General features: G+C 43.1%; 5 protein-coding genes across 19 annotated transcripts; 2 read left to right on the top strand and 3 right to left on the bottom strand.

Moving 5' to 3' along the window:
- Positions 1-23,793: 23,793 nt before the first annotated feature.
- CATSPERQ (catsper channel auxiliary subunit theta) lies at positions 23,794-31,954 on the bottom strand. The gene is made up of 6 exons (XM_020995389.2): positions 31,934-31,954; positions 31,412-31,559; positions 31,118-31,212; positions 26,977-27,172; positions 26,169-26,254; positions 23,794-24,150 (listed from the first exon to the last, which is right to left on the bottom strand). The coding sequence occupies exons 1-6, from the start codon at positions 31,952-31,954 to the stop codon at positions 23,956-23,958; spliced, it is 741 nt and encodes a 246-aa protein (XP_020851048.1). The 3' UTR covers positions 23,794-23,955.
- A 4,918-nt stretch (positions 31,955-36,872) lies between these two features.
- On the bottom strand, positions 36,873-50,537 carry FBXL6 (F-box and leucine rich repeat protein 6). 2 transcript variants are annotated; one of them, XM_020995232.2, is made up of 10 exons: positions 50,459-50,537; positions 43,387-43,931; positions 42,995-43,153; positions 42,579-42,642; positions 40,903-41,034; positions 40,693-40,800; positions 40,405-40,518; positions 39,704-39,935; positions 38,733-38,979; positions 36,873-38,053 (listed from the first exon to the last, which is right to left on the bottom strand). In XM_020995232.2, the coding sequence occupies exons 2-10, from the start codon at positions 43,884-43,886 to the stop codon at positions 37,915-37,917; spliced, it is 1,695 nt and encodes a 564-aa protein (XP_020850891.1). In that variant the 5' UTR covers positions 43,887-43,931; positions 50,459-50,537; the 3' UTR covers positions 36,873-37,914. The 2 variants fall into 2 exon arrangements, with proteins under 2 accessions (XP_020850891.1, XP_020850890.1); XM_020995231.2 differs by having other exon boundaries at positions 50,433-50,517.
- On the top strand, positions 46,047-55,747 carry SLC52A2 (solute carrier family 52 member 2). Of its 3 annotated transcripts, XM_078153840.1 has the most exons (6): positions 50,552-50,622; positions 51,837-51,973; positions 52,129-52,218; positions 52,687-53,056; positions 53,212-53,335; positions 53,457-55,747. In XM_078153840.1, exons 2-6 carry the CDS (start codon positions 51,847-51,849, stop codon positions 53,667-53,669), a joined length of 924 nt encoding a protein of 307 aa, XP_078009966.1. In that variant the 5' UTR covers positions 50,552-50,622; positions 51,837-51,846; the 3' UTR covers positions 53,670-55,747. The 3 variants fall into 3 exon arrangements, with proteins under 3 accessions (XP_020850888.1, XP_078009965.1, XP_078009966.1); XM_020995229.2 differs by lacking the exon at positions 50,552-50,622 and adding an exon at positions 46,047-46,140 and having other exon boundaries at positions 52,129-53,056; XM_078153839.1 differs by having other exon boundaries at positions 50,529-50,622; positions 52,129-53,056.
- A 4,184-nt stretch (positions 55,748-59,931) lies between these two features.
- On the top strand, positions 59,932-122,980 carry ADCK5 (aarF domain containing kinase 5). Of its 6 annotated transcripts, XM_078153836.1 has the most exons (16): positions 78,831-78,858; positions 79,337-79,425; positions 101,346-101,464; positions 102,773-102,922; positions 116,306-116,381; positions 117,130-117,330; positions 117,797-117,937; positions 118,915-119,028; positions 119,252-119,383; positions 119,549-119,632; positions 119,927-120,008; positions 120,102-120,180; positions 120,361-120,452; positions 121,513-121,765; positions 122,076-122,192; positions 122,307-122,753. In XM_078153836.1, exons 4-16 carry the CDS (start codon positions 102,816-102,818, stop codon positions 122,410-122,412), a joined length of 1,584 nt encoding a protein of 527 aa, XP_078009962.1. In that variant the 5' UTR covers positions 78,831-78,858; positions 79,337-79,425; positions 101,346-101,464; positions 102,773-102,815; the 3' UTR covers positions 122,413-122,753. The 6 variants fall into 6 exon arrangements, with proteins under 6 accessions (XP_078009963.1, XP_078009962.1, XP_020850887.1 ...); XM_078153837.1 differs by lacking the exons at positions 78,831-78,858; positions 79,337-79,425 and adding an exon at positions 59,932-60,040; XM_020995228.2 differs by lacking the exons at positions 78,831-78,858; positions 79,337-79,425 and adding an exon at positions 86,255-86,348.
- On the bottom strand, positions 120,713-141,386 carry CPSF1 (cleavage and polyadenylation specific factor 1). 7 transcript variants are annotated; one of them, XM_078153833.1, is made up of 39 exons: positions 141,205-141,386; positions 139,318-139,491; positions 138,827-138,854; positions 138,555-138,697; positions 136,801-136,881; positions 136,268-136,419; positions 135,832-135,978; positions 133,852-133,991; positions 133,591-133,701; positions 133,334-133,427; positions 132,984-133,071; positions 132,657-132,794; positions 132,383-132,434; positions 132,151-132,245; positions 131,508-131,582; positions 131,221-131,301; positions 130,700-130,789; positions 130,018-130,128; positions 129,542-129,683; positions 129,215-129,393; positions 128,855-128,991; positions 128,595-128,769; positions 128,098-128,304; positions 127,889-127,978; positions 127,384-127,527; positions 126,939-127,091; positions 125,257-125,373; positions 124,982-125,072; positions 124,748-124,832; positions 124,514-124,655; positions 124,278-124,430; positions 124,011-124,187; positions 123,855-123,921; positions 123,697-123,744; positions 123,428-123,583; positions 123,205-123,334; positions 122,979-123,117; positions 122,788-122,878; positions 120,713-122,210 (listed from the first exon to the last, which is right to left on the bottom strand). In XM_078153833.1, exons 2-38 carry the CDS (start codon positions 139,459-139,461, stop codon positions 122,831-122,833), a joined length of 4,350 nt encoding a protein of 1,449 aa, XP_078009959.1. In that variant the 5' UTR covers positions 139,462-139,491; positions 141,205-141,386; the 3' UTR covers positions 120,713-122,210; positions 122,788-122,830. The 7 variants fall into 7 exon arrangements, with proteins under 7 accessions (XP_078009959.1, XP_020850873.1, XP_020850877.1 ...); XM_020995214.2 differs by having other exon boundaries at positions 120,713-122,878; XM_020995218.2 differs by having other exon boundaries at positions 120,713-122,878; positions 141,211-141,386.
- Between the last annotated feature and the right edge of the window lie 642 nt (positions 141,387-142,028).

Raw genomic sequence — 142,028 nt, 5'->3', positions numbered from 1 at the left:
GCCTGCAGGCTGCAGCAAACCTGGAGCAGGCCTCAGAGGACTGAATCTTGAACAGCTGTGGAGATTTCCAGACTCCTCAATCCACAAATGCCAAAGACAAATTAGAAGGTCAGTGGGAAAAGTCTCTTTCTGTCGGTGCCTGAGAAAGGAAGGCGGGGTTTCGGCTCCATTCCCCAAGAGCGTGGCCCTGTGGGGGGGCAGCTGCCTCCCGAGCTTTGGGCCCACAGACTGAGGGGGAATCCAGTGGCTGATCAGAGAGGGATTGCAGGGATCTCTTTGCCAGTGCTGAGCCAGGAATCTCTTGCTTTGCCCGTGTTTGGATCTGGGCCACAGTTCTGCACAGCGGTGCTGGGGTGAGGAGGAGCACTGGCTTGGTGGAGCTTGTAGTGGCTGTGGAGAGAAACCCCTCCTCACAGTTACAGGACAGAAAGGAGTACTTGTGGTCACAGGCCAGGAAAGGAGTAAACACCTCACCCCTTATCATACCACCTTGGAAGAACTGAAAATTTACAGGTCCCTACAAGTATCTCTGAAAACAGCTGTACAAACCCCCGAAGCTTGGGACAGTACATTCTCCACATTGGAAGCAGATTCATACCTTAACAAAGAGTTTAAAACTCAAGTCATTGGCCAAGATCATGAGCAAGCAGCGCAAAAAGAGTCAGACTATATTATCTTACTTTGGTGAAAAAGAAGATCAAAACATACAACCAGAAGAAGACAACAAAGTCAAAGCTCCTACATCCAAAGCCTCCAAGAAAAAGATGAATCAGTCCCAGGCCTTGGGAGAGCTCAAAAGGGATTTTGAGAAGCAAGTAAGGGAAGTAGAGGAAAAACTGGGAAAAGAGATGAGAGTGATGCAAGAAAATCATGAAAAACAAGTCAACAGTTTGCTAAAGGAGACCCAAAAAAAGACTGAAGAAAACAACACCTTAAAAAATAGCCTAACCTAAATGGCAAAAGAGGTCCAAAAAGCCAATGAGGAGAAAAATGCCCTAAAAAGAAAAATTGGCCAAATGGAAAAGGAAGTCCAAAAGATTACTGAAGAAAATACTTCCTTAAAAATTAGAATAGAGCAATTGGAAGATAGTGACTTTATGAGAAATCAAGACACAGTAAAACAAATCCAAAAGAATGAAAAATTAGAAAACAATGTGAAATATCTCATTGGAAAAACAACTGACCTGGAAAATAGATCCAGGAGAGAGAATTTAAAAATTATTGGACTATCTGAAAGCCATGATCAAAAAAAGAGCCTAGACATCATCTTTCAAGAAATTATCAAGGAAAACTGCCCTGATATTAGAACCAGAGGGCAAAATAGAAATTGAAATAATCCACAGATCTCCTCCTGAAAGAGATCCCCAAAGGAAAACTCCTAGGAATATTGTAGCCAAATTCCAGAGTTCCCAGGTCAAGGAGAAAATATTACAAGCTGCCAGAAGGAAACAATTCAAGTACTGTGGAAACACAATCAGGATAACACAAGATTTAGCAGCTTCTACATTAAAGGACCGCAGGGCATGGAATATAATATTGGAGGGCAAAGGAGATAGGATACAACCAAGAATCACCTACCCAGCAAAACTGAGTATAATCCTTCAGGGGAAAAAATGGTCATTCAGTGAAATAGAGGACTTTCAAGCATTCTGATGAAAAGACCAGAGCTGAATAGAAAATTTGACTTTCAAATACAGGACTCAAGTGGAACATGAAGAGGTAAACAGGAAAAGAGAAATCATAAGAGACTTATTAAGATTGAACTGTTTACATTCCTGCATGGAAAGATGATATTTATAACTCATGAGACCTTTGTCAGTATTAGGGTAGTTGGAGGAAAAAAATTATATGTATATATGTATAGATAAATAGATAGATAGATAGAGGGCACAGGGTGAGTTGAAGATTAAGGGTCATATCTGGAGAATAAAATTAAGGGATGAGAGAGGATTATACTCAGAGAAGAAGAAAGGGAGAGGTAGAATGGGGTAAATTATCTCACAAAAAAACCAAAAAGAAAGTCTCTTACAGTGGAGGGGAAACAGGGGAAGGTGAGAGGGAATGAGTGAATCTTATTCTCATAGGATTTGGCTTAAGAGGGAATAACATACACATCAATTGGGTATGGAAATCTGTCTTACCCTACAGGAAAATAGGGGGAGAAGGGGACAAGAGAGCAGGGGGATGATAGAGAGGAGGGCAGGTTGGGAAAGGGGTAATCAGAAGTAAATACTTCTGAGGAGGGACAGGGTCAAAAGAAAGAATAGAATAAATGGGAGGGCAGGATAGGATTAAGGGAAATAGAGTTAGTTTTTCACAACATGTCTACTATGGAAGTGTTTTGCATAACTGCACATGTACAACCTATATTGAGTTGCTTGCCTTTTCAATGAGGGTGGGTGGGGAGGGAGGAAGAGAGAAAATTTGAAACTAAAGTTTTAAAAACATATGTTTAAAAAAAATGTTTTCACATGCTACTGGGAAATAAGAAATACAGGAAATGGGGTACAGAAGTCTATCCTGCCTACAGGAAAATAGAAGGGGAAGGGGATAAGAGAAGGGGAGGAGATAGAAGAGAGGACAGACTAGGGGAAGGGATATTCAGAATGCATGCCATCTTGGGGTGGGGGAGGGGGAGATGGGGTGAAAATTTGGAACTCAAAAACTTATGGAAGGGAATGTTGAAAACTAAAAATAAATAAATTTATATTAAAAATTACACTTTCAGATTTAGTTCCCATTTTGTCCATTGAATCTCTTTCTTTAGCACAATTATCTTAAGCATCTGAAATGCATTACAAAACTTTGCTTTTAGGTGATCAGAATGGAAATGTTCAGATTTACCACCAGTGTCTCATTTACCACATGAAACATTTCCAATTTAGTTTCTTAAGAACTTGAAAAAGCCCAATCTATGCTCATTCTTTTTAGGTGACTTTGCTTCTAATTTATAAGGCAATTAAATTCTTCAAAATGATTCAGAAGCTCACTATAGTCCTTAGCCTTTTTCCAAATGACTTAACCTATTTTCCTGAAACAATTTCTTTTCATAAGGCTATTGAAATGTAAAACTCCTCTCCAAGTTGGAGAGAAAATTAAGAGAATGATACTTGCAGAGTGAAACTATAAATGCTGGCCACCACACACTGCAAAACGACAAAATATATTTTAGAAGATTTTTTTTCCCTTTTAAGTCACTGGAGAGAAAAACTTTTAAAATGGCTTCAGTTTTAAGGTTGGAACACTGGTGCTGTTTGAAACTGCAGCAGGAAGAGAGATAAGGGGCTTGCTGGGGCCCACTCATTAGTAATTGCTAGGCATAGGGTCCTTGGGCTGGGGAGAAACTGTCAGGGAAAGTGCTTCTGAGGCTAGAGAGAAATTGGGGTCCAAGTACAAGCACCCAAACATAAGCACCCAAGCACCCCAACAGAATAGACATCTCTAGCCTCTTCTCCCCTGCCTATCTTCTCCAAGGGAGACCATTTCCTTCCAGAAGAGGAAGTTGGAGGGTGGGGTCTGAAGTTTGGTCACTCTACTCTCCTCAGAAAGAGGTAGTACCATGATGAAATTATATCTATCTGCTCCCTTAAATATTGTTAATTTAGGGAACACGGTTTCAAGGTTCAAGCTAAACTTCTGATAACTATTCTTTAATGGGGAAAGGAGGACCCCTAGTTCTATCTGTCAAGCTTGACATCCTTCCCACCAAATTTCAGATCCACAATGAGGAATTCAGTTCCACATGCAGGAAGTAGCTGATAGCAAAGAAAATTTAGTAAATAAATTTAAAATAAATGGGATTTATCCAAGTCCATAGCAAAACAGAAATCAGATTAACTATACAGAGTAAAAGTGTTCTCCATTTGGGAGTGAGGTAACTCAGCTCAATCTAGAGAGAAAGAAAGCTCCAGATCTCATTCAAGGAGAAATTTCCCACAGTCTCTAGTGTACCATCCTGGGAATAGGGATGTGTTGGAGACAACTAGCTTTTCTAATGTTGGCTTCCTTCTAGAGCCTTATTGTCCCTTCAGCAACCTGAAGTGGGGTAGGCCTCTTCCATCTTTTCTCTTGAAACTGGAAATCAGAACCACCCAAAGTGACTACACACCCTGAAGAAACTCTAGAGCCCTGAGGAGAGTGGAAAAGCTTGAAGAGACTGGAGCTCTCCCAGAATATTTTCAGAAAAACCTGGAAAAACTTACATGAACTGATGCAAAGTGAAGTGAACAGAATCAGGAGAACATTGTACAAAGTAATTGCAATATTGTATGATGATCAACTGTGAATGCTTTAGCAATTCTCAGCAATACAATTATCCAAGACAATTCTAAAGGACTTATGGTGAAAAATGCTATCCATCTCCAGAGAAAGAACTGATGGAGTCCGAATGCAGATTGAGACATACTTTGTATTACTTTATTTTTCTTGTTCATTTTTTGGTCTGTATTTTCTTTTGCAACGCGGCTAGTATGGGAATATGTTTTGCATGATTGTGCATGTACAATCTATATCAAATTGTTTGTCTTCTCAAGGCGGGGGAAGGGGAAAGAGAGAGGTAGAGAATTTGGAACTCAAAATTAAAAAAAATGAATGTTAAGAATTGTTTTTACATGTAATTGGATAAAAATAAAATTTAACAATGCTAAAAAAAAAAAGGCTACAGGAACTCTCCTTTCACTCTTGCCAACCCTCCCATATTCCACCTACCCATACCCCATGGGGCATTGTTCTCCACCAATGAGGAGATAGTTTCATACCAATGAGCTCTGGGACTCTTGTTACACAAGCAACAATTCATTCACAGAACTAAAAAATCCATTTTTTTTTATGTTGTTCAGTCATTTCAATAGCATCCAGCTCTTCATGACCCCATTTTGGGGTTATTTTAGCAAAGATACTAGAGTGGTTTGCCATTTCCTTCTCCAGCTTGTTTTTTTAAATAGATGAAGAACTGAGGCAAACAGGGTTAAGTGAGTTTCCCAGGGTCACACAGCTATTAAGTGTCTTAGGTAGGATTTAAACTCATGAAGATGAGTCTTCCTGATTCCAGACCAGTCCTCTATTCACTGTGCCACCTAGTTATATTAAAAATGTTCATAATTTAGATTGAATAACCCTCATTTGTAAAACATTTTTGTCCAAGAATTTGCACAGCGTGTTTCTCTAGCAGGTAGGACAGAAATCACAACTTTTCCTGGGACACAGGCAATTTTAAAAGTTCAATTCTTATTCTGAAGTTCCCCCAACTTTTACAAGTAGAAAACTCAATGCTGACCTCACCTGAACAGTGGTTTTCAAAGCTCACTAACATGATTTGAGTTCCAACTCCATTATAGAAAGCCTGGTCTTAGCAGAGCCAAGATGGCGGAGTGAAAGCAGTGACTTGCTTGAGCTCTCCCCTAAACCCCTCCAAATACTCATAAAAAATGACTCTAAACAAATTCTGAAGCAGCAGAACCCACAAAAAGACAGAGTGAAACAAATTTCCAGCCTGAGGCAGCCTGGGTGATTGATCAGAAAGGTGTATCGCGCTGGGCTGGGAGTGCAGCGTGGCGTGGGCCTGCAGGCTGCAGCAAACCTGGAGCAGGCCTCAGAGGACTGAATCTTGAACAGCTGTGGAGATTTCCAGACTCCTCAATCCACAAATGCCAAAAACAAATTAGAAGGTCAGTGGGAAAAGTCTCTTTCTGTCGGTGCCTGAGAAAGGAAGGCGGGGTTTCGGCTCCATTCCCCAAGAGCGTGGCCCTGTGGGGGGGCAGCTGCCTCCCGAGCTTTGGGCCCACAGACTGAGGGGGAATCCAGTGGCTGATCAGAGAGGGATTGCAGGGATCTCTTTGCCAGTGCTGAGCCAGGAATCTCTTGCTTTGCCCGTGTTTGGATCTGGGCCACAGTTCTGCACAGCGGTGCTGGAGGAGGAGCACTGGCTGGTGGAGCTTGTAGTGGCTGTGGAGAGAACCCCTCCTCACAGTTACAGGACAGAAAGGAGTACTTGTGGTCACAGGCCAGGAAAGGAGTAAACACCTCACCCCTTATCATACCACCTTGGAAGAACTGAAAATTTACAGGTCCCTACAAGTATCTCTGAAAACAGCTGTACAAACCCCGAAGCTTGGGACAGTACATTCTCCACATTGGAAGCAGATTCATACCTTAACAAAGAGTTTAAAACTCAAGTAATTGGCCAAGATCATGAGCAAGCAGCGCAAAAAGAGTCAGACTATATTATCTTACTTTGGTGAAAAAGAAGATCAAAACATACAACCAGAAGAAGACAACAAAGTCAAAGCTCCTACATCCAAAGCCTCCAAGAAAAAGATGAATCAGTCCCAGGCCTTGGGAGAGCTCAAAAGGGATTTTGAGAAGCAAGTAAGGAAGTAGAGGAAAAACTGGAAGAGATGAGAGTGATGCAAGAAAATCATGAAAAAAAGTCAACAGCTTTGCTAAAGGAGACCCAAAAAAAGACTGAAGAAAACAACACCTTAAAAAATAGCCTAACCTAAATGGCAAAAGAGGTCCAAAAAGCCAATGAGGAGAAAAATGCCCTAAAAAGAAAATTGGCCAAATGGAAAAGGAAGTCCAAAAGCTTACTGAAGAAAATACTTCCTTAAAAATTAGAATGGAGCAATTGGAAGATAGTGACTTTGAGAAATCAAGACACAGTAGAAACAAATCCAAAAGAATGAAAAATTAGAAAACAATGTGAAATATCTCATTGGAAAAACAACTGACCTGGAAAATAGATCCAGGAGAGGGAATTTAAAAATTATTGGACTATCTGAAAGCCATGATCAAAGAAAGAGACTAGACATCATCTTTCAAGAAATTATCAAGGAAAACTGCCCTGATATTTTAGAACCAGAGGGCAAAATAGAAATTGAAAGAATCCACCGACCTCCTCCTGAAAGAGATCCCCAAAGGAAAACTCCTAGGAATATTGTAGCCAAATTCCAGAGTTCCCAGGTCAAGGAGAAAATAGTGCAAGCTGCCAGAAGGAAACAATTCAAGTACTGTGGAAACACAATCAGGATAACACAAGATTTAGCAGCTTCTACATTAAAGGACCGTGGAGCATGGAATATAATATTTTGGAGAGCAAAGGAGATAGGATTACAACCAAGAATCACCTACCCAGCAAAACTGAGTATAATTCTTCAGGGGAAAAAAAATGGTCATTCAGTGAAATAGAGGACTTTCAAGCATTCTTGATGAAAAGACCAGAGCTAAACAGAAAATTTGACTTTCAGCAAGTTACAGGGTTAGGTACAATTTCCCTTATAGTTAGAGCACTCTGGGTCCTTTACTTTCTGGGACTGCAAGCAATCTAGCCTGGCTACTATTGTCTTTGTCTCAGACTAGACAGGTGGCTCGTAGCTGTTAAAGGAAGGGCTTATATTGGCATGATTGAAAGCTTACCATACACACACCCAGAGGGGCTCCAAATACAGACACGAACTGAAACATATACAAATATTTCTTACTGTGTGTCTGACCGACTTGGCTTTTCTCATAAATAGTCAAATTCCATAAGCCAAATTGGGAGTTAACAAGACCAGGCACTTCTCTTCTCAAAAATTTCCTAAAGGGTTCAAAAGGTCATTTCTATTTGGTTAACTAGGAAAGTATTTTGGTTTGGGTTTTGTTTTTTTGTGGGGTTGGGCAATGGGGGGTTAAGTGACTTGCCCAGGATCACACAACTAGTAAGTGTTATGTATCTGAGGCAAAGGATATGGGACTTACAGCCACTTACACTTTATCCAGCAAAACTGAATACAATGCTGGAGTGGGGGGGTGAGTAATGGATCTTTAATGAAATAGGGGACTTGCAAGCATTCCTAATGAAAAAAACTAGAGCAGCAGACAAACTTTGAAGTTTGAATACAAGAATGAAGAGAAGCATACAAAGGTAAACATTAATGGGGGCAGCTAGGTGGCTCAGTGGCTAGAGCTCTGGCCTTGGAGTCAAGAGGACCTGAATTCAAATCCGACCTCAGACACTTGACACTTACTAGCTGTGTGACCCTGGGCAAGTCACTTAACCCTGATCGCCTCACCCAAAAGAAAAAAAAAAGGTACAATGATAAAGGACTAAACAAAGATAAACTACTGACATTCAAATATGGGGAGATGATACATCTTTCATAGGCAGAGTTCACAGGGAGAATCGAATTAGGCAAGGCCAGTGAGTAGTTTTGTTATGTCTTGATGATCTTGAGGGAAAAAAAAATGGAAGGAGAGAAGAGGAATAGACTAAGTTGAGGTGGAACGAAAGGAAGGTTAGGGAAAATCATACCATATAATCAGGGTGCATAAATAGATATCTATGGAAGCAAGGGAAAGAGGATTGGAGGAAACAGCTGACACTTGAACCTCACTCCCATGTGAACAAGTCAAAAGAAGGAAGAACCCATGCACACGCAGTTGTGCATGGAAATACATTTACCTCAACAGAGGAACAGGAGGAAAAGAGAAGAAGGGGGAGGGGAATTAGAGGGAAGGCAGGGATTAATTAAGGGAGGGATTAATCCTAAAACAAAACAAATTTTAAGGATGTACACAAATATTTATAGTTCTTTTTGAGGTGGCAAAGAATGGGAATCTAAGGGGGTGCCCACAAATTGGGATTGGATGAACAAATAATGGTATATAAATGTACTAGAAGACTATTGTGCTGAACTCTTATCAGCATAATGACTAACTAGCATTCCAGAGGATTCATGATGAAATATGCTTTCCACCTCCTGATAGAGAGGTGAAGGACTCATTGTGGAATGAGACAAATATTTTTTAGGACGTAGCCAAAGTGGAAATTTGTTATGACTGACTACATGGGTGCATAACAGATTTTTTTTTTCTTGTGTTCTCAAAGAGAGGGGTAAGTCTGGGATGGGAGGGCAAGAAGGAGGATCTTGACTGGTTAAAAAATGTATATACACATATATGTATACATGTACATATGTGTATGTACACATATGTTTCTTTTAATGTACATACATATACATATATATATATATATATATATATATATATGTATAATGAAAAAAGAAGTCTTGGGAACTCTTATCAACACAATGACCAACTATATTTCCTGAGGACTAATGCTGAAACATGCTGCCTACTTCCTGACAGATAGGTGATAGACTCAGTACAGAGACTTTTTTTTAAGACACAGCCATTAAGAAATTTTGTTTCCCTTTGAAATAATCGCATTGATTCTGTATCATTTTTATCCATCTATTTAGTTAATTTATTTTGCCTTGTAACTGCCTAAGTCATGGTTCTTTGTCTCGATTCAGCTGGTCTGCAATGAGTTAAGCATACAAATCCAGCTCTCCTGCTAATCACTGTTCCATTCTTGCCTCAAGGAAATCTGTTATCCTTGAGGCATGCTAGTGGACACCAGAGAGTATGGTCTAGTATCTTTATATCACCAAGCTATCCTTCAAAGATGTCTGATTTGTTGTACAAAGAAGTCTGGTCCACTATCTCTGGCCTTGTCATTGAACATTCGACATTGAACATTTCTTAGTCATAGGATGGAAGGAGGGGGTTGTTGCTAGCCCTCATTCTCAATTTCCAACCAATCATATTGTACACATACTTACATATATATGTGTATATATACATATATATATACATATTATATATACATATATGTGTGTGTGTATATATATATATAGAGAGAGAGAGAGAGACAGAGAGAGAGAGGTGTCATATGGCATAATGGATAAATGGACTAGGACCCAGAGAGAAACCTCCCTGCTAGAATGTAAGTGCCTAGCACAACGTCTGTCACATAGTAAGTGCTTAATCAATGCTTGTTGGTTGATTAATAATAGAGTAATAATAAAGGATGTCGGTTATCTAGATGTGTACTGGATCTTGCTCTACCAAATGCAGTGCAACCAATAATTTTAAGAATTGCCTGATCATTACTTCATCCACGCGGCAGGTTGAGGTCAAGGCAGGAGAGCTCCTGATCAATTTGATGAATTACTCGATGTGACAGAGTAACAGAGCACAAGCTATTAAAGCTTTAAACTTCTCTAAGACTTTTGGGACACCCTGTATACTGTCTCACTTGTTGGTCTCATTGGTTTGAATAGGTTCAGCGTTCACCTCTCTGTATGTTATTCCCAGATCTAGCCTTGGTCTCTCTCCTGAATCATAGTCTCACATCGTCAATTGCCTTTTGAACTTCTTGAACTGGTTATTTTTAGATATGCCAAACTCAACGTATCTAAAACTTGGCTCATCATCTTTCCTCCCAAACCATCCCTTCTTCTGAAGTTTTCTATTTTTTTTATGATTCATTAATTCATTTACTTTTAGTTTTCAACATTCACTTCCACAAGATTTTGAGTTCCAAATTTTTTCCCCATCTTGCCCCTCCCCCACCCCAAGACAGCATGCATTCTGAATAACCTTTCCCCTACTCTGTCCTCTCTTCTATCTCCCCCCCCCTTCTCTTATCCCCTTCCTCTTCTATTTTCCTGTAGGGAGGGATAAATTTCTATACTCCATCGCCTGTATATCTTATTTCCAAGTTGCACGTGAAAACAATTTTTTAATATTTGTTTTCAAAACTTTGGGTTCTAATTTTTCTCCCTTCCTCCCTTTCCACCCACCCTCATTGAAAAGGCAAGCAACTCAATACAGGTTATACATGTGTAGTCATGCAAAACACTTCCATAGTAGTCACGTTGTGAAAAATTATATTTCCTTTCACCCTATTTCCCCCCCCGTTTATTCTTTTGACCCTGTCCCTCCTCAGAAGTGTTTGCTTCTGATTACCCCCTCCTCCAATCTGCCCTCCGCTCTATCATCCCCCTGCTCTCTTGTTCCCTTCCTCCCTATTTTCCTGTAGGGTAAGATAGCTTTCCATACCCAATTGATTGTGTATATTATTCACAGCTTAAGCCAAATCCAATGAGAATAAGATTCCCTCATTCCCTCTCACCTTCCCCCACTTCCCCTCCACTGTAAAAACCTTTTCTTGTCTGTTATATGTGAGATAATTTACCCCATTCTACCTCTCCCTTTCTCCTTCTCCCAGTATAATCCTCTCTCACCCCTTTATTTTATTCTCCAGATATCACCCATTCATCTTCAACTCACCCTGTGCCCTCTATCTATCAATCTATCTCTACATATAATTTTTTCCCCTCCAACTACCCTAATACTGACGAAGGTCTCATTAGTTACAAATATCATCTTTCCATGCAGGAATGTAAACAGTTCAACCTTAATATGTCCCTTATGATTTCTCTTTCCTGTTTACCTCTTCATGCTTCTCTTGAGTCTTGTATTTGAAAGTTGAATTTTCTATTCAGCTCTGGTCTTTTCATCAGGAATGCTTGAAAGTCCTCTATTTCACTGAATGTCTATTTTTCCCCCTGAAGGATTATACTCAGTTTTGTTGGGTAGGTGATTCTCGGCTGTAATCCTATCTCCTTTGCCCTCCAAAATATTATATTCCATGGTCCCTTAATGTAGAAGGACTTGGCAGCTGCAACATTAAAGGATCAGAGGTCATGGAGCGTGACATTCCAGAGGGCAAAGGAGCTAGGGCTACAACCAAGAATGGCTTACCTGGCAAAATTAAGCATAATACATCATGGGGAAAAATTGTCATTCAATGAAATAGAAGAATTTCAAGCTTTCATAAGGAGAAAACCAGAACTAAACCAAAAATTTGAACTCCAATATCAAGACCCAAGAAAAGCATAAACAGGTAAAAAGAGAAAAGAAAACATAAAGGATTCACTAGAGCTAAACTATTTGTATCTTTACACAGGAAGATACTTGTAATTGTTAAAAACTGTATCACTGGTTGTACAGCTAGAAGTAATATACGGAATTTGAGGGAATGACATAAAAATATTTAAAGGATGAGAAAGGAGTATAATGGGTACAGAAGGAAGGGAGAAGTAGAATGGGGTAAATTATTTCACGTGAAGAGGCACAGAAGACCTATTGAAGGGTAGATGACAAGCATAGCTTGAACCTTATTCTCATCAGTATTGGCTCAAAGGGAAGTAAGAAGGAAGGAAATTAAGAAAAGGGGTGGAGGACTGACAGAAAGGAGGACAGATCAGGAGAGATAGTAGACAGACACAAAAAAACAGAATTGGCCTACCGGTAAAAGAGGCACAAAAATTTGCTGAAGAGAAGAGCTCCTTGGAAAGCAACATACAACAAATGAAAGAGGAGGTACAAACATTCATTGGTGAAAAGATTTTAAAAAGCAGAATTGGCCAAACGGAAAAAGAGGTAAAAATCTCATTGAGGAAAATAATTCCTTTAAAAATTAGAATTGAGCAAGGAGCAGCCAATGACTCCACGAGACACCAAGAAACAATAAAACAAAGTCAAAAGAATTAAAAAAAAAAAGAAAATGTGAAATATCTCATTGAAAAAAATAACTGACCTAGAAAATAGATTGAGGAGGGATCATTTAAGAATTATTGGACTAGAGTCAGGAGGACCTGAGTTCAAATCCAGCTTCAGACACTTGACACTTACTAGCTGTGTGACCCTGGGTAAGTTACTTAACCTTGATTGCCTCACCAAAAAAAAAGGTTAAAAAAATTATTTAACTACCTGAAAGCTATGATCAAAAAAGAACTCAGACACCATATTTCACAAAGTCAAAAATTAAAAAAAAAGAAGAAAATGTGAACTATCTCATTGAAAAAAATAACTGACCTGGAAAATAGATTGAGGAGAGATCATTTAAAAATTATTGGACTACCTGAAGGCCATAATCAAAGAACAGCCTAGACATTATATTTCAAGAAATTATCAAGGAAAACTGCCCTGATGTCTTAGATCCAAAGAGTAAAATAGAAATGGAAAGAACACTGATCACCCCCTGAAAGAGATACCAAAATGAAAACTCCCGAGAATATTATAGACAAATTTCAGAGCTCCTAGGTCAAGGAGAAAATACCACAAGCAGCCAGAAAGAAACAATTCAAATATCATGGAGCCACAGTCAGGGTAACACAATATTGTCATTCCTGTCTACAATGTTATCCTAGTTCTGCTCATTTTATCTTGCATCAGTTCCTATAAGTCTTCCCAGGTTTTTTTTCTGAAACCATTCCCTTCATCATTTCTTATAACACAATAATATTCCATCACAATCATATATCACAACTTGTTTAGCTATTCCCCAACTGATAGGTATTCCCTTAGTTTCTAATTCTTTGCCAACATAAAAAGCTGCTATAAATATTTTTGCACTTATGAGATCTCTTCCTTTTTCTTCGATCTCTTTGTGATACAGACCTACTAGTGATATTTCTGGGTCAAAGGATATGCAGTTTTATAAACCAAAATTTTCTCCGGAATGGTTGGATCAGTTCAGCTCCAGCAACAATGCATTCATGTCCCTATTTTTCTGTATCTCCCCTAGCATTTGTCATTTTCTTTTTCTGTCATCTTAGCTAACCTGATGGGTGTGAAGTGGTATCTCAGAGTTTTTTACGTGTCTCTAATTATCAGTGATTTAGAGGGTTTTCCATATAACTATTGATAGCTTTAATTTCTTCTTCTGGAAACTACTCATTCCTATCCTTTGATCACTTATCAATTGAGGAATGGCTCTGATTTTTGTAAATTTGGCTCTGTTTCTTATATCATTGAGAAATGAGACCTTTTAAAATTTTTTTTATTAATTTATTTTGATTTATCAACAATCACTTCCGTAAGCTTTTGAGTTTAAAAATTTTCTCCCTCTCCCTCTCCCCCTCCCTCCCCAAGACGTCATGCAATCTGGTATAGGTTTTACATATACATTCCTATTAAACATATTTTCACATTAGTCATGTTGTAAGGAAGAATTAGAATCAATAGGAGGAACCACAAGAAAGTAGAAACAAAACAAAACAGAAAAAAATGACAAATAGTATGCTTCAATATGCATTCAAATTCCATAGTTCTTTCTTTGGATTTGGATAGCATTTTCTTTCCATCATGAGACTTTTGGAGATGTCTTAGATCCCTGCATTGCTGAGAAGGGCTAAGTCTATCAAAGTCATCACAGAACATGGCTGTTACTGTGTACAACGTTCTCCTGGTTCTGCTCACTTCACTCAGCATCAGTCCATACAAGTCTTTCCAAGTTTTTCTGATGTCTGCCTGTTCATCATTTCTTTCCTTTTTTTTAAACAAGTTTTTCTTTCTTTTTTTTTTAATATTTTTTATTTTTAGGCAATTGGGGTTAAGTGACTTTCCCAGGGTCACACAGCTGGTAAGTGTCAAGTATTTGGTCTGATGACAGATTTGAACTCAGGTCCTCCTGACCTCAGGGCTGGTGCTCTATTCACTGCACCACTTAGCTTCCCCCTCATCATTTCTTATAGCATTCCATTACATTCATATGCCACAACTTGTTCAGCCATTTCCCAATTGATGGGCATCCCCTCAATTTCCAATTCTTTGCCACTACAAAAAGAGCTGCTATGAATATTCGTACATGTGGTTCCTTTTCCAACTTTTATCATCTCTTTGGGATACAGACCTAGAAGTGATATTTCTAGCTGAAAGGGTATGCATATTTTTATAGCCCTTCAGGCATAATTCCAAATTGCTCTACAAAATGGTTAGATCATTTCACAACTCCACCGACAATGCATTAGTGTTCCAATTTTCCCACATCGTCTCCAACATTTATCATTTACTTGTTTTGTCATGTTGGCTGAGAAATGAGAACTTTATCAGAGAAACTTTCTATAAAGAAATTTTTCCCAATTTCCTACTTTCCTTCTAATTTTGGCTGCATTGGTTTTGTTTGTGCAAAATGTTTTTAACTTATTGTCATTAAAATTATCCATTTTACCTTCTATGATGCTCTCTGTAACTTGTTTGTTCATGAACTCTCTCTTATCCATAGATTTGGCAGGGAATTTTTTCCATGGTCCCCTGATTTGCTTATGATATAACTTTTTACATCATTGACCTATTTTGAGCTTATCTTGGTGAACAGTGGGAAATGTTTGTCTATGTCTCATTTCTGCCAGATTGACTTCCAATTTTCCCAGCAGTTTTTGTTGGGTAATGAGTTCTTCCTCCAATAGCTTGAATCATTGGGTTTAGCAAACTAGGTCACTACGGTCATTGCATATTGTGCAATCCATTCCACTTATCAGCCATCCATTTCTTATCTAGTACCAGATTGCTTTGATGATGACCACTTTGTAGTATAGTTTGATATCTGATACTACTAGCCTGTCTTTGTTTACATTTTATTATTGATTCCCTTTAGTCTTCATATTTTGTTCCTCCAAAAGAATTTTGTTATTATTTTTCTAGCTCTATAAAATTATTCCTTGATAATTTGATTGGTATGGCACTGAACAAATAAATTAATTTAATTAGTATTGTCATTTATATTATATTGATTAGGCCTAACCATGAGCAATGAACATTTCTCCAATTGTTCAGATCTCTCATTATTTATGTGAAAAGTGTTTTGTAATTGTATTCCTATAGTTCCTGTGTGTTGCTTAGCAGGTAGATTCCCAAGAATTTTATACAGTCTACAGTTATTTTATTTTTTAAAAAATTATTTAGTATTTTATTTTTCCCCAATTACATGTAAAAATATTTTTTAACATTCATTTTTAAAACTTTGAGTTCCAAATTTTCTCCCTTCCTTCCTCTCCCCACATTGAGAAAGCAAGCAATTCAATATAGACTATACATGTGTCACCATGCAAAACATTTCCATACCAATCATGTTGTAAAAGAAAACATAGACCAAAAAGAAATCTCAAGAAAAAGAAAGTAAAAAAAATATGCTTCAATCTGTATTCTGAAATCATCAGTTCTTTCTCTGGGGATTGATAGCATTTTTCATCATAAGTCCTTCTGAGTTGTCTTGGATCACTGTATTGCTGAGAATAGTTAAGTCACTCATAGCTGTGAATATCTTAGAATACTGCTGTTACTTTGTACATAATACATTTCACTTTGTATCAGTCCATGTAAGTCATTGCAGGATTTTCTGAGAGCATACTGCTCACCATTTCTTATAGCACAATAGTATTCCATCATAATCACATATCACAATTTGTTCAGCCATTCCCCAGATGATGGGCATGCCTTCAATTTCCAGTTCTTTGCCACCAGAAAAGAACTGCCATAAATATTTTGTACATATAGGTCCTTTTCATGTTGGGGGGGTTTTTATGTCTTTTTGGATACAGACCTAGTAGCGGTATTGCTAGGCCAAAGGGATGCATGGTTTTGTAGCCCTTTGGGCATCGTTCCAAATTTCTTTAAAAAATGGTTGAATCAGTTCACAACTCCACCAACAATGCATTAATGTCTCATTTTTCCCACATCCCTTCCCACAGCGTCATTTCCCCTTTCTATCCTATTAAACAATCAAATAGGCATGAGGTAGTACCTCAGAATTGTTTTAATTTGCATTTCTCCAATCAACAGTGATTTAGAGCACTTTTTTCATATGGCTATAGATAGCTTTGATTACTTCATTTGAAAACTGCTCATATCTTTTGATCATTTATCCATTGGGGCATGGCTCTTATTTTTATAAATTTGACTCAGTTCTCATTTGAGAAAGGAGGTCTTTATCAGAGAAACTTATGTCAAAAAAAATTTTTTACAGTCATGATTGCTAAATTTATTTCCCTCCATCCTATTTCTCCCCACCCCATCTATTCTATTCTTCCTCTCCTTTCACATTGTCTCTTCTCAAAAGTGTTTTGCTTCTGATTTCCACCTCCTCAAATCTGCCCTCCCTTCTATCATACCCTCCCCTCCTACTTTCCTGTAGGGTAAGATAGATTTCTATACCCAATTGAGTGTGTATGTTATTCCCTCTTTGAGCCAATTTTGATGAGAGTAAGATTCACTCACTCCCCACTTCATCTCCCCCTTCCACTGTAAAAGCTTCTTCTTGCCTCTTTTATGTGAGATAATTTACCCCATTCTACCTCTCCCTTTCCCTTTCTCCCAGTGCATTCCTCTTTCTCCTTAATTTTACTTTTTTAGATATCACCCCTTCATATTAAACTCACACCTGTGCCCTCTGTCTCTATTTACTCCTTCTAACTGACTTAATAATGAGAAAGTTCTCATGAGTTACAAATATCATCTTCCCATGTAAGAATGTTATTATTAACCCTTATGATTTCCCTTTCCTGTTTATCTTTTTATGCTTCTCTTGAGTCTTGTATTTGAAAGCCAAATTTCTATTCAGCTCTGGTCTTTTCATCAGGAATGCTTGAAAGCTCTGTATTTCATTGAATATCCATTTTTTTCCCTGAAAGATTATACTCAGTTTTGCTAGGTAGGTGATTCTCGGTTGTGACCTTAGCTCCTTTGCCCTCCAGAACATAATATTCCAAGCCCTCTGAACCTTTAATGAAGAAGCTGCTAAATCTTGTGTTATCCTGACTGTGGCTCCATGATACTTAAATTGTTTCCTTTCTGGCTACTTGCAAAATTTTCTTCTTGACATAGTAGCTATAGGATTTGGCTATAATATTCCTGGGAGTTTTCATTTTGGGATCTCTTTCAGGAGGGGAGCCGCATATTCTTTCAATTTCTATTTTACCCTCTGGTTCTAGGATATCAGGGCACCTTTCTTTGATAATTTCTTGAAAGATGATGTCTAGGCTGTTTTTCTGATCATGGTTTTCAGGTAATTCAGTAATTTTTAAAATTGTCTCTCATGGATCTATTTTCCAGGTCAGTGGTTTTTTCAATGAGAAATTTCACACTGTCATCTATTTTTTCATTCCTTTGGTTTGTTTTATTGTTTCTTGATTTCTCATAGTCATTATCTTCCATTTGCTCCATTCTGATTTTTAAGGAATTATTTACTTGAGTGAGCTTTTGGACATCCATTTCCATTTCACCAATTCTACTTTTTAAGGAGTTTTTTTTTCTTCTTCAGTGAATTTTTGTGCCTCTTTTTCCATTTGGCCAATTCTGCTTTTCAGGGCATTCTTCTCCTCATTGGCTTTTTGTACTTCTTTTACCATTTGGCCTAGTCTTCTTTTTAAGGTGTTATTTTCTTCAGTATTTTTTTGGGTCTCCTTTAGCAAGCTGTTGACTTGTTTTTCATGATTTTCTTGCATCACTCTCATTTCTCTTCCCAGTTTTTCCTCTACTTCTCTTACTTGCTTCTCAAAATCCTTTTTGAGCTCTTCCAAGGCCTGGGACTCATTCATATTTTTCTTGGAGCTTTGGATGTAGGAGCTTTGACTTTGTTATATTTTTCTGAGTGTGTACTTTGATCTTCCTCGTCACCACAGTAACTTTCTATGGTCAGAATTTTTTTTTTCTGTTTGCTCGTTTTTCCAGTGTTGACTTTTAATTCTTTGTTGAAGTGGGGCTCTGCCTCTAGGGTGGAGGTGCATTGTCCCAAGCTTCAAGGATTTTGTTCAGCTGTTTTCAGAGACACTCCTAGGGACCTGTAACTTTTCAGTTCTTCCACAGTCTATGATCTGAGGAGAGGTGTGTTTACTACTCTCCTGGCCTGTGCCCTGGTCTCTGAGTGACCACAAGCACTTTCTTCTGCCTTAGAACTGTGAAGATGGTTCCTGCTGCACTGCAGCTGCAAAGCTGAAATGTGCTAGTGCTCCTCTTTGCCCTGGGACTGCCATCCAGTACTGCTACCCAGATCTGAGTATGGGTAAAGCAGAGTCCTTTCCCCAGTGCCAGTAAAGAGACCCTTGTAATCTTCTGATCAGTTATTTGACCCCTTTACCATCTTTGGGTTGAGAGCTCTGGAGGCAGCAGCTGCTGCTGCTGATTCAGTGTCTCCCAAGGCCTGCTCCTGGTTTGTTGAGGCCTGGTCTGTGCTGGCACAGCTCCACTCTCACCCCAGTGAGACAGATTTTTCCTGTCAACTTTATAAGCTGTCTTGGACTGGAAAATTATTTCACCCTGTCCTATTGTGGGTTTTGCCACTCCAGGAATTGTTTTATGACATTATTTGAAGGTGTTCAGAGTGGTTTTGGGGAGAGCTCAGGTGAGTTGCTGCCTTTTCTCCACCATCTTGGCTCTGCCCTCTCTACAGTTATTTAAATGGAATTTCTCTATCTTGCCAGAAATGCAAATGATTTGTGTGGGTTTATTGTATATCATGCAAGTATAGATAGCTATAGATAGCATTCTTTAGAATTAGATTTAGTTTCCTTTACTAAATATAATTTTATTGCATTGTGATCCAAAATGAGTATATTTAATATTTCTGCTTTTCTGCATTTGTTTATGAGGTTTTTATACCCTAAATACATGGTCATGATGTTATTTCATTGTCTATGGTACCTTTTAGCAAAATATGGTTTCCCTGAATGTTTCTTTTAATTAAGTCTATTTTTGCTTTTGCTTTTGTTTTGTTTGAGATCATAATTGCTACCCCATCTTTTTCACTTTAGCTGAAGCACAATAGATTTTGCTCCACTCTCTTATTTTAACTCTGAGTGTTTCTTTTGGTTTCAAGCGTGTCTCTTATAATCAATATATTGTTGGATTCTGTTTTCTAATCTATTCTACTATAATCTTCCATTTGATGAGTTTATCCCATTTGCATTCACAGTTATGACTGATAATTATGTATTTTCCTCTATTCTGTTCTCTTCTATTTATCCTTATCTTTTTTCGCCCTTCTCAAAAATCTGTTTAACTTTTGATTATTGCCTTACTTAATCTACACTCCCTCTTACCGCCATTCTCCCTTTCCCTTATTCCTTTCCCCTCTTACTTCCCTTTTGGGCAAGATGAATTTCTATACCCAACTCTGTGTGTGTGTGTGTGTGTGTGTGTGTGTGTGTGTGTGTGTGTGTGTGTGTATGTACATGTATATATAGTTCCCTCTTTGAACCATTTCAGATGACATTGAGGTTCAAGCATCGCCCTCTCTCCATCACTTTCCCCTCTATTGTAAAAACTCTTGTTTGCCCATCTCTTTTATGTGAGGTAAGTTTCCTCATTCTTTGTCTCCTTTCCCCCTTCTCCCAATGCATTCAGCTTTCTCACTCTTCCCTTTTTTTTCTGAGTCTATCCCAGCAGAATAGACTCACACTCATGCCCTCTGGCTATGCACACTCAATTTAATAGTCTTAATAATGATACAATTCTAAGGAGTTACATCTACCATCTTCCCATATAGGAATGTAAACATACCCTTTGAGCCAGAAATACCACTTCTAGGTCTGTCTCCTAAAGAGATCATAGAAATTGGAAAAGGACCTACATCTACAAAGATATTTATAACAGCTCTTTTTGTAGTGACCAAGAATTGGAAATTTAGGGGATGCCTATCAACTGGGGAATGGCTGAACAAGCTGTGGTATATGAATGTAATGCAATACTATTGTTCCATAAGAAATGATGAGTGGGCAGACTTCGGAAAAACCTGGAGAAACTTACATGAACTGATGCTGAGTGAAATGAGCAGAACCAGGACAACGTTGTGTAGGATAACAGCAGCACTGTGCAATGACCAACTTTGATAGACTTAGCTCTTCTCAGCAATGCAAGGATTTAAGACAATTCCAAGGCTCATGATGGAAAATACTATCCACATCCAGAGAAAGACTATGGAGTCTGAATGCAGATCAAAGCATACTATTTTCTTTTTTTCTTTTTTTTTGTTTCTTCTTTCTCGTGGTTTTTCCCTTTGGTTCTAATTCTTCTTTACAACATGACTAATGTGGAAATGTTTAACATGAATGTATATGTATAACATATCAGATTTCATGCTGTCTTGGAGAGGGGGAGAGAATGGAAGGACAGAAATTTTAGAATTCAAAATCTTATAGAAGTGAATGCTGAAAATTAAAAATAAATAATAAACTTTTTTTTAAAAAGAAAAGGACTGCAAACAGTTTCTTTATTGAGTCCCTTATGTTTTCTCTTTCATGTTTGCCTTTTTATGCTTCTCTTGAGTCTTGTGTTTGAATGTCAAATTTTCTATTTATCCCCAGTTTTTTCATCAGGAATGCTTGAAAGTCCTTTTTTATTAAACGTCCACTTTTTCCCCTGTAGAAATATATTCAGTTATTCTAAGTTATTCTAGGTTGTGATCCTAGCTCCTTTGCTTCCTGTTCTGAGTCCTTTATTTCTTTATAGTGAGTGATAGCTGCTAAATCTTGTGTGATCCTGACTTTAGCTTCATGGTATTTTAATTTTTCCTTTCTGGCTACTTTCAGGATTTTCCCCTTGACCTGGGAAATCTGGAATTTAGATATAATATTCCTGGGAATTTTCATTTTGGGGTGTTTTTCTGTAGGGATCTCTTTTATCTCTTTGAGGAAGTGATTGATGGACTCTTTCAATTTCCTCTTCTTCTATGATGTCTGGGTATTTTCCTTCATAACTTCTTCAGATATGATGTCTAGGTTCTTTTTTCTTTTTCTTTTTTGATCATAGTTTTCAGGTAATCCAATAATTCTTAAATCATTTCTCCTCAATCTATTTTCCAGGTCAGTCATTCTTATATTTCATATTTTCTTCCATTTTTCAGTCTTTTGACTTTGTGTTATTGTTTCTTGTTGTCTCAGAGTCATTAGTTTCCACTTGACCAATTCTAACTTTTTTTTTTTGGCTAGGCAATGGGGTTAAGTGACTTGCCCAGGGTTGCACAGTTAGTAAGTGTTATGTGTCTGAGGCTGGATTTGAACTCAGGTCCTCCTAACTCCAGGGCCAGTGCTCTATCCACTGTGCCACCTAGCTGCCCCCAATTCTAACTTTTAAGGAGTTATTTTCTTCAGTGATTTCATACCTCTTTTACCAAGCTGTTAATTCTCTTTTCATAATTTTCGTGCATGACTCTCATTTCTTTCCCTTATTTTTTCTACTACTCTTGATTTTAAAAATCACCTTTTTGCTCTTTTTTTCATCTCTTTCTTTAGCTCTTCTAAGAATTCTTGTTGGACTTAGATTTATTCTGCATTTTTATTTGAGGCCTTGCTTGTAGATGTTAAGTTATTGTCTTCTTCTGAGTTTGTATCTTGAACTTCCCTGTCACCATAGAAGTTTTTTATGATCAGATTTGTTTGCTCCTTTTTCCAGCCTATTTCTTGACTTTGGATTTTATGTTAGAGTTGGGCTTTACTCACCTCTGGGGCTGGGAGGGGGATGGTAAACTTCTGTGGCTAAATCTGGGGACCTGCAGGTTTTCAGTGCTTCCAAGATGGTGTGATATGGGGAGAGCTCTGGTCACCATCCTCCTAGTTTGTACTCAGGTTCTTAAGCAGGTAGGTCCCCTACTCCCTCACAACCACAGACCTTAACCACTCCTCTTCACCCTGGAACTATGACCTGGAGCTGGGTGATGGGTGAAGGAGCTGCCAATTGTCCCTAGTTTTGTACCCAGTGCTAACATAGGTGTTCCCTGTAATATCCTTTTTGATCCGGTGAGCACTTCTGCTGCCACCATGCTGTTGCTCCCCCTGCCTCCTGACCCCGTATCCAGCTGCATTCTCAACCAACTCCCACCGTAATGTCCACAGACCTCTCTTTTTGTTCTCCTAAGCCGTCCTGGGCTAGAAAAGTGCATTATTGTGTTGTTGTTGTTATCCCACTCAGAATTTGATTTGGCATACTTTTTTAAAAGTTGTTCAGAGGATTGGGTTGGGAGAGCTCAGCAGAAGTGTTTCAGTATGCCTTTTTGGCTCAACCCTCCTCAATCTCCTCTTAAAAGAGAGGCTTATTAGTCATTGAACCTTACTAGAGAGGAACTGAGGTGGTCAGTAGATATACTGAAGAGATAAAACCAAGAAGCTAATAACAAAGAGAAGCTTGGCAGCCATGAAGACCAGTGGAGACACGGGACCAAGAGGTCAGTGAGTACTCCGGATAACTAAGGAACAACACCTACTTACCCCCCAGCAGAAAACGGTGGGAGCAATGTAATGACATTGCAAAAGTCATTGGTAGCACAGCAATGTAGTGACAAAGATATAATCTGTTCCACCATACAGACTAGCCACTCTTGTTCCCCATGTGTGGGCCTTTCTGCACATTACATAGGTTTTTCCAGTCTTCCTATGAATGGTATAGGTAGAAAGCTTAAGGGGGAAATGCTTTATTCTTATTACTCTATTTCATTAAATATCTTTATATCTTCTGGCTGGTTAGCAAAAGTAAACAAATTGGCAAAGACTATGGTTGAGCTATGAATTTTGAGCACCTTGTACCTGACGTTGATTTTCTTAGAGAAACACACCTTCCCATCCTGTACTCATATAGTTGCTTTTTTGAACCCAAGGGCAGAACTTAACAGCTGTAGCTCCTCAATGAATGTTTGCTCAATCTGTTTGTTCAACTGATAGGCCCTCCTCCGCCTGGAGGAGGGTCAAGTCTGGGCCTGGTTCTAGCTTGCTAAGAGAGCTGTCCCCTACTTAGCCAGAGCCTGAGGAGGCAGAGGGAGCACTGGCCTTCAATTCAGGAGACATAAGTTTGAATCCTGACATTTATGGTGTATACTACCTTATTTGACTTCTCTAGGCTTCAGTTTCCTTATCTGTAAAATTGAACATTATAATTCTTCTACTACCTGCTTATTGTTGAAAAATCTCTTAGAGAAAAAATAGGATATCAGGGGTAGCTAGGTGGCGCAGTGGATAGAGCACCCACCGGCTCTGAAGTCAGGAGGACCTGAGTTCAAATCCAGTCTCAGACCAAACACTTGACACTTACTAGCTGTGTGACCCTGGACAAGTCATTTAACCTCAATTGCCTAAAAAAAAATAGGATATCACATGAATATGAGTTATTAAATGACAAAGAACACTTAGACCTGAGGGGGCTAGGAGGAAGTAGCTTTATTGAGAGGGAGGATGAGCAGGGCTGGGTAGTGAGGAATACAGGTGGGGTAAAAGACAGGGAAGAGAAAGACCTGAGACATCTGGGTGGAATGTTGGGGAAATGGGATTAGAATAAGATTCTCATAATATATGTTGGCTGATCTCAGACCATCACATCGTCTTCCTGATAAAGGCTGTACCGGGGTACATAGGAAAAGTTGCGGCGGGGAACAATTCCAGGGCTGTATACAGATCCCAATGGCCAGTGGCGGACAACATGACGGTAGGACACAGCCATGCAGTCAAAGTAGTTGATGTTCAGCTTACGAGCAATATGGCGACCCAGGAATTCCAACTGCTGTAGAGGCAAAGAAAGGAACGTGATGGAAGGGAGACAGGCCTTATCTGAGGGGAGCAGGGGCCCAGAAAGATCTAGAATTTGGTTTCTCAGAACCCAAACTTGAGGGAGGTGAGGCTTTGGTCCTGATTCACTGTGTAACCTTGGAAGATCCCTTTCCTTTCCTCTTCTGGGTCTATTTTCTCATGTATAAAATAAGTATAATGAGGGTGTGTGGGATTGTTTTCAAGAAGTTTTAGGCCTCCTTGGGCTGTGAGAGGCACAGTGTGAGCTAAGGAGTCAGGAGATGGAGGCATTCTTATCCAAAGAATCTTCTAGGCTCTCCCCTCTCCTGGAGTGGCTGATGTGGGGTCATAGTCTGGGCAGTAGTGGAGCTACCTGCAAGAAGGACTTCCCACTGGCCCTGGTGGCTCACTTTCCCAGAAAAGGTCCACAGTTCCCAATTCTCATAGAACCTAGAGTCCTCACCAAGACCCTGGCCAGGTTTCTTTATCCGGGAACTTGGCATATATGAAGCTGAATAAATGGCTGATATGTGTTAGACAAGTCACTGTTTGTCTTGAGTACACTATGTCTCTGTGTGTGACCCTACATCTCTGACTATCCCCCCCCCGCTTACTGTCTTTTTGCCTATTGCCCTCTGACTCTTCCTGTCTGCCTCACTCCCTAGTTAGACTTCTCTATCAGCTTGTTTCACCTTCTTACTCTCCTTCTTTGTCTGTGATCCTGACTCTCCTTCTCATTCCATCTGTCTCACCTTTCACTGTCTCCTTTTCTGTTTCTTTTCTATCTCTATCTTTGTGTCTATGTGCCTCTCTCTCTCTCTCATCTTTCTCTCATTTCTCTTTTCTGTCTTTTCCTCTTTTTACCTTCTTGTTCTTTCTCTATCTCTGTGTTCTCTACTTCTCCTTCCCCTTTCTCTGTCTCTTCCTTTCTGTCACTTTTTCCTGTCTCTGACCTAAATTATTATGTCTTTTAACTGATCCCCCTGCCTCAAGTGTATCCTATAAAATGATACCAAGTCACTTTCCTTATGTACAGATCTCACCATGACTCCTTTACTCAATCTACTCTAGTGGTTTCCTATTACCTCTAGAATAAAATATAAATGCTTCTGTTTAACTCTACAACCCAACCCCAACCAATGTTTCCAGCTTCATTGGACGTTGTTCCCCCTCCTGCATTCTGTGAACTAGCTAAATCTCTTTCTCTCTGTTCTTCATACACATTTATAATAACAACAATAAAAAACATGTTGTTTAATATTATAATAATGTTAATAATGAGTTATAATAATAGAGTCATAATAATAATATCTATAGCACTTTAAGATTTGCAAAGAGCTTTACAAATATTTTATTCTCATGATAATCCTGGGAAGTAGGTACTATTAATATCCCCATTTTTCAGATGAGGAAACTGAGAAACTTCTCTATCTCCCATCTCTAGGCCTTTGCACTGGTCATCCTGCATTCCTGGAATAATTTCTCTCGTTATCTCCACTTCATAAAGTCCCTTTCTTCCTTTCCAGTGGCATTTTCTGAATGAAGTTATTCCTGATTCCAAACTGCTAGAACCCACTTCCCAGCAAGCTACCTTGTATTTAACTACTTTGTAATTGTTTGTATTCATTGACTTTATATTTATGCTGTATATATTTTTATATATTCTCATTGTCTTTCCCGTTTCAAGTAGGGATTATTTCATTTTTTGTACTTGTATCCCAAGAAACTAGTACAGTTCCTGCCATATAATAGGCACATGCTGATTGACTGATTTGATCATAAATGATTCCTATTTTTAAAATCTAGTCTATGCAATGTGGGTTATCTGATGCAATGAAAATAATTAGTGATATGAGAGGTCAGAGAATCAGGAGGGGAACCATGGTGTAAAAAGATTAGGAGGGGTGAGTGGACACCACTGGAGGCCAGAGAGGGGAGAAATAAGAGGAAAGTCAATGGGTCAGGGGAGGTCCATGAAGCTTGAGAGATGAGCCTGGGGGATGTAATCCTTACCTGATAGTGCTCTGACAGCTTGACCAGTACCAGAGGCTCCAGCTTGTAACCACAGAGGACCAACTGGAAGAAGCACTTGCCATAGGCTACGAGAAGAGGAGGGCACTTCTGAGCTGCCCTCACACCCAGGGACTGTCTTCCTCCCTATGTCCCCCACTGTCTTCTGTCTATCCCAACCCGTTCCCTAGCCCTCATTGACAATCCTTGACTCCCTGTCCCTGTCTCTTATTTCACAGCCATGTCCCCATCTTCATCTCCTTGGCCTGTGCCCTAGGACCTTCTGGTCTCTGGCCCCTATCCCAGTTCTTTGGACATATTCTCCAATCCCTGTCCTCATCACAATGCCCTCACCCTATTACCAGCACCCCTTTTCTAATGATCCCCTCCCCAGAATCCTATCCCTGTTTTTAACTCCGTCTCCATTCCTAACTTCAATGCATTGTTCCCCACTTTCTGTTCCTAACCTGAGCTCCTTTTCTATTTTTCCAGCTCCCTGACTCTGTTCTTTCTTTCTCCAACCCAGCTTCCCAAACCCATTCTTTAGCTCTTGGAATCTATCCTCAGCACTGTCTTTCTTTGTCCCTACTCCCATAATCCTACCTTGAACTTGTCTTCTCCATCCCTAGGTCCCTCCAGGAGCCTGTCTGTTTGCAGTTTCCCATCCTTGTCCTTGTCCCTAACTCATTAGCCTCACCCCACCCCAATCCTCAACTTACTGTTCCTTTATTCTTAGACTCTTGTCCCTGTCCCCAAGTGGGTCCCCACCTCCCTTGTCAGATTCCCTGCTCCCCCCAGTCATGTCAAATACCATCAGATCGAAGGGCAAGGCGGATGTAGATGCGGTACAGGGGCCCTTGATAGACAGTGTGGCCGTGGATGGAGAAGTGATACATCCCACGAGTATGGTTCAAGACTAGGCGGCGCCTTGGCAACGATGAGACAGCGAGCCACAAACCAATGCCAACTCCATAAGCAGGGAAACCCCATGTCTCCTGATTGTGCACCTGGAGTACCAAGATTAGGTAGAGAGGGACTGTCAAAACCCCAAAAGCGGGGAGGGTGGGGACCTAAGGGGGCAGAAGGTGGGTGGATATGAAAAGATAGAAGAATAGAAAAGGGGGTATAGGGAGGATACAAGAGACAAAACTTCAATGTTTCAATGTAGCTTCAGCTTCATCCATGGGGACAACTCTTTTTTAGCAGTTCAGATTGCCAACCATCCACATTTTCTCATCCTGTGCCATACTTGTCTGTGTCTTCCCATTGATTCTCCCACAAAGAATCTACCAATGTGCTAGAGGCTTCCCTTTAGGGCTTTTAACATTCACTAGGAACCAATATAGTATGTGGTCTGTGCATCTATTATCTCCTCTTCTGGCTAGATGACTAGCCCACCTCCTTTTCCAACCCTACATTTCCTAAACTCATATCTTGTATGCTACTTCTTGTAAACAAATCATATGCTGTGGCCTAATTATGCCCACTGGGTATCTCTCCATTGCCTTTTGGGCCATCCACAATTTTGGGTCTTCTAAAATTATGGTGTTCTATGGTTTAACCTCCACAATGACATGAAAAAAGATGGGGCTTTGTGTCAGGGAAGAACCTGGGAGCAGGGGAAGTGCTGTGGGACTTAACCAAATTCAATCCCACCCACTCTTACTCCTATTCAACTCTGAGTTCAGCTCCTTGTCTATCAGAAATTCTTTTTTTTTTTTAGGCAATTGGGGTTAAGTGACTTGCCCAGAGTCACACAGTTAGTAAGTGTCAAGTGTTTGGTCTGAGGCCAGATTTGAACTCAGGTCCTCCTGACTTCAGGGCTGGTGCTCTATCCACTGTGCCACCCAGCTGCCCCCTGAAATTCTTGTTTAATATGTATATACTAATGGTCTAACTCAATGTACTAGCCACTCAACTGCATGATAGGCATTTCTCATCCATTTGTTTTTTTGTGTGGATTGTTATGCCAGTCTCCTTTGAGTGGTTATGCATCTCCTTAAGGAGGCTCTGCAATGTTCAACATAGGGATGGGGGAAGGGTCTAATGTTTTCAACACAATGTCATTCATAAACAGGAGCATCTAGAAGACCTTACCATTTATGAAGGATGTCCTCTATGACAGCTACAAACCATTTTGGCTTTCTTGTCTCCCTGTTTTATGAATCACCTGATATCAATAAACAACATCATTAAACAAAGCCATGGTTCCACAGGAGGAAGAATAGTGGCTTTAGAGTCCAGGACCTCAGATACTGTCTTTGTGACCTTTGCCAGACTATCCTGGACCTGAGTTTCTTCAGCTATAAAATGAGATTGACTGCATGGCTTCTGAAGTCCATTTCAGCTCTAAATAGACAATCCTATTATCTATAACGGAATCTGATTTGGAAATTACACTGGTAGCACACCAGTAATCAGTCATTTATACAGCCTAGAAACAGTTAATTGTGTGTGTGTGTGTGTGTGTGAGTGTGTGTGTATGATTCTGGCACCTTATGATTCTCTTCTTGAAGGAAGTAGTCTTGGTTATATAACTTCTCCACGTCTTTTTGAGTTCATTGATAATAAGAATGTCAACATTGATGTGATTCAACACCTCCAGCAGTCTATTGACTTGATGGTCACTGGACCAAGATCATTTAGACCACCAATAGTTAAAATGAATCCTTATAGATGGTCTAAACACTGTCATTCTTAACCCACTCTGTTCCCCTTCACAGCACTCTGCCACCATTGTTGTGGAAAGGAAAGGGGTCCGTCCAGGACCAGGAAATACTTGGTATTTTTCTTTGGTACATGGATCACCACGAACAGAGAATTAATCACTAATTGGTCAAACTGCTGGTAATGCATCACTGTACTTGGCTTTGCTGGATCTCTGAAAAATGTACATTTATCTGCTAGGATCCCATTTGGTATCCATCAATGCATCTGTCAATACATAGCTTGTTAGAAATGCCTTCTGCAGCCACGACCTTTAAGAACCTAAGTTCATCTCCACACCAGGATGACACCTCAGAGTAGGGGAAAAAATTACCAACAATATTATTGCCAATAAAAACAAAATGGTGATTGAGAAGAGATAAGCAACTACTGGCCCACATGGCTACTTTCTCAGTTTTATAAAACCTCTGTGAAATGGGCTATGCACATATCAAGAGTGACTTTGATAGAAATATAAGACAGGGATAGTCAGGTTTTTAAAGAACACTTTTCCCAACAGACCACATCTTGGGTCAAAAACTAATTTTGTTGTGTGTATTGTTTATGGCTTTCAAAAGAGCATTTAATTCAGTAGAACAATGCACAGTTTTAAAGGTTCTCCTCAAATCTGTTATTTCCCCCACCCATAACATCGTACAAGATCCTCTGATGGACACAGCCACTAAGATAACTTTGTTCAGTGATTTTCTGATGACCATTATCAACTGAGGCATAAAATAGAGACATAGGTGGCGCAGTGGATAGATCACTGGGCTTGGAATCAGGAAGATCCGAGTCCAAATACAGCTTCAAACACTTACTGGCTGTGTGACTGGGCAAGTCACTTAACCCCTGTGTGTCTCAGTTTCCTCATCTGTAAAATGGAGACACAGTGGAGAAGGAAATGGCAAGAAAATCCCATTGACGACATCTTTTGGGTCACTGAGACTCGGACACAACTGAACAACACGTGTTGGCTACTAGAAGGTGTTTGAATTGTCACGGAGACTATCCTATGCGAGAATTCCTCAGTCTTCCCGATGAGGCAGATGGTGGCTCAGCAGATAGAGCACTGCGCTCAGAGTCAGGAAAACCTGAGTTCAAATCCAGCCTCAGAGGCTTCCTGGCTATGTGACTCTGGGCAAGTCACTTCACTTCTGGTTTCCTGACAAAGCGATCCACCGAGAAGGGTATGGCAAAGCACTCCAGCATCTTTGCCAAGACAACCCCAAACAGGGTCACAAAGGGTCAGACCTGACTGAGATGACGGAATGACAACGGTCTGCTCGATGTTCCTATTTGTGGATGTCATTGGGTCAAGAGGCTCCCCCATTATAAACACAGCCACTCCACCGGCCTGACAACATACAAAAGAGAAACTTAAGTGGATGAAGACTGTTTATTGCCTAGCATGACATATAGATGGACGGGCAACCCGTAGAGTTCATCTATCAGTACGTAAATCTTGAACAGGCATGGGAGATGAATAAGGATATGGACCCAGAATTAAATAGCAAGAAGACAGTAAGTTGGGCTGCATTTGGGTAGTTGTACAACAGTCCCAACTTGATCCTTGACACAAAAACTCATCTAAGTGGCTCAATGAACAAAGCACTGGGCCTGGAATCAAGAAGACTCCTTTTCCTGAGTTCAAATCGAACCTCAGACACTTACCCGCTGTGTGACCCTGGGCAAGTCACTGTCTGCCTCAGTTTCCTCCTCCATAAAATGGAGACAATAATAGCACCTACCTCCCAGGGTTATTGTGAGGATCAAATAAGGCAACATTTGTAAAGTGCTTTGCAAAACTTAAGGCATTATATAAAATGCTAGCTATAATTATTATCTTCTTAACACATTATCTTCTGGTGGTCCTATATGGGAACAAATCAGAGAACTTCACAGTCTGGGATAAATCACAATTTGTGAGTGACACAAAGGAGCACAGAGAGAATTACAATATATGGCACGTCTCAGGAGGCAATGGCATATTGCCAAAGATGACTTGACTTGATGGCAAGAAGTGGCATAGAGTATACTGATCCGGAACGTGTAGGGTTGCAAAAGGAGGCGGGCTGGTCATGAAACCAAAATGAGGGGCAACAGATGCACAGCCTGAGGGCTTCATGGGGAACAGACGGGGAGGAGATGGGTGAGATTGTGGGAGGAATATGAGGGAGGCGTCAAAAGAAGATATAAAGACTGTATAGGAAGGAGATAGATGGGGAAGAGATGGGGATTCATACCTTCTTGAACAACCCAAGACTCATGAGTATGACGCAGATCAAAAAAAGCAGAATCCCCTTCCACAAGGTGTCCTGGTAGTATTCCAGCACATACACTGTAAGAAGAGCAGGGGGAGTGTTGGATCACAGTTGTCCTCTGCCCTTTCCCTGCTCCAGTATTATTAATTCCTCTTGTCCTCTCTTGACATCTGGGCCCTTCCCAGTGTCCCCTCTGCTTCCCAGGTCCTCATGTTCCAATATCCAATAGGACCCCCTTACTCCCCTCTCCCCAGTGCTCCCAGTGCCCTGCTTCACCATTAGCCTGCTGTTGAAAGAAGGGATAAAAAGGATTTTTCTTGAGCTTTTTGGCAAGACTGCGCTCAGTGCTGAAGCAGCCAATGTCCCACAACTCAAAGCCATTGCCCACAGTGCTGCTGCCAGGGATATGGATGGTCTTGGGGGACTAAAAGACAAAGACAGGTCATGGGGAGGAGACAGGGTCACCAGAAGAGGTGGGTAATATTGGGAAAGGACTAGATCTGAGCAGTAGAGGAGAGAATGTGGTAAAGGGCAGAATAAAGACATGGAGAGAGGATAGAGGGCACAAAATGAGGGTAGGCTTACACGGTGAAGATAGGGATATGGAATAGAGGACAGAGTCACATGGGAAGGATAGGGTCATAGCAGGGACACTTAAAGAGATGATGGGGTTTCAAGGAAAGGATATGAGAATGGGATAGGTGGGATGAAAAAGAGAGCAGGGCCACGAGAAAGGACTGGGATAGAGTGGACAGAAGAAACTAGCTTCTCTCAGGTCCAGAATGTTTCTGGACATACCTGAAAGAAGAGGCTATTCATGATCACAGGAGCGGGAAGGATGAAACAGCAGGAAAAGCAACCGTTCAGACCAAGGGGCTGGGCAGAATAAGATGGGGGGCAGGTTCTAGAATGACAAGTTGAATTCTAAATTGTCTGGGACTTCTAGAATCACCAGACCTTGTTCCCTGGTGTAGATTAGGACAGTATTTCTCCATCTTATTCACAGAATGACACGGAGCATCAAACTTGGAAGAGATGTCAATAGCTACCTAATCCAACTGACACCTGAACAAAAATTGTCTCTTAAACATACCTGATAAGTGGTCATTCAGGCTTTACATAAAGGCCTTGGGGAAGGTGGACTCCACTATGTACCAGAAGCAGTCTATTATTCCACTTCAAGATAGCTCTAGTTATTAGGAATTTTTCCTTATATTGATCCTAAAATCTGCCCAACTGCAATGTCTACCTATTATTTCTACTTCTGTCCTGTGGGGTCAAGTGAAAAAAAAAAGCCTAATCTCTCTTCTTCATGACAGTCTTTCAAATACTGGTAGGTGTTTTTCCTGCCTCCCCCAAGATACCTCAGGGGTCAACCAAGTCATTTCCTGTCAGTAAACAGACATCTCCAATTTTTTAAGAGTTAATTTCATTCATTGAGATGTTCCTCCAACACAACCTATCCATCACCACCTTAACATAGCTTTTCTAAAAATGAAATTTTAATTTTTCAATTAATAAGCATTTATTATTTTTCTTCCCTCCTTCCTTGCCCCCCCCAAAACACCCCAACCTGAAAAAAATCATTGTAACAAATGTGTACATTAGTCATATCTAAAAAGGTATGTTTCAAGGATGTCCAGATGGCACAGTGGATAGAGCACCAGCCTTGGAGTCAGGAGGACTTGAGTTCAAATCCAGCCTCAGACACTTACTAGCTGTGTGACCCTGGGCAGGTATGTTTCATTCTGCTTCTTAAATCCATCACCTGTCAGGAAGTAGGTAACATTTTTCATCATTATCTCACCTTTACATAGCTTTCTGAAGCTCTCTGGTGACAAGAAGCTATATTTATTAAGAAGTTTTTCTTTATATCAAACTGAAATTCATGTCTCTGCTCCAAGTTCAGTCATCTGGAGCCAAACAAATCCCTCTTTCTCCTGACACCTAATCCGATACTTAAAGGCCACTATCATGTCCCCCTTAGTTTTCTCTTTCTTAAGGTAACCATCACCAATTTCATTAACTATCTCCTGGCATGGCCTGCAAATCTCCTCACAGCCTTGGTCCTCCACTTCCTAAAATGTAGCATTTAGAACTGGGTACAATTTTATAGATTTGCTCTGGCCAAGGTAAAGGATAATTTAACTAGAATAGGGAATAGGGGGAAGAGGAAATTTGTTCTAGACATTGTCCCTCAATTCATGGAGCCTAAGATCCTGTTAGCTTTTTCGGCTGCTCCTTTGTGTGACTGACTCATAGTAAGTTTTCAGTGCATTAAAAGCAGCACCGCAGAATTACAGAATCTTAGCTTTGTTTGGGAAGGACCTCAGAGGTCAACTAAGCCAACCTATACTTGAAGACAAATTGGCTCAAAGACATTCCTGACAAGTAGGCATGCAGCCTCTGCTTGAAAACCTCTCGTGGAGAGGACCCTGCTTCCTTCAGACAACATTGTGACAGTTCTAGGAGGTTCCTCCTCCTGATCCAAACTCCATCTCTCCAAGTTCCACCCTTAGCTTCTGATTCTGTCCTCTGGAGCCAAGGGGAATAAGACCAAGAAGAACTCTTCCAAATGACAGCCCAGACTCTGGAGGAGAAAGTGAGGCTGAGGACTTTGGGCTACTCTGCCCCACTCATATCAAATCCATGTGCAAGTCAAGACATCACCCTTGTGATGTCATTGATCCTCTTCAAAAATGAAGAATGAACAACATGACAGCCCTTTAAAGACACAAGGATAGATCTCATGGACTCTCCTCCCCCTCAGCCCTCTCTTATCCAAGTTAAACGTTACTAACTTCAAAAGGTTATGGCATATCATGGAAGAGGGCTTCAAGATCATCTAGCCCAATGTGTCCTGTTTTAGAGAGGGCAGACTGGAGCCCATAGATGTGAAGTGCCTAAGGTCATACAACTAGTGGGAGTGGGATCATATGGTCGTAGAAGTCCCCTCCGACCTTAAGATTCAATAGTTCTTATCTTTAGGCTGCATTAACATAAGTACAGTGTCCAAAGTGAGAAAGATGAAAGTTTCACTGTACTATGCCTTTTTCAGACCAAGACTATTGTCTTCAGTTCTGGGGCCGCATTTATTACGTGGTGCAACAAATTGGGCATGGTGGTGTATGTCCATAACACCTGCTGCTGAGTTTAGAATTTCTGAGCTGCAGTAGAGTTAAAGTCAATGAGGTATTTGCACTTAATCTGGCACCAGTATTGTGAATCCCTGGGAGTGGGTGATGATGGTGATGAACCAGCCTTGGTCAGAAAGAGAACTGGCCAAGGCTTCCATGCCAATTAGTGGTGGGATAAGCCCCATGAGAGGCCACTTAACTTCTAGCCTGGGCAAGATAGGAAGACCTAGTCTCAAAAAAATTGGATAGGGGCATATAAAAAAGCTGGAAAAGTGCAAAAAGAGCATGCTGGTCAGGGGATTTGAAGCCAAGTAGTACAAAGATTTATTAATATGTCAGAATGTCTCCTCCCCTATGCCATATGATTAATGAATGGTTAACTGGACATATTTAACCTGGAGAAGAAAAGACTTAGGGAGGAAGGACATGAGAGCTGTCTTCAAATATGTAGTTCCAGAGTATAGAGCTAGCCACAATAGATGAGTTATGCAAGAGACAAATTTTGGTCAAATGTAAGGAAAAACTTCCAAACTGTACAAGAATGAAATGAGCTGACTTGGGAGGTCATTCGTTTCCCATCACTTGAGGTTTTCCCACAGAAGGCGAATGTAAAGATATTGGAGACAGAATTCATGTTTCAGGTAAGAATTGGGCTAGATGGGGGCAGCTAGGTGGCACAGTGGATAGAACACTGGCCCTGGAGTCAGGAGGACCTGAGTTCAAATCGGCCTCAGACACATACAATTTACTACCTGTGTGACTCTGGGCAAGTCACTTAACCCCAACTGCCTCACCAAAAAAAAAAAAAAAAAGAATTGGGCAAGAGGGCTTCTGCATTCACTTCTAGTTGTGTGAGCATGTGAGCATATTTCAAAATATAATTTGAAAAAAACAAACAAGCTTTAATGGAAATGTAAGGTATGTGTTTCCCATATTGGTTAAAGTAGTTAAAATGTCTATACCCTTCAATCTTGCTATGGGGCCAAGAAAGGGCCCATAAACAGAAAAATATTTAGCAGCACTCTTTGTGGTAGCAAAGAATTAGAAACAAAGTAGACGCCTATAAACTAGAGAGCAGCTAAAAAATTGTGATTTACCTGAAGGTAATGAAATATCATTATACCTTAAGAAACAATGAGCATGATGAATATAAAGAAGCATGAAAAGACAAATCAGCTGATGGAGAATAGAGCTAGGAAAATATTATATACAATAATAAATATTGAGAAATTACGAAGAATAAGCATGGCTCCAAAGAAGAGATATGACAAGACACCCCTACCCCACTCTGTTCATGGCTATAGGACACTGTATATTTTTCCTTTTTTTCTGATAATGTGCTCTAATGTTATTTTAAAAAAAAATTTTCTCGATTACATGTAAAATATTTTTTAATATTTATCTTTTAAAATTTTGAGTTTGTAGTTCTTTCCCTCTCTCCCTCCCCTCCACCCCCTTGACACGACAAGCAATTTGATATAGATTATACATGTGCAATCATATAACACATATTTCCATATTACCATGTTGTAAAAGAAAACACAGACCAAAAAACAAACAAGAAAAATAAAGTAACAAAACATATGCTTCAATCTATATTCAGACTCCATCAGTTCTTTCTCTGGAGGTGGATAGCATTTTTTATCATAAGTCCTTCGGAATTGTCTTGAATCACTGCATTGCTGAGAATAGCTAAGTCATTCACAGGTGATCAACAATATTGCTGTTACTGTGTACAATGTTCTCCTGGTTCTGTTCATTTCACTTTGCATCAGCTCATATAAGTCTTCCCAGGTTTTTCTGAAACTTCTACTCAGCCCTAGCAGTTCCTACTATAAATGGCTGAGATGGTGGTATGTGAAGACCTAGAGAAGCATGGACTTTAAACACTGCAGTAAAGCTCCAAAAATGCACTGGAAGTAACAATAGCAAGGAAAACCAGAGAGAAATAAATGTCTATAGGCTACTCTGTCCAGTTCAGGGCTGCATAAAAAGAGTGCTAGAGAGCCCTAATGCTCCGAGTTGAGATAAACCAGGGTAGGCAAAAGACACATCAAGGAAGCAGCCTGGACAACCACAGGCAGAAAGGGCTGGACAAGTGCCCACACAATTTATGCCTGAGCCACAAAGGAGAGAGCGCCATTTTTACCAGTTCCCAGGCAGCCCTTTGCCCATGCTACAGCAGGACAAAGTACCAGGGCAGAACCTGGAAGGCCTTGTAGGAGGCCTGTGACCAGTGAAATCAACATCCGGATGGGGACTGTCAGCACCACAACCGTGGGTTTGGGACTGTATAAGGAGACAGAGAAATGGCCTAGGCCCAAACCTAAATTAAGCCCCCCAGGAAATCAAGCCAAAACGAAGGAATTCCTGCACAGGGGGCTAATTTCAACTAATGCAAATCAAAGAGAGATAATATGAAAATTCATCGGACTACCTAAAATTCATATTTCAAGAAATGACAAACAGAAACTGCCCTGATATATTAGAACAAGAGGGCAAACAGAAAAATAGAAAAATCCACCTGTCTCTTCCTAAAAGCACAAAACGAAAACTCCTAGGAATGTCACAGACACAAGAAATGCACATGAAGAATTCAGTTACATCAGGAAATTTTTATGAACTGAGTGAAGAGGGACCAATGCAGTGAACACAATGTCTACAATATCAACGCAAACAATTCTAAAAGGCGGCTGATTAACTGTAGTGACCAATCTCATAATCTTTCTTGGTTTAGGAAAACAGATGTTGAAATACATTTCCTCCCATTCTGTAGAGAGGCAGGGGGCTCAAGTTATGGGGTGTTGCATAAACTGTCAGATGCAGTTGCTACATCGATTGGCTTTACTGAACTGGTTTAACGATGAGGGGGAGGTGCTGACGTGGGGAATGATTGTGAGGTAAAAACAGAAGGTATCAAACACAACTTTCAACAAAAATGAAGAATAAACATTTGGATAGACCAAAGGCTACATACACTGGTATCCACGTGTTAAAAGAACAAGTGGGAGATTTCCGGGGTGTTGGACTGTTAGGCCTTTGATGGAGGATTTACAGAATATGGTCAAGAACTTCTCATGGGCTAAAGAAAGGCTGTAGGACTTGGGCCCTTTATTCTCATACCCTTCATAGATGCAGAGAACGAGGTAAAGAGCAGTCAATCAATCAACAAGTATTTATTAGGCACCTACTGCATGCCTCTCACACTAAGCACTGGTGATAAAAGTATAAAGAATGAAAAAAATCCCACTCAAAAGCAGTTTACATTCTAACGAGAAAGACACATAGCTATAAAAATATACAAATATATACAAAGTAGTTAAATACAAGATCGCCTGTCAGAAGGACACTTGCAGTTGCATGGGAGGAGTCAGGAAAGGCTTCATTCAGAAGACAGTGGATGCCAGGGCTTTTTCAGAGATGATGAATTTAAGACATCTCTGGAAATCTGGCTTGAAATCCCCCTCAATGCCCTCAGACCTTTTCCTTCCTGTCCCAGGATGGATATGCTTCTGGCTATTTTTAGAAAAGGATTTTAATTCTATAAATCTTTAATAGTTTTTAAAATGGGAGAAGAGGAAGAGTGTCCAGGAAGGGATGAAGGGGGAGTGAATGAAACAGCTGAAGAGCTCAGCCTGGGTCCTAGGTGGCGGTAAGGAGCTGGTCCAAGCACCACTGGATCTCTGCCTGTCCTCGGTAGGCCTTCTTCAGGCCCCGAGGAAGGTATCTGCATGAGGACAGGTTGAGGTAGCTGAGAGCTGGGCAGCTGCTGATCACAGAGCTGTGGAAACACAGAAAGGGGGCAGTCAGTAAGCATCAGAACTGCTTCTCTGTCCCATAACCTATCAGCCCTCAGTCCGAGAGGCGTGGCAGAATACAGCTGTAAAATGCCTGAGGCCCACAGCTTACATAGTTACATATTAAATAGAAACTACTCCAAAGTTACTGAGCTAAGGTTAAGGGATCAAGGGACGGAGGTGCTCCCTGAGTCCTCCCTATAAAGCGAGGAAAGAAGATCTGAAGAGAAAGAAGGGTTTTGTGGAGGAAGGGAAAGAAGGGTTTTGTGGAGGGAGGGAACAAAGGCTTTTCAGGGAAAGGAAGATAGAGAGTTTGGGGGAGAAGAGTGAAAAGAAGACTGGGAGAGGGAGGAAAGCAGGTTCTGAGGAAGAGAGAAGGAGGTCTGAGGGAAGGGAAGAGAGATTTCAGAGGCAGGGAGGACAGAGGAAAGGCATGTTCGGGACGAAGAGACAAGAAGAGTTTTTGTGGAAGAGTAGAGTTCACAGAGGAAGGAAAAAGGAGAGCAGTAACACAAAGGAGGAAAGGAGGAGGGTACAGGGGAATCATAGATTGATAGATCTGAAGAGAGGGAAGGAAGGGAAAAAGCTCTGGGGTGAGGCGATGCCGGGCAAGGAGTAGACATGGTGACAATGCAGAGCTTTAAAGCTTAGTTAGGTCCTGACCTGATAGATGCCACAGTAACTTGGGTGCCCTTGAGGTTGAGAGAGCGAAGGATGGGGCTGTGCCCACTCTCTGTGCTTGAGAAAGCTATCAGGGCCTGCTTCAGATCCTCTTCATGGTAGCACTGGCCATTCAGGTCTAGCTCCTGGAGAGTGCGATGCCACTTCCACGTGAGCAAAGGGCTTCCCTCCTTGGGCAGGGCCACCCAAATTACTGAACCATACAGGCCCAGATGTAGCTGTTCCAGGTCTGAGTAGAGAGAGAAGGGGAAGGGTGATCAGGTCTGCAGGGTACAACCCAGACACCTTGACTTGAACCCTCAGGTTAGACTCCCTATCTATACCCTGAGGTCAAAAACCATACCAGCCGCCGAATCCTCCCACTTCGACCTTTCCCACCTCCTCCAAGATCACTGGCTTAGTCTTCCTCATCCCTTGTACTAGTAGGCTCCCACCTTTTCTAGGAAGCTTTCCCTCCTCCACAGTTGGAAATTATCTTCCCCCTCTGATCTCACACAATACTACACTTTTCTGATGCACTGACCAGCAATACTGCATATCAGAGTTTATGCTTGTGTTGTATTTTCCTTAAAATAAAATTAGTATTAACACTGCTATAAATAATAATTAACACTTATAAATCACTTTAAAGTTTGCAAATCGTTTTATATTTATTATCTGACTTAAGCCACACCACAAACCTGAGAGGGTGGTACCTAATAATAGGTATTATTCTCATCATTTCACAGTTAAAGAGATTGAAATCTGATGAGAGGAAGTGACTTGCCCATGATCACATGGCTAATACATGTCAGAGGCAAGATTTAAACTTGGACCTTCCTCGATCCACGCACAGCCCTCTCTCCTCTATACTACAACATTCTGCATGTCCTCACCCACGTGCATCTTTTCCCCCTTAGTATCCCATGTACCCCAGGCCAGGCAGGCCAAGGCAGGACAGGCCCAGTTCTCACCAGGGCAAGGCAAGCTGGCCAGGCCTGCAGGCGTGAGGCGGGCACAGCCTCGGAGGTCCAGTACCCGAAGGCGAGGAGATCTGTGCAGCAGGCGGTGCAGGACCTCGTCACTCACATAGGTAATGGTGGATGTGGCCAGGCAGAGCTCCTCCAGGTCTGGGAAACCAGGCCCCAGGGGTACCCCACGCCCTCCCATCTTGGGAGACCAAACCAAGTTCAGTAACCGTAGGACCTGTGAGTGGAGGAAGGGGACTCTGGCTCAGAGTTCAGCAGATGTTCCAAGTGGTAGGAGCTCAGAGTCAGATCTTTAGGCTAAGAGAGAGATCAGAGGGCAAGGGAGGGAACAGACATATACCAGGAAGCAGCTTTATTTTGTAATCAAGGCAGTGGAGGGGGGGTGTCTGCACCTAGGAACAAAGGTGGATGGAGTGGACCTAGAGATGGGGATAACAATAGCTGGGAAGTGAAGGGAGACCAAGGAGGGGGTGGGGGGTGTGTGACCATACCACAGCAGAGGCCTGCTGGTTGCTGAGAATAGAGAGTGATACTAGTCCCCTAGCGGTCTGGCACCAGCAGCCAGGGATAAAAGTAACTGAAAATGAGAGATACTTGGGGCTGGGGAGTAACAACAGCTATAGCTGAGACTGAAGGACACCTACAACTGGGGACAAGGGGATATCTATGATTGGGGATGGGAATACCTGGAGCTGGGGACAGCCAGCTTGCAGAGCTTCAATGTGCAGCTGAAAGTGTTGACTATTGGGTTTTATCCCTGTGTCCACCTCAAGGACCTGAAGCTGGGGGCAGCATCCATTCTGCCAGGGAGATCGGGGTGATGAGGATTAGAGGGTAGGGAAGTAGCATAGAGCTCAGCTCAGGGACAGGCACGGAAGTCCCCATTTCCCCAAACACAGCCTCCCCTCTATTTCCCCTGCCCCCTACCATTCCCTGCTCCATCCTTTCTCCCAGCTCCATCAGGTGAGGCTCACCGACAATGAGGAGATGATGGAGGTCATTTGGCTACTATAAGTTAGCCACAATTGCCTGAGTTGTTTGCCTGCTGCCTCCAGAAAGCCAACTACTGCTGCTGACTCCACCTGAAAACAAACGTGGAGCAGATCATTGCTAGGCAACTTTTTAGGGGTGAGAGAGGGTGAACAGTAATAGTCCATGATGGACAGGTGGGACAGAGCACTCACCTGGGAGTTCTGCAGATTGAGGCTATCCAGCTGGGGGCAGGCCCTCGGCAGAGTGACCAAGGCCTCTGCTGTCACTGACTGACAGTGGGAAAGCTTGAGAGATGCGAGGTGGGGACAAGACTCACTGACAGCCTGTTAGGACAGAAGGCACCTTGGCGTTATCCAAGCCACCACAGATGCCCTCCCATCATGGGCCAGCTCTAGTACCCCTCTTGGTTCCTCTGGCCCCACAAGGGAGGGAAGCCATGCCTGATCCAATTCCACCCCTTCTGCCCTCCCACCTCAGGCATCCAACTACCCTCCCACCCATATTTCATATTATTTCCCTTCATATATTTCACAATCCAGCCAAACGGGAATACTAATTGACACACGATCTTCTATCTTTGTGCATTTGCATAGGCCATTCCACACGTCTGGAATATGTTCCCTCCTCATCTTTGCCTTCTTCTTTCAATGCCTAGCATGCTGCCTCCACAACATACAAGGCACATATAACACAGTTTGCTGTTTTTGTTTGTTTCGTAGGAATAAGAGTATAAATATGTGGAAGGATTGGGAAAGGCTTCCTGGAAGGGGAAGTGGGAGGGAGGGTCCTGGAGCTGTGCTCTATGGAAAGGTAAGGAGTCTACAAAGTGCAGGGGAGGAGACAGAATACTTCAAGCAAGGCACTCCTAGGTAAAGGTATGCAGGTGGGAGACAAAATGTCCCAGATAGGTAACAGCAAACAGTCCAGTTTGGCTACAGCACAAAGTAGAGAGTGATGGGGAGTGATGTCTGATCAGCTGGGAAAGCTAACTCGAAGCCAGATCGTAAAGAGCTTTAACACCAACTAGAAAAGTGTGTGTGTGATCCTAGAAGCAATGGGGAGCTGCTGAAGAGTCTTCAGCAAGGGAACGACATGGCCAACCTACGATAGCAGCAGTGACGGTGTCCATACCCACAGGTGTTCAACCAAGGCTGGAGCCCACTTTTCTTTTCCTCAGGTTCCTATTTTCCCCATTCCTAACTCTAGGACAGAGTGGAAAATAAGTAACGGGTGGAGAAAGGAACGGGGGAAGGGGAAGGGGTAGATAAAATAGAAGAGGGAGGAAAGGAGGAGGAAGGGGGATGAGGGTTTATATAGGACTTACTAAGTGCCAGGTACTGTGCTATGTGCTTTTTACAAATATTATCTCATTTTATCCTCACAACAACCCTCAGAGGCAGGTGCTATTATTAGCCTCATTTAACAGTTGAGGAAACTGAGGCAGAGGTTAAGTGACTTGTCTGAAGTCACATAGCTAGTAAGTATCTGAAGATGGATTTGAACTCAGGCCTTCCTGACACCAGGCCCAGAGCTATCTGCTGCACCACCTAGTTACCTAGGGAGAGGGAAGAGTTCTATTCAGGGATCTGAATCTTCCTTCCCCTACCAGCAGAGAATAGAATTTAGAGGGTAATACTAGGAAGACCCGTTTGATTCTGCCCAGAAGGAGGGCAGGTAAACAGCAGGGAGAGTTCCTGCCCACTATGCACTCCTGGCCTAGGTGAGGAAGGTGCATGTTGATAGGAAATGTTAGCACTTACAATGCAATTTGATGCAAAAAGAATAGGTTGTCTTTCAGTTCAAGGAGAAACACATCAGGGTTAGAGGACAGCATATCCCTCCCAGCCCCCCATCCCAATCTCCTTACCTTCAGCATCAGAGGTACATAGTTTTTCCAGTGAGATAGAGAGAGCTCCCGGAGTAATGAAAACCTGCCATAAAGAAATAGGTATGTCTCTTTCTTTATCTTTTCTGTATCTCTTTCCAAGATCTCACATTCAGCTACTCCCTCCTCACAAAAATGCATGGGCCATCCTTCTGGGATCCCCTAGATAGCCACCCCTCCATCCCTTCTACCTCCCCTAGTCCAAGCAAAAAGATTCATTCGAGAGTGGTGCTAGGTGCCAGGAGAAATCCTTTCCCTTGCCACTCCCTTCAGCAGGAGGGATTTCAACCCTGTGAAGGGCTGTCTCAAACTAGGAGTAAGCTAATGCCAGAGGACGCAACCAAGCCAAAGGACATAGGCAGAAAACACACTGCATGAAGTGGGAACATTATCCTCACCTGTTGGGCACCAGCCATTCTAGAGAACTGAGAATCCTCTTCTCCAACTTTGATGGAGGACCTTTTGAGCGAGAAGGCCAAGGTGGGGCCAGAGACACCTTCTGCCACAGCACGGAGTGGGAAGCAGCATCATACCACAGGCGGCACACCCGGGCAGCCCTGAAAGGCACAAGGGGTTCTGCTATTCCTGTCTCCCTAGTAAGCTACTTAGGCCCTCATCCATAGCACCTCCCACTTGGGACACTAAAATAAAAAAAATGGCCTAAGCTGGCCTCCTTCCTTTCTTGCCTCTCCAGCCCCACACGGTCCACAGCACTATATTTGGAATGCCTTCTTGCAGTCCCACCCTTAAAAATCTTTCTAACCCAGCCTTTCGGAGAAGGATTGGATACCTGCAAAGGAAGGGCACTGCCCCTTCAGATGCCACTAACACTTGGAATATTTGAACCAAGATCTCCAGAGGAATATGGTCTCCCCAGCCCGGCCCTAAAGTAGTACTGTCCTGAGGAGAAGACTGCCTCCCCTGCACTAGGCTGAGATCTGCATTGTTTGGGTTCTCCACTCGACGTGGCTGGTGACACTTCGACTGCTGGACCTTTGGTCGAGCTAACTTCCTGAGATGGCAAGCCTTTTTCCTGTGGGCCCGTGGTGCTGGCTCTTCCAGATTGGGTACAATCAGCAGCATGTCCTCAGCTTCATGAATGTGGTAACCAACCCTTGCAGATGGCCGTCTCCGCGAACTTTTTCTCTTCTTTTTCTTCTGGGGGGGCCCAACCAGAACCGAGGACCTTGACCTCTTGCTAGGCTTGAAATGTGATTGCTGTGATGAACTAGAGTCCTCTTGAGGAGGTAGAGCCATCCTATTGCTGGAGTCCTCAGGGACTTCCTCCATGTTCTCAAGAGATGGGGCAAATCATAATGGTGCCCCTGGGGGATCCTGTAAGAGAAACCAGAAGGGTCAGTGTTAAGAAAAGAACATTTGTAATGAACCCCAAAGATGAGGACAAAGAACTCACATGAAATCCCCACTGTCGGGCAGCTAGGTGGTACAGAGGATAGAGCACCAGCCCTGAAGTCAGGGGGACCTGAGTTCAAATCTAGCCTCAGACCAAACACTTCACATTTACTAGCTGTGTGACCATGAGCAAGTCACTTAACCCCAACTGCCTAAAAAAAGAAAAAAGAAATCCCCTGTCACACCAACCTAAACCCATTTTTTGGAGAGTGGGGTCAGTGTCACCAGACTGGTGAAAGGTACATGCCAGATGACTCCTCATTTTCTTTAAACCCACAAATACAATCAGCGACTGAATCCTGTCGTTTCTGCATCCATGACATCTCTCACATCCAACACCTTTTCTCTATTTACCTCGCCACCACCCCACCTTAGGTCAGGCCCTAGCTACCTCTCACATGGACCATTACGACAGCCTACTAATAAGTAGTCTCAAGTCTCTTCTCACTCTGAACCATCTTCCCTTCAACCACCAAAGTGATTTTTCTAAAGCCCACTACATGATTTTCATGCTCAGTTGCTTCCTACTGCTTATAAGAGAAAGCATACACTCCTCTGCCTCTTAAAGCCCTTCACAAGCACACCCTCACCTACCTCTCCAGGCTCATTATATTTCACCCCCTTTGCGACACACTCCAATCCAGCCAAATGGGCCCCTTGCTGTTGCTCACACATGACACTACCCATCTCCAATGGCTGGAGTGCTCTTCCTCTTCGCCTTTGCCGTTAGAATTTCTCAGCTTGAGTTCTACCTTCTCCATGAAGACGTTCCTGATTCCACTAACTGCTAGCAGCTTCCCTCTAAAAATCACCCTGTGTTTATTTACCATGTGCTTGTGTATGTGTATGTTGTATCCTTGCACAGAACAGAAACTCTTAGAGAGACAGGATTGTTCCACTTGTGTCCACTGTGCCTAGCACCGTGCTCGGCACACAGCACATCGAATGAATTCTTATTGATTGACTGATGCCAGTGATACTGTATTACCAAAGATGACTTGCATACAAGTGTCATAAAAATAACAACTATACCATGTAACATGAAAGACTGACAGCTGACGAATAATCTAAATGTTGCATGCCACTGGTATTGACAGAATATTAAAAGACCTAGAAGAACTGGTGGATAGACCAGATGGGTCAAATTCGCGGCCTACCTGAACAAGATTAAAATGTAATTGGGAAATGCTTAGCAAAATAAAAACTATACAACAGAGATGATGTTAATTTGTGGTTTTCTAAGTCAAGATGAGTTTCTGTTTGATGTTTCTGGAACAGATAATCTGAGGAGGATTTTCTAAAGCTCAAGGACATGACTCACTCAGGATGCAGAAGGCATGGTAAGTCTGGTCTGCGCTAAAGGAAGGACTGGATTACAAACATATTGAGATGGGAAATCAGGGAATACTATAGACAGAATATACATAGATTTTAGAAAAAACATTTGACAAAAAAGTCTCTCTTACTCTCCTTGTGAACAAGATAGACAGATGTGGGACAAATGAGTGTACCACTGGGTGGGGACCCAAAGAATAGTCATCATCATATTGATGTCAAAATGAAGAGAGCTCTCTCCTGGAAGGATCCCATCTTTGGCTCTGCTGTTCAACATTTTTGTTAGTGACTTGGGTGAAGGTGTAAGTGGTATGTGAATATTCAAAAAATCCCTCTGGTTTTGGAACTCTCTGAGTTTCATAAAGCTCACTTGTAAAAGGATGCTTCTTTTTTTAATACATCCTCTACTCCTACTCAACGCCTTACTATCTTGTCTTTTCCTGGAGACTTCCATTACCTTCTGCTACAAACTTCAATGCCCCATGCTTGTACAGAGACAGGGGAAGGGGGGGTTATAATCAGTCAATCCCTAGCCTCACTCTGCTTATGACATCAGAGACGGGCAAACAATCAGAAATACCCAAGCAAGAACCACTTCCTTCTTATCAGGACTCATGTCTACACTGTCAAGCTGCCCTGGTGTGGAGGAGACCAGATGTCACCCACCTCTTCCACAATGAGGAGTAACAGAAGAGAGTTGGCAGAGGAGGGTGTCAAGTCCAGGGGCAGCCTCTCTGAAGGATCAACAGTGACCCTCCCCCAGCTCCTCTCATGATCGAAAGACCATATGCCTGAGGTATGGAGACCTCCTCGTTGTATCCTTTCCCTGTAGCCCTATGTTCCCTTGGTGTCTCGTCTCAGGCCTTAGGACTTCCCCTGTGTGAGTTAAATGTGCCATAATTAAGACTTATTCTTTTAAGTATTATTAGCCTGTTTGACTCTTTAATGGAAACTTTCTTAAGTCCCAAAAAGGTTGAGATGGAATGAGACAGCATGCTTATAAGATTTGATTCCACACAGTTTGAAGGGATAATTAAGGCATTCAACAATAAGATTCAAAAAAGGTCTAATGTGCTGAATCATACCAGATGAAATTTAACGGGGATAAATGCAGTCTGATACTGCACTGGATTGAAAAAAAAAACTGCATGAGTACATTTGAGATGGATAGATGAACGGATAACCAACCATTCACATAAACAAGATCTATGGGTTTTTGTGGACTCCCAAGTTCAATATGAGTCGGCTATGAAACACATCTCCCAGTGTATCCCATTTTTACCCCTCCCCGCAACCAAGAAGAGAGGAAGGTACCTTCTCATGTCTTCTCTTTGGGCTAAGTTTAGTCATTATAACTTCACAGCATTTAGTTTCAGTTGTTTTGCTATTTCCATTTATATTATTATAGTCTGTGTACATATTGTCTTCCTGTTCCTCTCACTTCACTTTGCATCATCAGTTCATGCATAATTCTTCAGACTCATCAAGTTTGCTGTTTTTTACAGCACAGTAATATATTCATGTACTACATCTTGCTTAACCATTCCTCTGTCAGTGGGCACCTATTTTGTTTTCCACTACAAAATGTGCTGCTACAAATATTTTAGAGTATACGAGACCTTTCCTAGTCAACAAGCATTTATTAAGTGCACACTATGCGCCAGGCATTGTGCTAAGTGTTGGAGATACGAAGAAAAGCGGTAATGTAAATGGTTGAAGTGAGAAACTATAGGCATGGAATACTGTAACGTTTGACTTTCTTGGTGTGTTGGTTTAGTTTTGGTAAATTTTCTTTCCTCTTTTTAACTGTTACAAATGATGGCTCTGAGAGGAGGAGAAAAAATGGGATACACCGGGAAATGGAGGTAATGTAAAAATGAAAAATATCAATGAAAATCTACTTTTAAAAAATAAAGCTCTTCACAACTGGATTTCTTCCTGCCTTTCCAGTCTGATTATATTGCTCTTCTCCATTCACTTCACAGTTCAGCTACCCTGACTTACTTGCGGCTTCCAACATGTGCCGTTCTATCTCTTCCTCTGATGCATTTGCCCAGGCTCTGTCTCATGGCTGGAATGCATCCCCTCCTCATCGTTGTGTCTTGGAATCTCTGCTTTCCTTCAAGAGCACCTTTTATATGAAGTCTTCTGGGATCAAACCTATACCTCGAAATATCCTGTATTTATGTTATATTTACATTCTGTATATTTCATAAAGGCAAATGTCTCCTCTGTTAAAATGTAAACTCAGTGAGGGCAAGGATTGTTACATTTGTCTTTGTATTTCCAGTTCTTAGCACAGTATTTGTCTCTGGGATTTGGCAGCTGGGATCAGGAAACACTTTATGTAGAAAGACGGGCTAGAGCTGGGTCTTGAAAGAAAGAATCAGGCAAGGCAGATAGCCACTGCAAAGCCATGGAAGTGAGAGACAAGAGTTTCATGCTATGAGGGACAGCAAATAGGTTACTGTGAGCTAATGTGCCCAGGTGCTTAACAAATGCTTGTCAATTGAGCTATTGGAAATTATGCCTCTCTAAATGAAGCCCAAAACTGAATTTGCTTTTTTTGTTGAGAAATCACACTAATGACTCATATTAAACTTGCAGTTACACTAAAGCCCACAAATCTTTTTCAGAAAAACTGATGCCTAAACATACCCCACTCTAGTCTATACTTATAAAGTCAATTTTGTTGAAATCAAGCATAAAACTTTGTATTTATTCTTACTGAATTTCATCTTATTAGATTCAATTCAATGTTTTAGACTGTTGAGTTCTATTTTTGGATCCTGACTGTCACCCAGTCATCCCTTCCAACTCAGTACCACCTGCAAATGTGGAGTATGAGACATTATACCTTGATAAGAAGAGATACCTGGGGCACTCCTTCACAGACCATCCCCCAAGTGAACAAATACTTAATACTTAACAGCTACTCTTTGAGTCTGCCCACCTGACTAGTTCCAAAAGGATCCTCATTCAGTCATAAAACATTTATTAATGCTCACAATATGAAAGGCACTGTGCTATGTACCAGGAATATTAAGGGCAAAAACTACAGTCTCTTTACATGCTACTGGGGATAAAGGGGTGAGGAAGGATATAGGCAAATAAATCAACATAAATTATATAAAAAGTAAACACAAAATAACTGAGCAAGAGGACTGGGGAAATCAGAAATAGCAGCCTGTAGGAAGTGGCACTCCAGCTGAAACTTGAAGGAAGCTAGGGATTCTAAGAGTCAAAGGTAAGGTAGCAGTGCATTCCAGACATGAACAAAGGAGTCATGATGGTGGAATGTCCCATATTGAGAAAAACAAGAAGGCCAAGTTGTCAGGAATGTAGAATGTGTGAAGGGGGATAAAATGAAATTATCTGGAAAGCTACGTTGAAGCCAACTGTGAAGGGCTCTAACTGCCAAAGTAAGAAGTTTGTATTTTATCCAAAGGCAATAGGGAGCCACTGAAGTTTCTTAAGCAGAGGTGTGACTTGGTCAGACCTGTTCTTTAGGTATACTGATTTGTTTGGAGGAAAGATTGGAAAGAGAGGATACTAGAGGCAAGGTGACCAATTAACTATTTTAACAGTCCAGGCAAGAGTTGATTGAGATCCTGAACAGGTTGAGTGGAGGGAAGGGAAAAAAGAAGTAAACTGTACTATAAGAAATGATGAACAGGCTGACTTCAGAAAAACCTGGAAAGACTTATATGGTCTGATGCTGAGTGAAGTGAGCAGAACCCAGAGGACTCTGTACACACAATAACAGCCACATTATGCAATGACTAATATTGTTAAACTGAACCCTTCTCAGCATTACAAGGATCTAAGACATCTCCAGAGGCCTCGGGATGGAAAATGCTGTCCACATCCAAAGAAAGAACTATGGAAGTCAAATTGCTATCACTTATTTTTACCTTCTGTTGAGTTTTGTTTCATCTTTCTGATGGTTCCTTCTATTGCTTTTAATTTTTACTTACAACTTCACTAATGTGAAAATATGTTTCATGGGTATGTAAATGTAAAGCCTATATCAGACTGTGCGCTGTCTTGGGGAAGGTCGAGGGGGGAGGAAGGGGGAGAAAAATTTTCAACTCAAAAGCATATGGAAGTGATTGTTGATAAATCAAAATAAATTCCTAAAAATTTTTTAAAAAGAAAAAAAAAAGAAAAAAGAAGTAAGCAATACTGTGGAGGTTCAATCAATAAGGTTTGGCAACCAAATGGATATGATGGTGAGGAAGAAGGAATAGCTGAAGATAAAGAAAATATACATTTCCTTTTGGAGACGATGCCTCCCAGACATCTGGCTAGAAATTTCCTGCAGGCAGCAAGTGATATGGGAATAGGACTGGATATGTAGATGTTGGTAGTCTTTTGCACAGAGATGATAAATGAACCCAAACGAATTGTTAAGATCACCTACAGAAAGAGTGTAGAGGACAAAGCTTTGGAATACAACCACACATAGGAGGTGGCACCAGAATGACAATCTCAAAAAGGATTCTCCCGGTGGATCGTGCCCTCCCAATTCCCTTGTGTATACACACTGTGTCCCAAAAGTTCTAGGGCAGTTTTAAAGGTTAAAACCGCACTCACTTAGTAGCTGTGTGACCCTGGGCAAGTCATTTCACTCCTAATGCCTTACCAAAAAAACAAAAACCGCACTCAGAATTTTGGGACACCCTGCATTTGCATGTGCTTATGGGCGTCCAGTGTTGTTTTACCCGGCTGAAGCTAAACTCCTTAGGGGCAAGGACCCGTTTGGATTTTTCTGGTTTTCTCAGCGTACAGCACAGTGCCGGCCACTGGCTGAAGGAAGGAATTAGATCGAGAGGTCAGACAGGTAGGAGGAGCTAAGTCTCAAAAACCCAGGAGCAGTGTGGGGGGGAAGGGGGAGAAGGGGCCACACGGAGGGGCTCTGTTGGGGGAGGAGGGGGCCCTGGAGATGGGGAGGGGCCCTACGAGGGAAGAAGAGCTAGGTGAAGGGGAGGAGTGTGGCCGGTGCACGGGGGCTCCTAAAGCGCACCACAGGGGTCCCTGGCAGTTCCAGGAGAAGGTGAATCGGCGGGAGAGTGTCGGGTCTCTCACCTGACTCCGGCTCGGGTCTCCCTTACCCTCTTTTTGGACTTTCGGTCTTCCGCGCGTTCAGCCGCCACTTCCGGTCACGTGGTCGCTGGGCGGGACTTCCGGCGCGGGAGTGGCCGGCCCGTCCCGGCGAGGGGGGCGGGGAGATATCAAGGGGCGGGGCCCCAGGGAGCCGGCTCCGGGGTCGCGGCACGTAAGTTGCCTCTACTCCCCCCATCTGCTCGCGCCCCCCTCTCCCCACCCCTCCCTGTACGCTCTCCTCGGCCCCGGCCAGTCCGCTTGGCTCTGCGCTGCGCGGGGCCGGCCGGCTCGCCGGGCTCCACTTCCTCCGCTTTGCTTGCATGGAGCGTGACACCTGCCGCACGCTCCCGGCCCGGGGGGTCCCGCGACCCTGGTGAGATGCGCGGTAAATGCCCCGGGCCCCGGCTCCCAACTCCTGGCGCTGGACGCCGCGGGTCAGCCTCGTAGGAGGAGTGGCTTCCACGTGCCCTGCCTCAATTTCCCCGACTGTGATGGGGGGGGGTGGGAGGCATCTCCAGGCGTCGCCGCTGCTCGGAAAATGCCTAATCCCAGAGCGGAGGCGGCGCTGGGAAATGACCCTCATCCAGGATTTGTGCTCCTTTCTACCGGTGCACTCCTGTTTAAAATTACCCTTCTTCCTTCTTGCCCCCCGTTCCCCGCCCCCGCCCCACACCCTTACCCCCAATCCTGTTTTACCCCCGCAGCCTTTATTCCTTTTATGTTTGACCTCCCTGAGCCCCCACGGGGAAGCTGGTGCCCCTTCAGAGGTGACCTGGCTCCCCACCCCTGCAGACCAGTGCCCCGGCCCTGCCCTCTTTGCCCTCACTCCGACCACTGGCTTCGAGCCTCCCTCCAATTCCCCCATAGCTTTCCTTGCTATCAGAGTCCTAGATCCTCATCCTTCCTCAGAGTACCAGGGAGGTCCTTGGCTGTGGGCCAACCGAACTGGAAGCTTTCCTTCTCCTCCCCTCAGTGGAATTGAACCTTGGGTCCTCCTTCAGGCCTTGCATTGGTCAGGTTGACCTCTCCCCTATCTAAAGTCCTAGAGACCCGGGAACCAGCCCTAGTCCAGGTGGCCCCTGAAGCCTCAGGACCTAAAGGTACCGGGTGGGGTGGGAGGGAGTGGTATAGAGGCCACGTCTCTGAGAATCCAGGAAGTTTGGTGGGTTTAACACAGGCTTCTCTCCACATATGTGCTCACACACACACACACACATGCTTGACTTCCCCTCACCCAGCTGGAGTGCACATCTGTTCACCTGTCTGTGACTTCCAAAGCTGGCGTTCTGGTGTCTTTGTGCTTCCTTATTTCCATATCAATCTATCTCACAAGGCTCCATACCTCTAAGCTTCCATATATCACTATGACATTTCTTTTCCCTTCAGGCCAGCTGGGATGGCAGCCCCCAATGGCCAGACGGTGTTCACACACATCCTGGTGGCCCTCTTTGCCATGGGTTCCTGGATTGCCATCAATGGGATCTGGGTAGAGTTGCCAGTGCTGGTAAAGGACCTGCCTGAAGGTGAGTGAGGAGGTGAAAAGGGCCTGGGGCCAAGGTTTAGAATTGGAGTCTAGGGGGTAGAAATCGAGGCTGGGCTTTGGGCCACACTTGGAGACTGTAGTGAAGGATTAGGGGTGGGAGAGTTGACCCTCAGCCCTGCCTCCTCTTGTTTGCAGGGTGGAACCTTCCCTCCTACCTGTCAGTGCTGGTAGCCTTTGGAAACCTGGGACCACTGGCTGTAACACTGTGGGGTCGCCTGTCAAAGGGTGAACTGGGCCCAATCCGGGCAGTTCAGGCCCTGGGTGTGGTGGGCATGGCGCTGCTGGCTCCTCTGTGGTCCCATGTGGTACCCATGGCAGGGCAGCCCCATGCTGTGGCCTTCCTAGCATTAGCCTTTGCACTGGCCCTGAGCTGTTGTGCTTCCAACGTCACTTTCCTTCCCTTCATGTCCCATCTGCCCCCATCCTTCCTCCGCTCATTTTTCTTGGGTCAGGGTCTTAGTGCCCTGCTGCCCTGTGGGCTGGCTCTGGCCCAAGGTGTGGGCCGCCTAGAGTGCCAACCAGCCTCCTCTCCCAACCCTAGGGTTTCCACCTTGCAATCCTCATCAGGCCCCAATGTTTCTGTCTCCCCTGGCATCTCCCCATCAGGCCCCATGGTGCCCATCTACTTTAAGGAGCACTTTTCAGCCAGCACCTTCTTCTGGGTGATAACCAGCCTGCTTGCTATCTCAGCAGCAGCCTTCCAGGGACTGCTGCTCTTGCTGCCATCCACAAACACCACAGTTACCCCTAGGAATGAAGGGGAGGGGCAGGGAGCCACCCCAGAGGAAGAGGCATCACCACTTCGGGAGCCAGGAGAGGAGATTGGGACACCTGAGCCAGAGTCAGAGGAAAGAGCCCAGGCTGCACTGAAGCTGTGTTCAGTCAGAGGAGCCTGCCTGCTGGGGCTGCTGGGGGCCACAAATGCCCTGACCAACGGGGTACTGCCTTCTATACAGAGCTATTCCTGCCTGCCCTATGGGCGCCAGGCCTACCACCTGGCTGTGGTGTTGGGAAGTGCCTCCAGTCCGCTCGCCTGCTTCCTGGCCATGGCTGTCCTCTACAGGTGATAGTAGATCCCAGAGAGGGAGCTCACTGGGGGAGAGCCCAGGGATAGGAGCCCAAGGAGTGTGAAATGGGCAAAGATCTAGATGGGGACACAGAAGAAGGTGGGGATCCCTGCTTCTCAGACCCCTGATTGGCAGCTCTTTCTTCCCTCAGATCACTGCCTGGTCTGGGTGCCCTTTCACTGCTGGGCACCTTTTTTGGGACCTATGTGATGGTATTGGCAGCCCTGAGCCCCTGTCCCCCCTTAGTGGGCACCTCTGCAGGTGTAGTCCTTGTGGTAAGTGAATGACTGCCCTGGGCTGGGGAAACTGGTGTATGTCTGGGAACAGGGAAGTGGTATGTCTTCCTGGCTGGGCCCCTATCCTCAAATCCCTCTGCTTCCTCCTAACCTCTTCCAGGTGCTGTCCTGGGTCCTATGCCTGGGCACTTTTTCCTATGTGAAGGTGGCAGTGAGCTCACTCCTGCATGGTGGTGGCCGAGTTGCGCTGCTGGCAGCGGGCATTGCAATCCAGATAGGTTCTCTACTGGGGGCTCTTGCCATGTTCCCCACAACGAGCATCTACCAGGTCTTCCACCGGAGCCAGGACTGTGTGGACATGTGTAGCCCCTGATGATCCCTAAGGGGTTTGTTGAGAGTGCCCTTCCCTTCTCTACTCCCTACCCTCCCAGGAGTAAAGTAACTCCATCGCTGCTGGAGCAACATGTGCCTTGTTCCCTTAGTGGGTGAGGTGTTGTCCCTAGCACAATTCCCATCTCTCAGGGACAGACCAATTGGCTTAGGTGCCACAGTGCACCCCTACCCCCCTGGAACCCTTTTCCCCAATCAAAAAGAAAAAACAAACAATCAGGCCCAAACCTTAGGAATAGAGACTGAGGACCAAAGACAGGGATTCTGTTGTTTTCCCTCCTGGGAGGCTTCCCCATTGGCCCCCTCAGGTCACTTATCCTCTTGGTCCTAGAACTGAACAAAGTTCAGCAAACCTCTCCAGAGACTGGCTGTGTACAAGGTCTTGGGCTGGGGATTACAGAGAAGACAGCTGACAATTCCTGGGCACGTGGGAGCAGGTGACACTCTACACAGTGTCCCTCAGACTCAGACCCCAAGTCCAGTTACAACTATAGTTTTAGAATAAAAGTTCTATTTTCTATCTGAGTGGGACTAATCAGTGGGGGTCAAATTCCTTTTTAGACTTTTCTGGAGTCCCCTTCCTCCCTTCACCCTCAGTCACTGGCCCAGGGAACCCTGTACTCAGCAGAGAGTACAGGCTTATCTCAGCCTGCCTGATAGCTGCAGCTTTGTGGGGTCCTGGAGGACAGGACTATCTCAGGCAGGGCTTCATGGGCTAAGGTCACTACCAGCCTAAAATAGTCTTCCTCATAAGCTTTCTGCCCAGATCCAGAGAAATTCAGAGGACAAAGTGGTAACCTCCAGGGCAGGGTGTGTCCTGTCACTGAGGAGGACATGGCTGGTCACAAGACCACCATCCTGGTGCCCAGCACCTGGTGTCCTCCCTGGCCTGAGCCTCCCTCCTTTCTATGTCCCCAGACTGAGCTGTAGGGAGAGCGTTAATTACACTGTGCTTTGTCTGGCTGTGGGGGGTCCAGCCTCTGCTTATTGTTCTCTGAGGAAAGGCTGTCTGGGAACTTCCTAAGGTTCCCTATAACTGACCTTGCAGTCTCTATCCACACTGCCTTTGATTTGGCCCTGAGCCCTACCCATCCGTACCTCCCAGAGTCCACTAACTACCACAACCCCTGCCTCCTCTTAGTTTATGGCGCCCATAGTCTGACCTTCTTCCAAGGCTGTTTCCTGAAAGCCTCATCTCTCCCTGTCCTCCCCAGCAAGAGGCCCTTGGGAAGGCAACCTCTGAGGGCACTTAGTCCAGCTTCTCTCATTTTACAGAAGGGAGAAGGGAAAGGTCAGTTAGTGGTAGAGCTTGGGGCTCCAGCCCAGGTCCTCTGGCTCCAGATGCAGTGCTCCACCTTCTCAAAGAAAGGGCCAGTGTGCTCATTTTCCTTCACAAATCACTGAAGAAGTATGTTTGGTTCCGGATTGGAAAGACACAAGTTACAGGCTGTTGGCCTAGGGAACCTTGCCCCATGCAGTCTTCTCCATTCTGTCCTTCACACCATTGCCAGGCTTATCTTCCTCAGAGAAATCTGTTTTTTTAAGTCACAACTCTGCTAAAAAAAAAACACTGAAATGGTTCCCTACCTTCTGCCAAATAAAATTCAAATTCTTTTGCCTGGGTTCAAATTTCTCCACAACCTGGCACCACCCTCTCTTTCCAGCCTTTTCCCCTGCTACTCTACTCCATACTATGCTCTAAGCCAAACTGCATATCTCTGCCTTTATGGTCTCCCACCTCCAGGCTTTCCTTCAGGTTCTTTCTTATGATGTCCTGCTTCTTCCTTTTGTCTTGGTGAATTTTACTCACCCTTTAAGACCCTGGTCAAATGCCCGATTATCCAGAATGCTTTCTCAGATCTCCCAGGCAGTCGTTACCTTCCCTATAAACCTCCCATAGCCTTTTGTACTTCTCTGTGTATTGTAGTATGTTTGCCTTAAATCTCTCTACTGGACCATGACTTCTACCAAGAGAGGGACCAAGTGTAATAAATAGCTCCCATTTACATTTTAAATATTTAAATCATAATTTTTTAATTAAATGAAAAATTTAAATTTTAATTGTTTAAATTTTAAATATATTTGTTTTACATTTTAAAGTTTACAAAACATTTTCCTTTTTTTTTTTTAATCTGTAAGGCAAAAAGTGCAAATACTCCGTTTTTACAAATGAGGAAACAGAGAGGCTAAATGAGGTCTATTATATACAAAGCAGCTTTGAAAGGACTGGGGGGATTCAGAAACCAAACCAAAACAACTTTTGCCCTCAATAGGATTATGTTCTATTAGGGGAAGATAATGTTATTGGGAAGCAGACACTAAAAAGGGAGGGTGGGAGGGACGTCAGTTTCCAGTAAGAGGGGGTACTTGAACTGAGCCTGGGAGGAATGCGGATTTGAAGGGAGAATGCATTCCAGGCCTGTGGGATGGGCCATGCGGAGGTCAGAAGCAATGTTAAGCTCCAGGAGCAGCAAGTAGATCGGCCATTTGGCTGGAATACACTGTACAGGAAGGAGGGAGATGTGAAAAAGGTCTGGAAAAATGGGCAGGAAGCGCATTTGTGGAGCAAAGACTTCAAATGCTCAGCTGAGGCCTTTGAATGTTGTCTCAGAGGCAATAGGGAGCCAGTGAAGATTTTTCAGCAGGGAAGTGACAGGCTCATGTTTTATTAAACATATTAATTTGGCAGCTATGTGGAGAATAGATTAGAAAGGGGAAAAGCTGGAAGCAGAAAAACCAATTAAAAGGCTATTGCAACAAATCAGGCTAGATAATATGCTTGACTATGTTTACAGAGTTTCCTCAGTGGCAGACGTGGGGGGGGTAAGTGGGAGGGAAAATAAATGCTTAATTGAAAAAACAAAGAATTACAAATAAAAATGTTTAAAAACAAGCCAAAAAAAAAATCTAGGCCAGATTGATACAAGGAAAACCTAGATTCCAGTCTAGCTTCTCCTGTGTACTGGCTGTGTGATCCCGGGGCTAGTCACAGCCTCTCATCTCCCACCACTCCCTAGGACTGTACATTGCAGAGAAGGTGCCAGTCTGTACCAGTGAAGGAAGTTTGTCTCCGCACCAAAGACATCTAAGCCTGAATTCTAAGACAGAGTAGCTGGCTGCATTTCAGATAGGAGGGATGGGAAGGTTAGAAACTGCAAGTCTTGCTGAGCATTTGTTGGGGGGGAAGAGGGAAGAGTCACAGTGACTCCCTTAGGAGAACGATGTCCACACGGCAGATGCATGGTAAGTGTTTGCTGTTGAATGGAGTTCCTCAGGACACAGAAGCTACAGGCCTGAGCCTGTGTTTGCTCCCGTGTGGCACTGGCCCTGGTGAAGGCATCTCCCCAAAGAATGTGAGACAGAAAGATGGGCGAAGCCGGCATTGAGGGCTCTGGAGGCAAGGCACTGTCTGGGAGCCTGTGTTGGGTGACTAAGGTGAGGAACTGGGATGGAGAGAGTAGGCTTTCTCACAGCTCTGAGAAGTGGCAAAATCTCTCAGAGTTATAGTAAACCAGCCTTTCTGGGCCCCTGACCTCTGGACAGCCCATCCCCACCCCTGGTTTGGGTCAAAGGCCTTTAACAGGCCCTGGGAGGCTCTGATACTTATTAGCTGTGTGCTCTCATTAGTGCTGGCTTCACTGATCCCCTGTAGATAATTTACCCAAGGTGCTGGAGGGTGGAATGGGGGAGGGGCTGTTCTTCTGTTCATAGTTTTGGGCTATGGATGCTGCTCTTCCTCACAGACTATACAATTGGCCCACCTCCAGGATTAGACTTTCAGATCCATACTGGAGCTATGGGCATCAGCGATATGCTGGCACTTATACAATTTCTCATGACATTTTGGATCACCTCCAGTTGCCATCCTTTGGAGATGATGGGGTTCCACTGATTTCAGACTACATAGTTTATTTCTGACTAGACCTATGATCTCATTGGTAATTGGCATTGGGAACTTCCAGAAAGGAAATTCCTTCTACCAATACAGATCGGTAACTCTTCTGTATTTTAGAGTCTGAGAGCTGCATGGGGTCAATGAAAGGTTAAATGATTTGTCCACAGTTACACAAAGGCTGTATGTGTTAGGAGAAGTACTTGAACCCAGTTTTTCCTGATTCTGAAACTGACTCTATCCACCAAGCCACACAGCAGCTATATAGTATTACTGGAAAATATTGGTGTTGAAAAAGTGGGCTTTGGCAGCAAAGAGAAGCTAGGGAATTCTTGAAAATGCTTCATAACTACCAAAATGAATTCCAGCTAAATCTCCTCCTATTCAATTCTGGGCACAGGTCATCTTCCATCTGAAGTTCTCGTCACAAATAGTTGTGCTGACGCACTGAATTGACATGATGCTCATCTAGTTACATGTCATAGTCAGGCTAAGATGCATTTTTCATCCATTTTGTTTTTAAAGTGTATAAGGTTAACTAGCAGAGGAGGCTTTTTAAGTTGTTAATGGGGCCTTTCCCCTCCCATATAGCATACACATCTATTCTCTATGTGTCTCTAGTGTGCCACATGGGAATTCCAGACGTTAGCTTCTGGCCATGTATGACTCACGGCTTGGTTGAGGCCTCTAATTTTGCTACTGAGCCAGACCTCTATAGTGAATAGATTTTTAGGAAATTTTGGTCACATATTGTATTTTGTAGGGATAATCAAATAATTGATAAGTGCAGTATAAAATCTAAAGAAATAAACATTATATGTGTAAAAATCAATTATAAAATAAATAATAAAAGAACATTATGGTACATTGTATACAAATTAATGAAGAGACGATTATTTCTCACTAGGTTCTTCTCAAGCACTTAGTCTGAGTACTGCCTAATTTCTGTTATATATTCAATGTCTATGTCCCTGCCCCATCTGATGGAGTACTGTACCATCAATTTCTTCATCAGGCTAACACACCTTGGTCTGATTTTTAATGTAGATAACACAGGATCTCATCATTCTAGGGTTCCTATAACCTTCCTGAGCTAGATTCTTACATACTTTCTGATATTTCTCAATCTTGCCAGCCCTGGCTGTTCAGAAGGCAGAGGATCTATTTTCAAAGAGTATGATAACCTCTATGATAGTGTAGGTCAGGTCCTGTTTTCCAAGAATTACTAAGTCTGGTCCTAAGGCCTCTTCTAAGCCTAGAACTGTTGAATTTACCTTAATATCAGTCATTTTCTGGCACTTTGATAGTTTTAATGAGTCTATTTAAAATAAATTCATTGGGTAATAGCCCCACTCAGTTGAGTATCACAGTGACAGAGGACATGTGGGAATGTTTCATGTGATGTCCAGTGTTTGTCTCCAGAGCCAAATTTTTGTACCCCATTCAATGGAGGACAGTCCAGTCTAGTTCTGTGAATGAATTGCCAGTCTGCAAATCAGCGCAGGGATGGGAGATGGAGGGTCACATGTGACTTAGGAAGTAGGCCATTAAATCTAGACAGTAAAAGCCTGGAGAGAAATAAATTACAAGACCAGAAAAGTAGATAAGGGCCAGGTTGTAAAGGGCTTTAAATGGCAAAGAAAAGACTGTATTTTGATCCTGGAGCCCCTGGAATTGAGTAGATGGTGACATTTTGGCAGCTCAGTAGAGAATGGATTTATGGAAGTGGAGGCACGTAATGTGTTTTCTTTTTCAATTGATAAGCATTTATTAAATGCCCACTGTGCCAGGCACTATGCTAGGCCTTAGGAACCCAAATGTAATAAGCAAAACAATCCATTCTCCTTACATGGAACCCACATCAGAAGATGTAACAAGAACACATATATAGAATATATGGTATATATAAAGTAAATGTAAAAAGAATAAATACAAAGCAGTTAAAATACAAGATCTAGGTCTTTGAGTAAATCCTGGGTGACCAATTTTTGGGCATTTTATAGAGGGTGTCCTTGTTCAGGTATGGGTTGGACTAGATTGTCTCTGAGTGAGGTACCTCCCAACCAGGGCTGTGCTAGAGCCAACTCAAACTAGAAATCTGATTGCCAAATTTTCAATGTAAGCATTTATGCCTGGAGAATTGGCAAATACCATGAGTCAGAGCTTGATTTATTGTTTGTTGATTTTCTTAAGAAAGTGATGGGGGAAAATGTTAATAATGTGAATTAAACTTAAAAGTGTTTCCTGAGCACATTTTTTTTCTGGAGGGTTAGTCATTAAACATTTACCATTAAACATTTACTAGCGTGCCTCTGATTCTAACTCCTGTGAATCTGGAGTTAGTCATGCTGGAATGGAGAGAGACTTAGGGCAAGAAGAACAATTAGAAGGCAATTTCAATTGTCTCGGTGAGAGGAGGTGAGGGCCTGTGCAGTGGTGGTGTCTGTGCGAGTACAAAGAAGGTAAGGTATACCCAAGATATTATCCAGGTAGAAGTGGCAAGGTCTAGCAATGAATTTGATGTATGAAGTGAGAGTGAGGAGTTAAGTATGACCATGAACCATGAGACTGGGTGACTGGGAGGAAAGTGGTAGCCTTGACAGTAACAGGAAAGTTTGAAAGAGAAGAGGGTTGGGACAGGGGTAGGGCTGGGGAAAATAGATAATCTATTCTCTTTTGGGAAGATTGAGTTTGAAATACCTACAGGAAATCCAGATCTAGATGTTCAAAGGGCATTTGGTAACATGGGACTGGAGCCCAGCAGAGAAATTAAGGCTAGACATATAGATCTGAGAATTATCTTCCTAGAGAGTAATAATTGAACACATGGGAGCTGATGAGGACATCAAACAAAAGAGTATAGCGGAAAAGAGGAGGGTGCCTGGACAGAGCCTGGGGGAGTATGACCTGAATGAAGATCCAGCAAGGACACTAAGAAGGAGCAATTAGATGGGTGGGAGAAGAATCAGGAGAGAGAAATGTCATGAAAATCTAGAGAAGTGAGAGTATCTAGAAGACAATGGTGATCGGCTGTGTGCAAAGCTACTGAGAAGCCAGTAAGGAGGAAGATACAGAAAAGGCCTTAGATTTGGTAATTAAGTGAACACTGGAACTGGGGCAAGAGTTAGGTGGGGTGCTGGGAACAGTGGGAGCAGCAGATGCACCCTGGTTCAGAGGCCAGATGGTCTATCCATATAGAGTCTGCTCAAGTCATAGCTATGTCCATGGATGAGAGGATTTTTGATCCCACTATGAACACGAAGAAAGTGAGAAAGAATAGATAGTGACCACCCCCTATCCTCCATTGGTTGCTTGCTCCCTTTTGGCTGATCTCCCACCTGGCCACAAGTCATATGAACATGTCCAGCCTAGGGAAACTAGTGCCTAGAATGGAGCTGCCTCCTTTTTGTGTCTTCTTTCCTTTGGTACCATATCTTATGAAAAAGGCCTGGATAGTAGTAGCATCACTACCAGTTCCATATCACCAGCTCCTTTCTAGACATTTTGAACTGGATGTTCAATAGAGATTTCAAACATAACACACATAATATAGAACTTTAGCTTTTTTCACAAACCCATCCCTCTTCTGAAATTTCCCATTCCTGTTGAGGGTACCACCACGCTTCTAGCCATCCCAGTTCACAACTTTGCTTATTACCCTTAATAAGTCATTTATTTTCATCTCACATATCTTGCCTACTTCCTGGACGTGTCTTCGCCATTCTACTTACACTCTGGTTATCATCCTCATCTCCCCACCCCTACAATCTTGATCTTTCCTTTAATTCCTCCAGCTCTGATAGGAGCCTTGTCTTGTTGGAAAATAGGCCTCCCCAGACATCTCTACACTATGCTGTCATGTGTGTTCCCTTTCCAACTCCCTTTTATGTATTAACACTCCATTAGAGTGTTAGCTAGCTAAGGGTAGGATCTATCTTGTTTGCTTATATCTGGATCCCTAGTGCTTAATCTAGTGCCTGGCACATAGTAAGCCCTTAACAAATGTTTCTTTTATCTATCTTTGATTCCTCTTTGATTCTCACTCATCTCATATGTGACATTTAAAAAGTTCAAGAAACATAGTTTCTGGGTAATTTAATCATTTTATTAATAAGGCTAGCATGTTTATGAATAAAAGGAGGTCAGTGGCCCTCTCAAATGCCAAAGACCCCTCATGACAATGGGTTCACAGTTTATATGCTCTGGCAGAGCAGGTGTTCCTGAGGGTGGCAATAAACTCTGATTGGTTAACAATTAATGAGAAAATTAGTATTATGAGGAGAGGCTGGGCTATATTCCAATGAAGGTCTTCAGTTACATGACTTGGATCACCCAAGTCTTGGTCAAAGAGACTTAACAATTTTCATATTACCTGTATGACAAAAGGGAGAATCCACATTTTCCTGGACCTGTCTGAGTAAATACACCGAGTAGGAGGAGTAGTCTTTGAGAAAGATTTTCCATACTAGTTGATTTCTGGATGAGGAAGTAGAAAAGGGGAAAAACTTTGGTCCTGATTCAATAATTGGTTACTAGTAAAGAGAGAACACACATCCAATCAGTTGCCAAATCTTTTCTTTTCTATTTCCACAGCATCTCTCACATCTGACCCATTCTTTCCACTCACACAGCCACCACCTTAATTCAGGCCCTCATTACCTGTCACCAGGATTCTTGTAATAGCCTCCTGGTCATAGGTCTCCCTGCTTCTGGTCTCACCTTTCTCCAATCTAGCCTATATTTCTGAAAGCAGATCTGGCCATGTTACTACACCTGAGTTACACACTCCAAAAACTCTAGTGGCTCTCTGTTACCTCTAGGATAAAATATAACTAGCATTTAAAGTTCTGCACAGGGGGAGAGGATTCTAGGAAGATGGTGGAGTAGGTCAGAAAACTTTCGGCTTCCCAAATTTCCTTCACAAAAAAAAAAAGACAGAACATCACCTCAGAGCAGCAGAAAAAAACACCAGGTAAAGCAGTGGTCCTCCTAAATCACAGAGGTTCCCAAAGTGGGAGATACCACCTCCTGGGGGGCAGTGGAATGATCCACGGGGTGGTAGTAGCCTCGGGTGCAATTAGGGGGCTTTGAATAAAAATAAGAGGGCAATGGAAGCATGAGGAAAAAAGGGAAGAAAATTTTGAAAAACCATTAGTACATGTTTCAACTATTGTGTAATGGAGTTAAAGTCATTGTGAACACATTATTTTCCAAATAAACACACAAAATGCAAGTTATAAGCAAACAGTAGTCAAGTCTACCAACATGTCTTAACAAGCAAGTGTTGGTAGGCAAGGGTGTCAGGCATGGTCAGGAAGTCTAGCATGCATCGGGAGGGAATATGTGCGTGTAATGACTTGTTTCCAATATGATACTATACAGTTGCATCACAATTTCAATGCAGAAAAAACCACACATTTATAATAAATTATCAAATTTAAGATGTGTCATTTTAAAAAATTATATTTTTTGAAATGATGCAAATTTCAAAAAACAAACTGTTAAAAAGTTAAAGAAAGTAGATTTCCAGGGGATGCTGAGCAATTTTTTTTTAAAGGGGGCAGTAGGCCAAATAAGTTTGGGAACTTCTGTCTCAAGGCCATCTGAAAAGACCCTGGAAAGACCCAACCTCCGAGGGCAGAGGGAAGTACAAACACCTTCAAGCTGACTTCAGAGTCAACAAACAACAAGCCCTGGGGCAGCTGGGTTGAGAGGCCGCCTCAACCTTAGAAACTTATTTTGCAGACAGTGTGGGGGTCTGACAGCTGAGTAGGAGAAGACTGAAGGACCTTCCACTATTGAGAGATGCCAAGCATAGCATACTGACCAGACGCATCCTAGGCTGTGGCTGCAGGGAGAAGGAGCTAGCATATACCTGGTGAGTGCAGTAGCAAGGAGCAGAGATACTGTTGGCTGTAGATACTTGCAGGAGAGCGGTCTGTGGTTTCAGTTCTAGGGCAGAGAAGACAGCTGTAGTTTGCAGCCACTGTAGGGATGGCAGGGAGCAAGATCATTTGCAGGACAGTGTAGCTATGGTTTAGGAGTGGAAAGGAGAGCCCAAGGTCCGGCCCCAGACAAACCTCAGAAAATAACAGTAAGAAGGACCTCAGGCTTGGGTATCATTCCCCATACATCTGGACTACAACTTGATTACACTAATAACTGCTGAAAACAAAATAAAACAAAAAATAAATAAATAAAAATGAGTAAGCAAAGGAAAAAGAACCCAATCATAGAATCTCATCAGAAAAATGACTGACCTGGAGAACAGATCAAGGAGAAATAATATAAGAATAGTCAGACTACCTGAAGGTTATGATTTAAAAAAAAGTCTTGATACAATGTTACAAGAAATTATCAAGGAAAATTGCCCTGAAGTTCTACAGCGAGAAGGCAAAGCAGAAATAGAAAAAATCCACCAATCACCACCTGAAAGAGATCCCAGGAGAAAAACTTACAGGGATATCATAGCCAAGTTTCAAAGCTCCCGGGTAAAGGAGAAAATATTGGAAGCAATAAGAAAAAAAATAATTTAAATATCATGGAGCTACAATAAGGATTACCGAAAACCTAAAAGCTACTTCATTGAAGGACCATACATAGGTCTTGGAATACTATATTCTGTAGAGCAAAAGACCTGGGGTTACGACCAACGGTAACTTATTCAGCAAAGTTAAGTATAATTGTGAATGAAAAAAAGGATATTTAACAAACTGAAAGACTTTAAGGATTTTGTGACAAAAACCCCAGAACATAAGGGAAAATTTGACATATAACATCTGGGAGAAATATACGATAAACATTAAACACCCAATTATAAAGGACTTAATAAGGTCAAATTGTTTACTTTGTATATGTGAAACGATTAGTGGTACTCTTATGATTGTCGTCATTATTTGGGTAGTTTGAAAGAAAGACATGGGCTGAGCATCTGAGTGGGGTAATTCTAAAAAAATAAAACTTTGTAGGGAGAGATAAAAAGAAGTAATTCTCTCATACAAATGAAGCATAAAAGGAAAAATTGACACAGAAGAAGCTAGTGGGAGGAGGGTGGGCAGTGCTAGAATCTTACTGTCATCGAGAATGGGTTAAAGAGGGAAATATATCTATCTAGAAGGTTATAAAAGTCTTCTGAATTCAGAAAGAAGTAACAGGGCAAGGGGAGAGAGTAGGGGGAAAGAATAGGGGAGGTACTTTTAGAGGGTTGGGTAGGTTAAGAAATGGAAGAGCAAAGTAGCAGGTAGAAGTAAAGCAGAGGAGTTAGAGAAAGGGTAAATAGGGTGAGAAGGATAGTGAGGAAAAATAGGAAGGAGGAAAATACATACCAAGTAATTGTAGCTTAGAATGTGAATGGGACAAATTTACCCATAAAACAGAAACAGATAACAGATTAAAAATTTAAATTCAACAATATGTTGCTTTCAGGAAACACTGTAAAAATGAGAGATACACACAAAGATAAAATAAAGATCAGGAGTAGAATTTATTAGGTAAAAAAAGCAGGAATAGTAATCATGATCTCAAAGTTAAAATAGATTTAATCAAAAGTGGAAAATAGAGAAACTATACTGTGTCCGCAATATTATTCAATATTGTTTTAGATCATTTAAAATACCTAGACAGTATACAATACCTGAGCATATACCTGCCAAAACAGACACAGGAACTATATGAACATAAACATAAACCGCTTTTTATACAAATAAACAGATCTAAATAATTGAAGTAATATTTATTGTTCATGGGTAGGTAAAGCCATTATAAGAAAGATTTTAGGGGGTTAGGCTTCTACAGCAGGATAAGAAATTCCAATACCTTGTGGATAGTCCCTCAACCAATCAGAAAGTACTCCAAACTTTTCTATAAACAACTAGTTCTTAAGAAAGAGCCCTAGAGGCTAAACCGGTTGCAACTAGCAGGGTTCAAGGAGGGGGTTTCGACCAGGCAAAGGCTTTTCTCCACTTCGCTTGCTTAATAAGCTTATTGAATATGAACTGACACACCCCAAGGGCGGAAATAGCCGCCATTTTTGAATATGGGACCCACGAAGTGGGCGGAGTTAACAGAACACGGACGAACATGCGATGGGCTGTCCTGGAAGGGTGTAATTCAGATGAACTAGATCAATAGGAGCCCTGATGGATGGAGTATGGATCTTACTAACGGTTTAAAAATTGATTCTACCAATGAACCAGTGCCCAAGTGCTATTAATGTTCGTTGTGCCCGATTCTCAGGGGAGAAGAGTAATAAAGACTTTCCTTCACTCACTCACTGTAGTAGATTTTTTGTTTCAGATTTTTCTAACAGCCATTATAATTTTTAAAATGACAATTTTACCTAACTAATCTATTTATTCAATGTCATTTCAATTAAATTACTAAAATTTATTTTTGCTAAGTCAGAAAAAATAATAACAAAGTTCATTTGGAAGTGCAAAAGGTCTGGAACTTCAAAGAAATCAAGAAAAAAGATGTAAAGGAAGTAGATTCAGCAGTATCAGACCTTAAACTGTATTATAAGGAAGAGCATTATTGAAATGTAAAAAGGATAATTTTAATCATTTTGAATTAAAATTTCCTTGTATAAATAAAACCTATGTAGCCAAGAATAGAAGGAATACAGAAAATTGGGGGGAAACTTTCATAGACAATTTCTCAGATAGGATGTGATTGTGTTAGAATATTGTTGTGGTATAGGAAATGATGAGCTGGTGGATTTAGAAAAACATGGAAAGACTTGGATCAATGAAGGAAGATGCTATCCACCTTCAGAGAAACAGATGACAGGCAGAAATAAGCATAGTACAGTCTTACATATATGTTTATCAGTGTATGTGTATATATATGTCTATATTTATAGATATCTATGTATATATATCCATGCTTAATTGTAGCCTTCTTTAGAATGGGGGGAGGGGAAGAAGGGGAAAAAATAAAGTAAAAAGTACACAACAGAGAACAAAAGAGAGCCAACAAGGAAGCAAAGAAAAGCTGGCTGCAGCTTTGAAAACAATGGGTAATATTTATTATATAGGTTTTCTTGAAATGGAAATTTACTGTTTTGTATTGAATCCTCTCTTATGGTCTGCTGTGTCCAAGGCAATGTTTTTTTTTTCTCATTTTGTTTTAAAGTTTAAAAGTTACAATTTGTAAAAAAAAAAAAAAGAATGAATGCGTAGAAAAAATAAAGTTCTGCACAACCTGGCCCTTTCTATCTCTCCACACCCTTCTGTACATTTCAACCATCTTGGCCTATTTGCTGTTCCTCACACACAATGTTCCATCTCCTATCTCTATCCCTTATCTATTCTCCTTCCTCACCTCTCCTGAAGTTCTTGGCTTCATTCAAGACTTGGTCAATCCCCACCTTCTACAGGAGGCCTTTTTTGGTCCCCTCACCTACTAGTGCCTTCCCACCCAAGGATACCTTGTGTTTGCTTTGTATGTGTTTTATATATACTTTTATACAATAGAATGTTCTCTCTTCAGGGGCAGGTTCTGTTTTTAATCTTTGTCATCATATTCTCAGTACCTAGCACTAACCTGGTACATAGTAGATGCCTGACAAATGCTTGTTAAATGATTAGTTGATTGATAAATATAATGAAATAATACCACATCTTGAGAAGTGACAGATATGGAAAATCCAAAGAAGCATAGGAAGATTTATATGATTTGATTCAGAGTAAAGTAAGAAGAATCAAGAGAACAATATACACAATGACTATAGCAATGCAAATGGACAAAAACAAAACAAAACAAAAACAAATCTAAAAACTGTGTTAATTACAAAGACCAAGCCTAGTCACTGGGGGAAGGAAAGAAAGGGAACAAACATGAATCATGCACCTCATATGTGCCAGGCAGTGTGTTAAGTGCTTAACAAATTTTATCTAGAAAATGTACTTCCCTTTCTTCACTGCAGAAGTAGGGCACTATGGATATAGGAACTGCATATGTCCTCAGGTGGAGTCTCATAGTTAAGTGGTGGGGATGCTATTGTGCAGGTGAAGAGAGAGCTAATTACTCTCTCTTTCTGGCCCCCACTCCCAAGAGGGCTTCACTATCCTTTCCCAGTTCCATCCCTTGGGCATAACTATCTATTCATTACCGGAAAATTCCTGGAGAGTCACCTCACACTAGCAACTCACTAGTGTGTTCTAGGCCCATGAAACTGCTAATCTTGTTTGCCAAGGTTAGGTGGCACAGTGGATACAGTGCTAGGACTGGAGTCAGGAAGACCTGAGTTCAAATGTGACCTCAGGCTCTTACTTGCTGTGTGACCTTGGGCAAGTCACTTAACCCTGTTTGCCTCAGTTTCCTCATCTGTAAAATGAACTGGAGAAGGAAATGGCAAACCACTCTGGTATCTTTGCCAAGTAAACCCCAAATGGCATCACGAAGAGTCTTCCATGACTGAAACAACTGAACAACAATCCAGAATCACATTTTTTCACTGCTCTGAAAAGTTATAGAAATAGGAATCAACAATTCTTCAACTCCAAGCCCATGCCAAGAAAGGTTACATCAGTTACACATTTCTACTCTTTCTGTCTCTCGTTCTGTGTCTCTCTCTGTGTGTCTGTCTGTCTCTGTCTCTGTCTCTCTCTCCCCCTCTCGTTCTCTCCTTTTTCTTTCTCCCTCTCCTCTTACTTTTCCTCTCTCAAATCTCTCTCTCTCCTCTCTTCTCTTCTCTCACTTTCTCCTCCTCTGCCACTTGCTCCTTTCTCTTCTCCCTCACCCTTACTCTCTTTTCTCTCTTCTCTCTAACACCCTCTTCCCTTACTTAGTACTTCAGTTCCCATTTCCTCTTTCTCAGCTGCATTTGAGTAAAAAACTAGATATCAGTAATACAATGGTTAACTATCTTAGAGAAACCAACTTTTAAAACAATAGGGAATTGGAAAGCAAAACAAACTCTTCAGAAACAGAAATTAAGAAAAAAAAAAGAGGGCAAGAATAGGAGAGCAAAGAAAAGGGAAAGATCTCCATTTTTGGTCTCAGCCACATAAACAATTATTTAGCAACGGGTGTTTATTCTATGTGGATCCCGTATTGCCTCATCACAGTCCGTCTGATGGCGTCTCAACTTCTGGTCACCTTCCATGTCTCTTGGAGTCATGGGAGCAAAGCCACCGAGACCACCCCAGCATCCCCTGGCCCTCTCTCCCTCCCTCCCCATCCTCCAGTTTGCTCCTGGTCTATCTCACGAGCTCACCTTTTGCTCCATGCCCTCTTCTCCTCTCCCTCCCTCTCTCTGAAGAATGGGAGGGACTAGGTTATGAGCCTCAGAGTTTCAACAACTCCTGTGGGGCTCAAATAGAAGAACAATGAGTAAATCCCTACCTGTCAGGGGGCATTGATCTTTAACATCCTGTTACAACAGTTGGTGTGGTGATTAGTTTTGCTGAATTACTTTTCCCTCTTTCTTTCCTTTTTTTTCTCTTTAAATCTTTATTACAAAAGATGGCTCTCTGGATGAGGGAAGAATATTTACAAAAATGAATGTGACGTAAAAGCAAAAAGCACCATAGACATATCACAATTAAAATAAAGCAGAAGATAAAGAAAGGAAATAATATGGTAAGAAAAGTAACAATCAAATATTTTCTGCATAACAGGAGACCATTCTCTCACATGTAACCTGTGGTCCAGGACTCCTCCAAAATTCAGATCACACAGACTAACGAGACCCAAAAGAGTCAGTTTCTCTCCTTGGCATTTTATGCTAAATTACTTGTTATGCCAAGATAATAATTGTAAAGCACTGAGCACAGCGCCTAACACATAGTAAGTGCTATATAAATGTTAGTTATTATTATTGTGCTCCCACCTGGTGTTTGCTCTTGGAAGATTGCCAAGTATAGCCTATGTCTAGGTTTCTCCAAATGTGGAAAGTAGGGTCCCAGTTCTATACAAATACTTCAGGTAACAAAGGAATAGGGGTAAATTATAGCCTTTATTTTACCCCACAGAAAATGTAGATAGAAAGGGATCTCTCATAGAAGCCTCTACTTCGGTACAGAAAATACACATTGTCGAGGTTTAGAGTTGGGAGAACTGGTTTAGGTGTGAAAGAATTCACTTAGACCTCTGTAGCCATTGGTGATGAGTTCAGGGTGGACCCCAAGAATGTTAGGGTTTTACCTGAAATGACGAGGAATAGACATGGGGGTCCTAGTGTCCTGAAAGAATTCATTCAGACAGTCTCCAAGTTAAAGAAAGGCAATTATTGGGGTGATGCACCCAAGTGGGCCTGCTCCCTGTGAGGCAGAGCCGCAATGCATTCTACTCCACGTAGGAGGCAGAGCACAGGCCGCCGGCCCTGTTCCCCTAAGGGAGCAGAGCGGCTCCTGCTTCCCATAGGAGGCAAAGGCGGTTAGCCAGGTCAAAGGCATGGTTTAAATACAATTTTATGGAATAGGGGGAAGGGGACAAGAGAATGGGAGGAGCAAGCATGGCTCTGAAATGCCTGGGATATAAGGTGGTCCGCAGGTGATAAGCAAAGAGAACAGGAAAGGGGAGGGGAGAGTTGTTCTGGAATTGAGGGTGCTTTGTGAAAGCACACAGATAAGTCCAGGGTGGGAGCTTCAATGCATAGTCTTCTTTGATCACTTTTCTGGCAGGTTACATTCCGTATCTTATCCCCTGTCTCAAATCCTGCTTGCTCCATCTGCCTCAAGCACTCTTTTCTACCTCATCACACATGACTTTCAAAAGACTCATAGCATCCCATAGTCTAATTAAAAAAAAAAAAAGACTCATAGTAGTTTCCTTAAGAAGGAAATAAATTTGAGAATGCCAGTATGACGAGTTAACATTTTGGTGGATCCCCTACTAAGGCCTATCTAGTCTTTCTTAAATTTGTAGCATGCCTTATAGTTTGAATTCCCCCTAGAAAGCAAAGGGATTTGCTCACTGTGTAACCAGCCACTTTCCCATGAGGCCTGTGCTGTCTAATCCTTTACCCAAAAGGAATGGAAAAGTCCCAACCTTTTTTCCATCCCCACTCCATGTTGTGACTTTAGTCCTTCAAATTCAGGAACCACATGAATGAGCTTCTTCTCTTTCTAAGAGCCACACCTCTCGGTTCACACAGCTGCTCTTTCTAGAAGATCCAACGATCCCCAAACTGTATTATTCTGCCCTAAGTCTGCCACTGCCTGCAAAATCTCCTTCCTCTGACTAGAAGGCTAGACTCCAGATTCATAGTCTCAAAAATCACCCTTCTCTGGCTAATAGGCTGGATGCCAAGACTTTTAAAATTGGGGTTGTTCACAAAGCCATTGCAAAGGCAGGTATTGCCTCCTTCCTGCCCCGCCCCCAAACTCTCTTTTCTTTGATTAGAAAGCTAGATTTTAAGATCATACTGGCTAGGTGCAAGGCAAAAGGGGAGAGACCTATTCCCAATAAAGTGACATTACCATACAGGAATAGCAGCCCCGGGAGGGGGACAGATGCCAATGAGGAATAATATGGGGGACATCATCACTCCTCCTCTTCTCCCCCTCCCCTGCACTATCCCCAGTTCCACAGCCAAGTCAATGGTTCAAACATGGCATCAACTAAACACTCTGATCACATTCCCAAGCCACTCAGAGCTCAGACTTATATAGATTTTTAGACAAAGAACTGACTTGGTACTAGCATACCAAGTATTATTGTTAGTATTAATAATATTATTATTAACAAATATTATTGCAGGATAAATGGGAAATAATTAACAAAGGGAAGGCACTGGAATTATGAAGGGTTGGGGAAGGCTTCCTGTAGAAGGTAGGGTTTTAGCTGAGACTTAAGGGAAGCTGGGGAGATCAGTAGTCAAAGTACAAGACGAAGCTCTTTCCAGGCACGGGGGGCAGCCAGAGAAAATGCCCAAAACCAAGAGATAAGGCATCTTGTTCATGGGACAGCTACTCACTAGTTCAAAGAGTAGATGTTGGAAGGAAGTAATAGTAGGAGACTGCCCTGTCTTTGTGGTAGAAGGTAGTGGGGGAATCCGGACTTCTGAAATCAGGGTATTTTCTGAATTGCCTAACAAGGAACGAGAGGCAGAGACCCAGGAAATTTAACTCTAACTATGTCCCAGTAAGCAAGTGGGTGGGGAAGAGGCAATGCCCAATCTCTGGGTTAGCTGAACCTATAACATACATTTGTCCTGGATACGGAGTACCAGTCAAAACAGAGTCACTGGCTGTCATCAGGAAATCAAAATTTTGCTCCTCTCCATTGGAGGTTGAGGTTCAGGAATAATGTCTGTGAACTACCCTCTCAGGCCACATGTCTGTTTCTGTTATGTGCTTCTTCTCCAGGGACTGTATCATTGTCCCAGCTACTGACATCTCTTGGGCCAGGAAAATCTACTTTCAGGAATTCTAGTCTTTGGCCTATTCTTAGAGAGTTGTATGACTACCATGTAGTTTTGTTCCAAGGCTACCATTACCAACTCCTGGGCAGGGGAGACTACATATGAATAAGTTTCTGCCGCCTGGAGCATAGGACTGCTTTGCTGTGCTCTGTCTTATCCTCTGAATAGAGAAAAGATGAAAAGGCGTGTAAAGTATCAGGCTTCAGAGAAGCCCCTTGTATAGAGTAGGGGATTGGTTAGCTACCCTCCATTAGTGAGGTATTAGGGCTGTTGCTGCAGGTAATTCAGGAAATTTTCCTAAATGTGGAAGTGCCTTCCCCTTACTTTGACCTAGAATACTCCTGGGTCTAAAATCTAAAATAATGTACATGCAATATGCCATAAATTTATCTCAAACTGGCTCTTATGTCCCTACCCTGAACTCTAGGAAAATATCCAAATCTAGCACCTGTCTCATTTACTGCTAAGAATCTTATCTTCATCCCAGCCATGCATGACCCAAAAGGAAAATACATTCATATTACGGCTCAGAAAACATTTACCACATGAAATGGAAAGATAATAAAATACAATACTGAAACACCCAAGATGTTGGCCTGCTGCCACATCTAAGAAGGTGAACCGTGTGTGTGTGTGTGTGTGTGTGTGAGCGCGAGCACACATGCTCACGTATAATTTTTCCCCCAATTACATTTTAAATTTAAATTACAATTTAAATTTTTTTTTAAAGTTTTGAGTTCCAAATTCTATCCTTCCCTCCCTCCCTCCTTCCATTCCCTCCCCCTTCCCTGAGACAGTAAGCAATCAGATGAGGAGGTGAACTTTGATTCAGTTCTCAACGTCACCTTGGTCAAGGTTTGCTCTGGGAAGCAGCTACCTAAGACCTCCCCCTGCCTACAGATACACTCACACACACAAACACCATGCATCCTGGACACTGACCTTTGCAATATCTCTTGAATACATCCCCTTCTCTCCTCTGACGCTGCCACCACTTTAGTGCAGGCCCTCATCACCTTATGCCTGGACTATTGCAGTAGCTGCTGGTGGGTCTGCCTGCCTCAAGTCTCTCCCCACTCCACTCTGTTCTCCATTCAGTCACCAAAGTGATTTTCCTAAAGCAAGTCAGAGGGGAATGTCTACTGCTCTTTCTAGGTTCTAAGGGTAACTCTGAGGGGATGTAGCTACTAATATGCTAGCTCCTGAGTCCCTATATGGTATGTCTTCCAGTGTTAATCAACCAGTAGAACTGTATTAGCTTCTAGAAAATGGTATTTACTGAGAAGGCATAGCAAGTACTAAAGTTACAAATCATCCCCCAAACTGAAGCACATTTTTCCTTTGCAAACACAAAGTACCTGGGGAGAGTGGGCTCATACTTAAAAGTAGTGAGGCACATGTGTAGAGATCACATGTGGCTAAGGGATCCCTCTCAACTCCTGGTCTCAGAAGTCCTTTTCTGCCTTCATGTAGTCCTCATGGTTTCCCTTGGGTGCAGTTCTTTTGTTTTTTTACTAATTTATTTTGATTTATCAACAATCACTTCCATAAATTTTGAGTTTCAAATTTTTCTCCCCACCCCTCCCCAAGCCAGCTCACAATCTGATACAGGCTATACATATATATTCCTATTAAACATATTTTACATTAGTGATGTTGTAAGGAAGAATTAGAACCAATAGAAGGAATCATCAGAAAGAAGAAATAAAACAAAAGAAAAAAATAGCAAATACTATGCTTCAATCTGCATTCAAATTCCATAGTTCTTTCTTTGGTGTGGATAGCATTTTCCATCATGAGACCTTTGGAGATGTCTCCTTGCTGAGAAGGGCTAAGTCTATCAACGTTAGTCATTGCACAGCATGGCTGTTACTGTGTACAACATTCTCCTGGTTCTGCTCACTTCACTCAGCATCTGTCCATACAAGTCTTTCCAAGTTTTTCTGAAGTCTGCCTGCTCATCATTTCTTATAGCACAGTAGTATTCCATGAGTGCAGTTCTTTGCTGGGCTCCGGGGATTGGTGCTTTTCTAGAATCCAAAGCTGTTACTTCTCTGAAGTGGGAAGGGTCACAATCCCTGAATAAATCTGTTGATGTCCTCCAGTAATTGATCTTTCCACATTCATCTTTAGGGACTTCTTTGGTAGTTGACTCCTACCATGCTGGTGGACTCTGCTACTGCCTGGTTGGCATTGAGACCTTGGATGGTTTTGATGGATCTCCCAAACTCCCCAGTAGCCTGTTCACTCCCAAGTCAGGTTACATACTCACCAAAAATCAGGAAAGAAGAAGCACAAAAGAAATAGAGGCACCATTGGCTGGGGGTGGGGAAGGGAGGAGAAGTGGTCAGGGAATGACCAGCTCCCCCCCCCCCAGCAGTGCTGAGCAATCTTCTTCCCTCAAAAGCTGCAAGGGAAGATAGAGAGAGATGATCAGTCCTAACTTCTTGTATGCACATTCATATCTAGCTCAACCTCTCCTGAATCATTAATCCCTTTGGCTTGGAAGCCAATTAGGAAGTTCTTTATCATTGCATAGTATTAACTCTTAGTCATCATGGCCAAAAGAGATTTGGAAGTTCCACATGTTGGACTAGCAGCAAGCAGAGAATACTCATGCTCTTATACTCATGCTCTTATATAATCTAACAGGAAGGGCAAATCTGAGTATGCTCCAAGATCTGGGCCTTCATTGACCATTCCCATTCTACATCTATCATTCAAAAACAAGAGTGGTAAAGAGGATTGGTTCAATAACAAAATGTTCACCTGTGCTGATAGTATACTCTTTGGTGGAAGTTTTTAAACTTTTAATTGCATTTCCATTTGGTACAGCCAGCTCCCTGGATATCACATATAACCTTCACTGCTTCCATCCTCATCTCTAGCTGGCAACATACAACTTGGAGCTGGTCAGAATAGAAGTCAGTGGAATGGGCAGATGAAAGCTGTTTTCTCTTCGTATTTCTCTATCATGAGCATCTGATTACAACCACTTCACAGATCCAGCCTTTAAAATCGATGATTGCCTAGCAGACAATACAATGCATCTTGATTTTGTGGCATTGGTCAGCCTTAGTTCTCTTGTGAAAGAGAACTAAAGGGAACTTGTTCTGGGAGTTTACATATGTTCAGTTCTTCCTTGTCTTTTTCTGTACTGCCACTAGAAGCAATCGATCCATAGGCACTGCTGGACTCTATGACGATACCATTTTCCAACAATTCTTTCAAATAGTTTCTGAGATCTTCCCTCAGAGACAAATTTTCTGGATTCATTCTCAGAAAGGTCAGGAGACAATGAGATAGGGTCTATGAGATGCTCCTTGGATGGCTCCTATATCCCTCTCTAGCAGCGAGAACATGCCTGGCCTGCTTGGGCTTCTGCCTCAATGGATTCTTCCATTCTGGGGCATGGGAGAGTCATCCAAGTCTAATTCCTCTGGCTCCACTTCTGAGTTAGAGGAACCAGTGTCCCTGAGATGTCATCTGCCACCATTTCCTTCTATGCCCTTGTAAGTTTCTGCATAGGGTACCTAGATGGTCAAGGTCTTCTGGGATTGAGCCCCACTTTAACATTAAATAGGCAAGAGTTGGTCCTAGTCAATATCAAAACTCCAGAGACATTTTCCAAATCTGCCTACACCAGGGCCAAGGTATCAACCTTCTTGTCGTCATTGATAGCTTCCTTAACAAATTTCAGACTTACTTTGCTATAGCTCAAATGGGGATGGTCCTTATCATTTAGTCCAGATGCCAAGCTCTTTTTCATGGGATATAAAGTTATTTATTGAGTGTCTCAGAAAATTACTGGAATACAATGGTCATACATTGTATAAATATGAATTACATTGTATGAAGCATCTTTTTTTATGACTAGTTTGTTAGCCAGAATCTATCATGGGACAAGTCATTATCTTGCCATTGTCCTTTTACATTTGTTCTATGAACTCTTGCAAGGTAGGACAAAATCCTCACTTCTTGTAGTTTAAAAATAGAGTTAAGATATAGGTTCACCCTCTCTACATTTAATAAAAACATCTTTGATACTACCCCAATGGCAGACAAGAGGGATGATGTACATTTGCATGGTTTCCACATGATTTTGATAGCCTCTGCTAGGTTTCTTTATTTTGGAAACTTTCTGTTTCATGTAGCTTGGAAAGTGTGACTATTTAGGACGGCAGCATCTACGTATTTAAAACAATGTTCTTAAATTTTTATGGACAAATGTTATATTTGGGCAACTGTAGGTAACACATTGGTCTGTTATAATGGTATGGTTCCCATATAATTTATTGGTTGAGTTCTCTAATCTATTACAAGTTCTGCATTTGCTATTATTATCCCCATTTTATAGATGAAGAAACTGAGCCAGACAGAGGTTAAATAACTTGCCCAGGGTCATACAGCCAGTGAAGTGTCTGAGGCCTATTTGAATGACTTTATATATGTTGTCTGAATGGAAGACAACGGGATCCGGGGTCCAGTATAGACTGGCACTCCGCGTGTTTCACCTACACAGTCACTTCTTCACGAGGTCCTATGAATCCAGATGAAATGAACTCATATACAACGGGGAGTGAGGCTAGTACTTTCTTGAGGTCTGAGATGACCTCTGTCCCTGGCCCAGGCCTTATTTTATGAAGCTGGTTTTATTCTATTCAGGTTCTGATAAAGAAGCACCTGATTTTCTTCCTGAGTACATTCAGTACATGAATAGTCACCTAGTTCTCATCTGCCTCTTTGACTGAACTCTGTTAGTAAAGTTATTACCCTTTGACCTTGAGTCTGATGAGTTGCTCAGCTGGGCTGCAAGGATTGTGTGTGTTGTTTTTTCCCCTCAAGTCTGTAACCAGTACTTCTCATGAGAGGTCATGATTCTTGAAGTCATTGCCTTTCTCCAGTGACTGTCTCTCCATATCTGGCTGTACTTGGCACAGAGCGATATAGAGAAAGACAGACACACAGAGACAGAGAGAAACAGAGAAACAGAGAGACTAATAATAATCATTCGTTTGCTGTTGTGCAATTGTGTCTGACTCTTTGTGACCCGATTTGGAGTTTTCTTGGTAAAGATACTGGAGTGGTTTGTCATTTCCTTCTCCAGCTCATTTTACAAATAAACAGAGTTAAGTGACTTACCCAGGATAACACAGCTAGTAAGTATCTGAGCTAGTAAGTATTGAACTCACGAAAATGAGCCTTCCTGACTCCAGGCCTGGCACTCTATCAACTTCACCAACTAGCTGCCGCAGTAACAATAATTAATCAAGAACATTCAATTATTAGTTATTAATTCATTTAATGATAATTAAGCAATCAATAATAATAGCTGCCATTTCTATAGTGCCTACTATGCCAGACACTGTGCAAAGAACTCTACAAACATCTCATTTTATCCTCACAACCTCTGGAAGGTAGGTGCTATTATTATTTCCACTTTATAGATGAGGAAACTGAAGCAAAGAGTCACACAGTCAGTTATCTGCCTGAGGCTAGATTCCTGACTCTAGGTATGGGGCTCTACCCACTGTGACACCTAGCCACAGAGAGAGAGAGAGAGAGAGAGAGAGAGAGAGAGAGAGAGAGAGAGAGAGAGACAGAGAGACAGAGAGACAGAGAGAGAGACAGAGACAGAGACAGAGACAGAGACAGAGACAGAGACAGAGACAGACAGAGACAGACAGAGACAGAGACACAAAGAGAGAGACACAGAGAGAGAGACACACACACACACACACACACACAGAGGCGGGCAGACACATGGGACAATATGCACGCGGTAGTAACCCACACAAACACATGTGACAATGATACCAGTGATAATAAATACCCATATAGTACTTTCCTTGAAATATCAGCTCTTACTAGTACTCCCAGAGGTAAAAATCCAGCCAAAGGGTTTGAATTACCAGGATGCAGTCACTGAGTTAGCCACCAGATGGTGATCTACTCAAGATACCAGCCAAAACTCAGTCAATTCTTAAGCAAGCACAGGTAGATAGATGATGCCTACCTGGATCTTGGCACATGAACACTTCCAGCCTCTGAATGAACCTTTTTGTCTCAGAAGGGGCATTTTAACCCTTTACTGTATGGAGCCCCAATCTAGCTTGAAGGGCTATCGTGGGAAAGAAGGATTCAACTTACTTTGTTTGACTCCAGAGCCCATACGGAGGAGCAGTGGTTTGGAAGGTGCAAAAAGGCAAATTGAAGCTTGATGTTGGGGAAGACTTCCTAACATTTCAAGAGCTCCAGAAGTGGAGTGGGCTGCATCAGAGAGACCTCCACTTCATTGGAGAGACCACTTCATTGGAGGTCTTCAAACAAAGACTGGATGATACCTTGTTGGCATACTCAGGGGTGGGGAGGAGTTCTTTTTCAGGTATGGATTGGACTAGAGGGCTACCAAGATCTCTTTAAGTCTGGAAGTCTATTAAATTCTGTGATATTTCTATTACCCAAACCCAGTAAGAGTTCACTCTCTTTCATCAAGGCATCCTTTCCTGATCCCCACATTATTAATGTTCAGCCCACAAAATTCCTTTGTGCACATTTGTATTTACTTACCTATGTGTATGTTGTCTCTGTTCCCCACCACCCAAAGTAAAAGGCAAGCTCTTTGAGGGAAGGAAATAAACCTTCGGGCCTCCACTGTCACATACAGTTCTATTTTCAGCAGTCTCACCAGGTTTTCTTTTACATTTTAAATATTCCAGATTGAATGCCTAGGGGCTTATTGTTCAATGCACTTTTAGAGTTAGACTAGCCAGATCTGGATAAATGATATTTTCTCTAAGAGGCAGACTATCTGGACCCCTTGCTCAGGTATTATTTTTCATATTCATTGTTCTTTCTTTTTTTTTTGCCTAGGCAATGGGGTTAAGTGACTTGCCCAGGGTCACACAACTAGTAAGTATTATGTGTCTGAGACCGCATTTGAAGTCAGTTCTATCCACTGGGTCACCTAGCTGCCCCTCATTGTTCTTTCTCAGAGCTCTGTGGAGCTGGCGGAGTTCCTAAAGAGGAAATACTGTAAGATTTTTACTTTTTATAGTAATGGACTCAAAATACAGAATGTGACAAATAATTTTGGACGTAAACAATGCAGGAATTAGTTTTGCTCAACTATGCATATTTGCTACAAGGGTTTTCTTTTCCTTTATTTGAGGCAAAATGAAAGGGCAGCTAGGGAAGGGTAGGGAAAAAAAGAAATTTAGAAAAAGGAAGGAAAAGAGGGTCATTGAAGCTTTTGAAGCAAGAGAATCTGAGTTTGTAACTATCAATAGGAGAATGGCTGGACAAGTTATGATAGTTATGGTATATAAAGGTAATGGAATACTATTGTGCATGTAACTGCTGCTTGCTAATGAACTTGTTTTTCACTCAGTACATAGCATAGGGGGCAGGACTGCTCCTCACCTTGGAACACTACTCTCCTAGTCAGACAGCCCTGTATGTGTGACCCGGAACTTGGTGGTTAGCAATCGAACTTCCAGTTTGTACCTCTTCCAGCCCCTTTCAAACGTTTAAGCCCCTCTGTGCTGGATCTGGCATTTCTTGACCCTGTACTAGAATGGCTCTGTAGCCCTTCTCTGGCTAAACCTTGTCCTTAGTGTCTGCAGACATATACTCACTGTGATTTTTTTTATTGGATTTCCCAATCAGGATTCAGTCTGGTACATTTTCTAGATCTGTTTAGAGAAGTTGGAGATTGGAAGAAGCTCATTGTACTTCTTCCTACTTTACCGCCCTCTTGGCTCCATCCCCCTGCTGCTTATTATAAGTTGTCTATAAGCAGCATTACTATAGGAGAGGCTAGTCCCCTGCAGAGCTATTGACAAAAGCTGTTAACCTTTCTATTCTCACACCTTAAAAGTGCTTGTGCTAACAGGATAAATCAATCTAAAACCCATCTTCACTTCTCCAGAATAGAGAAGTGAGAAATAGGCATGATTACTTATTGAAGCATTTTCCCCCTCAAAATACAGGGAAGAAGAAGAAGGCCAAAAGAAATCACAAATGGGACAGCTTTGAAAGTTACATGTTGAATTTATTAAATGTTTTAAAAGAAAAACAAGGTATACATAATAAAAATTCCCTGTTTCCTATATAATCTTCTTTTTCTGTTCTACTATGTATGTGGAAATGGCCATTTCATCTGGTTAAGTTCAGGAAAAAAGTACATGAAAAAACAATAAATAACCCTTCACCTCCCTCTCCGTAAGGGTCTCTGGGTGTGGGCCATTGACTATTTACACTGTTTATACTTCACAATGTGGTTTTCTGAGACTGGGGATCAACATAACCCTTTTTTTGTTGGTATTTTCAATTCCCATCATAGGAGTCTCTCACCCCAGCATCAAGTTGGCATTCGTCATCAGCCTCAGCACATTCTGAGCCTTTTCTTTCTTTCTTTTTTTCTTTGTAAGAGATCTCCACAAAGGCAGCTAAATAGGTTGGGGTTTTTGTTGTTTGTTTGTTTTTAACACTACTGTCATCTTCCTTTAACTTTATTTCCCTCCCCCTTCTCCTCCCACCCCTGGGGTTCTGGATTTTAGATGGAAGGGCTCTTGTAGGTTGGCGCTGGCATCAGGCACAAATAATTGTACCACTTCCATAGTAAAAAATTCTGAAATCCCCCTATCTGACCATAATTTATTGGCTTTTCACCTCACCCTCTGCATTTCCTTACATAACTCTACTCTTCATCCACACCATGTTCTCCAGTGTGTTGGCCCTTCAAGTCTTTCCCAGGCCATCTCCTTTGCATCAGCCATTCTCTCTTCTTCTCCCCATCTTGACTCCTAAGTGACCCAATTTAACTAACACTCTCCTCTTCTCTGGAATCCCTAGCCTCTTATCATATTGATAGTTAACGTCCAGCCAAACCTCAGCCTTGGATCACTCCTACCATTTGTTGCCTTCAAGCCTATATATGTACTGCTGAATGAAGTTAGAGAAAATAACTCAGTCTTTCTCACTGGATCCACTACAAATTGATGGTACCTAACTTCAACTGAGCTCTCACTGCTGCTAGGCAATCCTACACTACCTGCCTTATTAACTCAGTATCTCATTCTCCACAGTGGCTCTTCCAAACCTTTTCATCTCTCCTCAAACCTCTCATGACTCCCCTCCTCTTCAAGCCTCTCAGCGGGGAAGCTGGCCTCATATTTTACAGAAAAAAATTAAGGCCATTTGCTGTGAGTTCCATCTTCCATCTTTCTCATCTCACTATAACTCAGATACCTTCTGCCACTTTTCCTTCTTCACCCCTCTCTCACGTGATGAAGTGGCCTTACTCCTTACCAAGGCTAACCCCTCTCCTTGTTCAAGAGATCCCATTCCCTCCCATCTCCTCCAACAGATCGCTGGCTCTTCCCCACTCTTCCACTTATTTTCAATCTCTCCCTGTCTACTGGCTGTTTCCCTACTGCCTACAAACATGCCCATGTCACCCCTCACTTGATCCTTCCATCTCTGCTATTCGTCCTGTATGTTTTCTGCCCTCTGTACCTAAACTCCTCAAAAAGGCCATCTACAATAGATGCCTCCACTTTCTATCTTCTTGCTCACTTTTTAACTCCTTATAATCTGACTTCCTACCTTCTCATTTCACTGAAATTGCTCTCTCCAAAGCTACCAATGACCTTCTAATTGCCACATCCAATCAATGGCCTTTTCTCAGTCCCCATTTTCCCCAACCTCTCTGCAGCCTTTGACACTGTTGGTCACTCTTTCCTCCATCATATACTCTTCTCTCTAGGTTTTTGGGGCCCCACTCTCTCCTGGTTCTCCTCCAACCTGACTGCTTCTTCCCTGTCTCTTTTGCTGGATCCTCTTCCAGATCATGCTGTCTAACTATAAGTGTCCCTCAGGGTTCTGTTCTGGGTCCTTTTCTCTTCTCCCTCTATACTTCTTCACTTGGTGATCTCATCAGCTCCCATGGTTTTAATTACCATCTCTCTGCTGATGATTCTCAAATCTACCTATCCTACCCCAACTTCTCTACTGACCTCCAATCTCACATCCCCAACTGCCTTTCAGACATCTCGAACTGTATATCCAGGAGACATCTTAAACTCAGTTTGCAGAAAACAGAACTCATTATCTTTCCCTTAAACCTTCCCTATTACTATGGAGGGCAACACCATCCTCCAAGTCCTTCAGGCTTGCAATCTAGGGGTCATCTTGGACTCCTTATAGTCTTTCACCCCCTACATCCAATCTGTTGCCAAGGCCTGATGATTTCACCTTTACAACATTTCTTGAATATGCCCCCTTCTCTCCTCTGACACTGCTACACCTCTGGTACAAGACCTCTTCACAGCTAGATTATTGCAATAACCTGCTCATACGTCTGCCTGCCTCAAGTCTCTCTCCACTCTTACCCATACTCCATTCAGACACTCAAGTGATTTTCCTAAAATTCAGGTCTGATCATGTCACCACTGCCCCCTACTCAGTAAAGTCCAGTGGCTTCCTATTGCCTCCAGCAGCAAATACAAAATACTCTGACATTCAAAGTCTTTCATAATCCCCTTTCCTGCCTTTCTAGTCTTCTTAGACCTCACCTCCCAGCCACATACTCTTTAGTCCAGTGACATTGGCCTCCTGGCTGTTCTATGAACAAGCCGTTTCATCTCTTGGCACCCTGGCTTTCTTTCTGTCTGTCCCCCATGCCTGGAATGTTTTCCCTCCTCCTCTCTAACTACTGATCTCCCTGGCTTCCTTCAAGTCCCAATAAAATCTCGCCTTCTACTGGAAGCCTTTCCTAACCCTTCTTAATTCCAGCATTTCCCTCTTTTAATTATTTCCTATTTATCCTATATTTGGTTTGCTTTGTATACATTTGTTTACTTGTTTTCTCCCCCATTGGATTGTAAGCTCTTTGAGGGAAGGGACTGTTTTGCCTCTTGCATTTATCACAGTACCTGGCACATGGCAGTCACTTAATAAATGTTTGCTGAATTGAATTGAATTGGAAATTCCACTCCAACCTCTTCATTTTACAGGTGAGAAAACTGAGGCTTAGAAAGGTTAAATGACTTGTCCAATATTACAAAGGTGACTGTGGCAAGTCAGGATTCAAACTTGGGTCCTCTAACTCCAAATTCAGTACTCTTTTCCATTGAAACTTCTCTCATAACAATAAAAAGCCCTCCAAAATATTTAAACAAAACCAATCAACCAACAAAAGTCTGGATCTAACAGGGTATATCACATTGCCCCTCCATAGTCCTATCAGTTTGCTAAGAGGAGGAGATATGCTTCATTATAGCTTCTCTTGAACCAAAATTGTTCATTGAAATTAATCTGCGGGCAGCTAGGTGGTGCAGTGGATAGAGCACTGGCCCTAGAATCAGGAAGACCTGAGTTCAAATCTGGCTTCAGACACATAACACTCACTAGCTGTTTGACTGAGGACAAGTCACTTAACCCCAACTGCCCAACAAATAAAAGAAAAAGAAAGAAAAAGAAACACCAAGTTCTTTAAAAAAAAAAAAGGCAGGGGCGGCTCGGTGGCACAGTGGATAGAGCACCGGCCCTGAAGTCAGGAGGACCTGAGTTCAAATCCGGCCTCAGACCAAACACTTGATACTTACTAGCTGTGTGACCCTGGGCAAGTCACTTAACTCCAAATGCCTAAAAAAAAAAAAGGCAATTAATCTGAGTTCAGCTGCTACTTTATGTTTCAATTTATATTATTCTAGTCATTATGTATAGGTTCTTCTTGGTTCTACTTTCTCTGTTCTTTGTAATTTTGAACAAATCTTTCCACGTTTCTTTGAATTCCTCCTATTCATCATTTCTTATAATACAATAATATTCCATTACACTTACATTTGAGATTTTCCTTGTGGATTAATTCTCCTTTTCTAGGTTTGTGTCTTCGGCATCCTTGGCATCATGATAGCTCTTTACACATTCTGTGATCCCAGGACACTGGCTTTCTTGCCGGTCCTTATGGAAGACACTCCATCTTCCTACTCCAGGCATACTCTGTGGCTGTTTCCCACACCTGGAATGCTCCTCTTCCTCACCTCCACTTCCTGGTTTCCTAGGCTTCCTTTGTGACCCAGCTAACATCCCACCTTCTACCATAAACCTTTTCCATTCCCCCTTAATTCTAGTGCCTTCCTTCTGTTGCTAATCTCTAATTTATCTTGTATATAGTGTGTGTGTGTGCACAGTTGTTTTCATATTGTTGCTCCCATTAGACTATGAACTCTGTAAGAGCAGGGACAGTATTTTGCATTTCTTTTTATCCCCACTGACTGACTGGCTGAATCTTTATTATTATTATTATTTTTTTTTGGTTACTTATTCTTCCAGAAATCTGTCCTAGGCAACAGATTTGTGTTGTTGGCCTAGCTAAGAGGGCCTTCCTTCCACCCTAAATCCCAAGTGCCTGGAGGGTAATGCCTTTGCAATTCTTCCACTCAGCATCCTTGCCTGACAGTACTGTTAGGATGTTCACTGTTCAGTAAACCTTCAAGCATGTCAGCTATTATAATTCTCTTCCCTCCAGGCTCAGGTGGCATTACTGGCATCATTTCGAGGAAGAATTTCCTTATTTACCTAGTTCAGTTCTCTCTCCTTACTTCAGTCACATCGTATTGACTTATTTGTACACATAGTATACACTTCCTGGCCATGTCCTCACTCTGCCCTTGCTCTGGAGTCATCATTGGACATCTCTCTCCCAGTGGAACCTTGGACACTCCTGGGTCCCCCTTTTCCAGTACTCCTTTATATACTGCCTTCCTCCATTAAAATATAAGATCTTTGAGAGTGGGGACTGTCTTGCCTGCTGGTGTTTCTATCCCTAGTCATCAGCTCAGTGGCAGACGCATAGCAAATGCTTGATAAATGCTCTATCTCCCTTATGTTGTATATGCCCCAGGAGAATGTATGTTCCTTGAAGGCAGGGGCTGATTTTTCTTTGCCTTTGTATTCCTGAGCTAGCACAAGGCTTTGTACATTGCTGTTCCTTAATAAGTGTATTAGCTTCAATTGCTCTCACCATTAAAATAGTCCTTTCCTGAACACCTTCTAGTTTTTCAATGTCTTTCCTAAAATGTGCTGCCCAAAAGTGGATTCAGTAATCCAGATGAGATCTGAACAGGGCAGAGAACAAGAGGGAATAGTCTATTCTAGGCAGAGATGATAGGGGGAACATATGTCAAGGTGGGAATGGAGTGTGGTTTTATTGAGGGGGGAGGAGATTTCACTGGTGGCATGCTGCATTTGGAACCATGGAGAACTTGTACAAACTCAGTGGTGACAAGTGCCATCTGGAACCATGGAGTAACTTGTAAGAGGCCTCATAGTCTATGTGGGAGAACCTGTACAGACTCATGGTAGGGTCTTAGGAGAGTGCGAGTTCCTTTCTGGGTCAAAATTTCCTCATTTTGTCCAATGGGCACAGGACCAAAGGACATCTGGAGTGCCTTCCCACTGTGATACTCTGTAGACCTAGGATTCTGTTTAAAAATTCTCTCTTTTCCTTTAAGTGTCATCTTTTTTGCTTAAAACCTTTCCTGATCCCCACAATTACCTTGAGAGTGCCCTCCATCCCAAATGCCTTGTATTTACTACACACACATATATAACATAGGTACATAAGGTACATAAAACAGATATAAAAAACTAACACAGTACAGCAACCTCATTCCTAAGGCTTGGATTGTATATAAAATATATTTGTATTTATTGATTTCTCATTTATTCTGAATATAGTTCGATATGGACTCACAACAGAATCAAAGCTCCTTAGGAGTAGAGATTCTTTGTATTTATATCCCCAGTGCCTGCCACAATACCGGGCATACAGTACGCGCCTAATAAATGCTTGTCGATTTACTGATTGGAAGTAGGGAAGCAGGAGGTTGGTGGAGGACAGAGGAGGTCAGGATTAATTTTCCATGATGAATGAATTTTGCAATAAAGCCTTCTGGACCTTACACGTAGTCCAATCAGAAGCCAGAACACGGCGGCTTTCGGCCCCACTCACAACCTCCCCATCCTCCCCACCTTTGATAAGGACCTAGCCCCGCCCCTGCCCTCTGACCTACATCCCTTGCCTTTTGGTGCCTTACCCCTCCTTTTCTACCAGATCCGAGGGGAAGGCGCGGAGTTACGCAGCTGAGGGCGGGCCAATCAGAGGAGAGACGACTACGAAGGGGGGCGGAGCAGAGCCGCCGCGCGCCCGTCCGCGTCCCCTTTCTCTTCCTCGCCCCTCCTCGGGAGGGCGGGGCCGCGTGCGCCGCGGGGCGGGAGGGGGGTAGGGGCGCGCGCGCGCGCGCGTTGAGGCGACGCAGGGAGCGCCGGTCCTGGTCGTGGAGTGAGGTGGTGGCGTGAGCGGCTGCGGTGGCACTGCTGGGATGTCGCGCACGGTGAGCTGACCCCCACACCCCAGCTGTCAGGGCCCGGAGACCTAGGGCCGGCCTCCTCCCCCTAGATCCCTGCTCACGGACCCGAGATCTCTCCCCCCAGAGACCCCGAAGTATCTCCTTCTTGCCCTGATAACGCCCCCCCAACATCTCCTCGACCCCGAGACATCCACTGCAGCAGACCTCAAAACACCTCCCCCTAGACCGCAGAGTATCTCCGGCCTCTTAATATCTCCTACCCAGAGACCCCAGACTTCTCTCCCCCTACACCCCGATTTTTTCCCCCACCTTAAACTCTCAGCACTTCTAGAGCAGGAGAGGACATATGTATCACTGGGAGAGACCTGACCCACTCCCGGACTCTAGATAGATCTCATCCCCCACTCCCACCAAGAGATTGTCAGGAACTCACCCTGTTGCGAGATTCCTTGGTCGCTGGACCTGCTTGATGCTCACTGACTTTCCCTCCTTCCCCCCCCCTTCACAGATCATGTTTTCTCAGGTCTGTTAACCTGGTAGCAGAGCTTCTGACCTCTTCCCACCTCTGTCCCCCTTCTCTGTTAATTCATCTGGGAGGAGCCCCTCCTACCAACCTTCAGCAGTCACTGTCCGGTCTTATTGGAGCTATAGTAGTTTATTATATTTATTGTGCTTTATAGGCTTCATCTGACTTTATCTGGTGATTTATCTTCATGGTACAGTGCAGAATATGAAAATGGTGGATAGAGGGCCAACCTGGAAGTTAAGAAGACCTAGGTTTGAATCTTCCTTCCGACACAGTGTCTTAAGTGTCAAACTCTCAGTGTCCCAGACAATTCTCTAATCCAGCAACAGTCACCCGTGGTACAGGGAATTTTCATACCTGGCGTTCCCTATATAAAATAACAGGTGCAACCAAAAACAAACCAACCAACCTTCCAAACTGTTGAAGAAATTGAAGTTTAGACAACTGTCATGACTTGTTTAAGGGACCCTGTCTCAGAATCTTGGTGTTTTCAAGATTCTCTATCTCTTTGTTTCCTTAAACGCCATAAAAAAGGGGCTCTGCTTTTCCTGATTTCCCAGTGTCCTTTATATCATTGAGGTCTTAGGAGAACCCTGGAAGGTGTGTGCTGTGGTAGGTAAAATAATGTGATCTTTAGACTGCATTAAGAGGCAATTCTTCCTTCATCAGACTGTACCGTTGAGTATTGTGTTACCTTCTTCTGGGTGTCCCATTTTAGGAAAGACAGTGATAAGCTAGAAAACGGCCAAAGGAGAGTAGCCAGCATGATGAAAAGGCCTTGAGGTCATGCTATAAGTAATTCTGGGGATGTCTTAAAGTATTTGAAGAGCTGTCACATAGAAAAGGGATTCGATTTGTCTTGCTTGGTCCCAGAAATAGGAGCAATGGTTAGAAGTTAATCGAGAGGCAAATTCAGGCTTGATAGAAGGAAACATTTCCGAACAGTGTTGTTGTTTATTCGGTTTTTTCAGTTGGGGTTTTCTTGCCAAAGATACTGGAGTGGTTTGCCATTTTCTTCTCCAGCAGATCTGACAGATAAGAAAACTGAGGCAAGGTTAAGTGACTTGACCAGGCTCAAACGACTAATAAGTGTCTGAGACTGGATTTGAATTCAGCAGTAGGAGCCTTCCTGACTCTAGGCCCAGCACTCTCCCACCTGCACCTGCTTTTAGACTGCTGCCCTATTCCTAACAATGATAGCCATGCAAAACTAGAATGGACCACTTCAGGAGGAGGTGGATGCCTCATTGGATGTATTTCCAAGCTAATGATAGCTTGTCAAGGTATTGAAGAAGGAATTCGTTTTTATGTACAGGTAGGATTGCATGATCACCGAGGTCCCTTCTGATTCAGAAATTTTGTACTTCTGAGTTTATCATACTTTTTTATTCACCTTGGAGTTTTCTTCCCCCCTCTAATCTTGTAGGTATAGTATTATAATAACGTAGTTGGATTTACCCAGGGTTAATAACTCCTTCTCTGTAGAGATGTTTTAGAAAAATGGTTTCTTGGATCCAGCATTGGGCCATTTAAGCAGTTACTGTTCTTGGCTCATTTTCTCAATTTTACAAGTTTTTCTTATTTGTAGTAATGCTATGGTTTACCACCATATGCAACATACCATAAGCTCAAAACCCTTAGTGTGGCACATACCATGGTTGGTAACTGGTACTTAACAATAAACTTAAAATGTAGCCAGAAAGATGTTTAGAAATTATTTGATTTAGTGCCCTCCTTTTCTGGAAGAGGAAGCTGATGCCCAGAGAAGGAAAAAGACTTGCCTAAGGTAACACAGCAGTTTAGTGTCAGCCTAGACCAGAGCCAGGTGTCCTGATTTCTCTGGTCCAGGGCTCTTTCTACTACACTACATTGCCTCCCATCAACAATGTCTAATTCAGCTGGCCTTGATATTGTTAGTAATGACTAGCTAACATTAAGTAAGAGTCCTTGACATACTTGAGAAAACTAAATATCTCATTTCTCTTCTGACACTAACTAGCTGTGTGACTTTGAGAAAATCAGCTTCTTTTGGGGGTTCAGTTTTCTCTTCTGGAAAATGAGAAGGGTAGAGAGGTTTGTCAGCTCCATATTAGGAAAATACCCTGTACCAAAACAAATTAGGCTGCCTTATAAAGAAGGTAGTGGGCTGTCACTGAAGGTCTAAAAGCAGTCATTGAAGAGATTCTCATCCCAGTATCGTCTGGCAAAGATGGTCCCTTTCATCTCTGAGATTCGAAGTTTCTGTGACTAGGTGATTTCTAAGACCCTGTTCTAGCTCTTAGGTTTTGAATCTGTGATTCCATCCTTTTCAGTATGAGTTTTTGTGTAATAGAAGACATGGAAAGCATCTGGTATAAAAATGCATATAGAGATGATACTTTATTTGTTGAATGAGTGAGTGTATTTTGAGTTGGCTTCCCAGAAGTGCACATAAATTCACTATACTGGCTTTCGCTTTTGCACCTGGAGTCCCTTGTAACCAGTTGCACACAACTGTATGACCATGGCCCTTTGGTTGAGATGAAATCCGAGTCCTGGAAACAGACTTGTGTTTTATGCAGAAATGGCTGGAGATCAAGAGTATAAAGGGAAGAAAATAAAGTCAGCAGAGGTGATGGACTGGAAAATGAGAATGGGTGGAGGAACCAAAGGTCACTAAATTTCAGAGTTGGAAGAGACCTCAGAACCTGTCTAGTCTAACCTATATTTGGCAAAAAAATCTCTTCTACAGAAAACCCTCAGAGAGATCATACAGCCTTTACTTGAAGATTGCTAATAAGGGGGAATCCATTACCTCTTGACAGTCAGTTATACTCTTGGGTAGATCTAGTGTTAGGACGTATTTCCTTTAGCAAGCTGAATGTACTTCTTTACAACTTTTGCCCACTGCTCTTGATCTTCTCTTTGGGCAAGGAGAATAAGTCTCCTCCTTTTCTCATGTTACAAGCCCTTCAAATACCTGAATGTGCAATATCTCCCTAAATCTTTTCTTCTGTAGGCTAAACAGCCCCAGTTCCATTCAGTGGTTCTCAAAGTATCCCTGCAGGTCCTGAGACCCTTTCAGAGGATCCTTGAGGTCTAAACTATTTTCATAATAATACTAAGACATTTTGATTTCTAATATGGTAAATATCCACAGATATAACCTGCATAAATAAAAGCTTTTTGGGAGATCATCAAATCATCAAATGCATAAAGGGATCCTGAGGCCAAAAAATTTGAGAACCAATGCTGTAGTTGACCCTCATATGGCATCAGCATGCCTTCTGGAAATCTGGTCAATATCCTTCTGAAGTACGCATATAGGTCAGCTTGGGATAGAGTATAGAGTCAGCTAGCATAGTTGGACACTCTTGCCTCTCAGAATGCAGCCTAACACATTGGGGTTTTTTGGACTGCCATATCATATCAGTGACTCGTCAAGCTTGTAGTACACTAAAACCTCCAGATATTTTCAGATCAGTTGTTGTCTGTGGTTCTCTGTTTGTTGCAGTTGATTTTTTAAAAATCCAGTTGTAAGACTTTATATTTATTCTCATTAAATTTCATCTTATTAGATTTAGCCAGTGTTACAACCTGTCAAGATATTTTTGGATCATGTCTTTGTAATCCAGTGTGTTAGCTGTACTTTCCACCATTTTGTCACCTGCAAATCTGATAGGTGTGCCATCTGTGCTTTTATTTAAATTGCTGATAAAATTGTTAACAACATAGTGCCAAGCACAGATGCTTTGCATTCCACTGGCTACCTACTTCCAAGTTGGTGGTAAGGATAAGGAATAGATTTAGGATAAATAAGACAGCTAAAAGATGGATGAACAGTAGGTTGCCATTAGAGAAGAGAATTCCAGGACTCAAGATCGAGGAAGTGGCCGTCATAGCTGACAGTAAGATCTAACTTGGAACATCCCTGTTAGGGGGCTGAAGAGTGTCCTGGGAGCTAAGGTGATGAACTTGGAGGCCAAGATGTTTGAGGGGTCATTAGTTTGTATGTTGAAATTCACAAATATAAGGGCAGAGATTGGGATGGAAAAAAATCAGTCAATAAACAAGCATTTATTAAATATCTGCTGTGTGCCAGGAGGTTGCTAAGTTTTAGGGTAATAGGAGCTCACATTTATAAAGACCAAAAAAATGAAACTATCCCTACCCTCCAGGAGCTTTTAAGTCTATCGAAGGAGATTACAGGTATAGATAAAAGTTTGAATGTGTATATATAGCATACATATATAGATTATAAATATATATGTATATAGAGAAAGCATATACACACACACACGTATGCATACATAGATTTACACTTGTTATCTCCCTTGATAGACCTGAAGCTCCTTGAGGGCAGGGATAGTTTCATTTTCATAGCAGATCTGTATCTATCTGTGTCTGCATGTGTGTGTAAAATAAATACAAGGTAATTTGAGAGGGAGATAGTTAGATGGGGAGGAGAGAATGAGGAAAAGCCTCATGATGGAGATGGCATTTGAGCTGAGCTTTAGAAAAAAAATTGAGAGGTCGAAGTAAGTAAGGAGGGCATTCCATTTATGGGTGCTATGCAATGGCATGGAGACAGGATGGAATGTCATATTCAGAAAAGGGCAAGATCAGTCAGGCTGGATTGTAGAGTGTGTGAAGGGATGTGCAACAAACCTGTAAAATTAGGCTGAAGTCAGATTATAAAGGATGTTGAGAGGTGTTTGTACTTTATCCTAGAGGCAGCAAGGAGCCATTGGAGCCTTTGGAGCAGGGGAGTAACTTGGTCAGACCTGTGCTTTAGGAATACCACTTTGGCAGCTGTGTGGAGGATGAGTTAGAGAAGTGAGAGGCTTCATGTGGTCATATATAGCTCTGGAGCTGGGAGGGAGCTCAGAGGCTGTCTAGTTCTTAGCCCCTTTCGTTTGACAGGTAAAGAAACTTGGGATCCAGAAAGGTGAAGAGGTGACTTGCTTCTTAGCAGGGTCACTTAGGTGGTAAATGCCAGAGGTGGAATAAGGCAGGGAGGAAAACACTGAAATAGGGTAATGAGGCTGCTGCTAGGTTTCAGCAAAAAGGGTCTGGCCTGTGTGATAGAGACAGAGTGAATCTCAAAGGGGAAGTTACTAGGTAATGACAGTAGTAGGACGGTCTGGTAGTATCAGCAAGGAGTAACACCAGCTCCTTCTGACCCACTGTGTCTTCTGACATGAGAAAAGGATCACCTTGTCTAAGAGTGTGACTAGGGATGCAGTATCTTCCAGAAGGAGCAAGGCTTCCATGAGCACAGGAAGATGGAAAGAGTGAGGACAAGGTCTAGGATGAAGGGACATTTCTCAGATTCATTAGAACATAATAATTAGAACTGAAAGTGACTGCAGAGATCACAATCTAATTCCTTCATATTACAGTTCGTGGAAATTGAGTTCCAGAAAGAGTCAATGAATTGGCTGAGGTCATACAGGTAGTAAGTAGTTAATATTCAAAATGAAGCTCTCTGATGCCAAAGCAGGTGCTCTTGACACTACTTCTAACAAGAGAAACCAGGACTGTGAGAGTTTTGGCCAAGATGAGGAGCCTCCAAACTTCAAAGGGGTAGTATTAAAGGCAGGGTCTAGAAAGGTATGTTTAAGGTTTTGAACCTGTGTGAAGCAATTGAATTATATGAAATTATACTTGATTAACTCCATTTATATGTGATTTGTACCTTAGAATTCTCTCGTGTTGTAGGTTTGTTGTAGGTGTGCTATGTGTACCTGACAACTTTGTACAGGGTTGGAAAAGGAAAACCTCCTCTCCACCCTCCTTGAGAAGGCAAGCAATTTGATATAGATTATACATGTGAAGTCATGCAAAACATATTTCAGTATTAGCCATGTTGCAAAAGAAAACACAAATAAAAAAAAAAGAAAAAGTTTTTTTTTAAATATGCTTTGAGGAGCAGCTAGGTGGTGCAGTGGATAGAGCACCAGCCCTGAAGTCAGGAGGACCTGAGTTCAAATCTGGCCTCAGACCAAACACTTGACACCAGCTGTGTGACCCTGGGCAAGTCACTTACCACCAATTGCCTAAAAAAAAAAAGTTATGCTTTGATATGTAATGATCATCTACATAAATTTTATATGTACAGTAATTTCCCTTTTTATATGTCAGGTAGATATTTGTGAGAGTTATACTAGCACAAATGGAATTATTATAATAACTAATTTTTTTTCATGTTTCATTGGCTGAATAAAAACTGTTTATCACTGTTAAAAAAATATGCTTTAATCTGCATTTGGACTCCATCAGTTCTTTCTCTGGAGGTGGATAGCATTTTTCATCATAAGTGCTTTGGTATTGGATCTTTGTATTGCTGAGACTAGCTAAGTCATCCGTAGTTGCTCATTGTATGCTATTTCTGTTACTTTGTACAGTGTTCTCTTGGTTCTGCTCACTTTATTTTGCATCTGTTCATTTAAGTCTTTCCCGGTTTTTCTGAAAACATTCTGCTCATCATTTTTTTATAGCACAGTAGCATTCCATCACAACCATATACCACAACCCAATATTTTCTTAATCACTGCCTTGCAACCTAGTGTCATTCTCAACTCCTCACTCTTACCCCACATATCCAATCTGTTTTCAAGTCTTGTCATGTCCACGTTCAGAACATCTCTTGTGTACATCCCTTTCTTGTCACTGGCACCCCACCATCATGGTTTAGGCCCTCATCACCTTACACCTGCCTGTTAGTTGGTCTCCATTTCCTAAGTCTTTCTATCCTCTACTGACCTGCCACCATGACCTTCCTGAGCTCAGCTGGGCTGACCCCCCCACCCCACTTCTTTACTTCATACACTCCAGTGGCATAAAGCCCTCTCTTTGGCATTTAAAGTCTTTCACAGCTTGACCCCTTCTTATCTTTCCAGTCTTTTTATACTTTACTCTGCTCTTTATGCTCTGTGATTCAACTACACTGGTATTCTTGCTGTCCCTTGCACACAGCACTCCATCCCTCTCTTCTGTGCCTTTTCAGTGGCTTTTTTCTATGCCTCAGTGCATTCCTTACCTTTATGCCTTGGCTTCCTTATCTTCCTTCAGATCCCAGCTTCTACAAGTGGCCTTTTCTGATTCCTCTTCACATATCCTTCTCTAGGTATTAGTATGCCTTGCCTCCAAGATTACCTTCCATATTCACTGTATATATCTTGTATTTACAGATATTTACATGTTGTTTCAGCCATTAAGGGCAGGGGTGTACTTTTGCCTTTCTTTGTGTTCCCAGTACTTAGCACACTGCTTGCCATACAGGTAAATGTTTAAGCAGGGCTGGTTAATTTAATCAGGCTTTCTGATCTAATAATGTAAGCTGTCAGATGTTAGAACACTGATTCAGTGATTTCTTTTGATGTTAAAGAGAAGATAGGAAACTCAGGGGAGGGGTGTGAGGAGTGGGACCTTAGGAGTGAATCTTCATTTAAAAAGTAGTTTTCCTACAGGAAGTCTTCCCCAACCCCTTTTAATTCCAGTGCCTTCCCATGTTAACTATGTCCTATTGATTATTTGCATGTTGTCTCTCTCTTGAGGGCAGGAACTGTCTTTTGCCTCTTTTTTTTATCCCCAGTACTAAGCACAGTGCCTGGCACTTAATAAATGTTTGCTTATTGATTGGCAGTCGCCTCTGTTCCTTCTTGGGATTAAATTAGTCTCTCTGTGGTCCCTTCTAGTTATCATAATCTCTTGAGTGTAAGGAACTAATATTCTCATTGAGGCAGTAAGATTAAAAAAAATAATAAAAACCTACAAAATTGTATGCCCAGATTGGGGTGGGTGTCATCAATAGGTGCCAGTAGAATTTGAAGCATCAATGTAGGCTGGAGTAACCTAGTACATTTTTCCTGGAAAAGGTGAAACTTGAGCTAAACCCTAAAAGCTCAACAGGATTTGACTAGGCAGAAGCAGGAGAAAGAATTAAAGCTCAAGAAATACCTGTCCCCTTTGCATATATAGCTGATGAGGATACCTGTCAATTCTTCCATTTTTCCCCTTTTAGAATATTAGCTATAGGCCCACATCAGCAATTGCCTGTTGGACATTTCAGATGGATGTCCCAGAGACATCTTAAACTCAGCATGTCCAAAAGTGAACTCATCTTTCCCACAAACCCTCCCTCTTCCAGATTTCCCTATTTTTGTTGAAGATACCACCATCTTTCCAGTCCCCCGGATTCCTTAGCTCAGCATTACCTTCGACTCCTCATTCTCCCTTCACCTACATATCCAGTCACTTGCTGGAGCTTACTATTTTTACCTTCACAATGTTTCTCACATTTGCCCCTCTCTTTACTTACATAGCTACCATTGTAGCTCAGGTCCTCATTGTCTCTAGCCTAAATTATTGTGACAGCCTCCTAATTGATCTCCTTGCCTCATTTCTTTCCCCTCTAGTCCATCACTGCTGCCAAAGCAATTTTCCTTAAGCACATATCTGATCATGTGACTCCCCTGCTCAGTCAGCTTCTGTGGCCTCAAGGATAAAATATGAACTTAACTTTTAAAGCTATATGCAACCTGCCCCCAACCTATCTTTCCAACCTCATGAGACATTACTTTCCTTTGAGCACTCAGTGATTGAACCAAATAGGTCCTCTCTATGTTCTCCACACATGCTACTCCCTCCTGTCTCCATGCCTGTATGCTAGCTATCTCCCAGGTTCGTAGTGTACTTTCTTCTTACTGCTGCCTCATAAGAGACCTTCCCTTCTTTGAAGATGCAGTTCAGAAACCATCTTCTGTGTGAAGCCTTTCCTGATCTCACAACTTCTGAGACCTTCCCTCCCACACTACCTTGTATTTAGCTGGGTGTATGTTTTCACATTATACTCATGCTGGACACAGTTTTTATGAATTTGGTGTCATCCCCATTCAAATGGAAACTCCTTGGCAGCTGAGATTGTTTCATTCTTTGCACTTGTATTCACAAGTGGCGAGCACAGTGTTTGGCATGTAGTAATGGTAAGTTTAGTAAGTACTTTGTCATTGATCAGTTCAGGTTAGGGACTGAGCCTCCTTTCACTGTAAGCATTCCATTCTCCTTAAGATGCCTGAGTAGGGCCATAAGATCATAGAGAATATTCAGTGGGGATGGCCATTAGAGTATATAATATATTCTCTTTAATGAGACCTGGAAGAATTCTTGGGATGAGTAGCCTTGACTCTTGGCTTTACTGCATTTCTCACCGTTTCTAAAGTTCTCCGGTGTATCAGGGCTAGTACCCTAGTTTGTGTGGGTGGGTGTGTGGCCTTGCTAAGACTAAGTTTTTCTCTCAGTATCTGTTCTTCTGTAAGAAAACAGTTTTTTTGGGACAGTAGTTCAAGGACCTTTCCCTTTGAATTTTAAATTGTTTGGTAGACCTTGAGATGGTCTGAAATGCCAAGTTCTTTGGCTAAAATGTACTGCTGAGTTGGTGCCAATATTTAGTGTATTGTAAATTTGTAAGCACTTAGTAGTGGAGTGGGTTTGCTACAGGGGTTAGTACACAAGGTACTATGAAGGTGGCAGTCACTCTTCTGTGAGGCATTAGAATACTCTGGGCCAGATCAAACACATACTGCCTCATTTTTTTGTAGGAGCTGACCTTGGTTCACAAAAGGGAAAACGTCAACCTAAGTTCTGGCTTCAGGGGCAGGGACCAGGATTTGAAGTCAAGAATTTTCTACCCCTTTTTCTTTGTATCTGTTCCTCGGCTCATCTCCTCAAAACTGTTCTGCTTGTCACAGTGATTATCTCCCTTTTTCCATTTCTGATTCTCAAAGTGTTTCCCCAGTGTTTTCATCCTCCCCAGAATCACTCGGGTCACAGTTCTCACCCTACTTATTTTTTCAGGACAGAGTTCATCAGGGACAGCATATCCATAGGGCAGTTATACTTCATTTCTCTTGTCCCATTGGGGCCATACCTTGAAAGCCTAGTGGTCCAGAAAATGAAGTCCCAATCATAAAGATCCTTACATTAGCAGAACTATTAAGCTTTAGCCTGTCACTTATGAAGAGTGGCCAGTCCCAGCCTGTTTCCTTCTGCTGCCTCTTCTGGTTGAATCATCTTGTTCCTCTTAACTTCCCACCCACAACTTCTTTTCTATCTCATGGTCATCTTTGTGATACAGTCTAAGGACTCTTTCCCTCTGAAGTTGAAGAGCCCAGCTGTGACTCACATTCTCTTTGGGGAGGATTAGGGGTGGGGTGAAATGGGGAATGGGAGCTGTACCCATGGCCTACCAGCCTTCTTTCTAGGCACAAATCTTGTGTAATGCATAGATTGGCCTGGTCAGCAGAGAATGTTTTTCTTTTGCTCCTTCATCTGGAATATTGATTTTGTTTAGCCTTGCTTCTGCATAGCTGTTGGGTCCGTTAGGTTCTTAGTGGGATGGGAATTTTTCCCACCCAAGTCAAAGAGGTGCTATTTTTTAGACATTATCTACCTGGGATCACCATGTAGGCACCTTATAGCAGGAGATGCCCTTTGGAGCTTGCTTTGACTGTTAGCCTCTTAACATTTTTACCAGTGACCTGTCTGATGAGATAACAGAGAGTATACCCATTGACTGACTTTGAACAGCCAATTCTCTCTGCCCCCAAAACATGCCCTATGCTGGAAGGGACCTCAAAAAGATCATCTGGGCCAACCTTCTGGAAATTAACATGGTATTATCTCCGGGTTTAAAGATAAGACAATTGAGAAGAAAAACTCCTTCCTGAAGGAGTCCAAGGAGTGCATCCTGGGCTGGAGCTGTTCTTTACCACCACGTAACTCCTTTCCTCCCAACTCACCTCCTATTCTATAGGCTTCAGTAGTAGTTATCTTTGTTATGCCTTCATCAAAAATTAGCTGCCTTCTCTGAGCCTCCCCGGGTGTTGGGGGTGGGGGAGGGAGGGGAGAGCAGAGATAGGGATACAAAAGGAGATGAAATGATCTCCTACCCTTGAAGAATTTACAGCCTAGCAAGGAATGTGAAACCTAGAGATCTGAAACACATAGTCAGCAATCTCAGGCAGCAGAAAGGCTGTGACCATTTCATAATAAAAACAGCAAACATTTATATGGTGCTTTAAGAGTGCCTGGCCCTCAGCTTTTTTCTCTTCAACTAGAAAAGCTGCTTTTGAGGCTCATGACAAAGAAAATAAGAGTCCAGCTACTCATAGTTCACCCTCATTGTTCTTGCTCCCCCCTCCCCTGTATTGTATGCAATTGTCATGGCTTGGAGAGTGCTAAGAGATGACAACATGGCTAAATTCTCACCACTGTCCTCCCCACCCCCCCACCCCCTTTTACAGATGGGAAAACCAAGGCCCAGACAGGTTAAGTGGCTACCAAGGTTACATAGCTATTAAGTAGAAGAGTGCAGATTCAAACACAGTTCAGTTGATATTCATAGGATCATCGGTCTAGAGCTGGAAGAGACCCTCAGAGGTCATCTAGTCCAGCTCTCTGTCTTCTGACTCCTAAGTCCAGCACTTTTTCCATTATACCATGTTCTGCTTAGCTATGCACGGATAGCTATGATACAGGACAGACTGGGGTAAGTGCCAAAAGAGAGGCACAAGCTAAATGCCATTGTAGTCCAGAGGGGAGGAATCACTTCCGACTGGGGAGATCGGGTGAAGATTTGTGTCTTCACTGAAGTAAGAGGCTAAGTCATCTGCTCCAAGTGTGTAGGAGTTAGGAGTCTGAGAATAGAGGTTTAGAATTTGCTTTGAGGAATGAAATGAAGAGTCACTAAGAGCAGAGTAGGGCTGTTGAGCAACAGCAGACTGAAGTAGCAAATATTAGTGAGTGGAATAAACTTGGTTTTGTGATTGTAGTGGAGTAGAAGAAATAGACTTGGGAGAAGAGGTATGGGTCAAGGAATTGGAGGTAATGATGAAGGCAGAGAGTAGTATGACTGAAAGTGGGAGAGGTAGAAAGATGGGAAGTTGTAGTTAGAGTGGAATTTCAAAATCCCAGATGTTGGATGTTGTATAATTCCGTGAAGTGGTGAGTTCTAAATTGTGACTGCCTGATTATGCAGCTGAAGTGGGACGAAAGAGGAGATTGTTGATGTTATAAAAGTTAAAGAATTGTGTGGTCAAGGTGTTAGAGGGACTGTCAATATAAATATTAAAACCTCTGATGATTATGACAAAGGGTGAGTAAGAAAAAGATTGCAAACCAGGTTGTTGTTTGTCCTTCATTTTCAAAGAAGACATCACAATGTTGGAATCAGGGTGTGTGGTGTAGTTGGCTGGTCAGTCCAGTATGATTTTGGAAGGCACTCCCACAAATCAGGCACAAGTGGTTCATTAGAGCATTTAGAGTGGAAGTGGCTCTGGGTCTGCACAGCTCATGTTTCCTTTCTGCTTCTACAGTTGTGCTTTGCTCATGGAGTACAGCGCCTTCTTTGATGCCCGCATTTCCCATGTCTCACAGTCAGTACTAAAGTTCTTCAGAGATACCTCAAGTGTCCTTATACCACTTCTGATTACCATGTGAGCATTTACCTTGTGCAAGTTCTCCATAAAACAGTCCTTTGGATAAACGTGTTTGGCGTCAGAACTATGTGGCCAAGTACTGAAGTCATTAAATCAGCATTGGGAGTGACTTGACTCTTGGTAGATGACAGCAGCAAATTTGGGAAAAGGGTGGTGTAAATTGATTAAACTTTAACTGGGAAAAGTGATTAAGTGATAGTGATAGTGGAATGTTCAAAAATCAGGATAGATACCAACCTTTCTTGGCCTTGTGGTGAATCGGGGAGCATAAAAGATGGCTCAACTAATGCTATACCTTCAGTAAGAATAAGGAAGTTGAACAAAGGGACAGACTTGGAAGAAAATATGATGAAGTCCATTTTAAACGTGGTGATTTTGAGGTTCTGGTGGGACATCAAGGTAGAGGTATTCAGCAGGCAGTTGGAAATTTGAGGCTAGAGCACCAAGGAAAGGGTGGTGGAAAAAAATGTTTATAATGGAATTAAACTGATTGCATCGGTGTTGAAGAAGTGCTTCGTGATATTTCATTTAGGGTAGCTATGGAATAGCTAAGCAGTTGGATGTTGGGGATTAGAATTAACACAGATACAATAGATACAGAAGAAACTTGTTCAAATAAATAACCCAAACGCTAGGAGTGGGAGTGGGTGGGTGGGTATGAATTAAAATAGAGCTACATTTCTATTTATGCTGTCAGACTGCTCATCTCTGAATGGATTTTCTGCTTTGTAGGTTGTTGATGTCATGCCCTTTATCTCCTGTGGGCGCTGACCGTTAGGGGTCAGATGTCATCTGAAACGGGGAGGTGTTTGATAGGGCAGAAAGAACACTGACCTTGGAGTCAGGAGACTGAAATTTGAATCCTGTTTGGTTACTTAATAATCTTGGACAAGTCACTTCACTCTTCTGAACCTCAGTTTCTTCATATATAAAATATTAATTTAAATGGCCTTGTCTATGTCAAAGGGTTTTTGCAAGGATCAAATATGATAATGTATGCAAAGTGCTTTGTAAACTTGAAAGCATAGTACAAATAGCCACTTTTAAAATGATTTCCTGTGCCTCTTTTGCCTGCTGTCATTCACTCTGGGTGCCTGCCACTCCCCTCCTCCCCTCCCCCCATCCCCACGGCTCTCCTGGGCAGACTCTCAGACTCCAGACCAATCCTCCCCCAACACAACCCTGCTGGGTGCCTGAACTAGCTTAGTTGAGGAACTAGTTAGATCTGTGTTATTAGTATTCAAAGGGAAACACAAACTGTTTTTCTGTGGCAAAGTGAGGTGACTGCTGCCCCCAAGATAGGTCTTTGGCTGGTCTAACTGTGGTGTCCTTTCACTCCCCTTTCTGCCACTTCCTATATTTGTTTCCCATAGCATCCACCAGGATGTACTTGCTTAGGACTGTCTTGGGTTCCTTCAGACCACTGATTTCAGCCGGACATTGAGGAAGGGGACCTGATGAGTCAGTGCTCTCTCTGGGCCTCTGCTCCCTTCTAGGAATATATTCCTTCCCTTGCACCTCTTTGTAATGAAAACAGCTCCTATCTCTGTAGGCTTTACAGTTGACACTGTGCTCTCCTCCTACCAGCAGTGAGGCAAGGAGAAATTAAGACTCAGGAGAAGGGATGTGACTTACCTGCTACCACATAGCTGGTCATTGTGGGAGCCAGAACTAGAGCCATGCTGTTCGAGGGCTTCTTGTATCTTGAAGGCTGTGCCAAATGTGGAGGGCTTCCAGCAGAAGCCTGCCCTATGCTAGACTGTCACCTGAGGACAAGAGGAAGACCAGGATAGCTCAGGCAGAGCCAGCAGAGAGCAGACACTGTTTTCTAAGGAGAGAAGGGCTTGTGGCCTATCTTGTCCTCAATGAGACCCAAAGTCTTGAAGCATAGAAGCACTGAAGCCAGGGCCCTGGGAACTCTACCTGGCCTATAGTATAAATAGGGGTAGTGCCCCAAGGCTGGGAAAGAAATGTTGCATCTCCACCTGACCCTTGCCCCGTTTGTTCTTCTTCCAGTTGCAGCTTTGCCGGTTCCATTCAGCGTTGCTGCAGAGCAGCCGGCCGCCCTGGCTGTCCCCCGTCGTATTCCTCAGGAAAAACTTGACAGCAGGACCTGTAAGGTCATTACCTGCAAGGTAATGGTTGTCCCCGGGTCGCCAGGATGTTAGAGGACTTCCTATCTGTACGACATGCTTGAGATCTAGCCCTGTCCCATAGTCTGTTCTTCAAGTTCCTCATCATTAGTTTTTTCTCCTGGCCTCATTATTAACTCTGGTAGGATGGGGACTTGGTGTATCCTTTTATATCCTCCCCAGTACCTGGCGCAGAACCTTGAACACACAATAGGTCTTCCACATATATACTTATAGATTGACTGGCTCACAAAATCCCTCATTCATTAACATGTATTAATTGATTAGGGATGACTTCTCTTTGAATTATCCAGTAGATCTGGAAATATATTTCTTGAGGCCTTGTACTAGGTACCTGTGAGGGATGTCAAACTATGTGACTTATTGGCCCCTACCTCCAGGAGCTTGTTTGTTTGAACCATTCAGCTTGTAAATAAACCTAATGATCAGTCAGGAGACTTGGTCTGTGGTTCGGAGGAGCTTATAACCTAGTGTAAGTGATTACTTACAATAACAACAGGTTCCTTTTCTATATAACACATGGCAGTTTGCCAAGCTCTTCCCTCACACACAACTATGGTACAAACAGTGCAAGTATTCCTCTTCACATTTTACAAAGGAGCAGACTCAGAGCTGAAGGCCTCAAATTCTGCTCTCATAGCTCCACAACCAATACTGCTGCACTCCTTTATTGCTACCTCTACAAACATACAGAGTGTTCAAAGTAGAGATCCATGGTTTTTAATTACTGGGCTCCAGCCTTCTTTCTGTTGGACGTTTGAAGCACTGTGTCATATAGGATTTAGAGGAAAAGAAAGTGACATATAGGGGAAGAGTAGTCCGTCAATCTGTGGGGCAGCCTGCGATTGGGGCAGTCTGTGGAAAGGATAGCATTTATCTAAATTTATCTATATTTATCTCAATGCTATCCTCATCTCTAGTCCATCACTGCCTTTGGGGCAGTAAGACAGGATTCCAGTTAATACTGTGTGTGTGTGTGTGTGTGTGTGTGTGTGTGTGTGTGTGTGTGTGTGTCTGTCTGTCTGTCTGTCTGAGTGGCAGCAAAACCTTTAAGTTCTTTGGATGGTGAAAAAAGGCAGAATGGAGGGAGAAAAACCCCATAGAACCACACAGACTCACTCCGTAGCTTCTTTGGGAGCTTCTTTTCAGATGATGGTTATTGGCAAGAAATAGAGTGGAAGTGGAAAGGGAAATTGCTAGAAGATGATGGATGAGGGAGGGGGAGGGTGAAGGGTTGGAGTTTTTGGCAATGGTAAAGAGAATCATTACTGCCCTATGGCTCCTCTCCAGCCCTGCAGTTCCCAGGCCCCTATGGAAGAAGGCAATTTCCGCCATGGTGGTGGGTGTGCCCCTGCTATTTGGGCTTCGCTATGCTGTTGCCAACAAACGAGAAAGGAGGAAAATGAGGCTTTTGGCAGATGGCATCGGACGATTTGGCAGGTTGGTTGGCTGTGTGTGAGGGCCTTTTCTTGGGCTCATCCTTCCAATTTGCCTTAAACTGCAAAGGATTCCTCTGCAACACTGCTGTGTCCTACCCAGTTGGGTCCATTTCTATAACCTTGTACCAAACACAGAAGATGCCTGTCTGGGCTTCAGGAGGACCATAAACTAGCATGTCACAGACATAGACGCTGTGGTCACTGGGGCTTCAGTAGGTAGGGAGTGAGATCTGGGGCTAGAGCTTTTCAAATACATGCAAGCATAATCTTCAGGTGTCAGTTGTTGCTTATGAAACATTTAAAGTCTTTGGGAAAATTGTAGTCTAAAACTCAGGGCTGTGAAGATGGGGGTGCCAAGGGCCAGACTGGCTCAGGGTGGGTCCTGATTTGTCTCCTTTGACTGGTAATTCAATTAAACATTTGTTAAATGCCTACATGTGCACGTCATTGTATGTACTTTTTCTCCCCACTTAGTAGTACTTTTTTTTCTAATTACATATAAAGATAGTTTCCAACATTCACTTTTATAAGATTTTGATTTCCAAATTTTTCTCCCTTCTTGCCTCCCCAAGACAACAAGCAATCTGATATAGGTTATACATGTACAATCATATTAAACATATTTTCATGTTAGTCATGTTATGAAAGAAGAATCAGAATAAAAGGGCAAAAACCACAAGAAAGAAAGAAACAAAAAAAGCAAAAATAGTATGCTTCCATCTGCATTCAGACTCCACAGTTCTTTCTCTGGATGTGAATAGCATTTTCCATCATGAGTCTTTTGGGATTGTCTTGGATTGTTGTATCGCTGAGAAGACCTACATCTATCAACTGTGGTTGATCATCACGCAGCGTTGCTGTTACTGTGTACAGCATTCTCCTGGTTCTGCTCACTTCATATAAGTCTTTCTAGGTTTTTCTGAAATCTGCCTGCTGTTCATTTTTTAATAGCACAATGGTATTCCATTACATTCATATACCACAACTTGTTCAGCCATTCCCCAATTGATGGGCATCCTCTCAATTCCCAATTCTTGGCCACCACGAAAAGAGCTGCTATAAATATTTTTGTACATGTGGGTCTTTTTCCCTTTTTTATGATGTCTGGGATACAGAGTATTTCTAGTAGTGGTGTTGCTAGATCAAAGGGTATGTACAGTTTTATAGCCCTTGGGGAATAGGTCCCAGTTGTTCTCCAGAAAGGTTGGGTCAGTTCACAACTCCAACAATGCATTAGTGTTCCAATTTTCCTACATCTTCTCCAACATTTATCATTTTCCTTTTTCTCTCATATTAGCTAATCTTATAGGTATGAGGTGGTACCTCAAAGTTGTTTTGATCAGCGTTTCTTTAATCAACAGTGATTGAGCATTTTTTCATATGAATATAGAGAGTTTTGGTTAGCCAATCTGATAGATGTGAGGAGGTACCTCAGAGTTGTTTTAATTTGCATTTCTCTAATCAGTAGTGATGTAGAGCATTTTTTATGTGACTATAGATAGCTTTAATTTCTTTATCTGAAAATTAGGTATTCATATTCTTTGACCATTTATCAGTTGGGGAATGACTTGTATTCTTATAAATTTGACTCAGTTCTCTACATATTTTAGAAATGAGGCCTTTATCAGAAATACTGGGTGTAAAAATTGTTTCCCAGTTTTCTGCTTTCCTTCTAATCTTGGTTGCATTGGCTTTGTCCAAAAACTTTTTAATTTAATGTAATCAAAATTATCCATTTTGCATTTCATAATGTTCTTTATCTCGTTTGGTCATAAATTCTTCCCTTTTTGTAGATCTGACAGGTAAAATATCCCTTGCTCTCCTAATTTGCTTATGGTATCACCCTTTATATCTAAATATGTACCCATTTTGACCTTATCTTGGTATACAGTGTGAGATGTTGGTTTATGCCTAGTTTCTACTATACTATTTTCCAGTTTTCTCAGCAGTTTTTGTCAAATAGTGAGTTATATGTACTTTTTAGGAAGTTTGACGTTTTTTTCAGGTTGTTAATTACAATTTCTTTTGAAAATTGTAAAGATAACTTTGTATATCTCCAAGAAGCAAATTGCTGAATTCCTTGAGTCATACACCCTTGACAGGTTAGATGGTAGTGTGGTATAATGGAAAGAGTACTTGACTTAGAGTCAGGGCACCAAGGTTCAAACTTTAGCTTTGAAATTTAAGGGGCAGCTAGGTGGTGCAGTGGATAGAGCACTGGTCCTGAAGTCAGGAGGACCTGAGTTCAAATCCGGCCTCAGATCAAACACTTGACACTTACTAGCTGTATGACCCTGGGCAAGTCACTTAATCCCAATTGCCTAAAAGCAAAAAAAAAAAGAAAGAAGAAAAATTTACCAGTTGTTTGACTCTGGGAAGGTCCCTTTACCTCTCTGAGCCTCAGTTTCCCTGCCTACCTACCTCTCTAGGTGTATTATGAGGAAAGTGGTATAGAACTCTGATTCATAATTACTGTTGTCTTTATCATTATACCTTTGTCTTTGGGAAAAACTGAAAAATATCCTTTTGTAGCAGTACCCCTAGCTGGAACGAAGGACAGCAGTGGTAATCCTTCCAACTTCCATTGTTTTTGTAAGACTTTCTTCAGGTTGGCCTCTCTAGGGAGAAGGCCCCAGGGATTACCCTGGGACCAGGTACCAACAGAGAGCTCTGGTATCTCCTTCATGGCTACTTTGCAAGGGTCACCTCATGATGGCAGAAATGTCTTATCTGCTAGATCGTCATCATAGGATCATAGATTTGGATCTGGCCACCTAGTCCACCCCTCATTTTTACAGATAAGGAAGCTGAGGCCTGGTGAGGTCAAATAATTTGCCCAAAGTTACACAAGTGAAAAAATGAACAAACAAAAAACAGATAAACAAAAAAATGAAAGGGCAGCTAGATGGTACAGTGGATAGGGCATCGGCTCTGGAGTCAGGAGGACCTGAGTTCAAATCTCGCCCCAGACACTTGACACTTACTAGCTGTGTGGCCCTGGGCAAGTCACTTAACATCATTGCCTAGCAAAAAATAAACAAACAAAATAAAACCAAAGTTACACAAGTGGTAAGTGGTAGGAGGGATTTGAATCTTTGTCCTTTAGCTCCAAATCCAGGGTACTTTCTTCTGTACCACAACATCTCCTTTTCATTGATGTACCACAAGGCTCTGTTCTGGGCTACTTTCTCTATCATAGTGTTCTCATTAGACTCCCCTAGGTTCATTTATCTCTATGAAGACGACTTTCAAATCTACATAGCCATGCTTTGTCTGGATCTTGAACTTTAGCCCTGTTTACTGCTGGATATCACTGCCTGCATGTTCTGTAGGCATCTGTAATTTACTATATCTTTTATCCTTATACCCAATCCTCTTCCTGACTTTTCTTTCAAGGATACCACTGTCCTAGTCATCCAGATTTGGAACCCCACAGTTATCTTTGACTCCTACCTCTCCCTCCACCCAGCATCTGGTTGGTTGCCAAGTGTTGTCTATTTGACCTATACAAGTTATCTTACAGCCATACCCCTGTCTTTATTCATATGGCCACATACTAGTTCACATCTCTTGTGTCTTGTAATAGCCTCCTGGTTTGTCTTGTCACTAGGCTTCCAGCTTCTCCCTTCTCCGTCTTCTACACAGTTGCCAACTAATATTACTAACCCTCTTTGACTCTTCGTACTCAAAAGTGTCAGTGGTTCCATACTGCCGATAGGTTCTTAGCTTTTTTTGTTTCATTGCTTCCTTTAGGGAGTCTTAATAAAGCCCATAGATCCCTTTTTAGAATAATTTTTTAAATTTTTTAAAATTAACTAAAAATATATATATAGGATTACAGAGGAAACCAATTAAATTGAAATATAGTTCTGAAATTTTAAAAATGTTCATAGATTCTAGGTGTTAAGAACTCTCACCCTAGGGTAACCTTTACTCTGTCATTAAAGTCCTTCACAAGAGTATTGGGCTGAGAATCCAGAGACCTGCTTTCTGTGCCCAGTTCAACACCCAAGTAGCCTTGGGTCCTTGTGAGGGACACGTTTCCTCTTTTTGCTTTAGTGTCCCTGTATGTAACCTGGGCATGTTACTGCTCCTCTAGTTTCCGTGAGTCGTAGTGAAATTCAGACAGGATTCCTGTCAGAAAATTTCCTCGCCATGTAGCCTAGTCTCATAGCTGGTTTCTCTGTGGTGCAATTGCGTGTACATGTCTGTACTCCTGAAGAGTTTACGGTTTGAGACTGGAGCCCCCTAGAGCAAGCAGATTTTCCCGACAGTAAGTATTTAGTATCTACATTAAGGGCAGAGTCTGTTTCCATTCTTGTTTTTACATCCCCAACACTTAGAACAGTGCCTGGCACATAATACGAGCTTAACAAATGCTTGTTGATTTCGCTGCTGTGTAGGGTGTGAGAGACAAGATCCCTTTTTGCTTTAAGGCTTGCAAAATACTTTATGTTTTTTTCAATTACATGTAAACAAGAATTTTTAACATTTTAAAAAAATTTTGAGTTCCAAATTCTCTTCCCCCCTCCCCTCCTTGCCTTGAGAAGACAAGCAGTTTGATATAGATTATCCATGTGCAGTCATGCAGAACATCTCCATATTAGCTATGTTGCCAAGGAAAGTGAAGACCAAAAAAACCTAAGAATAATAAAGAAGGTAAAAAAAAAGTCTGCTTTGATCTACTTTCAGATGCTCTCAGTTCTTTCTCTTGCAGTGGATAGCATTTGTCATCATAAGTCGTTTGGAATTGTCTTGGCTCGTTTTAATGCTGAGAAAAGCTAAGTCATTCACAGGTGATCATTGTACTGTATCGCTGTGACTGTGTACTGTGTTCTCTGGTTCTGCTCATTTTATTTTGCATCAGTTCACATACATACAAGATCTCTTTTCTTAAGGAGCTTGCAATCTTGTTGGGAAAGATGAGGCTTACACAAGCAATAGCCAGCATGAACAGTTCTTCCAGGAAGTGCTACAGAAGCTCCAGATGGAAACTCTTTCCTGGGATTAGAGGATCATGGATCTGAAGTTGAAAGAAACTTCAGAGACCATTGAGTCCAACCCTCTCATTTTTCAGATGAGGAAACTGAGTAGTCAGAGAAGGGTCGATAGAGGAGGTAAGAGTTGAACTGGGCCTTTGAAACAAGTAGGGTGGAGGAGAAAAAGAAGAAAGCTCTAAGCAAGGAGAACATTGTGAACAAAGTCTTAAGGGGAGAAATGTTTGGGGTGTCTGAGGGCAGCACAGTGAGAATATCACCTGGCTTATTACAGAGATAGAAATGGCTTGAGACAGACCTGTCTTCTACAACAGCTCTCATAAGGAGTCTAAGTGGCAGTGGTAGGTCCTAAGAGAAGATGGGTAGAAATTGAAGAGAAGTAGATTTCAGCTTACTGTCAGCAAAAAGCTTGCTAAAAATTGGAGTTGTCCAGAAGTGAAATACAGTGCCTTGAGAGTTGTCAGTTCTCAAGCAGAGGTTGGTTGGTCACTTAGGAATGTTATAGAGGGGCATACCTGTTCAGGTGACATCTGAGATACCTCCTCATTTGAGATTCTGGGTTGGAAAGAATCTAAAATGCAGCCAGGTTGCAGTTTCTCTTTCTCTCTCTCTCTCTTTAATTTTATTTTTATCTAGATATATTTTTTCTCCTTTCCCCTGCCCTCATTGAAAACGCAAGAAAAACAAAAGCCCTGTTATGAACATGTATAGTAAAACAAAACAGATTTCTACATTGGCCATGTCCCAAAAAAATATCTCTCAGTCTTGCACTCTGAGTCCATCACTTCTCTATCAAGAGATAGATAGTATGTTTCATCACAAGTCCTTTGGAATTGTGCTCGCTTGTGTTGATCAGAGTTCCTAAGTCTTTTAAAGTTTTCTTTGCAGTATTGTGTAAATCGTTTTCATGGTTCTGCTCACTTTCCTCTGAAACAATTCAGATATGTCTTTGCAGATTTCTCTGAAACCATCCCATGCCTCATTTCTTACAGCATAGTAGCACTCCATCACAATCATATACTTTACCATAACTTGTTTATCTGTTTCCAATTGATGGGCACACCTCCCCCTCCCCCCTGGTTAAAGATTTTTGCTATCAAGAAAAGGAGCTGCCACAAATATTTTTATACAGATGGGTCCTTTTCCTCTTTCTTTGATTCCTCTGAGGTGTCATAGTAGTAGTAGTAGTATTGACAGCTGAAAGGGCATGGCATGGTTTAAGAACTTTTGAGGCATACATAGTTCCAAGTTGCTTTTCAGAATGGCTGGACCAGTTCACAGCTCTACCAACAATGCATTGTTGCTCTTGTTTTCCCAAAGCCCCTCCAAAACTTGTTATTTTTCCTCTTTTATCATCTTTGCCAGTCTGATGAGTATGAGGTAGATAGAAGCTTGCTTTAATTTGCATGTCTCTATTAGTGAGTAAGAGCTTTTTAAAATATGGTTCTTGATAGCATAGATTTCTTCCTTTGAAAATGGCCTAGTCATATCCTTTGACTATCTCCTGGAAAATGACTCTTAGTTTTATAAATTAGAATCATTTCCTTATGTATCTTGGAACATGAAATCTTTATCAGAGAAACTGTTCATTTACTTGCTTCTTTTCTAATTTTAGCTACATTTGTTTTATTTGTGCAAAAACTTTTTATACAATCAAAATTGTCCATTTTATCTTGTGTGATCGTTGTTTTTCAGTCATGAACTTTGCCCTTTCCATAGATCTGAAAGGTAATTTCTTCTTGCTCCTCTAATTTGTCGTTGGTGTAACCTTTTCTATCTAGATCTTGTATCCATTTGGAGCTTATCTTTATACGTGGTATGAGGTGTTAGTCTAAACCAGCGGTGGGGAACCTGTGGCCTTGAGGCCACATGTGGCCCCATAGGTCCTCAAGTTTGGTCTTTTGCTTGAGTCCAAGTTTTACAGAACAGATCCTTTGAAAGGATTTTGTGGCCTTGCGGCTGCAGGTTCCCCACCTCACTCTAAACCTAATTTTTGCCAGACTGCTGTCCAATTTTCCTAGCAGTTTTTTTTATTAGTTTTTTTTCCCTAGTAACTGGAATCTTTGGGTGTATCAAAGACCATGACATTTTGTGTGTTGGCTTCTATTATATTATGTACCTGATCTACCAATTGACCTCTCTATTTTATACTGACTTGACCTACCCATGAGCAGTTCATTTTCCTCCATATGTTGCCAGATATGTTACTAAGGAAGAATTGGTAGAATCTGGTAACTGGTGGTAGGAGAGGAAGGAGAGAAGAATGAGACTTCAGAGTTTTGAAATATGCAGATAAGATAAACAATCTGTATCTGAGGGCACTTGTCTTATGAAAGGAGACAATTTATTACTGGTGTGAGTTGGGGTATCAGGTCAGGGAATAGTTGTCTTCTGGCCTGGTGGATTGTCAGAGGCCAATGCTTAAGTGCTAATTCTTCATGAATGAAGGCTTGTCTAATTCCTGTAGTACATGATAAACTTTCTTCTTCCTCTGAGCTCCTGCCATCTCTCTCACAGTATTCTGCTGATGAATCTTTGAGAACCCAGAGTCAGCTCCTTGCCATGAGGAAAGATGGGAGTAGGACTTTGGTGGAAGACATCTTGGAGTGCAAGGACTACATTTCATCATTAAGATTAATAAATATATGACACGGTCCCCTCCTTCATGAAACTCACAGTCTGATTCTGAGACAAGACATATATACACAGAAAGAAAACTGACTTCCCCAATTGATAAATGGTCAAAGGATATGAACATGCAGTTCTCAGATGAAGAAATTAAAGCCATCTATAGTCACATGAAAAAATGCTCTAAATCACTATTGATTAGAGAAATGCAAATCAAAACAACTCTGAGGTACCACATCACACCTATCAGATTGGCCAACATGACAAAACAAGTAAATGATAAATCATGGAGAAGATGTGGCAAAATTGGAACACTAATGCATTGTTGGTGGAGTTGTGAAATGATCCAACCGTCTTGGAGAGCAATTTGGAACTATGCCCAAAGGGCTATAAAAATGTGCATATCCTTTGACCCTGCAATAGCACTTCTAGGGCTATATCCCAAAGAGATCATACAAATGGGGAAAAGACCCACATGTACAAAAATATTTATAGCAGCTCTTTTTGTGGTGGCCAAGAATTGGAAATTGAGGGGATGCCCATAGACTGGGGAATGGCTGAACAAGTTGTGGTATATGAATGTAATGGAATACTATTGTGCTATAAGAAATGATGAGAGAACATTGGCCCTGAAGTCAGGAGGACCTGAGTTCAAATCCGTCCTCAGACACTTACTAGCTGTGTGACCCTGGGCAAGTCACTTAACCCCAGCTGCCTTAAAAAAAAACAACCCAAGAAATGATGGGGAGGCAGACTTCAGAAAAACTTGGAAAGACTTGTATGGACTGATGCTGAGTGAAGGGAGCAGAACCAGGAGAACACTGTACACAGTAACAGCTACATTGTACAATGACTAACATTGATAGACTTAGCCCTTCTCAGCAATGCAAGGATCTAAGACATCTCCAAAAGTCTCATGATGGAAAATGCTATCCACATCCAAAGAAAGAACTATGGAGTTTGAATGCAGGTTGAAGCATGTTATTTGTCATTTTTTTCTTCTGTTTTGTTTTGTTTCCTCTTTCTTGTGGTTCATCCTGTGGTTCTAATTCTTCCTTACAATATGACTGATGTGAAAATATGTTTAATAGGAATGTATATGTAAAGCCTATATTAGATTGCGCGCTGTCTTGGGGAGGGAGGGAGAGAAAAATTTTAAACTCAAAATCTTATGGAAGTGATTGTTGATAAATCAAAATGAATTAATAAAAGAAAAAAGAAAAGAAAAAAAACTGACCATGGAAAACAACATACAAGAAGTGGTGTAGATTGCATTGCTGTGGAAACTCAGTAAGGGCACACTGTAGACTGTGCTTATCCTGCCTAAGAAAATTCCAGTCCAGACCTCATGAGTGAATTTAACTTAATTCAACCAACATTAAATGCCTGTTGTGTGCAGAGTCTTATGCTCACCCTTGGAAGAGACAAAGTTTAAAATAAGACAAAATCCCTCTCCTCGTGAAACTCCCTATCCAGTAGGGGATAAGACACACCTACCGGTAACATACAAGAATATATGGCAAATGAATTATCCAGGTGCAGAAGCAGAAATTACTGACAAGTACATTAATGACAAGGAATGGTGGTTTATAAAGTCTTTCTGGAGAAGGTAGTATCTGAACTAGTCTTTAGAGGATTGGGGTTGGGAGGTTGGAGGAAGAAGGTGTTTCTAGACATAAGGTAGAGCGTGAGCAAAGATTTGTTAAATAGGAAAGTGCAAGCCATGTCAGGGAAATCCAGTTTGGCTTGATGGTTCAGTGAAAAACAATAAAGCTGGAGAAATAGAGAATAAAGTTGCCCCTGAACTCTTGTTCCAAACACAAGGATTTCTCTTCCCATTGAACACCCAGACCTTGAGATACATGGTGTGCTTTGTACTTCGGGCAGGGGAGGTAAACTCCTTTAGGTCTTAGACCATCCTTTATATTCACTTCTTTAAATCTACTCTGCTCAGCTGTGGGTGAGTGGGTGAGGACATAAGAAGTAGTCAGTAAATTCTTGCTGAACAAAAATGGAACCTAAGAGTTGGAAGTTTATCTGGAGGTCATCTAGTTAACCACTATGCCTGATACAGGAATCCCTTCTCCAACACCTCCATCCAGTGGTCAGATTAGGCAATTACAGAGTAATTGGGTAGAGTAAGTACAGAGTTTCAACTTCTTAGGTTTAAGAGACAGTTCTAACCAAGTTCCCCTCTTACTCTGGATACCTCCCTCTAACTTCCTTCCTGCTTCCATTTTGTCTTCTATCGTAGGCCCCTTTTATACCTCACTTCTCAAACAGTCAGCACTTGGTCTGAGTAGGGCTGAATGTCCCATAACTAGCTAAGAAGTCTACTTCCTTCCTAAGTCATAATTTTCTTCCAAAGTAAAATCCTTGCCTATTTCACCCTGATCTCCCTTTATCACTGACAGAAGGCCTGACTGTGGCCATTTGGTCTCTTGGGGATGATTGAAAGGCCTCTTGATTTCTGCCTCTTGATTTCTCCATTAGTAACTGTGTTCATCTCATATGTACCAAAATCACAGAATTCGAGAACTTGAGAAGGCTGCAGGTATCATGTAGTCCAGCTCATCCAAAGAAGAATACCCTTACCAGCATTCCTGACAATGATCAGTTAGCTTCTTGAAAACACTCAGGGTGGGGAAACTCGTGAACTTACAAAGCAGCACGTTCCACTTTTTGGGTTAACTTTAATTGTTAGGTTTTCCTTAGATGAAGCTTAAATTTTCCTCTGTTTAACTTCTACCTCATTCTATTCTCCAGGGCCGAGAAGAGTGTCTCCTTTCTCCTGTCAGTCCTTTAACAACTGTCATATCCCTCCAAATCTTTGAATTTTTTCTTCTCTAAATTAAACATTTTCAGTTGCTTTATCCAGTCCTCATGTGGAATGGCAGCTAGTCCCTTCCTTATCTTGATTTGTCTTCTTATGGCCTACTGTCTGCCAAAGTTTCTCCTAAAATGGTATGCCCAGGGCTTATGGCAGTAGTAGAAATATGGCCTATCCTAGGTACAATCTAGCTGAACTTTCCTCCTTCGTTCTAAGGATTAAGGCCTCCAAGCTGGGCAGTAACCCAGAAATGAGCTTGAACATGAAAGAGCCATAGGAGGGCAGGACCAGAAGGCACCTAGCACTTGCTGAGTTAAACCCCTTCATTTCACAGATAAGAAAACTGAGGCTCAGAGAGAGAAAGCTAGTTAGTGACAGAATCAGGACATCATCTCATGTTTCTTGTTTCCCAGTCTAGTATTCTTTCTTCTATATTACTTTGCCTTTCCTTTGACTGGCCAGCCTTGCAATAAGAGGAAGGTAATCCTTGAAGTGAAGTCCCATGTTCCCAGTCAGAAGTATGCTCCCACTGGGGACATGTCAAGCCATCTGACTGTGGAGCAGGGTGGTTCTGCCTGAACTTCTTGGAGATAATGCCCTGTACCTTAGATTAGGAAGCACAACTGGGAGACCAGACAGAGACCTAAAAAACAAAGAGAGGGCTCCTCTAGCCCTGCACCCAGATTTCCAGGCTATAAAATACTTCTTGCAAAATGAACGTATACTCCTAGCTTTATTCGCTGTCAGTCAATCAACAAGCGTTATTAGAGACAGCTAGATAGCTCAGGGATAGAATGTTGAGCCTAGAGTCAGGCCTCAGATACTTAGCTGTGTGACCCTGGGCAAATCACATAATCTCTGTCTGCCTCAGTTTTCATAACTGTAAAATCAGAATAATAACACCACTTAGCTCTTGGGGTTGTTGTGAGGATCAAATGATATAATAGAAAGCACTTAGCTTAGTGCCTGGCACATAATAAATGCTTGTTTCACTAAGCACCCATTATTTGCCCAGCACCATGCTAAGCCCTGGGGATGCAAAGGAAGGCAAACAAACAAAAAATCCTGTGAGGTGAAGAAAGTGGTCACCAGTGTGGTAGGCTGGAAGGGAGGACATGGGAAAGGCCTACCGGCCCATATCTGAAGCTGAAATTCTGTCATTTGTCTCATCCCTCTGGTTTCTGTATTCCTTTTTTCATCCTCAGCCCTGAGCCTTCTTAAACCTGACTTACCCTCCCAAGGCACTTGCTTTCCTGCTTGGAGCATCTTCTCAGGAAATGTACCTTATGCCCAGGGATTTCACCTTTCATAGTTTTGTTAACCTTTTCCAATCCCCAGATACCAGACTCAAGCCCCTGAGCTCCTTGGATTTTTCTGGCCCTTAAGTTGGCTTGGTGCCCAGATTACAGAGATCAAATACCCTTAATTCCTTCTTTACTCTGCTGCCACCTACTGTGATCAGATACCTAAGAGCAGCATCTGTACCCTCCTCCCCTTCTGCCCACTGTCTTGCTAGGTTTTAGGTCATAAGGGGGCATCTTCTACAGGGTTTATTCACAAGGGAAAAAGAGAAGATGCCAATTCTGAAATATTTGCCAGAAAGTAATTTGAAATGTGGATGAAAGAAATCTCAGACTGGACAGTATGTCACTGTAAGTCAGTCTCTAGCCATAGTTCCTCAGGCCTGGGTTCCTTTCCAGAGAACAGAGCAGGTATTGACTTGGGGATTGGTCTCCTTGCACATACTGGCCTATATTTTTAACCCCCCCTATAATTTATACCCAGCTCTTATCTCAAAGATGTTCATCATAGCTTCTGTTCCTGTAGTGCTTTGAAGTTTACAAAGCACTTTCTTCGCAATAGCCCTAGCAGGCAGGGAAAGCAATGAAAAAAAGCAATGAATTTCCAAATTAAGAAACTCAGAGAGGAAGTAAGTTGCTCAGAGGTAGTCTATAAGCATCTATTAAGCACCTACTATGTGTGCCACATAGTGCTAAGTGCTGGGGATATAAAGAAAGAAAGGTCAAAAGACATTCCCTGCTCTCAAAGAGCTAGAAGTCCAGTGGGGGAAACAACATGCAAACAACTACTTGCAATGAAGCCATATACAGGATGAATTGGAAATAATCAGTAGAAGGAGGGCGTTAGGATTAAGGGGTAATCGAGAAATGTTTTCTGTAGAAAGTAGGATTTTAGCTAAGACTTGAAGGCCAGCATGTTAGCACATGTTGGACCTGAGACTTTAAAAACTGTTTTATTGGTGCTTAAAAAAAAAAATCAGTCACTATCTAGTAAATAGAACTTTCCCTTGTAACAAAGTAGTCCAGTTAAGCCAAACAAAGTTACACACGGACCACATCAGACACATCTATCTCATTCCACATCTATAGTGTAACAGTTCCAGGGGAGGAGAGAACTATGTTTCAGCATCAGTACCCTGGAGTCAAAAATGGATCCGGCACTGACCTGAATTTTTAAGTCTTTTTTGTGTTCCTTTACATTATGGTGGCCATAATGACTTAGAAAAACCCTTTCCCATGCATTTTCTTGTTTGATCCAGGGCAAGGTTGGTTATTCCCATTTTAGAGATGAGGAAGCTGAGGCTCAGAGAGGGAAGTGATTTGCCCAAGGCCACACAGCTAGTAAGTGGTGGAGCCTGGACTTGCACCAGGTATTCTGATTCCTAGATCAGGGTTCTTCCCCTTGAACCATGCTACCTGAGGGCCCCAGGCCCCTGAGGGGACAAATGATAGGGAGCTGTGTAAGCAGACTGCCCCAATGGCTGGCCTCACCCAGACCTTGAGTCTCCCAGCCACAAGATTCCCTTATGCAAGAGGGGCCCAGAGGGAAAATCTGTCCAGAGTCGGCATCTGTGTGGGACAGTTAGATTCTAGAGCATGACCTGTCCCTCACCTTTGTTCCGTGTCAGGTCTCTCAAAGTGGGCATGCAGATCTCCGTGGATTACTGGTGGTGCACAAATGTGATTCTCCGAGGGGTGGATGAGGTATGTCTCCTGTTGTCAGGAACAGAGAGGGCACTGCAGGAGCCAGGGAAAGCCTGACAGCCATTGACTCTGGGGATTTCTCTTTCCAAAGACCCGTGGTTCTCTAGTGCTGTTTTGTCCTGTGTGTCCCTAGAAGGCTAAGTCATCAGTCAAGCTTTCTTCAGGGTGGGAGGCAGCATGGGGTAGTGGGAAAACATAGGCTTAGATGTCATGGAATAATGAGATTTGAACTTGGATCCTCAGAGTCCAATGCCTGTGATTCTTCTCACTAGACCAATCTCAGTTCTGTAGTAACGTGCTGTGTGACCCCAGGAAAGTGATTTGACTTCTCTAGGCCTCAGTTTCCTCCTGTAACATGAGGAGGCTGGACTCAGTCATCTCTAAGGACCTTCTGAACTCTAACAATCTTCCTGTGAGGGTGTGGATTGAATTTGGTTGATCAAAAAACTCTTCCCTTAGGAGATGGTTTTGAATTATGGCATAAAGGAGGGAGAAGATGGGATGCTAGGTTTTTGAGCTAAAGGAGACCTTGGAGACTACCTGGTTCAACCTTTTTATCTTACAGATATGGAAACAAACCAGAGAGATTAAATGAATATAAAGACAGAGAGAGGGGAACTAGAAGGTGGGAATGGGATGCCAAGGAAGTTCTCTGGCCAGGATGGAAGCTTTCCTAGGGTGGCCCCTGGGGGGTTGAGGAGGGGCAGACACCCCCTCCCCCATCCCTTCTCTCTGTCCCTGTGGCCAGAACAGCCCTGGCTACGTGGAGGTGATGTCAGCATGTCACCAGCGGGCGGCCGATGCTCTGGTGGCTGGAGCCATCCTCAATGGAGGTCTCTATGTGAAGCTGGGCCAGGGACTCTGCTCCTTTAACCACCTGCTCCCCCCTGAGTACATCACCACCCTTCGCCTACTGGAGGACAAAGCCCTCACTCGGGGCTACAAAGAGGTTGGCAGCCCCTGGGCTTCAGGGATTGGTGGGAGTGGGGTGGAACTGGGTGGTCAGGGCTAACTCTTATGCCATTAGCTGTGAAGAGCTCCAGCCCCATGCTGTGCACTGGGGAGAGTTGACAACTGAATATAGGCTTTGACTTCTGGGGATTTTCTGACTCTTGATGGACCAAGAGCTGTGGGAGATACAAGTATTCAGGGTCCTGGGAGGAAGGGAGTTTCCAAAGCTGGGGGGCCCAAGTAGACTTCTTGGAGGGCATTTTGAGCTAGATGTTGAAGACATGGGGGGATGGCCCATGTGAAGGTTGGGGGGCGGGGGGATAGAGGGAGAGTGTTGAGGCCTTAGAAATATTGTTTGACTAGGATGCTATTAGTAATCATAAGAAAGGAAGCTAATGAGCCAGAATAGGCCTGAGGCAGAGTGTGGAAGACTGTCCCTGGACTGGGCTGCCTTTCCCCTGCAGGTGGATGAGCTGTTCCTGGAGGATTTCCAGGCCCCAGCCAGTGAGGTGTTCCAGGAATTTGACTATGAGCCTGTAGCAGCAGCCAGCCTGGCCCAGGTGCACAAAGCAAAGCTGAAGGATGGCACAGAGGTGGCCGTGAAGGTGGTGTATATGTGGGGGTACCCCTTGAGTGTCCCTAGGTGCTCCCCAAAGACTTGGGACTAGAAGGGACCACGAGGATCACTAGGAAGGCAGATCAATACCGCTTGTATGTTATCAGCACATCTACTTATTCAGTTTAGAGAGGCATACAGGTCGGTTTAAGACAGTCCCTGGCACCTGTGGACCCTGAAATCACAGGATCTTACAGAATGTTATTGTTGAAAAGGACCTTAAAAATCAGGTAGAGTCTAACTGCAAGTTTTGCAGAGAAGAAAAGCAGATCTTGAGAGAGGCTGATCGTCTAAGTGCCAGAGAGCTGGGATTCAGACACAGCTCTTGTGACTCCAGTCCTGCTCTTGAATCTGTTACATGGTCCTCTTTATGTCACAGCGTACAGTAGCCTATTACCCCGCCTCCCCATCTCCTCTAGCTGCACTGGTTTGAAATTAGATCACTAATAAATACTTGGCCATTACTCATAGAAGTGATATTCAAGGCTCCTCCATGATCTGGTCCTTCCCATCCTTTCCTGTTATTCTCCCCTCCCCCGCCCCATTTCCTAGTTTTCCTCACTATTCCTAATCATGCCTGGAATGCCTTCCCTCCTCCATTTCCTCCAGGGCCCATTTAACCCCAGGCCCACTACTACTAGGAAGTCTTGTTGGCCTGCTTCAGCCCCCATTGCTCTTCCTTTTCTAAGCTGGTCCATTCACAAGCAAGTACCACAATGTTTAGCCTTTCCTTAACTGACCTAAGACCATTTCCAGATTGTAAATGGGGTCCCTCTGCTAGGTGGGAAATACAAGATAACTCAAGGAATGAAAGCAGTTGTAACAGGGAATCAAGAAAGGCTTTAAATAGGATGGTCCCTAGGCTGTTTCTTAAAGGAAGCAAGGCATTCTAAAATAGAGTGGGATAGGAGAGGTCAGTGTGTGTTGATGAGACAGAAGATGACTCGACCCCTGCATCCAGTACAGGTGCAGTACATTGACCTAAGGGACAGGTTTGACGGGGACATCTACACCCTTGAGCTCCTGCTGCAGATCATCGAGTTCATGCATCCCAGCTTTGGCTTCAGCTGGGTCCTCAAGGTAGCTCTGGCCACAGCCCCTTAAATGCATTGCACATGGCACTAGAGAGGGAGTGGAAAATACAGCTTTACCTAGGCCTCGGGGAGACTACAGTCTAATGAGGTAACCACCTCCATTTTGGGGATGTTCTCGATCTGCTACCTCAGGACTCCCTTCTTATCAAGCCTCCCCATGTACAACCCAGTTCCTGCACTGACCTGCCTTCTTGGATTCCCCACCTCAGGACCTAAAAGGGACCTTGGCCCAAGAACTGGACTTTGAGAATGAGGCTCGGAACTCAGAGCGCTGTGCCAATGACCTGAAGCACTTTCACTACGTAGTAGTGCCCCGTGTTCACTGGGACAAGTCCAGCAAGGTTTGAGCCCTGAGGTTCCCTGAGAACTAATTCAGGATCTTCTTTCCCTTCCACAACTTACCCTATCTTACCCAAACTAGGTCTTCTAATGACCCTCCCCCAATTTACTATTCTCAGGCCGGGCAGATCTGGCCTGCTTATCAGACCTTGTCTCCCAATTTCCAGAGGGTGCTGACTGCTGACTTTTGTAATGGCTGTAAGATCAACAATGTGGAAGAGATCCAGAACCAGGGGCTCAGTTTGAGTGACGTGAGTATGAACCTGTCTGTCTGCACTTCTGTAATTTGTGTATGACCTATGCATTTTATCTATTAGACTGATGATCTCCATCAGGGCAGGAACATACTCTAAACACAGTTGTTTGCAAAATTAATATGTGAAAGAGGAAGAGTGGGATTTATCTGTGTCTTTTATGACATACTTTTTATCATCAGAGGTAGTTTGGGGGGTTCAGATTTGTGCTATCCCTGATAATGCTGGGGATGCCCCATTTCTGTTCAGAGGAAGTGATTCTTACCTCTTAATGGGTACCCACTCTTTTAGATATCATCTAAATTGATCCGAGTATTTGCTGAACAGATCTTTTACACGGGCTTCATCCACTCAGATCCCCATCCTGGAAATGGTAAGATGCCACACTCTTGGGAGGGAAGAGATTCGTCTGGGTCATCTAAAGTTGGGCTACGTTTGGGTACTCCCCACCCATATTCTCTCTTAGTATTGGTACGGAAAGGCTCAGATGGGCAGGCAGAATTGGTGTTGCTGGATCATGGCCTCTACCAGTTCCTGGATGAGAAGTAAGATCCCTACCTATGGCAGTACCCTAGTCCTGGGGGGGGGGGGGGAAGAGAGGAAAGAGATCATTTATCTGTATTGAATCAACCCTGTAGGCCCCCAGAGACCATGAAGTTGTGAGGAACGAGGGGTGGAATGTCTGATCTGACCAGAAAGGGTCACACGCACCACCCCCTTCCCAGGGATCGCTTGGCCTTGTGCCAACTATGGCGGGCCATTATCTTGAGGGATGATGCAGCCATGAAGAAGCATTCTGCTGAGCTTGGTGTTGAAGGTAAGAAAGGGGATGAGGTGATGTTGAGGGGTGGGCTTACCAGTTTACCCTAAACTGTCTCTAGTTGGTTGGAAAGTGTTGCTTGGATTTCTGAGATTGGGGTTCAAGCAAGCAGTCAGGCTTTCCACACAGGTGGTCAACACAAATGATTCTAAGTATTGACAGTATATTAGAATGACTAATCATTATATGAAAGTGGAATGCACAATTAAAGTTTTCCAGACATGTGAGTGTTTAGACCACGCCATTATCAATGTTACTATGGTTTTAGTATGTTTTTATTTATTTTTTTAGTACTATTTTTAAATAGTTCCAAATTACATTTTAATTTGGTTCAGGACATACTCAGAAATGTGGTGGGCTCCATGTTTGATACATCTCTACTTTGGACAGTTGCCTTCTACTGTTTAACCTAACTCTGGATCTCTGCTCAGTATTGATGGGGGTACTGCCCTTACCTCACCTTTTAAACTTGATTAAGACCTCCTTATGTTCAAGGAAGCTCTCCTGGTTAGGCAGACTTTCCTGCTTGGCTGAACCGAGCAGGAACTCCAGTCTAGTCCCCTCATTTAACATATAGGAAAGAAAAAGCCCTCTCCTAGGTTTCTTTTGTTACTCACAAACACCTAAGCACTTTGGAAATTCATCTCTTTCTGTGTTGCATTACCTGGCAGAAGAACCCACCAGAGCTATTTTTTTTTATACATTGTTGTAAAAAAAAATAATAATAATTGTAAGGCTTCACTTGAACTCTACCTTGGCAAACTTCTCATTGTTCTGTATCTTCACTGCACACCAGAACTAGGCTAATCCCTTTTTCCCAACAGTCTTTAAGGTAGAGATGCAAAACTCAAATAGAAATGCCATATTGATGACTTAGAAAACCACAAATAAACCACATTATCTATGTTGCTATTTTGTTAAACATTCCCCAGTTACATTGTAGTCTGGTTGAGGCTGGGCTTTGAGTTTAACACTTTTGCCTCAAAGTACTTTAAGACAGCTGTCACACTCTCCCCATCCCCAGTGTCTAACATCCCCTCTCCTTCCCATACCCAAGACTATTTCCTGTTCTGTGAGATCCTAATGCAACGACCAATTCATATGGAGCAATTGTGGCAGTCTGGCATGCTGAGCCATGCAGAGAGAGCTTACATGCAGGAAATGGCCCAAGAACACTTTGCCCGAATCATGGAGGTGCTGAAGGCCTTGCCCCGCCCCATGCTGCTCGTTCTGCGCAACCTCAACACTGTACGTGCCATCACCATGACCCTGAAGGCCCCTGTGAACCGTTACTTCCTCATGGCTAAGAGGTTTGTGCCTTGGAAGACAAGGCCAAAGAAGGGATGGGTCTTGCCCATACTCTATCCCAACACAGGCTAATTGCCTTGGTTTAATTAACCAAGTGTTGGACTAACACAATGAGGAGCCTGGATAGTTAATAGCTACTAAGCCTATCACCCACCAAAAATTCAAAACAGAGAGGGGAAAGATGGGTTGCTTGGCTGTCTTAGTACTTTCTGGTGAAGGGAAAGTCCAGGGTGAAAAGGATGGGATAGCAAAGAATGTATACAAAGGAGAGAAAACACTAATGCTACGGGGTTTTTTGGGATGGTGGTGAAGTGCTGTAAAGAGCTGGAGCCGCCTGGTGGGAGAGCAGACAAGAGGTACCTTCTACCGACGCCTTCTGAATTGGGTCAAGGTCACATGGGAGAGCTTCAAGTTTGAAATTGTCCTCAGGTGAGGCGGGCAACAACCCTTGTGAGAAAGAGAGGGAGGGGAATGGGAAGAGGAATGATGGTGGGGTTGGAATCATTGCTAGGTCCCACCTTTAACTCTCTCTCCTGGCTCCAGGTTGGAGATGTTATCAATGCACCTAACCTCCATGATCATCAAATTCCTGGTTTCCCTGGGTGTCATGTCTGAACCTGAGGAGATATTCAAGAAAATGGAGCCCTAGGTCTGGGTGGCCCTGTCATACTCACCCTCAGCTGCACCTCCTTCAACAAAGAAAGGAGGAACAGGCATCAGCCACCAGGGCAGCAAGACCCACAGGAGTCAAGTGGCCAAGAACAGGGAGATGACAGACAAGTGTCTCTCTACTTGCTCGGACTGAGGCAGGGGAGGCCCCTTAGGACATAGAATAAAGGAGTGGATGCAGTGCTTAGCCTCCAACTGCAACTTCTTTAGTTATGGGGTGCTAACAGCAGAGTCTTCAATGATAGGAAGGCCCCTCTTACTTCATCCCATGGCAGCTTCTTCACAGAAAATAAGTAAACTAAATAAATACTCTTACACACATCCCCACACCCTTTAGTTTCCTTAAAACAAAAACCTCTTTTTTTTTATCCAAAAGTATGTATTTGGAGTAGGGGCAACTAGAAATGAGCTGTAACACGGTCAATCTCCAATAGGTCATCCAGAATCTGGAAGGAGAGAGACAAAGGATTGGGCATGGTAAGGCACAAGCAGATATATATAGAGAGAGAGATGGCAATAAATTGAGAGTCTGGGAAAGATGCTTACAATGTCAGGTGTGGTTCCAATCTTCTTGGCAAGCTCTCCACGTTCCATGGTGCTAAGGTAGAGATAACGATTAAGGAGTTCCCCATCAAGGACATTGCGTACAGCATTTTGTAGGATGCGACGGTCAACATGAAGCATCCTACATTTTGGGGAGATTAAAAACATAGTGTCATTTAAAGAAAGGAGTGGGTAAGGAGGTTATTAGAAAGGGGTGGTTGACTCTCACCGAAAGGCACGGGGGTTGAGGCCAGCATGGTGGGGCAGCATAGTGGTCAGAGCATTTTGCAACATCAGTAGCCGCCGATATGTCTTCTCCTGCATAGGCAATAGGAGCCCAATGCCACCATCTAATGTAGCTGGAGGAAAGATGTGGCAGGCATTATTAACCAAAGGCCTGGCATAGGACCTCTCCCCCACCACCACCTTTCCCTTCTCAATGACTAACTCACCAAACCATGTGATATGCTTATTCTCCCAGACAATGGACTTCTTGCTAGGCCCTTCTGCCGCCCCCCGGCATGGTGTCCTCCAGAACGTATTCACATGGGCACCCACATGAAAATCTGCCCGTCGCAGCAGCCGCATACCCCCAAAACTCTCCTTGGCTAGGATTAGGGAGATAAACTGTCATTTTCTTCTCTCCTCCCACCTGCCTCAAAAATCCCTGGGATGGATGAATGGCTTCCTACAGTCAGGATTGTGGGAAAGTCATACTCACCTTCAGGCAGATACATGTACACCATGAGGTTGCGGTCCCGGTCTGACACTGTTGGGGGCAAGGGGCAGAGGGGAAGAGTCAACAGACCCAAGTCAAATTCCTTGCAAACTATCTTAGGAAATATCCTTTCCACCCCTTTGGGTTCCAGATTCACTCACCCAGAAAGCCAAGTTGAGCACTGTCTACCATGAAATCCACACTGTAGACCTCCAAGGGCTTGGCATCCTGGGGGTAAACTGAGCTTAGTATCTTCTCCTGTGGGCCCCAACCCTCCTCCCATCCCCTCCTAGGTTCTGGATGCCTCAGTCCCATACCCGGGACACCAGGCTCAGGGTTTTGCTCTCTTCTTGGTAACGAAGCAGAGAAATGCTCTTCATGACATCAGCTGCCAAGATGAAATTCTTCACACTGATCATCTGGTGAATATAGAGCTGTGTGTCGATGAAAGCCATGCCTGTCAACTCACTGGCCCGAAGACTCCACAGGAAGATCTGGGGAAACAGAGGGAAGAAGAGGGTGGCTTGGTCAGAGCATATCCCCTTTAGCCTAAGCTTCACTCCAGAGCTACACAGAGTCATTACCTTTTGACCAATGGCTGACACCAGGTGGCCATTGCAGTGACAGAGAGCTGTCACTGGGCCCTTTTGCTCTTTCTCATACAGCACTTTGAACTTATTCTTTGTCAGTGGCTGTCCTGGCTCTGGAACTACTTCGATCACGTCCATAATGAGAATCTGTGGGGGGGTAGGCAGTTTAAAGATTCGAGGCCAGCCATTCCTAGAACCATGTCCCTCTTGTAGTGTACATGGCTGCTTACCCTGCCTCGGCATGTGACCTCCTCCCCCTGCATGAGGCAGGTTCCAGCAGCCACATAGCCCTTGAGGCCAGAGACAGTCTCCTCGCTGCGAAGGGATACTGTCTTCATGCAGGTCACATGCTCCCATTCCTCCAGCTCAATCCTACAGAGAACACCAGGTACTCTAAACACTATTCTAAAGGGATACCAAGAGGGCTGAAAAGTGGATGGGGAAGTTCTGATCCAAGGTCTTACCTGGCATTGGGGATGGCCTCCCAACTGACTGGAGAGATAAGCTGGATAGAGAAGGCCTCCTGCAAGGGGTGGATATAGCGTTCATCTAGGAGGACAAAAGGAGTCATAGTCAGCCCTTCCCCCAGTCCCATTACTCTTAGAGGACACAGTACATTCATTGGAGATAGGAGCTAATGGGGTTGTGGAAGATGTGAGGGGAAGAAAAAGGGAAAGCTAGGTGGTCAAATCACTAACCTCTCTCTATTGTCTCAAATTCCTTCTCTTCGCCTGTCATTCGAGGGATGCGAGTACACAGCGCATTGGTGCTGGTGGCCACAGCATAAACCTATTTGGTTTGTTTGGAGGAAGTAGGGTTAAGGGGTATTAGGTAAGGGCAAAAGAGAGGAAATTCTTCAAAGAGGTATAGGAACAGGATAGGGTGGAGAGTATAAGGGATTTCGTTCTAGGCACCTCCAGGTATGGTTTAGGTGAGTAGTTAAGTGAGGAGGTAGGGGGGACAGGCTGCTAACCTTAGATTCCACGTGATAGGCAACATAGTGAGCTGTGCATCGCAATGGGATCTTTCTTACTGGCCAGGGAGCATCATAGGACAAATAGGCTGGGAGGACACTGATCCGAAGCTCTCCCTGGGGAATCCAGAAAGGAAAAGGGAGATCAGGCAGGTTGGTCCTAGACCTGGGCACAGCCTTCCATGCCCCTCTGACCCTCACCCACCTACATATGATTTAAAAAATAGGATATTAACCCACCCACGTTCCCATTCAGTTAAATATTAATATACTTTGTTGGGTAGCCCTTCTTACGTTACCAAAAAAAAAAAAAGAGGCAATCTACCATGAGCTTTCTCATCCCCTATAGTCTGAAACATCAGTATCCATTCCTACCTTTGCTTCGGCCTCTGAGGTAGCCAGTTATCCACCACTGTATTTCTTTATACCCCTGATCCCATCTTCGCCAAGAACTCCCCCTCAATTGTCCTTGTGACCCTCCTCCACACTTATCTTCAATCTCCGTTATTTCATCCTTTCCTGCTGCTTGTAAATACACCAAGGTCTCTTACAGAATTTAAAAACAAACCAAAAAACCCCTTCACTTGACTGTTTTCTATCTTTTTTCTTCACAACTAAACTCCAGAGATATCTCCTTGTCTCCATTTCTTTTCCTTTCTTCCTTCTCACTTACAAATCTCACTACTTAAATGAAACTGGTTCTCTACAAGCTTCCCAACAAGCCCTATGGCCTTTTCTCAGTCATTCTTAACCTTTCTGCAACATTAGGCACTGCTAATCATCCCTTCCTCAATACTCAAACATTTTCATTGGATTTTCATAGCACTGCTTCTCCTACCTGTCTGGCCATTCTAGTCTCTTTGCTGAACTGCCATTGATATTTCAAGTGTATGTAACCCTTCCCCTCCCCTACCAGGCCTTGTCCTGGGTCATCATCTCTGAATTCTCTTAAGTGATCTCACCACCTCCCAGTTAAAATAACCTCTGGAGATATTTCCTCATTCAAATGATGTTCCACAGGCATCTCAAATGCTACATTTCCAAAAGACAACTTGTTCTCACCCCAAAGTATACACCACTTGCAAACTCCCTAGTTTTCTGGGTAAACTGGGAGACAAGAGAAGATGAGGGTCCTCCTTTCAAGGAGGTCAGTCTAGTTGGAGACAAGCTTTATGTGCATAACAGAAAAAAAAAATCCAAGGCTACATAATGCAGTGCTAGACTGTGTAGTCTAGACTTGGAGTCAGAGGTATGAGAGTTAAGAAGAGTTAATATATGAAGTAGTTGGGAAAGACCTCCTAGAGCTGAGGAAAATGGGGCTGGACCTAGTATGCAGGATTGTTGAAGATCTAGAAGCACAGTGTGAGCAAAACATGGAGATGGCATGTTTTTGTAAACATGGCATGTCTAGGACAGCCCTGATAGGAAGAACAGATTGAGATCAGATTGAGCAAGGTCTCAAGAGCCAAGCTAAAAAGTTTTAAAGGCCATATCCTGTAGAATTCAAGGAAGCTCTGATGATCTGTAAGCTGGAGAGAGTCATGGCAAAGTGGTGCTATAGAAAGAGTAGTCTGGCAGTCACGTGAAAGGACTAGATGCAGAAATACTGTATCTGAGTGACAATGACCCATGCATGAGGGGAGGGATGTATGAAGGACTTTTTGTTCCTACTCCATTCCTACCTGTCTGTTGAAGTACAGGAATCCCCTTGGACAATTGACATTGTGGAAAGGGGCAAAGGAGTCGATGGGGCCATCAATACCCATTGGATGCAATCGAAGGGCTCCCCGACCAGTCACCAGCAACCAATGGGGTGAGGGACCACAGATGAACACCTTGGTAAGGGAGAACATTTCAAGAACATTTCATTTTTGTTTGTTTGTTTGTTTTTTTAGGCAATTGGGGTTAAGTGACTTGCCCAGGGTCACACAGCTAGTAAGTGTCAAGTGTTCAGTCTGAGGCCACATTTGAACTCAGGTCCTCTTGACTTCAGGGCCAGTGCTCTATCCACTGCGCCACCTAGCTGCCCCACAAGAACATTTCAGACCTCATCCAAAGCTTCCAACCTGTCTCGTTGACCACCCCTCATGTCATCAACCTGCCTCACTCCCCCCATGTCCCACTGACCCCTGAATAGCCATAAATATCTTCAAAATAACGAAATCGAGCCACACGGCCCCGAGCACCAGCACCCTCTTCAGTTCCACCCCCTTCTGGCTTCTTCTTTGATGGCTTTGGTTTCTTCTCCCTGAAATTGATGTTGTGGGGAACCTAAGGCATGGAAGAAAGTACAGGGGAAGGCAGTGAGGGTGGGAAAGGTGGAGAGAACACCTTGTCATACCAGAAGTAGTTCCCAGGTAGTCTGACCCTTAAGGAGGATACTCGCATCTAGACACTGGGACATAAGAGATTTCTACCAGTGTTTTTTCTGCTCCAACTACTATTTATTCTTCAGGACTTAGCTCCTATGACCACCCCTACCCCCAGCATCACCATGAAGCTTTCCCTGACCACTATTATTTCTGTATGTGAGTCTTGTCTTTTCACAGTCTAGGTGCTGAGCCCAGTGGGTTGACCCATGTGTTATAGCCTATGCTGAGAATGAAGTAGAGGAGCTCAGGGGCTCAGGTACCTTTTTGAATCGCACTTTGAGGTTGCTCTGACCAAGCTGGGAGTCATGGGCAAAGGCCTCATAGATCAACAGTTCCTGGTCTACATGAACCTAAGGGGAATATTGAGGGAAGAGGCTGTTAAGGTTGGAGGGTGGGGAAGACTCAAGGCTCCTGGCAATAATGGAAATCATTTAGGGGAAAGGAGGAGTCTTGTGTTATGAAAACTCACCAGAAGGTAGGGGCGGGTCTGACGGTTACCCAGGGCAACCAGTAACACCTCCTTAACAAGAGGAAGTTCCCCTTGCCTGGTCACCTCTTCCTTCTTGGTGTCACCTTGGGTGGCTGGCTGTCCGAAGGAGCTGTCTACTAGTACCCGCTGCCCAACAGGGAAATTCTTTACTAGAAACACCAGGCGCCAATCTGGGAGCTGATAGATCTAAGGTCAAGAGAAAAAAGAGAGTTAAGTGGCCAAAAGGTCCTTCCCTTCCCACCCTCTTGCATCAATGCAGGAAGACCACAAAGATAGGAGTTAGAGGATCCCCACTCTTCCATATTAACACAAAGAGGCTATATCAGTGGAGTAGGTATCACTGCTGTCCAGAGGCCCACAAACCTATATTAACACAGAGCTCAGGTCAAGAGTTAATACACCTAAGTACTCCCACTCTCCTACAGTAGCACACCCAGGTCAGTGGAGAAGAGGGAGAAGGGTCAAAGGCCACTCACTTCCATGGCCCCACTCTCTCGTACTAGCACACACCAGTGGGTGGGCTCTGCTCTGTATGGGGGAGGGTCTCGGTCAGCAGGTGGGAGACTGCTCCTTCGAGCCTCTTCTTTGCTGGGACTGAACAAGGAACTGGAGTCTCCATACAACATCTCTTCTTCATCATCCACAGTGGGGCTGAAGGCAGACAGTGATAAAGCACAATCACGTTTCACACTCAAAGTTTTAGCTTGTGGCCCTGGTACCTTCTCCATATATGTACCTGATCTCAGGTCCCAGGCCTTCAGCCTCCAGGCCCCCTCGACCTCCCAGCTCATCCCGGGGCCCAGATGTTCGGCTCTCAGTGGTAAACATCCCACTGACATCCCGATACACACAGAGTGCGATCACCTTTGACTGCTGTAATAGGGAAAGAACAGAAGTCAGCACACCATCTCAGAGCGGCAGGGAAAGGCAATTGGTAGTCAGGGACAGGATTAAGAATATGGTTTGGGTGTAAGAAAAATCAAGAGGAATTATCTTCAGGAGTTAGTGGGGTGGGAAAAGGGAAATGAAAGAAAAGGAATTAGATCTGAGATAAATGATTGAAATGAGAGGCTGGAGAGTATTGGCATTCCCCTACATGATGCAAAGGTGGCTTGTGAAGAGCCAGGCGATGGTTCCTTCCCCCATAGGAATCACTTTTCAGAAGAAACATAGTCACATGACCCTCAGCACTCATAATGACCACATAAGGATCAGCAACAGCACACTGCACAATGGGAGAGCCCAGATCCACAGGAATGAAGTGCAACTGGTTCACTGCAAGGCAAGTGGCAGATCCATCACCATCCCAGGGCCAGATCCAATCCCCCTACTAATAAAGGAGCAGGCCCAGGCACTCAGGCTTGAATACTCCATTATGCTTCTCACATGTCTTATCCCTAACCCTAAGCTCTGAAGTTCTCACCTCCCTCTAGCAGACGAATACCCAGGGGCGACACCTGGACAATATAGCGATTGTCCCCAATGTTACCAGCATAGACAGTGGGACCCTGCGTGGCAAAGCCACTTGTGTCCAGCTCCATGATCTCCTGACCTGTCTGTAGGATCTAGGGGGTATGAAAAGAAAAGACGTTAGACCTCAGGCCTAGGGTTGAAAACCATTCCTTTCCCATTGAAGAGTTGAAAAGGTATTTATAAATGGGTATTACCTCTAACAATGAGAACTTGGAGATCATCTAATCTTGCCTCCCACATTCTACAGAAAAAACACCCAAGGCCCCGAGAGGGGAAGTGATTTGCTGAAGCTCACATACTAGAACTGGACTCCAACCTTGGGTTCTTCATTTCCAGTTCAGTGTTCTTTTCTCTAACAACAGCCTGTCTCTCAGTACCCCATACTCATCCCACATCAGAGTCCTCCTCCCCTTATTGTCCCCTCACCATGGTAGAATCCTCCCGGCTGAGAATGAGAAAGCCATGTCTCTTCCCATCATCTTCTGTTTCTGGGGAGCTGGGCTCCTGTTCTGCCCCTTCCCCCTTGGTAGTCTCATCCTGGGGGAGAGGAAGACAGAGGAAGACATAAGATTAGGGAACCCACAATAAGGGGAAGGAAACAGATAGCAGAGGAGGCCTACACAGGGTGGCAAGAGAGGGGTGGAGATGGGACACAGAGAAATATCATGGAGGTTTTAAGGGATTTTCCCAAGGTCACTCATGTAGAGTAAGAAAGTGGTTTTGAACTCAGGTCCCTTGACTCCAAATGCAGAGCCTTTTCCATTCCAACATATTTAAGATGTTAAGATTTAACATTAAGATTTAATTACCTACTTTGTAATTAACAGTTATTCATTAAATTTTCTTACTCTTCATTTTAAGAGTTATATTTTATAGAAGTGCTTAGACCATGTAGTAAACTATATTCTCATTTACCCATGCCTAGGAGAACAAACCTAATCTGTTGGCTTATACAACCTTAAGTTAAGCTCCAATATTGAAAAGTAACAACAGGAGATAAGGAGAATAAAAAATAATAGGCATAAGCCTCACTCTAGTTTTCACGTTAGCTTTGACAAGGCTTAGGGGAAAGGAATGGTGGGGGGATTTCCCAAAGGTGGGGTCTGACCTCTTCCTTTCGTAAGGGTGCAATGACTGTCCACATGTCATAACAGCCGGGCAGCTCAAAGGTTGTCACCACCTGGGGCCGAATGCTCTTCTAGAGGAGCAAAGATTTGTTGGGAAAGACATCAACTATAGTACCCTTTACATTCACCTCAGGCCCTCATTTCCCACTGCCTCCTCCTGTGGCACGTTACACGTAGGGAAGGAAGCAGTACATGTTGGGATTTATTCTTCCTGACTTTTCCCCCAGAAATCTCCATGTGTTCCTAGCTGCTGCTCACAGGCAGCCCAACAGGAGGCAGGCAGCCCAGGGAGGGACCAGGAGTAGCGATTACTATGGCACCGGTACCAGACCTACAGCACACGCTCTCTGCTGCAGGCCTTCGCAGGGTGCAGGGCCAGCTTCCCCAGACCTTTCCCCCTTTGCTATCAGTCTTTTTAAGGGCCCTACCCTGAAAGTCCCTCTTCACTATAAACCATCCCCTCCCCTTCTTCACCCCAAGGGGAAGATAATAGACTCATCACCTGAAGCACAGACAATGCTCCATTCTTGCCATAACCGGAGCAAACCACAATTTCCAGATCTGGCTCTGGGCTGTTCTGAAACTACAAAGTGGGTAACAGGAAGAAACGGCATCAGTTACAGGACCCCCAGTAGTTCCCAGCATGGCCCGCAATACCTTGGTCACCCATGGTCTCTCAGGTTCCCTCACCCTAGCTCAAGGCCCCAACCTGTTCCATGAGTCTAACCTCAGAGTTAGAACCCCAGCTGCCTCCCTTCAAAAGAAAAATGCCCCAAATAGGTGGGATACCTCCTCAGACAGGAAAGCTGGTTCTCCCATGGCAGCATTAGCACAGGGTCCAATATTCAGGATGCTATCACACACCTGACAAATTGAGGAGCAGCAGAGATATAAGAATAATAGCTCACATCCCTATAAGGCTTTAAGGTTTAAAAAGTGTCTTGTATACATTATAATTTGATCGTTCCAACAAACTTATGAGGTACATCCTATTATCGTCCTCATTTTACAGATGAAGAAACTAAGACTCAAAAGGTTAAAATGACTTGCCTGGTATCACACAATTCATAAATATTTGATGTAGAACTTGAACCCAGTTCTCCCTGATTCCAGGTCAGGTACTCTAGCTTGCTATGCTCCCTCAATTGGGCAGGAGATAGAAGTTCGAGATGAGAAAACAGAATAGATGAAAGAAGACAGACTGAGAAGGGGAATGGGAATGAACTAAAGGCAAAGGGGCAATAAACTATGAGGAGACAAGATAAATATCTTGGACTGTGAAGTCAGAGAGACAGATACAGTTTCAGGGCCCAATTCACCCAATCCCACACTTCAGTCAACGTCTAAGCAGAAATGGAACAATTGTGGGTGGGTGGGTGTGGTGAAAGGTATTTCAAAGACACCTCCCTTTCCCTTTCTAATTCTCTCTCACCTCAAAGGAGTAGGTGGCCAGTTGAGTACCAGACTGGGCTTCACTGCCATACACCTCAATCTCATCCACCTCATCCTGGGGAGCTGACTTCCCACCTGCAACATCAGCCCAGTCAGACACTCTCAGGCTCAGGATCAGATTCTCCGCCAAAACACAAGCCCCACCCCTATTCAGAATCCCAGCTACTTTTCCTCACTCCCACCCCCAAGGCCAGGCCAATGTCCCCCACCACCTGCCCAGCCCAGCGTAGACTCCACTCTCTTCTTTTTGACAGGCGGCTCGTCCTGAGGAAATAATAACAAAAATTCACACTTTACAAATGTAATACTTTAGGGTTTACTCTATAAAAATACAAGCTGGGGATAGGGATGAAGGAGCAAAGGGTATTGGGGGAAATCTTGTTATGTCTACCCCTTTCTGTTCTCCAAGTCTCTGTACTGAGGCCCCTTTCTGCTACTGACCTGGAGGGTCTTCAGGGTGCCTTCATGTGCTGTAAGAAATCTAACCTTGTCAGAAACCTCCCGTGATGGGGCTTCTCGGGCAGCACTGGCTGGTGGTTCCTGTAGTTTCTCTGTATACTTGAGTAGAAGTGAATTCCCAAGACGGGAGCCCAAAAAAAGGTAACCTGGTTCCATGGTGATCATCTGGGGAGATGAAAGAAAAGAGAATATTCCAGAGCGTCAAAAGCCTTCTCTTCTTATGAGACCATTCCCCACCCACTGCTTTCCAGGGTCCTCTCCCCTAACCAGTTTATCTTCTCCTCCATAATAGATACTCCCTAGCCCTCTGTCTCCAGGACAGAGGGACTGACTATGTTCATCACATGAACTCACACAGGTGGTAAGAACACTAGCAGCAGCTTTGTCGAAGTGAAAGGATCGGACACTACGCATCCCATCTGTGATGAGGGTCAGTACATAGCTGGGAAGAGAAAGTAGAGTCAAGAGAAGGACAGAATTCTACTTGGATCACCAGACCTAGAGCTGAATGCCCTGAGATCATCTAGGCTATGCCCTTCATTCTATTACGGAAGGAATGAGGCTCAAAAAGAGTACCAACAATGAGCAGCAGAGCCTGACTTGAACCCAAATCTTTGGACCCAGACCTAGGGAGGGAGCAGCCAGAATCAGAGGCAGAGCAGGGGAAAGGGGCCAAAAGTCATGGGGAATCAGAGCAGGCTCACATCTCGCCCCCTTTCAAGGAGATGACCATTTTGTCATAGGATATAAAGGCAGCCTGTGCACAATCCAGGGTGATCTTCACTCCATCCTGCATGCCTACAAGCAGAGAGAGCACATCAGTGACTTAAGACCCACCCCCAAAGGCCCAATTCTTCCCATCTAGACCATTTTCCTTCAACTCTATTCATCTCCCCCCACCATATACAACTCCCTCCTATCTCTCCAGCACCTCCCCCCTTCCATTCCCAGGTTGGCTCACGTAGAGGGAAGGCTGTGGTGCCAGCAGTAAGGCTGTTGAGGGAAACGCCATAGGGTGGGACACTCTGGTTCAGGTAGAGGAGTGAGTTGACAGCAAAGATTACTACTCCACCTGCAAGGAGAGGCAGACAAGTAGGCAGAGCTTCTCTGAAAAGAGTCTCTAGCCTCTTGCCAGCCTCCCCCACCCCCACCCAACATTCCAGCATCCCTAAAAGAAAGGAATCTTTAGAGAAATGGGTTGGGCCCTGGGCCCATTGCTCACCTATTGGTTTGGGTACTGCTAGAGCCTGGGTACAGTCAAAAGGCAGGTTGGTGAGGGACCAGATAACTGGGTGAACCTTCTGTAGGATGTTCAGAGAGATGGCAACAATGGAGCATGTATCCTGTCGTACAGCCACACGTCTGGCCAAAGAAAATATAGGGGCTCAGAGGCTACCATAAGCATCTTTTTTTGGGGGGGGTAGGGGTTAGGGTGCTAGAGAAGGCCTCAGGCTCACCCTGGAGCATGTATCCTACCAGAAAGCCATCTACCATAAGACATGGGAGGAGGGTTCAAGGAGGAAGCACATTAATTTTGAGAGGGGCACATGTCATGCTATACAGCCCTCCCTTGGTTAGAGGGGGAAGTGAGTAAAAGTCATCAGAAGGCAATGAGGGCACAAAAGACATATCAGTACAGGGGTGGTAATGTACTTATTTAACTTTGTTTAAATGCTGTTTCAAATTGGATAGGTACAAAATATTCAGAAGGAATGAAGGTTGAGCCCATAAAGAAAGCAGCCCAAGTACTGAATTAAGAACAACCAGGGTTAGACTCAGTGTCTTAATCTCCTTTGTAGAATTTCTCTGGGGCCTGATTTACTAAGTAACCCAGAAGCCTTTGTCATAGCCCCCAGAGACAACGAAGCTGCCAAAGTATAGGTCAAATCTCTAAAATATCTCAGACTGGTGCTGTGTGCAATCCAAAAACTAGTCTTAAGAGTGAAATCTGGTAAACAGCAATGTGGAGGGCAAATATCTGACCCTCAAGGCCACATGAGGTAATAATGGTCATATAAGCCCCTGTGGTATAAGCTATCAAACACAGGAAAATTACAGTTAAGCAGGCAACCAAGGCCTTCTTGAAGGGCAACAGCAAATACCAGAAGGTTTATACTTGCTCTGGGACTGGGGCTGCTCTATTCTCAAAAGAAACTGGATAAGATCACCTAGACTCCCAAAGTTATCAAAAAGTGACTAGAAATTGAAAAGACTAACTTCTTTACTGGGTTCAAACCCAAATTCTTAAGCATTCTCTCAGTGAAATATTAAGAATTCAAACTTCATACAATCTCAGAGTTCCTCTAGTTCATACCTGGGCAGAAATCCTCTCTACAGCATTCCTAACAAGTGGGGACACTGCTTGATTCAGGCTCTGCTTGAAGACCTACAATAATGAGAAACTCACTACCTTCCAAGGCAGCCCAGTCTCCTTTTGAACAGCTCTAACTGTTGGGAAAGTTTTCTTTATGTCGAACTGAAGTACTTCTCTGCACTACGCCCTACTGTTCCTAGTTTTGCCCCTGAAACTCTTCCCTGTGACAATAAATGCATCAGGTAGTGAACTGAATGCAATGTAACTACAAAAAAAAATCAACTATATCACTGGACATTTCAGAAGAAAATCACACCAGGGAAAAAAGATCTCTGGCAATTATTTGGGTGCTAGCATCACCAATCATTGTTGTAGTAAGACTCTTAGAGAAATGGAAAACTCTATGGTAACTGTCTTGCAAACTCAGCCTCGTTTTGTGTGGCAGTATAGTAGGAAAGAGTGCTGGATTGAGTTAGGAAAGGAGCAGAATCCAAAACCTGCCCATGACATTCATTAGCTGTGACCACAGGCAAGATATTTACCTCCCTAAACCTCAGTTCCCTTTTCTCAGAGAAAATAATATTTGCGGTATCCATCTCAATGGTTTGTGAGGGTTAAATGAGAGAGTATCTGTAAAGCACTTACTTTGAAGGCACCAAAGCACTATTTTTTTGTCTACCGGCACTGTTATTTTTTTTTTCTTTTGTGAGGCAACTGGGGTTAAGTGACTTGCCCAGAGTCATGCAGCTAGTAAGTGTTACGTGTCTGAGGCCAGATCTGAACTCAGGTACTCCTGACTTCAGGGCCAGCACTCTATCCACCACCTAGCTGCCCCTGGCACTGTTATTTTCTTGACAAATGTCAAAGAAAACAAAGGAAAGTCCTTACCCTGGCCAGGTCTGGTTGGGCTCAAACAAGATGAGGAGGGTGGGCTCATAGTATCCATGAAGGAACTGCAGATCAATAATGTTCAGGAGCTTCTCATCCAAGGCCCGAACATCAATAATATAGCTTGGCAGGAAACTTGACTTCTGCCTGGGGAGAGAGATTTAGGAGAGGAGGAAGGAGAGCTCTATCTGGGATCCCTATTGTGGGCAATTCCAACTCATGCTCCCAAGGTGGACCCATATATCTCTCCTCAACCAGGGGAGCCCCTGCCCTTCAAACCCAAGTCCACACCCCCAAAACAAGGAGTGCCAAGAATGGTAGAAGAGTTCCAGAATAAGCCCAATTCCAAACATATGGAGAAAACCCCCAAGTTCACAGGCCCCAGCTTTTCTATAGGCCCCCAGGAATTCCTCAACCTCCCTTTCCGAACACTTACCCTTCCCCTACCAGCCCCTCATGTTCCTCTGCCAGGGTCTCCCTTCGGAAAGGCAGCACTACAAGTCGTGTTCCATAGATCAGCATGACCGCACAGCGCCCATCAGGGTCCACTCTCACTCGAGGTGTGTGTACATTCTGGACAAAGCCATCCTGGGATGGGGGGAAAGGGTTGGAGGAGAACACAGGGCCAGGTTATCACCTGTCAGGGCCTATGCTAGGTTCCATACAACACCATCCTGAGAAGAAGAGTAAAGGGTGACAGGAAGGTAGCGTCAAGGCCAGTACCAATTCAGGTCCACAATGAATATATCCGAGGCACAGAAACATTTCTCCTGTTGTAGAGGAAGAGAAATCCCTACCTAACTCAGACTTAGAGGATTCCAATTTAATTCCTACCTCAAAGAACCCAGAGGCCCCTACTTACAGGGTTCATCCTGAGGATGGTAGGAAACTACAGCCACACCGAACCAGGTACTGGAGGATGAGGGAGACAATTCATAGGGCCTGGGGAGGAGGCACAAAGACTCTTACCCTCAGCTCAGGCTCCTCAAAGTAATGTAGTGAGAGGGTCTTCAGGTCATGAGTCCCAGGGTCATATTCCACCACTGACAGCTGAAGACCAGGTGGAAAAAGAGAAGAGTTAATTCCATTCTCAGCCCTTCATACTGTCTCAGGCACTCACAGGGATTCTGTACCCCATGCCTGGCACTAGACTGACAATATTACCTCTCTTCGAGGCCAGGAGGGCAAAGCAAATTCAGTCAGAAACACTATGGGAAATCCAAAAGTTCACTTCAGGGTTAACCTTGTCTAAGCCCCACCTATGAACCAAGACTAAGGGAGGTCTATCCAAGGTCAGGGTCCCTCATTCCATTCTTCCCCATCCTAATTCCACAAGCAAGAGCCATGAGTCAGCTGACCTAGGGCTGGAGAGTACTGAGCTGGGATAAGTAGACAACCAGCGTAAATATGTAAGTGTTCTACAAATCAGATGCCATAAGGTTGTTTTTTTAAAGAATCATATTTTGTGGAACTCCTATCAAGAATCATGAACTGTCAACCAGGGAAAGGACCCCTTGTAGGGCACTTACCTTAATCCTTGAACAAAAGCTCTCACTACAACATTAGTGAAAAGTCTCTGTAGAACCACTTCAGGGAATTCACTATGGGCTTTCAAGGGAGTCCATTTCACTGTAGGACTGCTTTAACTTTTTATAAACTTCTTTCTTATCCAGGGCCAAGATGCACTTTTTGGTTCCCTATGTTCTCAAGAGGTTCTTGCCTCTGGGGCCAAACAGAAAAAGCCTAATCCCTCCTCCATGAAAGCCCTCTGGATATTTGAAAGTGTTTTATATTTCTGATCCAGTAAAATAACCCAAATGGGGTTATTAATTTCATGAAGTCTGATCAGTACCTTCAGTACCACAGTTCACTTCGAGTGGAAGAATGAGGACTGTCCTGTTTATTTACTCTTTCCCAGGATTGTGGCCTGAATCTCTGAATGTATGATCTAATATCATGGAAAGACATCATGAAAGAGTTTAAAGAATGCCGGACATAGGTCAGGAGATGTGTCTGTGTAGTTATCAGCTCTCTGTCACTTATTGTGCCTTCATTTCTCTGGGACTAAATTTCTCTATTTGTAAAATTAGGGATTTCGACTAGATAAAGATTGTCAATCTGGGGTCCATAAACTTTTCGAAAAGTATTTTGATAACTGTATTTCAAAAAAAGTTGATTTCCTATGTAATCCTGTGTATTTTATTCTATGCTTTTATCCTGAGAAGAGGTCCACAGGCTTCACCACACTGCCCAAAGGATCCATGACACAAAAACGTTTAAAACCCCCTGTACCAGATAACCTCTAAGATCCCATCCAGTTCTAAATTCTAAATCCTTCTGGGTCTGTTCTCTCATCTATAAAGTATTATAATGGTCACACCTCAAAAGGTTATGAAAACAGTACATTGCAAACTTTAAAGTGCTAACAAAATTATCATTATTATATAAAAAAATTGTCATCTTTTTTGATGGAGTTCAGATGGAAACAGTGCTAAGTCTAGTAACTATCTGCCATTATATTTTTTTCACATTTAATATTCTGTTGACTGTTGCAGAGATAGAAAAAATAACTTTTTCATAGTTATCCAAATATGCCCAAATATATCCAGAAAATATGTGGATGTTGTTATTGTTATTATAGAGATGGAAACACAGGGAGGGAAAGCAGCCCACCTTTGCCTTGTTCTCCCCTTCCCCTCACCCCTACCAAATAGCTCTGGCACCTTGGCATCCTTGAAACTGAGAAGTAGGGCATCTCTTTTGGCTCCAGCAAGCTGCACACTGGCCATAGACATGACATTTCCAAAAAAGGAGAAGGAGGCCACCAGTTCCAGCTTTTCTTTGTGTTCCTTGTGTAGTTTCCCTTCTGGGATTAGAAGCAGAGGTATATTGGGGTGAGGGACCTACACGTGTAGTCCTGTCCACAGACAACACTGTCCTCTGAAGACTTTAAGACACCAGATCTTCCTCTCCACCCCCTGGCCCAGCTGCTTACCTGCGTTCCTATCACTCTTGGTTGAAGTCTTGGGAGAAACAAACACAGAGGAAAAGTCAGATCATTATCCCACCCCTGGATGCAGAGCAGAATCCCCTCCCCTTGTCCCTCAGGGTCTGTAGGAGGATCAAGGTCAGAAGTCTAAACAACTGGGATTATCTTTCCTACTGCTACCCATCACTCCACCCCTAGACCCAGGAAGAGAAAAAACCAAACAAACCATTTAGCTTAGTGCACGCGCGGACACACACACACACACACACACACACACACACACACACACACTCACTCACTCTCTCTCTCTCTCTCTCTCTCTCTCTCTCTCTCTCTCTCTCTCTCTCTCTCTTTCTCTCTCCCTCCCTCCCTCTCTCCTCAAAATCAGTTTGGAAAGGTCCAAAGTATTTGGGACAAGGTGGTGAGGGATGTAATTGTGGTGGAAAGTGGAGATATGCTAAGACGGAATGGGAATATAGAGAAGTAAAAGGGTTTACCTCAGCATCATGGTTGAGCCGGTATACATAAAGTTGGGAAGTCCCAGCCACTACAAGGTTGCGTTCAGCATTGCTGAAGAAATTGCAATACATGGAAAACTCCAGCCCCGTGGGAGGGTGAGCCTGCTTGTACACAGCATACATGGTGGTGCCAGAGGGAAGGAGCCTCACAACCTATAAACAAAAGTGGGGAGAGGTTAGAATCGTTACTGATAACCACCATGTGCCAGACCCAGTCACCCTCTCAGAGGTCCAGGGGGCCAACTGACACCCTACATATGATCACCCCTGCCCTACAAAACCTCCAGAGACTATACTCTGAGCTATACCCAAATCTCCCTTACACATACACTTACTCCTACTTCCTCAGCTATCACTCTAACCCTGCGCTCCCCCTCCCCAGGATTTTCAATCACCTTACACCATACTCCTTTCTGAAACCTGACCTTCCACATAGGCTAACTCCCTCATATCCATGCTTCCTAGGGATAGTTATCTCCTCCACCCTGACACCTCTCAAAGTAGTTTCCCTCCCTCCTGTCTCTCACTCGCCCCCAACCCTCACCCTCAGGATGCTCTCCCGCTCCACCTCTCCTGCCCCTGGCTCCTGTCTCCAGCCCTGGTATTTCTTTTGAGTTCAGACCCACATCTCCATGACCTACAAAACATATGCACCTGTTTGTCCCACTAGCAGAACACACTAAACCGATCCAAAACTGAGCTTATCTTTCTCCCTAAATTTGCTCTTCTTTCTGACTTCCTCACCTTCACAAACTTGCTGAAATCCTACCATCTTTTAAAGCCCAGCTCAAATGCCATCTTCTTGAGGAAACCTTCCCTGATTCCCCATTTAGTCTGTAATTACCATTTTCCCTCCCACCTCAAGCAGGGATTTGCTTTGTACCTCTCTAATGTATTTAGCATGTAATATTATATATTAGAAGTATCTATGTCTTTGTCTTATCCTCCTATAGGAATGTAAGCTCCATATGGGCAAGGAATTTCTCTTATCTAAACTTTGCATATTCCTTAGAATCCAATATCCCTACAGGGTTCTGCACACAGTAGGTGCTTAATAAATAAATTGGGCAGCTAGGGTGGCAAAGGGAATAGAGCACTGAATCTGAAGTCAGGAAGAACTACATTCAAATTTGGTATCAGACACTTTGCTAGCCATGTGACCCTAGGCAGTCACTTAACCTATGTGCCTCAGTTTCCTTATCTATAAAACAGTAATAACAGCACGTACCTCCCAGAGGTGTTGCAGGGATCAAACGGGATAATATTTGTAAGGTTTTTTGCAAACCTCAAGCCATCAACAAGTATGTAACACTAGGTGTTAGGCATGGTGCTAATTTCCCTTTTTGGGTATGGTGGCCTCCCATCCCTCTCACTGATTTTCTAGACCAGTCCTCCCTCACAGTCCCCCAAACTTCCTCATTCTAAGCCTTCTGTCAGAATCTATCTTTTATGCTTTTCCTCAGTACCTCCAAGCCTAGTTCTCTCAGGATCCTTGGGTCTTCCCCCCTCTCCCCTCAGTCCCATGCTTCCTTCATTGTCCTTTTTCTCCTCTGAGAGTCTATCCTCGGTAGGACCTCCAGACTGTTAATTTTCTCCTTCCCCTAGAGCTCTCCTCCCTTCCTTCCTAAACTCTTTCCCCCTCTTCCCCTTCTCTGCCCCCCAGGACGCTCCCCCTCCCCGGCTGTCCTGCCCCTCACTGCCCCCCAGGACGCTCCCCCTCCCCGGCTCTCCTGGCCCACACTGGCCCCCAGGACGCTCCCTCTCCCTCTGGGTTCTTCTCTCCCTCCACCCTTCAGGACTCCCCCATCTTCTCCCCGCCCCCCACCCCGAGCCCCTTAACTCTAACGTTCTTTCCCCTCCCCCCACCTGTACCGCGCACCGCCTCCTTCGCCTCCTCACGTGGCCTCACGCTGTCTCGCTCCCGGCGCGCGCCGGCCGCTGCCGTTGGGCTCGCGGCAGCAGGTTGGGTAGAATAGATGAGGAAAAGAACAGCCTCCAGGACGTCCAGAAAAGCGTTCCGACGGCTTCGCGGAACCTTAGCACAAACGTTCCGGGTCTGGCACCACGCCCCACCCCCACGCTGCTAGTCTAATCCTCCACCCCCTTTCCCCGGCACCTGCGCATTGGCGGCATCCGTCGAAGTAACGGGAGCCTAAGTGATGAGGCAGAGACTTGGGTTCTTCCGCAGGCCCAGTGTGTGGGCGTGCCTTCCTTCCTCCTTTCAATCGTTACTAAAAACTTAAAACTTTTTTTTCTTTTAAAAAGTACTTAAACCGTTCGGCCTTCCTGGGGTGGCCACCACCCTAGTGCAGGCCCTTATTGTCTTAAACTTGACAGCCAGGTGGCGTCTTAAACCAGATAGCTAGGTGGCCCAGTGGATAGAGTGCTGGGCTTGAAACCAGAAAGGCTAATCTTTCCGAATTCAAATGTGACATCAGACACTAGCTGGGCAAGTCACTCAACCCTGCTTGCCTCAGTTTCCTCCTCTGTAAAATAAGCTGGAGAAGGAAATTGTAAACCACTCTAGTATCTTTGCTAAGAAAACCCCAAATGGGGTCACGGGAGAGTCTGACACATCTAAAAAATGACCGAACGACTTGCAAGAGTCTTCTTGTTGATCTCATGGCTTTTTGTCTCTTCCTATTTATCTTATCCTCTACTCAGCTGTCAAATTAACCTTTCTAAAAATG

Source organism: Phascolarctos cinereus, unplaced genomic scaffold (genome assembly GCF_003287225.1).
Source record: "Phascolarctos cinereus isolate Bilbo 61053 unplaced genomic scaffold, phaCin_HiC Scaffold_4;HRSCAF=312, whole genome shotgun sequence".
NCBI classification, from domain to species: Eukaryota; Metazoa; Chordata; class Mammalia; order Diprotodontia; family Phascolarctidae; genus Phascolarctos; species Phascolarctos cinereus.
This window is presented reverse-complemented; position numbering and strand designations above follow the sequence as displayed.

Excerpts from the sequence above, each read along its gene's own strand:
- SLC52A2 (XM_020995229.2), top strand. The coding sequence starts at position 51,847 with ATGGCAGCCCCCAATGGCCAGACGGTGTTCACACACATCCTGGTGGCC. Across the intron at positions 53,057-53,211 it reads GCCATGGCTGTCCTCTACAG|ATCACTGCCTGGTCTGGGTG; the intron begins GTGATAGTAGAT and ends TTCTTCCCTCAG. Across the intron at positions 53,336-53,456 it reads CTGCAGGTGTAGTCCTTGTG|GTGCTGTCCTGGGTCCTATG; the intron begins GTAAGTGAATGA and ends AACCTCTTCCAG.
- ADCK5 (XM_078153834.1), top strand. Across the intron at positions 116,382-117,129 it reads TTCTCCGAGGGGTGGATGAG|AACAGCCCTGGCTACGTGGA; the intron begins GTATGTCTCCTG and ends CCCTGTGGCCAG. Across the intron at positions 119,384-119,548 it reads ACTGGGACAAGTCCAGCAAG|AGGGTGCTGACTGCTGACTT; the intron begins GTTTGAGCCCTG and ends CCCAATTTCCAG.
- FBXL6 (XM_020995232.2), bottom strand. The coding sequence starts at position 43,886 with ATGGAGGAAGTCCCTGAGGACTCCAGCAATAGGATGGCTCTACCTCCT. Across the intron at positions 42,643-42,994 it reads GAATGGCTGGTGCCCAACAG|GTTTTCATTACTCCGGGAGC; the intron begins GTGAGGATAATG and ends TCTTTATGGCAG. Across the intron at positions 38,054-38,732 it reads GTTACTGTGGCATCTATCAG|CTCTGTGATCAGCAGCTGCC; the intron begins GTCAGGACCTAA and ends GTGTTTCCACAG.
- CPSF1 (XM_020995214.2), bottom strand. The coding sequence starts at position 139,461 with ATGTATGCTGTGTACAAGCAGGCTCACCCTCCCACGGGGCTGGAGTTT. Across the intron at positions 123,745-123,854 it reads TGCTCAACTTGGCTTTCTGG|TGTCAGACCGGGACCGCAAC; the intron begins GTGAGTGAATCT and ends TGCCCCCAACAG. Across the intron at positions 122,879-122,978 it reads TTGGAACCACACCTGACATT|ATTCTGGATGACCTATTGGA; the intron begins GTAAGCATCTTT and ends CTCTCCTTCCAG.
- CATSPERQ (XM_020995389.2), bottom strand. The coding sequence starts at position 31,954 with ATGAATAGCCTCTTCTTTCAG. Across the intron at positions 31,213-31,411 it reads CTTTCAACAGCAGGCTAATG|TGTATGTGCTGGAATACTAC; the intron begins GTGAAGCAGGGC and ends CTCTTCTTACAG. Across the intron at positions 24,151-26,168 it reads AGCTGTCAGAGCACTATCAG|CAGTTGGAATTCCTGGGTCG; the intron begins GTAAGGATTACA and ends TTGCCTCTACAG.